A 136,060-nucleotide genomic window follows, 5' to 3' on the forward strand; every position below is an offset into this window, starting at 1 on the left:
TCATAAATAATACATCACGTCAGCGGCTAGTGGGGCGGGGCTTCGACGCGCCTGGCTGAGTCAGGGTTATGAATAATACACATTGAGGCGGGGCCTGAAGGAGTGCGCGTGTCGGGGCGGAGTCCGGGCACGGAAGTGGACGCCTCTGTGGGCCTTGAGAGGTGGGGCCATCCATCCTTATGAATATGCAGAAAACAGGGGCGGTGACTGCGGGCCGTCTTCGGCCTGTAGCGCTGTGCGGCTAGCCGCATTCATGAATAATGCAGCACGTCGGCGGGCAATGCGGCGCCAGCCCAGCCCCTAGGGGGCGTGGCCAGGCGCGTCTCATGAATAATGCAGTGCGTCAGCGGGCGGCGGGGTGGGGCGTGGCCGGCGCGCCGCTGGCCCAGGAGCCGGGAAGCGGGGGGCGGGGGAGCGATGGTCGCAAGATGGCGGCGCTGAAGGAGGATCGGAGCTACGGGCTGTCGTGCGGGCGGGTGAGCGACGGCAGCAAGGTGTCCGTGTTCCATGTGAAGCTCACCGACAGTGCCCTGAGGGCCTTCGAGAGCTACCGCGCCAGCCAGGTGAGCGTCGGACTCGGCGCGGGCGTCGGGGCGCAGGTCGGCCTCGCGCGCCCCTCTCCGCGGCGTCCTGGCTTGGGGGTGCGGGGTCCGGCGTCTGAGGTGTTGCTCGCGGGTTTCTGGGCCAGCGGGCCGCGGGGTGGGCGCATGTCCCACTCGGAGAGCGGGGAACCTCGGCTCGGGAGGCGACCCTGGCTGGCGGCCGAGGGCGGCCGAAGGGCCAGAACTCGCGCGCCTGATCCGGGGGGCGTCTTTGTCGGCACCTGGAGGCGTCCGGGGCCTTTCCGGACTCACCCGGCACCTGGGCAGGAACTAGTTTTCTCACCTGACCAGGGGAGCGGGTGGAGGTAGCGCTGTCCGAGCACAGGAGGTCGGGGGTTAGGACTTCTCTGTCTGGCTGCTTGGCAGGGAGACTGGTAAGGAGGGCTGACTGCGTTCCCGGGAACAGCTTTTCCGTCTAGGTCACTGGCAGGGTGGGTCAGTGGGTCACCGCTGTCGGGGCGCCTCTAGGGTCCTGTTCACTTTGTGTGGGGAGGTTCTGTCTGCGCTTGGGAGCCGTCTTTGACGCTTTCCAGGGAGGCTCCTGGAGTTGGGTTCACTCTTATTTCTTGGGAAGGGAAGTTTGGGCAGAGCCTGACAGCGTTTCCCCAGTTCCTCAGGTGACCCTGAACCGCTGGACACCTTTAGGAAGAGGGAGTCTTTCTAAGGGGGTGTTGCTGGGGGTGGGAGTTGCTGGCTTGGAGCCTTTCCTAGGCTGGGAGCCTGGGGTGGGCACCTGGGGAGGCACTCTGGCCACTGCACCTGCCCGCTGACTCTCACACTTCACAGGGGCCGATTTGGGCCCTTCTGGGGAAGTTGGAGGCGTTTCAGTTCTGCCACCTGGCCCACCGGGGGAGGGGGTGTTGGGGATGGGCTTCTGTGCACCATCTCTCTAGGCCTGACTGGGGAGCACATCTGGGCCCGTGGTCAGAAGCTGCTTCTTCCCATTTCTGTTTGTGTCATGGCGCCCTCCTCCTGTGTTGGGACAGAAGTTGCAGGTGTCCAATGGTCAGGTCCTGAGGGGAAATGGTTGGGGGGGGTCCTTTTCCTCTTTGCCTGGAAAGTAGGGGCTTCATAGCCAGTGGTTAGGGGGTTGGGTCTGGTGTCAGGTTCAGGGAGGCCCTGCCCTGTGTGTACGTGTGTGTGTGTGTGTGTGTGTGTGTGTGTGTGTGTGTGTGTGTGTGTATACTGGGGATGGGGGGGCCTCGGGCGGGTTAGGAGAGAGACTAACTAGGAAGGAATGCGGCTTTCTTCCTGCCCTGGGCTTGTTCGGCACCATTAGCTAAGCCCGGAATTTCTTTCCCTGTTTTGTTCCCAGTGCCCACCCTTCCCGCCCTTCTTCCCACTTTGGGGGGCAGTTTCCTTCCTGTCCTCGTGTCTCGGTTTCCCCTTCATTGAACTGGGAATTCGTCTATTTTGGAAGAGCGAGTGCCCACCTTGTCCAAAAGGGATTCCCCCAGGTGAGGCTGGGGTGCCTCTGCAGGTGAGGAGGGGGCCGGATGGCCAGCTGGAGCCTCCCTTCCTTGTGGAATCCCAGCCCAAAGTCTTTTCCCCCTGGGCAATTCCGACTCGTTCTACGGGAAGGTGGGCTTTCCTCGAAACAGCTGGGGGAGAGCTCCTGCGCCGTGTAAATAAGGTGAACTTGGCACCTGGTCACGGTGGCTTGGGAGCCCCGCCTTCCCTGCCATGCTGCCCTCCCTGGCTCCAGTCGCCCGGAAGGCCCGCCTGTGCGTCCACCTCATGCTGTCACGCTGCTATTTTTAATTTAGGGTGTTGGTTACATCCCTTAAGCTGGATCTTCCTCCTGTGAGGGTGAAGGTATAACTGCAGACTCCAGTTCGTCCCACACAGAGCCCAGCTGTGTACGTCAGTATTGGTCAGCCAGAAGGGGCTCCCTCGCAGAGCTGCTCCTGCAAGTCGGTCGTGTTAACCTGACAGGTGGGGCTGAGTTTTGGGGGTGACTCAAACTTCCATTTTTCTCAGAGGCTGACAGGTGATTTAAGTTTCTTGGCAATTTCGTAGTTAATCCTACCAGACGGGCAGTGTCGTGGCCTGAGGTAAGCCCGGGGCAGCGCGGTCATTCGGTGTTCCTGGGTGGTGGGCACGGGAAGGTGACCTGATGAACCTGTGTGCCTAGAGCTGCGTATTGGCTCTTAGCACAATACATGTTTTGTTGCATCCCCATTTGTACGACCGTCACAGTTCAGCGTTTTCTCTTTTCTAGCACTGCGACTACGTGGTTTAGCATCTGCAACCGGTGGAGAGGGAGGGTTTTCACTCTTATTTTATGTTGTCTGTGTTGTACTTTATGTTGTTACTTTATGTTTATGTTTTACTTTAAGTTGCCCCTTGGACAGCACAAGTTTGAAGTGCCCACTTATACATGGGTTTCTTTTTTTCACCAAACACATACGATAGTACTAGGTTGGTTGACTCTGCAGATGTGGAACTCAGGATATGGAGAGCCGACTGTAAAGTTTATTCAGGATTTTTGACTGCTAGGGGCTTGGTGTCCCTAACCCTGGTGTTGTTCAAGGGTGAGCTGTAATGGCAAAGAGGTCTTACAAACTCAGATGTGGCAGGGGACTGGCGAGGAGCTTCCTTCCAAACTTTCTCTGTGGCTTCCAGGAGCCTGTAATCCTAGCTGTTGGACTAGCCCAAGTAGGAGTCCCTGACAGCTTCCGTCTCTCGAGGGGTCTGGAGTCTGAGCTGCCTTTGTGTAGACCCGGTGACCAGCCTGCAACGTGGTGGAAGGTAAAGGTGAAGTCACGTGTGGCTGCCACTGTCCAGACTGGGGTGTCGGGCAGTCTAGCGTGTGTCCCAAGGCACTCCCGTGGCTCTCCCTTTTTGCTGTGATGGGTTACTTCCGGGAGAGAAGAGAGAGGACGTGTAAACACAGCACATCACTCCAAGATCACATCATGGGTCTGTTCAGAGAAGTGTCCCTGACAGTGACTCCGACGATGCTGGGGCACCTTCCTCGATCACGTGGATATTTCATCGTCAGATTTGATGGATCTGTTGCTGAGTGATCCTTTCCTCTGCTGGATTATAAGTTTCTTAATGAAGAGGAAGATGATGTTGTTTAGGGAAAATTGAGGGCTCAGGGAAGGGCCCAAGAGGCCTGCGAATTGGAGCCTGTCTGGGTTTGAATCTCTGCATCTCAGGTGTACCTGCATGAGGCCTTGGTTCTGTGCCTGACCCCTCCCAGTCCAGCTCCTCCTCCTCAGAGCATCCCAGTGGCTGCTCCGGATCCTTCTTCTCTTCAGGATTATGAGTGTCCCAGTACCTGAGCCCTCTTAGCTCCTAATCCCGCCCTCAGGGTTGGGGTGTCTCAGCGCCCAACCCTCTCTGAGCTCTGGATTCTTCTCTCGGGACTGTGAAAGTCCTAGTACCTGAGCCCTCCCAGCGGCCAATCCTTCTCTCCAGACTCCCAGGATCTCGGGCCCTGCCCTCTCTGAGCTCTGGCTTCTCCTCTTGGGGCTTTTGGGATTCTTTTGGCATGTGCGCAGCCCTGATCCCTCACAGGTTCTCAGCACTTGGTGTGGGGACCCAGGGCCGGTTCCCACCTGGAGGTTTGAGCAAAGACTGTTGCTGCTGCTGCTGCTAAGTCGCTTCAGTCGTGTCCGACTCTGTGTGACCCTGTAGATGGCAGCCCACCAGGCTCCCCTGTCTCTGAGATTCTCCAGGCAAGAACACTTCAGTGGGTTGGCATTTCCTTCTCCAGTGCATGAAAGTGAAAAGTGAAAGTGAAGTCACTCAGTTGTGTCTGACTCTTAGTGACCCCATGGACTGCAGCTCACCAGGCTCCTCTGTCCATGGGATTGTCCAGGCAAGAGTACTGGAGTGGGGTGCCATTGCGTTCTCCGAGCAGAGACTATGGGAGGCTATCTTCCTGAATCTGATTTGAGTGCCTGGTCTGTACAGGGACACCGTTCAGGGGCTAGATGTTTACCAGCAACCAGAATGTGTCCCTAGTCTCTCTAGCTGGAATGCTAGAGGCAGGGGACAGATAATGAACAGGGTGGCACCGAAATCGGCATGAAGAGCTTGTCAGCGGTCAGTGTCAGGAAGGAAATAAAATGGGGCGGCGTGAAAGGCCGCTGATTAAGAGAGGCATGCTTAGGGCATGCCAGAGCTGAGGTCTGCCAGGCGAGGGGTCCCCAGGGAGGAAGGGGTAGGGGTTCCAGGCATGGCACATATACAGGCCTTGAAACATGAGGGGCTGGGGAGGGTGTTTGCTGAGGGTGGGGGCTGGGGGCTAGGTAAAGGGGTGGAGGCGGCTACAGGGCTCTGTCCTGGGACGGGCGTAGGAAGAGGGGCTCTGCAGCAAATACCATAAGACTGTTCTGGACTTACACTGGGGGCTGCTCGCCTGCTGCTAAGGGGCTAGCTGCGTGGGCCTCAGCTTGGACACCAGTGGCAGGAGGAGCCTTAATTTAGCCTCTGCTCCCCTCCGCCTTGGTGAGGCCCCAGGAGGTGGGTTTGTCTCCCCTTCCTGGGGTGGGGCACCCCACTTGGCCCTAACTGGTGGTGGCTTCTTGCCAGCCATGTCTGTCTGTCAGATGGGCTGTCTTTAGGAATAGCGACTGGCTAAATTCGCTGCCCCTCCTGGCTTCCAGCCAGGTCCCTGTAAGCCCTTTGTCCAGGCACATAGTATCTTCTTGACAGTCTTGGCTGGTAGACTAACTTCTTGTTCACACTGTTCTTTGTGGGCAGTTGAGGCTCTGAAGGGCAGTGTTGCTAGCTGAGGTCCCTTGGATTGTCCTCACTGGCCCAGGCTGCCTCTCAAATTAGGAGGGAATTTGAGCCACTGGGACCTAGCTCTGAAAGGGAGTCCCACTGTGGTCTCAAGTCCTTATGAAATGCCAGCATTCTAGGCTCCTGGGAGTGTTGGTGACGTGAGTGGCCATGCAGGTGCCTGAAGTTGCCAGCTTTGGCTGTCCCGTGTCCCCTCTCCTTTGAGAAGACCTGCAGGTGATGACCAGTGCCTATGGATCATGCCCCACGTGCTGGCGCTGGCCTGAGCTGTACACGTGACTTCATCTTGTCTCCTGGCTGTCAGCCCCAGGTGGGGAGTGGTTCCTATTGCTCAGATGAGGACACAGGTCAAGACTCCTGGAGGCCGAGTCTCCTGACGGCATCTCGCAGCTGAGATGGGCCAGGAGTCGGGCACCTGGCTGGAGGGCAGTGACGCGGTGTGTGGCCTTGAGCTTTGCCCCTCTGAAGGGTGGGGAGTCCCTCCCAGAAGGCGCGTGCCTCACAGGTACTGAGGGGTGTGGGGCAAGTGCTGGTCATTTCTGTGGTTAGCCTGTGAGGCTGTGTGTGAGGGGCCAAGCCCCCGTTGGCAGCTGTGACCCTTGACTGGGTTTCCGGCAGCCATTCGCCATGGTGACTGTGTGTAAACAGTCGTCGGCTCTCGGAAACCCATCCTCTGTTGACTCATCGGCAAGGCCAGAGTTCATCACCCTTGAAGTAGTTTTGACATCATACCCGGATTGTGACATCTTGAAAAACAAGACTGCTTCTCCTGGTCCCAGATCAGACTCTGGTTTTGAGAGAGCTGCCTCTTTGTGGCAGCAGCCCTGCTCGATGGGCCCGGCTCTCAGTCCCTCCTGCGCCTTGGGGTTTGCCTCCCCTGGGTTCCTCCTTTGTAGGGCCTCGCTCCCTTGCTCTACCTGTATGACTTTCTTTTTGGTCTTTCTTCTCGGTGGCTCGCGTGACCTGGAGTTGTCTGAGATCTCATCTTTTGCAATCCGTGGCCACTCTGCAGTCACCCAGAGCCCAAAGGGATGTGTTCTAGAACAGTCCCTCCAGAGACAGCCTCTGACCAGTTGTGCAGTAGGTGGCACAGACAGCCGCGATGTGCATTTCTGTCCGAGCAAAGCATCCAGGGGGAGAGCTCCTGTCCCCGCACCAAGTGGCTGCGCTGGAGTCTGATGCTAATTATATCCTCCTAGCTGGGCCCTCCCTGGCCACACTGAGCTGTGGCTCCTGGCTGAGTCACCAGGCCAGAGGGGGGTGTTGGTGACTTGCCACAACCCCTCCAGAGGGGAGGGGGCCCTCACGGGTTTGGGAAGTTTGTGGGGTCACTGAAGTGAAGTGAATGTTGCTCAGTCGTGTCTGACTCTTTACGAACTCGTGAACCACACAGTTCATGGAATCCTCCAGGCCAGAATACCGGAGTGGGTAGCCTTTCCTTCCCCAGGGGATCTTCCCAACCCAGGGATCGAACCCAGGTCTCCCACATTGCCGGCAGATTCTTTACCAGCTGAGCCACAAGGGAAGCCCAAGAATACTGGAGTGGGTAGCCTGTCCCTTCTCCAGTGGATCTTCCCGACCCAGGAATTGAACCGAGGTCTCCTGCATTACAGGCAGATTCTTTACCAACTGAGCTATCAGGGAAGCCTTTTGGGGTCACTGAGCTCCTATTTAAAAGTGACGTGGGTCAGAATTTCTTTCTTTCTACCATAAAGCAGTATAGCTCAGTGATGAATGCTAGTGATTCGCTGTTCCCATGGGCTGTGTTGACACCTTGGTGCCCTCCTCTTTCTTGCATCTAGGCACTGAGGTATCACAGTGGTGTTCTCATGTAGTATTCTTTTAATTTAAAATGTTATTGTTAAAAAATACTTACTTTTAGCTGTGCTGGGTCTTTGTTGCTGGGCACGGGCTGCTCTTTAGTTGCGGCTTGCAGGCTCAGTAGTGAAGAGGAACTAAAGAGCCTCTTGAGGGTGAAAGAGGAGAATGGAAAAAACTGGCTTAAAACGGAACATTAAAAAAACTAAACTAAAAAAAACCCCAAAACTTAAGATCATGGCATCTGGTCCCATCATTTTATGGCAGCTAGAAGGGGAAAAAGTGGAAGCAGTGACAGATTTTAATTTCTTGGACTCCAGAATCACTGCTCAGTAGTTAACCACTCAACCACCAGAGAAGCCCCTTACATAATCTTAGGTCTCAATTCTTCCCCAAAACTGTATGAGCTTTTTTTTCCCCTTTAAATCACAGTGCTAAGCTTTGCTTTTTAGTGGCTGCGTTTTCTCCTGCAGTGCAGACTCTGAACAGGTCTGTAGTCCTCCGGCGTCACACCGACCCTGGGGATTCCCAGGTGCCTGGAGCCTTGCCCTCTGTCCTGTGCTGAGCAGGGCTGTGCAGAGATGCAGAATTGCAGAGGGGCAGAGCCGAAGCTCGCAGGTGCTGAGCAACTGAACTCTTGTCTGGCGAAACCGAGGCACAGGAGGGACATGGGCTGTTTTGTGGTGTTGGACTGTCAGCTCGGTCAGGCATGGGGCAGGGGAGCCTGGGGGTAGAAACTTGGATGCCTGAGCTGGGGTCCCCTGGGGTCAGGCGGGGGGACACACGTGGAAGTACTGGGGCTGCCGCCTGCGCCTGGTTGGGGAAGGTGCACGTACCTGACCCCTCCTGATTCTGGCCACGGAGCAGAAATGCCTTTGCGGGCCTGGCTCGTTGTCGTGCTTGAGGTAGGTTTGTGAGAGTCAGCTTTTGCAGGGCTTTTAGAGACGCTGGTGGTCACCTCTGGAGTGACTCTTGGCAGGGGAGGAAAGGCAGCTGTGGCCCATCCAAGAGCCGCTGCAGGTCTGCGGAGGGTAAACGATGAGGGGGCGAGGTGGAGGACGTGTGTGTGGCCCTGGCAACGGCTGCTGCAGGGCCTATGTCTTTCTGGGTTGCTGCCTTTGTCTCAGGGTGTGGATGTCATGAGCTTCTTGCCAGAGTCCTACCGAGTGCAATTTAGAGGTGGTTTTGGATGGATGTGACAGCCATGGAAGCCAGCAGCCTTTCTTTTCTGGTTCTTGGATTGTGTTTGTGGCTCGGGGGCAGCTGGGTGGCAGGTTTCCTCGATTGTGCTGGCTTTACCAGCTCCTGGACAGTGGATGTTCTGGATGCTGGGAGAGCCAAGGCTGGGCCCTGGACCTTAGACAGCGTTTGGGGGTCAGTGTCACCTCTAGTCAGCTTCCTGGGCAGACAACAAGTGGGCTATATTGTCCACGCACAGAGAACATTGGGTCAGGGGCCCAAAACCTGCTCAGCACTTCCTAGGGTTCCTAGGCACACTCCTGAACAGGCAGTCCTGGGGTAGTTCAGCCTGCCTTGGCCTGCTCTGCTTTCGAGAAATTAATAAGCTGCTGGTGACTGAGGGCCAAGGTTAATGCTCAGTGTCGTTGGTCCATCATCAGCGTCCTCCTGGTAGGCCTTCAGCAAGGGAAATTGAGGCGCGGCACGGGGACACCTATCCCGAGCGTGTGGTCTCCCAGTACCTCTGGTTTCTACAACCTATGCCTGTCGGGAGGGTGTCAGCTCCTCGTGGTTTGCCTGGCTGCTCTGTGTCCATCTTAGATATGCCGGGAGGATGTCCTCACAAGGAGGTGTCTCTGTTGAAGGAGGCTCCGCGATGGGATCGGGTGGCCTGGCTCCAGCCAGCTCCTGGGCTACTGGCTTCTTCCCCAGCCTCAGGTTCCCTGGTTGAAGCCACCCCTGCAGGTGTACTGGCCTCCCAGATCAGGCAGGTGAGGCACATGGACGCTGAGCACCCCTGCCTCCCCCGCTGTGAGTGTGCATGCTACGAATGACTGAGAACGTGAAGGCCTTCAGAGTATAAAACACTGACTTCTTTGTCTATACAGTCAAAGATTTTTTTGTAAAATGAAGAATGGCAATTAAGTGAATTTCCTCGGTCTTTTTGAGCTATGTTCCTGCGCCTGGAAGTCCACCACACGGTGTTGGAGGGAGCTGGGCCCCCTCGTGCCTCCCTCTTCTTGGTCCCCTCTGTGGTCTCGGTGGACAGTGGTGGTGGAGCAGGCGGCGAGCAGAGCGCAGCTGGAGTTGAGGGGGGCAGGAGGGCATGACCAGGTTTCTGGAGACACGCGGGCTGACTGCCAAGCCCTCTGGGCTAGTGGCTGCTGATGGTGGAGCGTGAGGAGTCAGGCCCAGAGCCCGGGCTGTGGTGGCTCTGTCTTTGCCTTCAGGTTGTGCCCAAGCGTGTGGCTTTGGGGACTCACGCGAGGGCAGCCTCGAGGGGTCACACCTCCCTCCATTCGAAAATGCTGGTCCCCAGGCGTGCTGCAGGGTTGGGGAGTGCTCTCCCCTCCATCGGCAGCTTGGCTGCGTGTGGCCCTGGCAAAGGTGTGTCAGAGCCGAGCAGTGAGGGCCCACCCCTGCCCTTTCCTGGGCCCTTTGGCTTCTTTCTGGGCAGGAGTGGCAGGACACGGGCATGAGGGCCTGAGGAGTCCCTGGCCTACCTCTCTGCCCACCTGGCTGCGTGCCCGTGGCCGCCATGTCCTGTTCATTAGACGGATTGAGTTGGCTTTGCCCTGCAGCCTCCGCATCCCTGTGGGGGAGGCCAGCGGAGGGCTGGGTGAAGACGCGGGAGGGAGGGAGAAACACGGTGGGGATGGGCAGGAGGTGCCCTGGGGGGGGGTGCAGGGCACGCGAAACCCCATGGGGAGTACCAGGAATGTCTGCGTGAGGTCTGAGAGAGCAGCTGAAGTAGGGAGGCTGGGAGTTGGGGGGCAGCTGGAGGAGGTGGGGGTAAGAGGTGCCTGAGCCGGAAGCTGGGGTTAATTTCGTCATCCAGGGAAGCCCTGGGTGAGTTGCTGTGGCTGCTCTTCTTTGTGTGGGTGTAGATGGCTGCCACCCCTTCCTGGGCTCCCTGTGGAAGTCTCAACCCCATGGCTGACTTCACTCTGTGTGTGAACATTTTCCCCCGGGGGCTTCCTCCTGTGACAGGCAGGACTGGGGGCAGGTTGTGGTCAGGGAGGCCTTGCCAGTGCTAAGACGAGTCAACCCCAGTCTTAAACCTGGGACCTCTCAGAGCCTTAAGATTCTTTTTATTATTGTTCACATAGCATACATTTGCCATCTTAACCATTTGCAAGTATGCAGTTCCGTGCCACGAAGTACATTCACATGACTTTGCAGCCATCACCGTCGTCCATCTCCAGAGCTTGTTCATCTGCCCGTTTTTTCCTCCCTCAGCCCCTGGCGCCACAATTCTGTTTTCTGTCTCTAGGAGCTGCAGTTCTGTTGTCTGTCTCTACAAGTTTGCTAGGCTTCCCAGGAGGTGCCAGTGGTAAAGAACCCATCTGCCAGTGCAGGAGACTTAAGAAACGCTGGTTTGATCCCTGGGTTGGGAAGATCCCCTGGACAAGAAAATGGCAATCGACTCCAGTCTTCTTGCCTGGAGAATCCCCATGGACAGAGGAGCCTGGTGAGTAGACATCCTCACCAGCACTTGCTGTTTTCTCTTGTTGGTAGTAACCATTCTGACGAGTGAGAGGTGGTCTTCGAGCCTTTAAAATGCACTGAGATACTTGTGACTCTTACGAGAGCTGCAGTCTGAAGGGCCTCTGGTGCTTGCTGAACCGTTGACAGGCTTAGGAGTTCCCTGGTTGAGGTGGCAGAGAGCCTGGCCCCAGCAGGACAGGGGCGTGTCGGCACCCACACTTGAGGTAGGCTTGGGCTGGCTTCAAGAGCTGCCCGGGTGGTGCTAGTGGTAAAGAACCCCTCTGCCAGTGCAGGAGACACGAGAGATGTGGGTTTGATCTCTCGGTCGGGAAGATCCTCCCTGGAGGAGGAAATGGCAACCCACTCCAGTATTCTTGCCTGGAGCATCCCATGGACAGAGGAGCCTGGTGGGCCACAGTCCATGCAGTCGCCAAGAGTCAGACACAGTTGAGCAACTAACACTTACAAGTTTTCAACTCTTTCAACTTAGGTGGTCTAGAAAACCTGTCGGGAGGGGGCAGGCAGGGCGGGGTGAGGGCCAGGGAAGGGTGGGAGTGTGTGTGACATGAGGCAGCCCAGGCAGCTCAGCTCTCGGCCACCCTCTCCACTTCCTGCCCTCCCAGAGGCAAGACTTCTGTGCTACCCCCTCCCCTCAACCCAAATGGAGGTCCTGAGCTCACGTGACAGGGAGGGGCTGGGCACCTCCCTACAGGCACCTGAGGCTGCCGGACCCTTCCCTGGTCCTGAACCTGGATGGGGCAGAATCTGCTGTGCTTTTGTGAGTTTAGCAGTTCGTGACCCATGTTGAATCACAGGGGGAATGCTTTGGAAAATGGGCTGTCTTCCAGGTGGGAAGTGGCCTGGAGACCCCGAGGGCCTGGAACTGCCCTTTGTAGGGCGCTGGGCAGGTGCAGGCTGGGCCTCAGCCTTCAAGACCTCCAGTGCTTTTGTCCCCACTCCTGTGCTTGACCTGACCTCAGGGCCTGGGTGAACGTGCATGGGGAGGGGAGGAGGAGGAACAGGGTGCTTTCCTGCACCCTGTGGGCAAATCCCGCCCGCTTACCTCTGGGTGGTGGGGCTCTCGCAGGGGAAGTTGGGCCCCCTGGCTGGTCCTGCTTCTGCCTCCCCTCCTCTTGCACGGTGTGTGTGTATGTGTGTACATGTGTACGTGTGTATCTGTATACGCGCGCCTTGGCCACACACTTTTGGTTCGCTCGGTCTAGGGAAGGCTGCTCTGAGGGGCCCATGGGCCATGGTTGGGGTGACCACCTTGTCATGTCTCCTTCCTGGTGAGGGTGCCGCTGGGGCCAGATGCACCTTGCCCTGTCCCACTGCCCTGAGGAGGGTAAGTAGGCCAGGAGGTTCCTTTTTCCTTTTCCCTTTAAAAAGGGAACGATTTACTTACTGATTTATGACCGTGCCATGCAGCTTGTAGGATCTTAATTCCTTGACCAGGTTTCTTTTTCCTTTTCCCTTTTTTAAATTGACTGACCGATTGCGACGCCGACAGGCTTGCAGGATCTTAGCTCCCCAACCAGGGATTGAAGCCGAGCCCTGGCAGTGACCAGGTCCTAACTGCTGGTGGTGGTGGGTGATGGTTTCGTTGCTAAATTGTGTCCGACTCTTGGCGACCCCAAGGACTGTGGCCTGCCAGGCTTCTCTGTCCATGAGATTCCCCAGGCAAGAGTATTGCAGTGGACCTCCATTTCCTTCTTTACCACTGGACTGCCAGGAAGTTCTTCCCTTTTAAAAAAATACTGATTTATTTGGCTGCCTTAGTTGTGGCGTGTGGGATCTTTCCTTTCCATTGCAGCTTCTGGGATCTTGAGTAGCAGCGTGTGGCAGTCTGGTTGCCTGACCAGGGGTTGAACCGAGGCTCCCTGCATTGGGAACACAGCCTTAGCCACTGGATCAGCAGGGAAATACTCCGCCCGGCTTTTTAAAAAGTGACTTATTTATGTTTTACTTAACTTCTGTGGTTGTGCTGGGTCTTTGTCGCTGAGTGTCAGCTTTCTCTAGTTGCGGTGAGTGGGGGCTACTCTTCTTTGTGGTACCCGAGCTTATCTTGTGGTAGCTTCTCTTGCTGTGGAGCGCAGGCTCTGGGGGAGCGGGCTTTGGCAGTTGCAGCGTGCAGGCTCAGTAGCTGTGGCTGTAGGTCCTAGAGTATGCTGGCTTCAGTAGTTGTGGCCCACGGGCTTAGCTCCCCAGAGGCGTGTGAATCTTCCTGGATCAGGGATTGAACCCATGTCCCCGGCATTGACAGACGGACACCCATCTGCTGCACCACCAGAGCAGTCCCGCGCCGCCCCCCCACCCCGCCGTCTTTCTTCAACAGTGCTTTTTGGGGAAGTGCAGCTTCCTGCTGTGGCCTTTGCTGCTCTCCCTGCACCTGGAGGGAGTGGCTTAAGGGTCCTGGGGCCACGCCTCCACCAAGGGGAACACCCGCTGAGCCGGGTGATGGCAGCCTGCCTCACCCGGGCAGAGTGGGGGCAAGCGCAGCTGGGTCTGGCCCGTGCTGGCTGGTGCCTCCCTGCCACCTTCTCAGGGTCCTGACGGTGAGCCTGTGCCACGCCACCCTTCGGCTGCTCCCTTTGCTGTGGGATTGGTGGTAGAACTCCCGGGGCCCCTTTCTGCCCGTGAAGAAGCTGAGTCTGTTGTGCCCAGTGTTGCAAAACCAAGGTGCCGGCAGTCTGCCACCTTGTTAGGTGAGCAGAATCAGAGGATGCCGAGGACGTACATTGCTACGGCATGTTCCTTTTTCCAGTGCCAGCCTTAGAGTCTGAAAGGAGGGTTTGTAAAGCAAGCTTTATTGGGATGCAGTGGCACTGTCTGTGGCTGCTGTCACACGTGAGAGGCAGTTTTTCCATCAGGGACTGTCTGGCCGTCAGAGCCTGAGATGTTGACCCTCTGGCCCTTTACGGAGGAGGCCTGCAGTGCTGGGTCTGGAGTGCTGGGATGGGTGTGTTAGCGGACTGTGCTGTCCTGGGGCGAAACTCAGGCCTCGGCCCCTGTGCTGTTGGGTGCGGCCCCGTGAGCCCCGGCAGACAGCTTGGTGTTGTCTCAGGGCTAGGCCCGTGCTTCAGAGGGTTCTTGTGGTCCAGCCCCCCCGTGTCATGAATGGGAGTGTCTAGAGAGTGGTGGCAAGCCTCAGACCCGACGGGTCCACTCAGGGCCTGCCTGTGCTCCCTGTTTCGCGCAGACTGCGTGCTTTCCGCCCCTCGAGGGAGGCGCTGACTTTCCTGGTGGCAGCTTTCCTCAAGCACAGTGTCAGGCTTGGCACAGCTTCCAGTGGGCCTGGCCTTTTTGTTTGTGACCTTCTGGTGAACTTGGGAAAACATAGCTGCGCAGCCTGGGTGGGAACAGCTGTGCACGAGTCCCTGGGAGTGCGGGGGTCTGCCTCTGATCCGAGTCAGGCTCTGGCGGAGCCCCCGGTCCCTCTGCCTCACCTCCTTGGGTGTAAGGCCGGGTTGGTGTCCAGCAAGGGGTCAGTTCACACTATTTTCGAGCATGTGCTACCCGGCCTGAGGAACAGTCAGGTAACAGTGGTTTCACATGAGTCCCTGGTGTGGAGACGGTGGGCACCAGGCGTCTCCTGCTCTCCAGGAGAGAGCTCTCACCGGCGGGCCCACACTGTGTCTTTGGTGAACCTTCCGAGCTTCCTCAGTTCTGGGCCAGTGCCAGCTGTAGTTAGATTCTGATGGGCGCCATCTGCAGGTGATACTGACCTAGATCCCGGAGAAGGCCTTCTCAGGCAGGCCTTTGCTAAGGGGCTGTGGTTTCTGGGTTCTGTTCACAGAAAAGGCATGATTTTGCCGTTATCTGGTAGTGTCACTTCTTCCTTTTTAGAATTGGATGGGACTGTTGAGCTGCTGCAGGACGTGCAAGGGTGGTGTAGGGGGGAGTTTGAGGGGAGGGGGCTGTCCAGGGGGGGATGATACGGTCCAAGGGGGGACACCCCAGGGTGGAGAGACCGCCGAGAGATGTCTGAGGCGGGGGCAGGCCGCAGCTAGAAGGATGTGTTCCTTCCTCCCTTGGTTGTACTATTTTTGGTATTAGACGCTCACAGATGTCTGCTTGTTCCAACAAAATACGCTCAACTCACAGTAGATCTGGCAAGCGGGACAAGGACAGCCAGCCCTGGTGGCCTGTGTCCAGCTTGTCTCCCGCCTGCTCAGGGGAGGGCACCAGGCCCCTACTTGCTGCCTTTCCGGAGCACAGAGTCCTGCTAGTCCAGGGCCGTGTGTGTAGAGATCTGGCGATCTGGGCCAGCTTCTCCCGACAGGAAGTGGAGCTGTGTTAAGAAGGATTCTGAGGTGGTGTTTGGCTTCGAGTGTGGGATGAATGGTACGTGGCCCCTGGCCCTCCCTGGGCTTAGCCCTGCAGTCTGATGTCTCTGTGGGGAGGGCTCCTTCTGTTATTGAGTGGGTGAGGTTAATAACTGACCCCCCCTCCCCCGCCAGGTGAGCTGGGCCATGAGAGTGGGGCCAAGAGTGGAGTCTCCTAGTGTGTGCATAAGGGCGCAGGGTGAGGCTCACGGGCTGTCTGCAGAAGGCTGTCTGCAGGAATGCAAAAGTACAAGGCTCTGGACTCCTTGTCCCTCATCCTGGGACCTTCACACAGCTCCTGCCACCTGCCTCTGCTGCTCCTGGTTTTGGTCTCTTATAGGAGAGTTCAGAGGCCCAGACATTGTGTGACAGGAATTGCCAAATAGGTGAGCTGCAGGGCATAGCTCAGCCCAGGTGAGTGGCTGGCCTGAGTGCACGTGGTGTCTCTTCGCACCTCCTCCTTGGAGCTCCTGGTGCTGCTGTTTCCCAGAGCTCAGCCGTTGGAGAGGGAGCACCCAGGGTGGTGGCTCTTACTGCATAGCTCAGTGGGGTAGGCGAACTCAGAAGCACTGAAGCAGGTCCCTGGAGGACGCGTGGCCCAGGCCTGGGGCAGGCAGCAGGACGCCTCACACCGGCTGAGCTGGGGCTGCTTCTGAGCCAGCCTGGCGCCCTGGGTTGGCGGCCTCCGGCCCCACGTTCTGGGGGGCAGCCCGCAGGGCTAGGTGCAGAGGTTCTGGGTGTCTGAGCACCGCCCTCCATCAGTGAGGGCCAGGGCAGGAGACCAACTGTAGAGTGCAGTGCCCGAGCCGGCCCAGGAGGAGGGGGCTGACTGGTCCTCAGCTTAGCCCCCTGCAAGATGGGGGTCGTGTTGTGGGGGTCTGTCCCTTCCTTCTGCAGAAGTCAAGGCCTGAGGTATCTGAGACGGAGGCATTTTCTTCTCTGCTGGAGCTCTAGGCCAAGAGTCTCCCACATGCCAGCCTTGTAGACCTCAGGGAGGCCTGGCTGCTGGGCTCCATAGGCCTGGCAAGCTGGCCAGTTCTGGAGGGAAGAGGGTTGCTGCTCCTCTGAAAACCGGATGCTAGGATTGTGGGTTCTGGAGCCTCAAGTTGCTTCCCTTTCCGGCCCAGTCATAGACGAATGTGACAGAAATCAGATGTGCACCGCAGCTTCACGTAGGCGTTCGGGAGGAATCCTGAAGTCTGCGGAAAATTTAGGGGAAATTTAGAACTGCGATCCCCGTGTCATCATTGTCACTCAGGATGTGCTCTGAAACTTGATAACTCGAGAGAGTCACACGACGGCATTGAAAACCAGAACAAGAGTGGCGTTGGCCTGCCCATGCGGGCAGACCCCTCCGCAGGGCGGCTGGCCTCCTGCTTCTCCGTGGCTCCCAGGACTGCCCCTGCGTGTCTGCACAGTGGCCGAGCACCTATCTTCCAGGGCCTGAGGTGAAGCAGTGTGTGTGTGTGTCCTCTGCACACGACAGCCACCTGACAAGCCCTCCCCAGGCTCTGAGACCCAGGGGAGACCCTGACTGCAAGGAATAAACCAGTGGCATATGGACGTGGCGGGTCCTGGTCAGCCCCAGGCATCTGGCCCAGAGCGCCTGTTCTCCACCTTGGGCGGGCTGCGGCCAGGCCCCAGGAGTGGCATCCCCAATTTGGGAGTGCCTGGCCCAGTGCCAGGCTGCATGGGTTCTGAGTGAAGAGCAATAGTCCTGTGGGCTCAGATTCCACCGCAGGTCAGGAGGGCTTGCTGGAGAAGGAATATTTGCTGGGACCTGTTGAAAAGTGGAGTTCCTGGGGTCAGAGCAGGGGGTAAGGAAGAGCCTCCACTCCAGGAGGCTGTGCTGATGGGAAGCCCATCCTCCTCCAGGAGAGCCAAGATCAGGGTGAGAGGCCAGAGTGTTGGGGAGGGTGGCCAGCACACGCCACTGCAAGGCAGAGGCTTCAGGAAATGGCCTGTGTGCCTGTGCCTCAAACCCTTTTCCTCTGGGTTTTTTTTTATTTTATTTTTTTGTTTTGTTTAAACTTTTTATTTTGCATTAGACAGAGGATGAGATGGCTGAATGGCATCACCGACTCGATGGACGTGAGTCTGAGTGAACTCCAGGAGTTGGTGATGGACAGGGAGGCCTGGCGTGCTGCGATTCATGGGGTCGCAAAGAGTCGGACACGACTGAGCGACTGAACTGAACTGAAGGCCGATAAACCATGTTGCCATAGTTTCAGGTGGACAGCAGAGGGACTCGGCCAAACATACACATGCATCCATTCTCCCCCTAACTCCCCTCCCATCCAGGCTGCCACATAACATTGAGCAGAGTTCCCTGTGCTTATACAATAGGACCGTGTTGGTTATCCGTTTTCAATATAGCAGTGTATACATGTCCATCCCAAACCCTGTATCTTTCCCCCAGTTTTTCCCCCAGGCAAGTAAGTCTGTGGTTCCTCTAGGTCTTCCTGGGCTTCTCCCGCCCACCCTGCAGCCTGTATTCAGAGGCCTGCTTCTGCACGTGGCCCTGCGCTCAGGGTGTCCTCTGAGGGGTATGTGCTCCTGTCGCGACGTCTGGGGCCGCGCTGACACTGTAGCAGCAGGGTAAGCTGGGCTCGCGAACTCGGGGTGGGGCCGTGTCGAGGTGGGCCGAGGTCCCGTGTGATCCCCATGAACGGCTTACTCGGCACAGTCTGTTCTGTCGTTCCAGGGGCCAGCATCCTGCTCCGGATCCAGGGTGCTGTCAGCTCAGCTCCCTCTGCAGGGAGAGCCCTGCCCTGGAGGCCGCGAGTCTTCCTGGTGGGGGGCTCTCCTCAGTTGCCTGTGTCTGATTCTCTCCCTTCCCCGTCCTTCAGCTCTGCCAGATTCCTTTTCCAAAAATACAAGTCCCTGCCCCTCCTCCTCCCTGGCTTTATCCCAGCTCTCACCCCAGGGTGGTAAAGTGGAGGTAAAGTCCCCACTGGGGTTGCCCAAGGCAGCAGCACGGGGCCCTGGGGTGGCCGCTGCCCTGAGCTCTCAGACCACTGCTCATAGCACTTGCCCTGTGGCGGGCCTGGGCCTGGCCTGTGATGCTGACTGTAACATTTTTCTTTTTTGGCTGGCTTCCCTTTTTACCAAATAAAATCATCTGTTAGTGGTGGCATGCGGGGTCTTGTTGCCTGACCAAGAATCACACCTGGGCCCCCTGCTTTGGGAGCACAGAGTCTTGGTTGCTGGACCACCAGGGCCGTCTTTGTTTATTCATTTTTATGTTTTCATTTTTGTCTGTGCTGGGTCTTCGTTACTGTGCAGGTTTTCCTCTGGTTTTGGTGAGCGGGGGCTGCTCTCTAACTGCAGTGGGGCCCCTCATTACGGTGGTCTCCTGTTACAGGGCCTGGGCTCTAGGGCACTTGGGCTTCAGTAATTGAGGCTTCCGGTCTCCAGAACACAGGCTCAATATTTGTCGCTCATGGGCTTTGTTGCTCTGCGGCATGTAGGATCTTCCCGGATCAGGGATTGGATTCTGAGCCACCAGGGTAGCCCACTGTTTATCTTTATTCATTTATTTGCTCGCGCTGGTCTTGGTTGCAGCCCGTCAGGACCTTGGTTCTTCGCTGGGGCGCATAGGATCTTTAGTTGCAGCACCTGAAGAAACACAAGCTGGAATCAAGATTGCCGGGAGAAATATCAATAACCTCATATATGCAGATGACACCACCCTCACGGCAGAAAGTGAAGAGGAACTCAAAAGCCTCTTGATGAAAGTGAAAGTGGAGAGTGAAAAAGTTGGCTTAAAGCTCAACATTCAGAAAACGAAGATCATGGCATCCGGTCCCACCACTTCATGGGAAATAGATGGGGAAACAGTGGAAACAGCGTCAGACTTTATTTTTCTGGGCTCCAAAATCACTGCAGCCATGAAATTAAAAGGCACTTACTCCTTGGGAGGAAAGTTATGACCAACCTAGATAGCATATTCAAAAGCAGAGACATTACTTTGCCAACAAAGGTTCGTCTAGTCAAGGCTACGGTTTTTCCTGTGGTTATGTATGGATGTGGGAATTGGACTGTGAAGAAGGCTGAGCACCGAAGAATTGATGCTTTTGAACTGTGGTGTTGGAGAAGACTCTTGAGAGTCCCTTGGACTGCAAGGAGATCCAACCAGTCCATTCTGAAGGAGATCAACCCTGGGATTTCTTTGGAAGGAATGATGCGAAAGCTAGAAACTCCAGTACTTTGGCCACCTCATGCGAAGAGTTGACTCATTGGAAAAGACTCTGATGCTGGGAGGGATTGGGGGCAGGAGGAGAAGGGGACGACGGAGGATGAGATGGCTGGATGGCATCACCGACTCGATGGACGTGAGTCTGAGTGAACTCTGGGAGTTGGTGATGGACAGGGAGGCCTGGCGTGCTGTGATTCATGGGGTTGCAAAGAGTCGGACACGACTGAGCGACCTGATCTGATCTGATCTGAGCTGCGCTAGACGGCCAGGGAGTCCCTCAGACCAGCTTTAACGCGCCACTTTATAAAGCAGGTGATGGGCCACCCTGGCGGGGGCCGGGAAGTCCTGCTGGGTGGCCTGTGCCCTGGGGAGTTGGGGCCAGCTCTGCCCAGGAGCTCGCGGCTGTTGGTGAGATTCTGGCCTCATGGGGTCCCGGGCAGTGTCCTCCCACTGCCAGGGTGCTCCAGCCCCTTCCGCCTGCCTGTGGTGGAGGCACCTCAGATGGCAGCCGTGGGGCGTCTGCGTGGAGCCCGGTATCATTCCCAGTGACCAGGCTCCTCCTTGGGCATCGCAGACCTCGCCAGGCTGCTGAGTGCTTTCCCCTACTTTCGGGGCTCTTGGATTCTGCATTTATGGGCCCAGAACCTCTTCCCTCAGTTGGTTCAGAAGCAGTTTCCTTGCGGAGCGTTGACTGTGCCGGGTGCCCTGCATCCGTGCGCCTCTGTCCTGGAGATGTGGGCTTTGGCGGGTAGTGTCACTGCAGTTGGTCTTCCTTCACTGGATGGGTTTTGGGAAACCCCGAAAGCCGCTGTTTAGGGTCCTGACATGTCCTTGATGAGACTACAGGTTTGCACCTAATTTGGCTGGCTGCAGGGTTTTCCGTGGTGGGGGAGTCCCCATTTGCAGGGTTGGCTGAGGCAAGCTCACTGTGGTCCCAGCTGCCCCAGCGGCCTGCAACACCCCTGTCACCAGCATGCCACGGGGCAAGGCTTGCTGCTCACGAGGGCCTCCGTCTGGAGCAGGAGCTGCAGGCCTGCACCCCGCCCTCCCTGGGGGTCTGTGCCCCTTGCCCCTACACCCTGGATGCCCTCTGTTCCCTGCTGACTCCCTCCTGTCACACCACGACTCACGGAAAGCGCTCTGTCAGCATAGATAGCACTGTGGTCATGGCTCCCGGAAGCCTCTCGGCACCCACAGACACAGGGCCTGCCTTGTGTTCCCATGGCCCATCACCCCGGGGTTGCTGTGTCTCTTCTCTGGGTCTGCTGCTTTCCTGGAGCCCCGTACGTCATTGCCATTGGACGGGGTGTGGATCCTTAGCGGGATACCCAGCCGCGTGATGGGCCCCTCCTGTCCTGCAGAGCTCTGGGGTGTTTGGTGGCCTAACGTGGAGTGTCTGCCACCTGTTAACAAACCCCTCATCTTGGGCAGCTGGGGGGTGGTGCCGCTTATGGCTGCTGGGGACCCTTGCGGGCTGCCAGCTGTGAGTCACGGTTCCTGGGGTCCCGCTGCTGAGGCCCCAGCGTTCTCTCCTTGGCTGCCCAAGGCTTTCTTTGAAAATCTCCTGGGGAATTCCCTGGTGGTTCCATGGTTAGGACTCTGAGTGCTCACTTCTGGGGGTGTGGGTTTGATCCCTGATCAAGGAATTAAAATCCCGCAAGCCTGTGCCATGTGCCAAGGAAATGTCTCTCTGGTGGCAGTGCCCTTGCTGCCTCTCCTCCTTGCCCACTGGGAAGTACCCTCCTGCAGCCCTGGGCGCGTCCCAGGGACAGAGTGCATGAGAGGGCCTGGCGCCCACCAGGCCTCTGCCACGAGCCTGTGCATTTGGTTGGGCCCCTCCCCGGATCAGCGGTTCCCACCTCTGTTTGCTCTTCCACGGTGCAGCCAGCCTTTCGACATCAGCCAGGTGTGTCAGACAGACCAGTGGGAAGTGCCTCACTCCCCCGGAGCACACCCTGCTGAGCACTGAGGCCCCTTAGGTCCCACCCCAGGACTCCAGCTGAGCAACTGGCATGTACCCAAGACGTTTGGCCAGCCTGACCACAGACTCGAGGAGGGCTGGGGGGTGCTCTGCCAGCCTGTGGGTTGTACCTTGCTCCCCACCACCCCTCCCCTCCCCCAACAACAGCTGACTTGCCTTAAAATTTTTTTTTAATTAATTTATCTTATATTAATTATTTATTTTTGGCTGTGCCTAGTCTTCATTGCTTTGCATGGGCTTCTTCTAGTTGGGGTGAGCAGGGGCTGCTCTTGATTGAGGGCACTGGGCTTCAGTGGTTGCATCGCGCGGGCTCGGTAGTTGTGGCTCGCCAGCTTTAGAGCTCGGGCTCAGAAGTTGTGGTACATGGGCTTCGTTGCTCCACGGCATGTGGAAGCTTCCTGGACCAGGGATCGAACCCGTGTCCCCTGCATTGGCAGGCAGATTCTTATCACTGCGTCACCAAGAAAGTCCAACAACTGACTTGCCGCCTCTGTGCGTGTGTCCCAGGACATTCCCACGTCCTTTGCACACCAGCTTGTCTTATTCTTCCTAATTTTATGGCAGTGCTGGGCAAAAAAACCTCTCATTGTTTTCTTGCTGACTTCTGTGTTTTAGCTACTTGCACTGTCGTCTCAGCCTGTACCGTATTCATCACCTTTTCCTGTTGGGGTGCGTGTGTCTCTTACTGGGGCTCACTCCAGTGTAGATTGACCTCAGCAGCTCTCTCACAGGGTGGTGTGCTGTCTGCTCACCAGGATGGCATTGTGGCATGGTCACTCCTCCCAGGAGTGACCCATCACATTCTTGACAGAACAAGATCACCTCACCTGCTGTGAGTTTTGGCCTGGCTGTCCCTGCGAGCAGTGTGTACTCATAGGTTTTTCTCTGGCGAGTCAGATGTGTGAGGTTGGAAACCAGCTGGCCATTTGTCACTCTCTTAAGTGTGACCATGGACCCAGCTGGCTGATGACTTTGAAGCACTTAGACTGTGTTGTTAGGCTCGTTTTCAGGGTCTTGGCTTTCCTTGCGTTTATCTCTGTGACATATTAGTGGAAAAAACATGACGGTGGATTGGAAAATACTACATGCTATATGAGTCCTGTTGGTTCCCAAAGTTACTCCATGTATGTAGAGTGTTTGAGCCCATGCCAACCTCAGGAGACGCCAGTGGTCAGTTAAGGGGACTGTGCCAGGCCGTGGGAGGTGTGCTGCCTGTCCCTGGGCATGGTGAGGGCTCTCCGAGAAGCCTGGGCCCTGGTGCCAGGCCAGCCTTGACTGGGATGAGGATACACTATCCATCAGCCCCGACATGTCACCGCTTCCCCGAAGGGAGCCGTGATTTCCTCATCATTTGGTCCTGCAAGGGTGGTTCCTGTTTCTGCCTTTGTCAGAGTTGATTCCTGAGGAGGACTCTGCTAACAGGTCTTGCTTGGAGAGCACTGGATTTAGCCTGCAGGATTTCAGGTGTCACGACCGGAGCGTTGATGAGGGGGCTGTTAAAGGAATCCATGGCAGATGTCTGCGTGGTGAGTGCTTGGTGAGCACCTTCCAAGGGGACGCAGTCAGATGCTGAACGTGCACTGGGGTCCTTGCAGAGTTACCCACCACATGCATGGTAGAGGTGGAGGCAGGAAACAGGAGTGTGGCTAGTGGCCATGTTTTACGTAAATGAGCACTTTTCTCTAAGTTTTTTGGCCATACCATGTGACATGTGGGATCTCAGTTCCCTGACCAGGGATTGAACCTCTGCCGGGCACACCCCCCACCCCCCCCTCGCCCCCCCGCCCCGCTCCGCCTGCATGCATTGGAATTCTTAATCACTGGACCAGCAAGAGAGAGAGAGAGAGGGAAGTCACTTAGTCGTATCCAACTCTGCGATCACATGGACAGCAGCCTACCAGTCTTCTCCGTCTGTGGGATTTTCCAGGCAAGAGTACCGGACTGGGTTGTCATTTTCTTCTCCAGGGGATCTCCCTGACCCAGGGATCCAACCTGGGTCTCCCGCATTGCAGGCAGATGCTTTACCCTCTGAGCCACCAGGGAAGACCCTGGACTGCCAAGGAAGTCCCTAAGTGAGCACTTATTATTGACTCGTCATCACTTTGTTGAGTACTATTTGAGGTCATGAGTACAGTTTGGGGAAAGGTTCTGTGGCTCTGATGTTCTCTTGGTTTGGGGGCGGGGCGCTCCCTTTGTCCTAGTCTGTCTTGTCAGCTGTCCCTGGTGGGGCTCCTAGTGTGCCTAGGGCCCTTAAGTGCCCTTTCTCCCAGCCCGCTTCCCCTGCGGCCAGTCGTTTCCCTGATGGGAGAGCAGACTCAGTGAGATCATATGACCCAGGCTACCCCTGCAGTGCCCTTGCTGCCTTGAAAGGCAGGAACAAGGTCGTTCCCATTTTGCAGATGAGAAAACTGACTAGCTCAGGCATGAAGTCTGTCTCCCAAGACCACACGGCTGGTTAGAGGATGGGCTCCCTCACCCTGAAGGTTCTTGGAGGCCTCTTCCCCTTGCCTTCTTCCTGGTATTCGGGTTGTTGTTGTTTTAAAGAGTGTTGCAGTGGTTTATTTAACAGCATTCAAAAACTGAGAGGTAGGAGCTGGAGCTCACGTGTGGCAGAGCCGGTTTGTGCTGTTCCATACGCAGTTTCAAGCAGCTGCTGAGTTATTGCCAACCCCGTGTGACCAAGTCAGAGAGGTTAAATATCTGTCTTAGGTCACGCAGGTTCTAGATGGCAGATCCTGAAGTGGAAGCGAGTTTTCTGATCTTAGTTCTGGGCCCCGAGACTGAAGTTTTGTTTTTGATTCACAGCAGCTGTTGAGCGCCCCAGTGTGTCATTCTGGTTCTGAAGCCTCTGGTTCCAGCTCTCTGGGGACTGGTTGATTGGTGTGGAGGCGGGGCCAGGGCACTGCTCTGATCTCCTATTAGGGAAGGACGGGACCCCTCCCGGTGCTGCCTCAGCTTTCAGGCAGCACCCAGCCCCTCCCTGCACCCCAGCTCTGGCTTGAGTTTGAACGGCTTGGAGTGGTGTGGGTGGGGGTGGGGGTTAGCACCTTTTGCCTGTCCTTCCTGCCATCAGGCTGTGAGTTTCATGTTTTCCTTAGCCCGGACCCCGGGGCAGCGTGTTGGTGATGTGAGGCCGCACCAGCCGAGGGCCCCCAAGTCCACCTGACTTCTTACCCTGCTTGATGCTGGGTTCCTAGCTTGCTACTGCTGCTAAGTCGCTTCAGTCGTGTCCGACTCTGTGCGACCCCATAGACGGCAGCCCACCAGGCTCCCCCGTCCCTGGGATTCTCCAGGCAAGAACACTGGAGTGGGTTGCCATTTCCTTCTCCAATGCATGAAAGTGAAAAGTGAAAGTGAAGTCGCTCAGTCGTGTCCAACTCCTAGCGACCCCATGGACTGCAGCCCACCAGGCCCCTCTGTCCATGGGATTTTCCAGGCAAGAGTACTGGAGTGGGGTGCCATCGCCTTCTCCAGGGGTTCCTAGCTTAGACGTTCAGAAAGGGTTTGGATTGTGCTGTGCAGTCACTGCCGCCACACACGACTCTCAGCTCCAGCGGGACCCTTCCGTCTTCCTTTCCTAAATAGACCTTCTGGTCCTGCTTCCGCTGAGGCAGCTGGCCTGGGAGTCCCGCCAGGTTCTACTTCTGTGATGGCGCAGATGGTAAGCTGCGCCCGAATCTAATTTCAGGCCTGAGATAAAATGGTTCTGTCGACCTGGGCTTGATGAGTAGGAAGGCGGGCAGCTTGAGCTTTCCTTCAGGGTGTTCCGTGGTGTGTGCTCACTCGGAATGCTAGGTGTCTGGCCACAGCGAGGGGCCAGCGCACCTCCCGTCACCGAGGCTGGCCTCACGGTGTCTCCTGCACAGACTAACCTGATAGTAACTTGAAAAAAGTTATTTCTCACATCTGACCTGGTTTTATGTATATTCAAGCCCAGGAAGGTGGGCTCTGTCACCCACAAGTGTGGCGTGGGCCTGGGCCTCTCAGGTCTGGCCTGGTGAGCAGCCGAGCAAGGCATGGAGGATCACTCCTTGCCTGGGTCACCCCTCCGGAGGCCCTGCTGCTTCCCGAGTCTGGCAGCGGCTCTGGCTCCAGGGTCTCCAAGATCACAGAATGCAGCGGGAATCTCCTGCTTCATTTGGAATCTCAGCCAGTGCCCGCGCTCAGGCCTCCTGTGGGCGGCGGAGGCGTCCGGGCGAGGTGGGCTCTCCTCCCTCTGCACGGCTTCTACAGCTCGAGGCCATCTCGAGCTGATGTTTGGCTTGGTGATGCTGAAAGGCCCCTGCGGAGGGACCCTGCCAGTCTGGGTTGAGTCCTCCTCCCCCATCATGGGCTGAGGCCTGGCCTGAGCCTCAGTTTCTCCCTGGGTGAGGAGTGAGCAGTCGCCCCTGCCCTGGAGGTAGTAAGGGATTGAGTGGAGCGTCAAATGAAGGGCCAAGTGTAGGAGCGTCCTCCGCTCACCACTGTCGCCCTGAGGAGAGGATGCCCTCGGCCACATCTCCACACCTGTCCCAGCCCTGGATTCATCTGTTGGGGTGTCCTGACCCCCACCATCAGAGCAGGAGAGGCCCCTTCTGGAACGTGCAGGGGACTGTGCTCCTTGGCCCGCCTCCCGAGCCCCACTGGCCCAGGCTTGGATCAGAAGGTCCATGGAGGCGCTGGCTGAGGTGGAATCTTCCTCACAGCCCAGGCTGAGGAGCTTGGGGCCAGCCTGCCTGTCCCCTCCCCTAGTGCAGATCCCCCCGAAGTGCCTGTGCGGGAGACCTGGCTTCTGTCAGCCCAGCCTCGGGCTATGGCCCCCTCTTGCCCTCCCCTGTCACTCTGCTCTGCCTGGCTCAGCCTCCTTAAGACTGTTCTCTCTGTCTAGGGCCCCGCCTCCCTCCCTCTGCTGCAGCGGGGAGCTAATGGGGACACTAGTGAGCAGGAGCTGCAGAGCCCAGCATCTCCCATCTGGGGCCCCCTGCTGCTGCTTATCCACTCCTGCCCTGGGCCCCAGCTGCCCAGAGCCCTGGTTGACATGGACAGGGGACCGAGCACTGCCCCTCTGGGTGCTCGGGCCCTTCTCTCTGTGCTCCCTTTCCCTGGACTGGCCTGCCTTAAGGTCTGCGCGCCTCCTGTCCTTCTGGTCTTGGCTCATCACCACCTCTCAGCTTGTCAGAACAGCCTCTCGCGGTGTCACTCTGTCGTCCGACTCTGAGACTGTGCTGAGGGGTCCTCGGTGGACAGGGCAGCTTCTCTTACTGGCTGCTGGGTCCCGCCTGCTGCCTCTGTCCTTCTGCCTTGCTGTAGTGCTTCCGCTGCTTTCTCTAGCTATTCATATTCAATCCTAGGCGAGTTGGTTCTGAGATCTCACCTGCCTGGAAGTGGCTGGTGTCCAGGTGCTGCCAGCTCAGGAGGTGGAGGAGGGAGCGGGTTCCAGTCTGGCATGGGCAGAGCTGACCCGGCTGTGAAGGTGCAGATGGCGCTGGCAGATGCAGTTAACTGATGTAGCGCTAGGGCGCTGGCAGTGGGTGTGCGGTGCAGGAGGGGTCCAACCGGGCAGAGACAGGGAGTGGGAAATGTTCTCCTGTGGTCTTTAGCACCAGGCAGCGGAGAGGAGGGACGAGGCTAGAAGGTAGAAGACCTGGGGGGCTTCGGGGGGTCTTTGGGGATGCTCTTGCCCTGGGATAGGTTTCTAGTAACGATTTTTGTTTCTGACTCCCTGCTGGGGAGAGAGGCTTTGGTCTGCCCTTGTAGGGCGGATCACTTTCTGGGGGTCTCTGGGTCTGTCTCCTCTGGAGGGCACTTACGTGCTGGGACCAGAGCAGACGAAGCACTGGGAAGAGTAGTCAGTGACCCAGCACAGCTTCCCCGGGCGGCAGGGTAAAGAACGATGTTTCCCAGGGCCCAGGTGGTGGTGGGCCCCTTCCCTTTGTCTGCAGGACTCTCCAGCTGTGGCTTTCCTGCTTGTTGGGTCACCTGGGTAGGTTAGAGATGGGAAAATATGACATATTCTTGTCATTTCGTCCTCTTGAGTGGGGCATTTCGCTCCCATTTAATGGTCTCTGCTTTTGCCCAAGATGAGGCCCCATGTCTTGCGGGTACGGAGCCCAGCTCGCTCTGTTCTGGTCAGCAGCCTCAAGGGACAAAAGCGCCGTTACGCTGCCTAGAACCAGGCGAGCACTGCAGAGCCGCAGTGCAGTGTTTTCCAGAAGATTCTGGGAACTTGAAAAAAAGTTACTTCTTACACCTGACGTGGTTTTATTTATGTTCAAGCCCAGGAAGGTGGGCTCTGTCACCCACAAGTGTGGCGTGGGCCTGGGCCTCTCAGGTCTGGCCTGGTGAGCAGCCGAGCAAGGCGTGGAGGGTCACTCCTTGCCTGGGTCACCCCTCCGGAGGCCCTGCTGCTTCCCGAGTCTGGCAGCGGCTCTGGCTCCAGGGTCTCCAGATCACAGAATGCAGCGGGAATCTCCTGCTTCATTTGGAATCTCAGCCAGTGCCCGCGCTCGAGGGCCTCCTGTGGGCAGCGGAGGCGTCTGGGGGAGGTGGGTTCTCTCTACCCCAGCATGGCCTGCTGGGCAGTTCTGGCGCCAGGGACCCCTTCTCATCACCCTGGCCTCTGAGCTGCCCATTTCAGCCTCCTTTTTAATTCTCCTACACATCTCTGGGCTGACAGAAATGGTTTGTGTTTGGTACGTGTCCCCTCTCCCCCCCGTTACCCTCCTGGTCTGTTCCTGGTGCTGAAGGTGAAGGTAGCCTGCACTCACCTCTGTTTGTCCACGTTGGCTTTAGAAACCACACTGTGGACTTCCTGGGTGGTCCTGTGGTTAAGAATACGCCTGCCAGTGCAGGGGACGTGGGATTGATCCTTGGTCGGGGAACTAAGATCCCACGTGCCGTGTGACAATGAGCCAGAGAGCCACAGCTGAGACCTGAGACAGCCAAGGACACAAAAACCAGGGGAGGAAAAGCAAGGAAACCCTGTAGACCAGGAGCAGCAGTGTGGCCCCGCAAGCTCTGTGAGGCGCTCAGGGCCCTGCTTTGCATTTGGAGGATGGAGGGGGGTCAGGAACCGCTGGGTGTGGGGGGAGCACAGACTATTCTGGCCTTTCCTGGCATCATCTCAGCCCAGCTGATGCAGGCCAGCACATGGGCTCTTCCTGCCTGGATGCCTGGGGAGATGGGGCAGGAGGGACAGCCGCTCCTTGGAGCAAAGTATACAGGGTGGGGAGAGGCAGCCTGACCCTGCAGAAGAGCACCCTGAGTGAGGGTTTAGAGAGGGGCCCGGTCAGTGGGCGTGCTCCAGACAGGCCCTTGGGGGACGGGCGTTCATTTCCACATGTCCTGTCTGTTGTGTGACCTCCTGGGGCACCTTCGTGCACCTGTGTTCATGAAGTAGTAGTGAGATTTTAAATGACTGGAACCCGATGCTCCAGAACTCAGCCACGTGTTCCCTACTGCATGGAGACGCCCCTGCCTCACCCCGGTGGGCATGGGGCAGCACTGGGGAAGTTAGTCCCCCAGCAGCTCTGGTGTGGGGTGGGGTGCTGACAGTCCGTGCCCGAGTTAGCACTTGACGTGGCTTGTCTGGTGAGTCCTCACCCCCTCCCCAGCTTTCTGAGGCCAGGAGTAAATAGTGTTTTAGAAAGGTAGAGGAGCCTCCCTAGTGGTCCAGTAGCTAAGATTCTGTGCTCCCAATGCAGGGGGCCTGAGTTCGATCCCTGGTCAGGGAAATAGATTCCACATGGCGAACCTAAGACCTAGCACAGCCAAATAACTAAATGAGTTGAATGTTAGAGGAATTTTAAAAGTATAGTAATAGCGACTTCCTAGTAGTCTGGTGATGAGGAATCTGCCTGCCAGTGCAGGGGACACATGTTCGATCCCTGACCCAGGAAGGTTCCACATGCCACAGCAGCTCAGCCCGAGTGCCACAGCGACTGAGCCTGCGTGCGCTAGAGCCGTTCTCTGCAACAAGAGAGGCTGTCAAATGAGAAGCCCGTGCGCTGCAACTAGAGAAAGCCTGTGTGTAGCAAGGAAGACTCAGTGCAGCCAAAAACAAAGAATTAAAAAAACTTTAAAAACAAGGAACTGTGACCTAGTACAAGTTTATTATGGCACCCCACTCCGGTATTCTTGCCTGGAAAATCTGCAGTCCATGGGGTCGCTAAGAGTCAGACACGACTGAGTGACTTCACTTTCACCTTTCACTTTCATGCATTGGAGAGGAAATGGCAACCCACTCCAATGTTCTTGCCTGGAGAATCCCAGGGACGGGGGAGCCTGGTGGGCTGCCGTCTATGGGGTTGCACAGAGTCGGACACAACTGAAGCGACTTAGCAACAGCAACAAGTTTATTATGTCATCATGTTAAGTAATGAGATGAAGCAGAGGATTTTATTGCTATAATTTTGAAATGGTGGTGAGCGAAAGTGGCATTGGAAAACAGCAACATACTATCATTTGATAAAGCATATCAGAGTTGATACTGTTCATAACTGCTGAAGGAAATGCTAAGAAAATTGATGTTTTTGCTTCCCACCCAAATTCAAGGACAGCCCAAATGGGAGCCCTTTTCTGTCCATGTCCTCCGATGCAGGGCCCTCAGTGGCTGTTCCCGGCGTGGACTTTTGTAATCTGCTGTGATGAATGAGGAAGCCTCCCAGCTTCAGTCTCGGAAGCGAGGCTCTTTTGAGAGGTGGTTGACCCCACGGCTCTGGTCAGATCCCTCGTGGTCCTCAGATGTTAGAGAGGGCTCAGAAGAGGGTTGGGATGAGTCGGCAGCCAGCACCAAAGGTCTGGGACCAGCAAGACCATCCGAGTGTCAGGATGTGTGCATAGTTGCTCAGTCATGTCTGACTCTTTGTGACCTCGTGGACTGTAGCCCGCCAGGCTCCTCTGTCCATGGGATTCTCCAGGCAAGAGTACTTGGGTGGGTTCCCATTCCCTTCTCCATGAGTTTTCCTGATCCAGGGATTGAAGCGGCATCTACGGCGTTGCAGGCAGATTCTTATTGTCTGAGCCACCTGGGAGGCCCCAAGTATCAGGGTGACTAAGGGCTGCGGTGCAAAAGGCAGTCCGTGAGTCTGTCAAGGTTCTCCAGAGAGGCAGAAACCCATAGGAGTGAGAGGGGGAGAGGAGACACGTGTGCATATGTGTGCGTGTGTTCCTTTTTGGCCATGCCGCATGGCTTGCGGGATCTTACTTCCCCCAACAGGGATTTAGTCTGGGCCACGGCAGTGAAAGCGTGGAAACGTGAAAGCGCTGAGTCCTGGGCGCTGGGCCTCCAGGAAACTCCATTGTATGCACGTGTGTGTGTGTTAAGTAAGTTTATTTAGTTCTGTGTGTGCTCTTTGGTGTTGCATGGACGTTTTCCCTAGTTGCGGTGTGCAGGCTTCTTGTTGAGCGGCTTCTGTTGTACGGAGCATGCGCCCTAGCGCGCTTGGGCTTCAGCAGTCGCAGCAGGTGGGCTCAGTGGCTGCACTTCCCAGGCTCCAGGGCACAGCCTCAGCAGTTGTGGTGCCCGAGCTTAAGCTGCTCCAAGGCACGTGGGATCTTCCCGGATCTCCTGCATTGGCAGGCAGACTCTTTATGACTGAGCCACCAGGAAAGCCCCCCTTGTGTGTGTGTGTTTAATTTTAAAGAGTGAAGTATAATTGGTTTACAGTGTTGTGCTAATTTCTGCTGTACAGCAAAGTGATTCTGGGGTGTGTGTGTATGTGTGTACACATTCTTTTTTTTTTTTTTTTAATTGATTTGGCTGCATTGGGTCTTAGTTGCAGCACATGGGCTCTCTGATTGTGGTGGGGGGCTCCAGAGTGCCAGGGCTTGGAGTGTGGTATGGGGTCTTAGCTACTCTGTGGCATGTGGGATTCTTTTTCCCTGATCAGGGATCGAACCCACATCCCTTGCTTTGCACGGCAGATTCTTAACCACTGGACCACCAGAGAAATCCCTATATGCTTTGTTTTTAAACTGCATCGTCCATTATGGCTTATCGTAGGATATCGAATATAATCTTCTGCGCTATAGAGTGGGACCTTGTTGCCATCCATTCTGTACGGGGTAGTTTACATCTGTAACCCCAGCCTCCTGCCCCAGCCCTTCCCCGCCCCTTCCCCACCCCTTCCCCTCGGCAAACACAAGCCCTTTTTCTGTTCGTGAGTCTGTTCTGTTCGCAGGTTCATTCGTGTCAGAGCTTAGATGCTACATATAAGGGATGTCATATGGTATTGGTCTTTTTCATTCTGATTTACTTAATACGATAGTCTCTGCTTGCAACCATGTTGCTATAAATGGCATTGATTCATTTTTGATGACTGAGTAGCATTCCGTTGTGTATATGCGCGACATCTCCTTTACCCACTCATCTGTCAGTGGGCATTAAGGCCGTCTCCATGTCTTGCTGTTGTGAATGGTGCTGCTATGAACCTAGGGTGCATGGATCTTTCTGAGTTACAGTTTTGTCTGGTTATGCCCAGGAGTGGGATTGCTGCATCATATGGTAATTCTATTTCTAGTTTTCGGAGGAACCTCCACACTTTTTTCCATAGTGGCTGTCCCAACTTAGATTTGCGCCAGCAGTGTAGGAGGGCTCCCTTTCTCCACCCTCTCAGCACTTGTTTTGGTAGAACTTCTAACGATGGCCGTATGACCAACATATGAGGTGGTGTGCCCCAGTGTGGCTCTGATTTGCATTTCTCTAGTAGTTAATGTTATTGAGCATCTTTCCATGGGTCTGTTGGCCTTTTGTGTTTGAGAAAAGACATTAAAGAATTGGCTCATGCATCTCTGGCGGCTGTCAAGTTCAAAATCTGTAGGGCAGGTTGACAGGCTGGAGACCCAGGGAAGAGCTGAAGTTGGATCTTGAGATACTGATTGGGAGACTAGTGGAAGCTTTTGATTTAAATGTTAATCTAGTCTAAAAAAATGCCTTCACTGCAACTGGTATTTGACCAAACAGCTCAGTTTTGTGACCTAGCCAAGTTGACACATAAAATTCAGCATCACGTTGCTGATGATAGCATGTAAATAAATTGGTGGGGAAACGGGAGAGCTCCTGCTTATGGTGGGATGCCGCAGCTGGCAGAGACAGGAGCTGTGTTTTACAGCTGCTGCCATAAACCTGTGGACGGTGAGGTTGGCTGAACCTGGGCTGTGGGTGGGGAGCAAGCATCTGTTGTGAGTTGCATGGGCAGAAGGCAGGCCAGACAGGTCTGGGGGATCAGAATTCACGGTACCACAAAGGCAGGCAGACACCTCTGGGAGGACCTCTGGGTGGGGCGCCACTGAGAAGGACGGTCCCCTCCAGGCACGTGCCTGGAGCACAGCACAGCACAGCTCATCACACTCACACTAGGTGGACCCACAATACTGGGGAACACGTTCTAGTAAAGGAGGGTGGGCGGAATCCTCCAAAAACGTCCGCGTCTTAAGCGTCAAAGAACAACCGAGAAGCCTCCAGGAGAAAGGTGGCTGGTGAGACGGGGCAGCTCCTTGCTGTGTGAGGCTCTCTTTGCTGGACGGAGGGCAGTGGGGGGACACCACCGAGCCAGGTGGCGATGCAGAAGGGAGGCAGTGGTGCAGAGCGGCCTGTCGATAATGGACACAGTGCAGCTGGCGGCTGGCGTGTGGCTTACTCCTCAGAAACGCACCACGTGTTTAGGGTGAAGCGTGGTGGTGTGTGCATCTCCCTCTTAACTGGTTTGAGGAAGCAAGTAGATGCACCCCGATCTATATGCTACGGGGTGCATGTGTGGGGCAGAGAGCTTGTGGGTTTAAAGGTACTTGGGTATTCTTCGTGCCGTGGCAGCTTTTCTGCGAGTTTGGGAGAGAGAGCCAGGCAGGGTGTTTATTCCCTGCTCCTGGAAGCAGCACCTCGCCTGCCGTGCGTGTGGTCAGGGCCGGCTCCTGTCTCTGCTCTGCAGGTGGCTGAGCCCCGAATCAGGTGACCTGGTGCACGCCCTGGAGGCCAGCAGTGGTGGGACATCTTCCCTCTCCTGGGACTCAGCTTCCCGTGGGAGAGACCAGCCCAGCATGTCGGTCAAGTCCTCCCCTGGTAGCAGGGGTCCGAGTGAGCATGCCCCCCGGGAGCCTTTCTGAGGAAGCCTCAGTGGAGGAGGCAGCTGGCTGGATCCAGGGAGGAATGCCCTGGACAGTGGCTTGGTGTGGGGAGTGGTCTCACAGTGCTGGTTTGAGTGTTGTAAAGGGGGTCACCATGGGCCCCCGGGCTGTGGGGTGTGATTTGACGGATGCTTGTGAGCGTCCGTGAAGGACTCCTCATTTCCGTCTGCTCTCTGTTCTTGCGGGATCCGCGGTTCTCTCTGCAGCACTCTAGCTCCCTCCTGATTTCTGGGGCACCTCAGCTCCAGGCAGATACACAGTGCTTGATCTTGTCACTCTGAGCCAAGATTAGTCACTTGTTTTTCAGCAGGTGACAAGATGTTCTGTAAAAAGGTGGCTGATGGTTTCAGACTTCTGGCTCATTTGTGCTTTGGGGGCAGCGCAGGCTGGGGAATGAAAACCGACCTGCAGGAGCAGGAGTGAGTGCCCGGCACCAGCAAGGACTGGTCAGCCAGCTGAGGGGGCGGGAGCGCCCACGGCAGCATGACCCCCCATGAACGCTGAAGGAAAGGCAGACTCTGGTCAGCCAGCTGAGGGGACAGGAGCGCCCACGGCAGCAGGACCCCCCATGAACGCTGAAGGAAAGGTGGACTGGGGAGAAGTGCTGTCCTAAAGTAGTAGAGGGCCCCCTGCCTCCTGATTGGGGGGGGCAGTGCTGGGTTTGAGTGTGGGCTCTGCCACTTCCTGAGCTGTTGACCTTGAGCAGAGCTACTGGCTTCCCTGAGCCCCAGTTTCCTCATCCACTCCGAGCTGGTCAGGGAAACACGTGCCTTGTCCACGGGAGGTCCCCAGACTCAGGCTCCTGAGGGCCACTGGGACACCAAGGCTCTGGCAGGACACACACTGCTCCCACCCCAGAAGAGACTAGCGTCTCTGCCCTGTCAGCTCTGCAGGACGGGCCGTTTGGTGACATTTCTGATTGCGTGGTTCACTCTGAGGGCCAGTCATGTTTCCAGGGAGCAGTCAGTTGGCAGACCTGGGTGGACACCAAGGTACAACGTAACCCCAGAATGGGGCTGATCCTTGCCTGATGAGAGCCGGGGGCAGCTGATGTGCATGGAGGGCAGCCCGCCAGGTGAGCAGCGGCCCGCAGGCACGTTTCTCAGAGCTCCAGGGCAGGTGGAGGGCAGTCAAAGCCACCCACCTGGCCAGCTCTTTCCAGTTGGCCCATACGTGCCCCGAGAGCGCCGTCCTTATACCTGCTGGGGGCAGCAGAGAGCCCCTTGAGGGCTGGGTCTGAGCCAGTGGCTGGGATGACAGCTGGATGGGCAGCCGGGCCCCCACCCTCCTTGGGCTCCAGCAGCTCGTGAGTGTCCAGAGTTGTTCCAGGAAGGTCCGTTCTGTCTGCTGGCTGATAGAGGACCCTGTTGTTCTGAGAGACTAACACCTGGGTGTGTTGGAGTCCAAGCAAGGATTGGAAGGAAACAGTTCATCCTTGGCTCTGGTAAGGATGAAGCCTGAGCCTCTGACTGCCGCTCGGTTCCTCACCGTGGAGACGCTCTGCGGGTGCAGGACTCCAGGTAGTGTTTGGTTCCTGGGCCTCCCTGTGGGTCCAGCACAGCCAGCCTCAACCAGGTCAGGAGCTGTTTCTCAAAGCAGTTTCCGGTAGCCTTCTCCGTGTCAGACCCTGTGAGGGTGAGGACTTTGTTGGGACAGGTAGCTGGTAACTGGGGACCCACGTCTGAGCCTGCCACCTGGCTGCTCCAAGCACTGTCCTGAGCTGGAGGGCGCTCCCCAGCCTGGCTCTGCACACGGCACCCCCGTGCTCCGCCGGAGAAGAAAGGGCATGGACTGAGCTCAGCCGGCTGGCTTCTTGAGACGTGGCTGCCTTCCACGTGTTTGTCACATTCGTTCTGCTCTTCCCTGCCCCACGCATTTGAGGAGTGGCCAGGCTGGGCCCTGCACCCAGTCAGTGCCCGCTCTGTGCCACAGAAGCGCACCAGTGACCAAGGCTGTGGGAGGGTCCTGAGCCCCGGACCATCTTTTCTCCCACATTAAGTGTGTGTGTGTGTGTGTGTGTGTGTATGGATGTGCTGGGTCTTAGTTGCAGCATGTGAACTCTTAGTGGCCACACATGGGATCTGGTTCCCTGACCAGGGACCAAACCTGGGGCTCGCCTGCATTGGGAGCTCAGAGTGTTAACCACTGGACCACCAGGGAGGTTCCTTCTCCCAGATTTTGATGGCTCTTTGAAACTTCTGGAGTCTTCTAACTCAAAATATCAGAACTACTTGAAAGAGAAAGGTTACCAGCTCTCTGGGGAGGCTGACTTGTCCAGCCATTTCTCCATGCCTCTGGGATGTCTCTGGAGCCCCCAGGAGGGGTGTCTCAGCCTGTGGTCCAAGGCCATGTCTGTGACCTGACCTTGTGGGGAGGCAGCCTTCACAGCCCAGCTGGTCCAGAGTTGGCTCTGCTCGGAGGCAGTCCCCTTCCCTGGGGTCCCCAACTGGTGAGTGGTGGGGTGTTCAAGGCAGGGTCTGCGTGGTGGGGCCTTCTCTGTTCCTGAGCAGTTAGGATTTATTCCAACGACGTGGTGGCTTCCCAGGGAGCGCAGTGGAAGAACCCACCTGCCAGCGCTGGAGACGAAAGAGACGCTGGTTCAAACCCTGAGTCTGAAAGGTCTCCTGGAGAATGAAATGGCAAGGCACTTCAGTGTTCTTGCCTGGAAAATTCCATGAACGTGAACAGAGGAGCCTAGCAGGCTATAGCCCATGGGGTCACAAAAGGGGCGTGGCCAAGCACAGTGCAGCACTACAGTAACGGCAGCGGGGCGTGCTGAGCATGGCGGAGCCGCCGCCTGCGGCTGCTAGAGGCTACTGGGGCGCAGAGGTGCGGGAGCTTGGAGCGTGTCCAAGGTAACCTCGTGGGACTGATGCTGAGTGAGCTCCTAGGCTGGGCATGCGGGTCCCTGACCCGGCAGCTCCTGGCTTGCTGTGTGTGTGTGTGTGTGTGCATTAAAAGTGGATGCGAGTGAGTGACCCTGCTGTAGGCACCAGCTGGAGGCTGTGGGGTGGGGTGGGAGGGTCTCATCCTAAAGGGAAGAGAAGGCTGAGTTCTCAGCCACAGCTTTTGTTTTTCTGCGACTTGTGCCTGCATCTCCTGGGACGGATCTGGGGCACTTTGTAGAAGATGAGAAGGGAGAAACTTGAGCTGAGCCCTGTGCTGAGATGCAGAGCATCCGGGCAGCCCACATCCTGGGCTGCACCCCCAGAGGGCCTGGGCCATCTAGGTCAGGCCCTCAGCTTCCTCTGCTGGAAGATTCCATCCTAGTCACTGCTGTCTGGGTGGGGGTGTGTGTGTGTGTTTTTTGTCATGGTGTTCCCAGGCTGTGGGCGAAAGACAGGTTTGGGCAGAGTGAAGTTTGGTATCAAGCTCAGGGCCTGTTGATAAGTTTTATTAAGCAATTAAAAAGGAAAAATAGGGCTTCCCTGGTGGTCCGGTGGTTGAGAATCCTCCTGCCAACGCAGGGGACACGGGTTTGATCCCTGGTGCGGGAAGATTCCACAGACCGAGGGGCGCTAAGCCCATGCACCACAGCTGTTGCAGCCCACCCACCTAGAGCCCGTGCTCCACACCAAGAGAAGCCACCTCAATGAGAAGTCCACATGGCACAGCTAGAGAGGAGCCCCACTCACTGCAGCTAGAGAGAGCCCGCTCACAGCAAGGAAGACCCAGCGTAGCCAAAAATAAATAAACAAGTACAGTTTTTAAAGAAGAGGAAAAACAAGCCCACTCAGCACATAGGCTCCTGGCGAGGCGCATCAGGAGCACGTCGGTGCAGAGCGCCCTGTGCACTGTCCCGCCCACTTGTCCATTTCCCCAGGGCTCCCATTAGCCTCATCGGGGCTCCCAGGGAGAGAGTGGGATGAGGCCAAGGACGCACTCTGGGGTGGGCCTCTGCTGGGAGCAGGGACTCAGGTCCCCGGGGCAGAACCAGGGCGCAGACTGCAAGCCCCAAGACGTGCTGTTGGTGCGCAGCTCACTCTGTGCGCGCAGGGCCCAGGTGGCAGAGGAGACGAGACCCGCGGTTTGGCCGCCTGCACTGCCGTGGGGACCAGGGACCGAGCCCAGCGTGTGGGCCTGGCCCTCCACAGCCAGTGCCCAGTGCTGCAGGCTGCGTGTGCTGGGGGCGTGCAGCAGGTACTGACGTGGGGCGGCTCCTTCATTTTTCTATTTGAGGAAAGGCAGATGGGAAAGATGAAATAGTAATGAGGCAGAGGTGTTGAAAAGAGGGCCTGGCGCAGGCGTGGGTTGCAGAGCTCGGTGCGGTGGCAGGGGTTGGTGGCTCACGACAGCCACACTTCTCTGGGGCCAGGCCTGGGATGGGCTGCCAGCAGCCGTGGATGGAACAGGGCTCGGTGGAATAGAGCCACTTAGAAATGCATGTTTATTTTTATTTATCTGTTACTGGCTGCGCTAGGTCTTCATTGCTGCCTGTGGGCTCTTCTCCAGGTGCAGCAAATGGGGCTGCTCTCTGGTTGTGCCACTTTACCGGAGTCTGTAATTGTTCTTGGAAGGACATTGTTATCAGAACGAAAGGACAAGCCACAGACGGGGAGGAAAGTCCTTGTAAAAGTCATCTGCTAAAGCTTAAGTATCTAGAATACATGAAGAACTCTCAAAATGCAGTAGTGAAAAGTTGACCCAGTTTTTAAAAAATGCATTGGAGATTTGTATAGCTTCTCCATAAAGATGCGGGATGGCAGATTTGTGCATGAGAACGTTCTTCACGACATCAGTCATTAGGGAAATGCAAGTTGAAACCGCGGGATGCCACTTCACAGCTAGGAGCATGGCTCAGGTAGACCCGAGAACACTAAGTCCTGGCACGGATGGGGGCAGGTCTCATGAGGTTAAGCATGCACTTGCCACTAAGATCGGCCTGTGCTTCTGGCTGTTCATCAGGCGAAATGAAAACGCATGTCTGCACAGAACCTGCATGTGAATGTTTATAGAAGTTGATTCCATGTCCGTTTCTAACTGTTGCTTCTTGACCTGCATACAGGTTTCTGAGGAGGCAGGTAAGGTGGTCTGGTACCCATCTCTTGAAGAATTTTCTTCAGTTTGTTGTGATCCACACAGTCAGAGGCTTTAGCATAAAGTCAGCTGCATAAGAGCCCCCAGTAGATGTCCAAGTCTTAACCCCTGGAACCTGTGAATTTGGTCTTACATGAAAAAAAGAACTTTGCGAATGAGAAAATGTTAAGGATTCTTTAGCTGATTCACAGTTACAGAGAGCACGCTAGTGATTACCAGTGAGGAGAGGGAATGAGAAGGGGCAGATAGGAATAGGGGATTTTACAGAAAGGGTTGTTCTGGGATTATATGAAACCATGGATATGAAGCTTTTGAAAATTGTGAAGCACTATGGGATTTAAAGACTCATTAAGTTTGTTGCATTGTTCAGTCATTAAGTCGTGTCTGACTCTTTGTGACCCCACGGACTGCAGCCCACAAGGCTCCTCTGTTCTCCACTGTCTTAGAGTTTGCTCAAATTCATTCAATAAAGAGCTTTAAAAAGTTAAAAAAGATATGATACATGTAAATCTATATTTAGATGCCAAAAAAAGCCAGGAAAAAATTTTTTTTTTAAAGTTAAGCGTTCAGAGATGGGATTATCCAGGATTCTTGGGCCCTAAATGTGATCACAAGTGATCTTTTGAGAGCAGAGAGAGATTTGAAGCAGTCAGAAGAAAAGGAGGTGATGTGACCCTAAGATTGGAGTGGTGTGTCCAGACGCCACGGATGCCTGGGGCTGTCAGAGTTGGACGAGTCAGGGACGGCGCCTCCTCTGGCGCGCTCAGGGGGAGTGCAGCCCTGCCGGTGACAGCCCGACCTTTGCCTCCAGGACCCAGGGAAGAAATGCATTTCTGTCGGTGTAAACCACCACGTTTGTTGTGGCTTGTTCCATAGCCACAGAAAAACTAATACAGTGTGACCCCATTGGTGTGACCATGTAGAAAAGGTGCGCCCAGAGGTCGCTGGGGGTGAGGGGAGAGTGGCGTCCAGGTGGGCCCATGGAAATTCCAGCAGAAAGGAAGGTGGGCCGTCCAATGCTGGCTGTGCTGATTTGCTCATCCAGGAAGAGCAAAACAGAAACGCACGGCAGGGTCAGGGCCAGTTACGGGTGATCTACATCTGTTTTTCTAATCCCTAAGATGTCTTAAATTATTTTCCCCTAAGCTTTCTGTGTTCTTTGGTGACACATATTTTGACACAAATATTTGTTTGCTGGCAACCAACATGGGTCCTGGCTCCTGTCCAGAATCCCTTTTTTCTTGCCTTAGGTCTCCCTTCACTTAATGATGAATGTTGTGCCCTCCTCCCAGCTAAAGGGAGGAGCTGCTGTGAGCCCTGGTGCTGGCCTGCCACGCCCTTGATCTCTGCCCTCAGCCAGGAAGGGTAGAATCTGTGTGTCCACTCAGGTTTCCCAGCCTGGCCCGGAGCCGGCCTCGCCCACTGCACTGAGCTGGGGCTGCATCCCAGGCCTTTCTTCCTGCCTGTGGTTGCCCCCCTCTTGGTCCCCGACGCCACAGTCTAAACTCTCCACGGCCTTGCCATCCCCTTGGAACCTGCCAGGAAGCCGCAGGAAGGATTCCTGAAAGGCGTTTCCCAATCGTCTCTGCTTTACTGGAAATGGGTGTGTGGGGTGGTGGGCAGTTGCCAGGAGATTAGCAGCCAGGCCTTGTCTCAGGACTTAACCTCCCCCTTTGCTGACCACACACTGCCCAGGGTAAGGGGCATCCCAGCTCTGAAGAATCAGCTCAGGAACTTTGTGCTTCATAGAGTTGGAAAGACAAACTCTTCAAGGAGAGGCAGAAGCCTTCGCCTTCATCACTTTGTGCAGGCACCTCTGAGTTATGAGGGCCTCAGGCCACAGGGAAGGTGCTGCCTGGGCACGGTCAGCACCCCCCGGTGGGCAGTGGAGGACCCGGAGGGTGATGTTGGGTACCGCTCCCCACGCTCAGTCAGCGCTGAGCGTCCTGCCGCTGTGTCCAGATCTGCCCTGAGCGCAGCGCTCCTTCCGCCTCGGCCCCTTTTTCCCTGAGGACACAATGGTCTGTGCTCACAGACAGGACCCTGCCCCCGGCTGCTCTGTGCAGGTGAGGGGTGGGGCAGGTAAACCTTTCACTTGGGAGTGTTCTGAGGTTGATGGGACAGGGCTGAGAAGAACAACTGCCCCCGGGCCGAGATTCGGTCTCACCCTGTGAGCTGTGACCTTCTTCTCTCAGCTTTGCCTGGTGCCCTCGTCTCCCCATTTTTGGTTTCTTTGGTTTTGATAGAACATCTTTAGAACAAGCCCAGGTATCTTTTCATCTCGCCCGTGGCTTTTTTCAGTCACTGTGTTGAATTTCAAGAGATACAGACGTGTGTGTTTCAGACATCGCCTCTGTGCAACTCCCTGAGAGCACCCTTGCTGGGACTAGTTCAAGTAGCATCCACACAGAGCCACTCAGGACAGTCCCGCCAGTCTGTGGTGGCTTCAGCACTCTGCTCTTCTTTCCCTGGAGCCTCTCATTGAAGAAGCTAGCTTATTGGTCCCGTGGAATTTCCTATGTTCGGCTCTGCCAATCGCTGTCCTCGTTGCTTTCTGCCCGCTCGCTCAGGGCTTCTCGGCCTTGGCTCCACTGGCGTGTGGGGCTGGGTGACTCAGTGGTGGGGCCGCCCTGCGCACTGTAGTCTGCTGGGCAGGGTCTTCTGTCAGATGCCAGGAGCAGTGCCCCACAACCAAGTGCTGACACCCAAATGTGTCTCTGGACGTGGCCAGTGTCCCTGGGCAGTCACCCAGTGAGACCCACAAGCGTAACTGGATGCCTTAGCCACTGCGCTTCCTGCAAACTGGTCGCTAGACCTGGAGGTGGGTTTCGTAAGCCACTTCCTGTTGCTTCACCCTTGAAGCCTTCTTCATGGGGAGAGGAGGGGATTTTGGCCATCAAGTTCCTCCTCACCCTCTCCTTGCTCCATCTTAGGCAAGAGGAGTCTAAGGCCAGTGCCCACGCCTGCCCCCCACACCCCAGGCCCTCCTGTCTCCCTGCCTGACACTGTCCTCTGCCCACCCTGTATTTTTTACGTCCGTCAACATCTTTATTACATGGGTTTCTTCATCCAAGTTGTACGGAGTACCCTGGGTGCCGAGTGACCTCGGGGTGTGGACACCACCTGCCCTGCCGTGTGGAGGCCTTCCCGCTGCTCAGCCCTGCCAAGCCTCCCAACTTAGCCCTGGCTGTCAGCCGCACCTTGGTATGTGGAGTGCCACTGGCCCCGAGAAGCTCCTGGTCTCATCCCCCCTGCACTGCTCATGGGAAACGGTGTCCTGCCACTCTGGGTGCTGACGGCCCGTGCAGGGGTCGGCGCCTGCTGCTCAGGTGGTGCCGCAGTGGACAGCTTGGCCCCAGAGGGGTGTGTGGCCTGTGAGCCTGCGGTGAGCGGTGTGAGCCCTCAGAGGGTCTGAGGAGACACCACATGTCGTGTGTAATGCTGCCAGCCTGAGGCATCACCCGTGCAAGTGCCAAGAGCGAGAGGCATGGAAATGGGCTGTGTTGAGCCTGGATGGGGGTGTCGCGGGAATTACATTACTTGCCCGCTTGCTGGTCACAGTCTGGGGCTGATCCGAAAGCTGCTCCCAGGGAGACAGGGAAATGAGCAGTCCTGGCCTACAGACCTGCAGGGGTGGTGACAGGGTGGCGGGGCTCCCGAGCAGGCGGTGTGTCCCTGACCCTGTGCGCTGTCTGCCCTGCAGCAGAAAGGAAGGGCCGTGTTTGCCTGGTGAGCCCGCGTGCCCCGGGGGCCAGGCCAGGCTGGGTGGGTCCGGAGGCTGACCCTGATGCTGCTATGAGGACACCACCAAGGCGGGCTCTCCTGCGTCCTCAGAAGAGCCTGGTAGTACAGTTACCTTCTGGGGGCACGAGCCCAGGGGAGCCCTGTCCCCCTTACATTGCGGCTGTGCCCTACACTGTGCATTCTCACTGTGCGGTCTTTGCCCCCTTTGCTGCCTGCATCCAGCTCAGTGTCTCAGCTGTGTCTCCCTATGCTGTGTGCGCTCTGCCCTCAGCCTCAAGGCTTGGGCAGTACCCCTTGGGCGCAGGAACAGGACAATGATCCAGTCAGGCCGGAAGTGTCGCATTTAGCGTGTCCAGCAGGCAAATATTCGAGTGCGTCTGCTCTGCATCCCAGAGCCGAGGTGCAGGGAGGTCAGGGTCAGCTCTGGCACCTGGAGACTACGCCCTCCAGTGGATCAGATGGCGTCAGGATCCTGGAACGGCCTGCTGCTACCCCCCACCCCCCATCCTTGCACCCAGTGCCACCCGTTCAATGCTGCACGTGCCAGTCCCGCACGTCGTTCCCGTTATTTACACCTTAACCTGTCAAGCCTTTTACAGAAGCATCACGACGAAGAAGTCTTTCATATTCATACATGCTCACCATAACCCAGCCTTCTTCATCCTCTGTGCAGATCTGCCTGCCCATCTGGTGTCACTGTCCGTTCTTCCTAGAGAGCTTCCAGAACCTTCCTCATAGTGCAGAGGTGCTGCAAGCAGAGTCTGTCCCCCTTTGTCTGAACCAGTCTTGATGTTGCCTTCTCTTCGCACTGTATGTGGGCTGTTAGGCTGGCGGTCTTCTTTCCTCCATAGTTTGCAGGTGTCTTCTGTGGTCTCTGAGCTTGTTTCTCACATTTGATCTTGTGAGTTTTATCTTAGCTTCTCCGATTGTGGGCCTCAGCCAGCTGCTGCACCAATTTGCAAGGTGTGTTGCCATGTGGCTCTTTCTTTCCCTGCTGGAGTTCTTTAGATCTATGGGTTTATAGTCTTTGTCACATTTGGAGGTTTCAGGCCGTTATTTCTTTGGATACCATGGCCTTGGGATTCCAGTTACGTGTATAATGGATTTCTTAGTACTGTCCAGCAGTTGACCAAGGCTTTGTTCCTTTTCCTAATAGATTTTTTTCCCTGTGTGATTCATTTTGGATACATTTCTGTTGCCTTGTCATCAGATTCACTAACCTTTTCTTCAGTGTCTAATATTAATCCCACTCAGTACCTCAAGATACTGTATTTCTCAGCTCAAGGCGTTCTTTGTGACTCTAGAGCTCTGATACTTCATATTCTTCTTTGCATCAGTTCATGTTTCCCTTTAAGCTCATGAGCATTTTAAGTTTAGAATAGTTGCTCTAAGTGAAACACTTGTCTGATAATGCCATCTTCTCTGTCCTTTCTGGGTCTGTTTCCGTTGACCGATGCTTCTCACGTTTTCCTACAGCTTCCCACATCTGAAGGCTTTTGGTCTGGGGTACTGAGTGTTGCAGAGTTTATGGGATCGTGTGCTGGATTTGGTTGTCTTTTCTTAGAGCCTGGTGGTTCTGGCTACTGACAGGCAGTTTGGTTAGCGGTGGATCAGCTGATCTTGGGGAAGCTTGCTTTTGAAATTCCTTAGTAAGAGGAATGAGAGAAGCCCTTAAATGAGGGCTCGTTGAGCTCCACTACTGAACGGGGTACAGGGAGGACTCCTCTGGGCTGGCTGTGGATGGCATCTCCTGACCCCAGGCTTGGGGCCCCACCGCAGCGAGAGTCCTGAAGCCTTCCTCTGCAGCAGCTCAGGCCCCGTGCTGGTGCCAGGAGCAGTCTCTCTGCATCATCTCTCCTTCATGGGCCTCTGCCCGCACTTCCGGTTCCGTCAGCCTTCCCACCACGGTCCAGAGGCTTCTCTAGGCAGTGAGCCCGGCAGCCTCAGGAGGCTCCCTTGGCCCTTTGGCTTCTTGCAGGGCGTCTGGTCTGTGCTGCCCGTGTTCCCTTTGAGAGCATGCTTGTGTGTCTGTCCAGCACCCTGCTTGTCAGCGGTGGATGGCTTGTCTGGCCCTGACATGGGTGCCTGCTTGGGAAGAATCAGAGAAGATTTAGCAGGACTGCTCTCTGTCCGTTTGCTCTTCATCCATCCAGTGGGTATCTCCTGGGCTTGGGTGGCCCATCGTGGCCTCCCTGAAGTGGAAAGGCCTGCCCCTCGGAGTGGAGGGCGTGCATCACGGACCTAAACACAGCAATCTCCAGGGCATGCACCACCGACCTAAACACAGAAATCTCCAGATAAAAGGTTGGAGGTGACTGCAGCTGTGTCCTCCTGAGGTCAGCTTCCAAGTCCTCCTCTGAGAAAAGGAGGCTGCGAGTGTGTGTACCATCCCTGCAGAGAACCTTGGAGGTGACAGGTAGAGTTGGCTCCTGGCCCTGTGTGGGTTTGGGCAAGTCCTTTGACCTTTTCTGATCCTTGAGGTTTGTGATAGAGTTTAGTGATAACAAGCCTAAAATGCAGCTCTCAGCCTGGGACCCGCAGGCCGTGCTCCCGGGAGCTATGTGCCCTGGTCCCGGCTTGCCCCCCACTCAGGATGGTTCTGGGGGTCCGAGCCGTCACCAGCCATGGAGGCTTAAGTCAAGGGAGGTGCAGGCGGGCTGTTTCTCAGGGATCCTAGGCCTTTGGCTTTCAGTGTCCTGCCTGTAGGAGTTTGGAAGTTGTTGGCCTGGGGCCTTGAGGCTGCTCTGCCCAGGGTTTTCCAGAGCCTTCGGGAATGGCCAGCGTCAGACCTGCACGCGGTCCAAGCAGACCTGCAGCCGCTCCTGCCCCCACTGGCCCAGTGGCCAGCTGCTGGGATCAGGCCCCTGCCTGTGATGGTGGAGTGTGTGTCCTGAGCAAACCCAGTGGACACCCAGCAACCTCCCACCTGAGAGTCCCCTTTGGCACCTACTGCAGCTTGCTGGTTGGTGCGGGAAGAAACCCAGGTGGTCCTGCCCTGCCTGGTATAACAGTGGAGGGAGGAAATGCGGCCACGTTCCCAGGGGCCAGAAGCCCCCTCTGACAGTGTGACCGACCCATGTGGCAGAGGGACCCATGGCACTTGGGGTTCCCCTTGGCCTGCCTGCCCCACTTGGAACGTGACTCAGAGGGAAGGGAGAAAGCTGGCAAGTTATCATGCAACCAGCTTCCTTCCAGGAGGTTCTTGGAGGTAATAGGGCTAGATGCACTTTGAGTCATTCAGATGAAGTGTATGTGCTTCACAGTAAATACCTGTAAACTTTGGTTTGACAAAATAAAAGCCTGGAACTTCGCTGGTGGTCCAGTGGCTAAGACTGTGCTTCCAGTGTGGGGGGCCTGGGTTCAACCCCTGGTCAGGGGACTAGACGTGTCACATGCCACAGTGAAGACTGAAGATCCTGAGTGCTGCAGCGGAGAGCTGGTGCAGCCAGATAAATAAACATTCAGAAAAGAAAGGAGAAACCTTACTGTGATCTAAAACAGACCGCATCTTCACAACAAAACAGTACGTGCCAAAGGCCACTTTGGTCGATGTTGAAGACACACAAGTAATTTTAGTACATTTTAGAACTCTTCAGGAAATTCCCTTTTCTTGTAACAATTTTAATTTTGTTGTGGTTCATTAAAATGTCATTGGGCCTCCGAGCCTGAGAGTCCGTGACAGGTGGGATGGTCATGTGCCAGTGCAAAGGGCACTCCAAAAGCAGAGGCTCCTGCAACCCTTGGAGAGGCGCCCCGGCCAGTGCTAGCGCTGCCTCCTGGAAACCTGGTTGGGGGGAGCACAGTGGTGAGCAGGCAGCTTACTGACAGGCACCCCGGGGGGAACAGTCTACACAGAAGGTCAAGGCTATCGCCCCCAAGACCGAGGATGAGAGCCACAGGGTGGACCCTCTGGTGCCAGCAGATGTGTTTTTGACTGCTGTTGAGCGGCAAGGGCTGAGTGCCATTAGAATGCACCTCAGGAGGGGAAATGCCCTGGTGGAACAATGGTTTGAACTCCATGCTTCCACTGCTGAGGGCCCAGCCGCAGCCCCTGGTTGGAGAACTGAGATCTCACAAGCCTCCGGCTGCAGCCGGTCAGTCAGTCAACAGACAGACAGACAAGCACATACCTCAGGGGAATTCCCTGGTGGTCAAGTGGTCATGAAGTGAAAACGTCATGCTTTTACTGCCGAAAGTGTGGGTTCCATCTTCGGTCAGGGAGCTAGGATCCCATAAGCCATGGGGCACGGCCAAAAAAAAGGAATACACCTCAGTCATTGACCAAGTGTTATTGACTCCTCCTTTTGTTCTAAGATCTTCCAAATGGGGCTCCTGTCCTCTCTGCCTGCCACAGGGGCTGGTGTAATTTAGGTTTCCACATGGTGTCTCTTGCTAATGGCTATAGACAGGTGACTTGAGTGTGGGGGTCACTCGTGTGTGTGTTTGTGTATGCACGATGGTATGAGTGAATTGCTCTGTTGTTAACAGGACTGACCTGGCCTGGTCCTCCTGCTGGAGGGAGGAGACACTACGAGAACCTCTGTGGCCCAGAGCCTGGTTCTGCAATGAAAGTCGGGCGACACGGGGACACACACTGGAGACCAGCCCTCTTGGCATCGCGGTCCTTTTAGCTTGAGCTTTAGGCTTGGCCAGCTTCCCTGCAGTATAAAATCTTACTAGCAGTGCCCTTGGTGAGTGAATGACTAGGCGTGCTGCGGTGAGCCCTGGGCTGGGTTCTGGGGGTCTGGGCTGAGGGCGTGAGAACCAGGTGCTGCGAGCCCTTTGCTTCTGTGGCACCCCGTGTCTCTGCTCCAAGTTTACACCTGCTGCTCCCCAGCGAGAGCGGCCTGCCTTCTTGGCTTTGGGGCCAGGTGGGGCGCTAGAGAGCTCCGTAAGGGTGGGGGGCGCCGCTCTGCCCTGCTGTGTCGGCTGCCCTCTCGGCTGCCTTCTCATGCGCCCTGCCCTGCCATCTCCCTTCATTCACTTTGCATCGCTGCTGACTGACACTGGTTAAGAGACAAGAGTCTCCCCCCGCCTATTCAGTAATTCTCTGTATGTTCAGGTGACGTTCCTCAGCACCCACATGAGGCTCCGGAGTGCTCTAGGGGTCGTTGACAGCCCATAGAACTTACGCCCACTTTAGGTGTAGAGTCAAGAGTGTTAACACTCCACCCAAGAAGTTCCCTCCAGCCCGTCTGCAGCCACTCCCCGCTTCAGGCTCTCACAGTTATGCTCTCTCGTTAATTTGGCCTTTTCTGGAAATATACATAGGTGGGGTCATCCGTTGTATGGCGTTCTACATTGGGCTTCTCTCATTTAGCTGGTGGCTTTAAGGTTCGTCCGTGTCCTGTCCACTGGGGAGTTCATTTCTTTTTATTTCTAGGTAGTATTTTGTTTCTCTACCAACTGATGGACATTTGGGTTATTGGCTATTTTTTGAATGTTGTTTAGTCACTAAGTCCTATCTGACTCTTTGCCACCTCATGGACTGTAGCCCATCAGGCTTTTCTGTCCACGGGATTTCCCAGGCAAGAATACTGGAGTGGGTTGCCATTTCCTTCTCCAGGGGATCTTCCCGACCCAGGGATCAAACCTGTGTCTCCTGCATTGGCAGGTGGACTCTTTACTGCTGAGCCACCAGGGAAGTAAAGAGTTATTTCTGCTGTGCACATTTATGTATGTTTTTGTGCATTCCTGTGTTTTCATTTCTCTTGGGTATATCCCTAGGAATTGGAATTGGTGGGTCATGTGATAACTGTGTTAAACCTTTTAAGAAACTGCCAGGGGACTCCACCGCCAGGTGGCTCAGTGGTTAAGAATCTGCCTTACTGTGCAGGGGATGTGGGTTCAATCCCTGGTCAGGGGACTGAGATTCCGCATGCTGTGGAACAGCTACGCCCGTGTGTCACAGATACTGAGCCCGTGTACCACAGCTAGAGTCTGTGCCCTGCAACAGAGGTCCTGCGTGCTGCAGCTAGGACCTGACACAGCCGAGTTAATGGATATTGAAATAACCTGCTGGACTTCTCTACAGGACCTTGTATGCTCCCACCAGTAAGGGACGAGGATTCCGGTGTCATCTTTCTTCCTTTAGCTATCCTAGTAGGCACCTGCGTAGTCTGCACCGCACTGACGAGACACGGCTTCTCCCGTGCTTACTGGCTCCCTGCAGATCTTCTTTTGGGTCTCTGTCTTTAACCTAGTTCCAAGCAAAGGCTGCTTAAATGTTGCATCTCCAAGGGCCCAGCTAGACGGGGCCCCCGTGGTGCTGCCCCTCTAATCCTGTGAACTGCATTCCAGGCAGCAGTCTGACCATGGTTTAGGGGGCAGATCATCTGGTCTCGAGCCTGCCGTGAAGAGAGCCTGGCCCCTGTCTCAGCAACGCAGTAGCCCTTGCACCTGCAGGGGCTGGAGGACATGCTGTGTCTGCCCTTTTGGCAGTGAGGCGTGATGTGCTTTGAAAGTGTGGGGTGGGGACTCCCCCTGGCCCAGTGGTTAAGACTCCATCTTCCAGTGCACAGTACGTGGGCTCGATCCTTACTGTAGGGGGCACGGGTCAGGGGCTAAGGCCCCCAAGATAAAATAAATCCTGACATTCTTTCTCAGATTTAAAAAAAAATTTAAAAATGTTTTCAGTCTTTCTCAAATTAAGGAAAAAAAAGTGTGGCTGGCTTCTGGGGTGTCTGATTCTGTGGAGGTGAGTGCCAGAGCTGGGTGTGACCGCTCAGGTCTGCTCCAGGTGCGTGAGTGAAGTCTTTGGAGACTCTTGGCCAAAGGGGAGGCTCCTGTAAGCCAAGCAGGGTGAGCGTGTGGCCCCCATGGTCCAGCCTGGCTGAGCGCGGTCCCCCTCACCTGTGGACGCCTGCCCGGCGGTCTGACAGGTCAGAGGCACTGAGAGGCCAGCCTGCCCGCTGCTTGGCTCTCCCCCGTGTGTGCAGCTGCTCTGCCCACCCTGGGCCTGTGGTGGGCCTGACATTCTGGGTGCAGAGCAGACAGACAGTCACTGCAGACTGGACCTGGGGTCCAGGTGGTGGGGCCTCCCTTACACCTGGGGGCGCTGGGGCGGAGGCCTGAGAGGTGGGCTCTATTGAAGACTGGCGAGCCCAAGATCTAGACTGCCGCATGGAGGAAAGCTGAGGAGAACTACAGGCCCAGAGGCTGATTTGGGCCCTGTGGGTTTGAAGATGGAGGGGAGGGGGTTGTCGTGACGAACCAGCATCACCCTGTGGGGTGAGGTCTGCTACACAGAAAGTGCCAAGGGCCCAGGATAAATGAGAAAGAGAAGTGTGACCCTCCGTCTGGATCCGTGTTCTTTCTAAAATTCCACCAGAAGGCTGATCTCCGAATAGCTAAAGCTTAAATTAGTAGAGGTTTTGGTGTATTTTTTTCCTGTGACATTTGGAAATTCCGCCGCCCCAAGCATAGGGACAAGCTGCTGTGAAGCTGTGACGTGGGAGCTGGGCAGGCGTTGGGCTGTGTCCTGTCAGGGCCTTGGGGTGGAGGGCATCACCTCATCAGCCTGCCTCCTGGTGGGCGGTGCTCCCCGCGCACAGTTCTGTTCAGCGTGGAGCGCCCCTGGGCGGGGTGGCCTGGGCTGGGGCCGGTTTGCGGGAGGATGGTGAAGTGCTGCGCGTTGCCTCTCATGCACCGTCAGCCCTGGCCCCTGGGCCATCTGAGGAGCTCTTACTGACCGTCAGAACCCTGCTTCGGTGACTCTTCCTGTCATTTTCAACACGTGTAGTTTATTCTTTTCACCTCTCCTGAAAACACTGTCTTTATCCTGCTCCTTATATGACTGGGAAGTGAGTCTTTGGATTTCCAGGTATCTTTTTTTTTTTTTTTTTAGACTTTAAACTTTTTATTTAGCCGATTAACAATGTTGTGGTAATTTCAGGTGAACAGTGAAGGGACTCAGCCATACACAAACATGTTCCAGATATCTTCATTGACATTTTCCCATTTTGCTTTTTTGCAGGATTCTGTTTCACTGAGACCTTCGATCCGATTTCAGGGAAGTCAAGGGGTGAGTCTTTTTTTGGTCTTAATCATACTTATTTAGAATTGTGGCTTGCTGGGCACAGCAGCCCGTTGGGAGCAGTGTTTTGGCCCCATCCCCCTCTGTGCCAGGCAGGGCCCTCTGCTGAGCCATGGTCTGCCTCTCGTCGTCTCCAGGCTGGCCCCATGGCTGGGGCCACATCAGTAGGCCCTCTGTGGGCTGAAGGCAGCTCTTCTGTCCAGCAGTTCCCGAGTTTCCCCACTTCCTGTCGTTGCCAAACTCCTGTTCTGACTTGATCTTTGTGCTGTTTGGAAACTATGCCCCCTGAGCCCAAGTGAACCTGGAAATGTGCCCGCCCCCAAGGGTGGGGCGCTTCTCTCTGTCGGTGGACCTAGGACCACAAGTATTTAACTTTTTAGTACCGGGAAGTATACAAACTCAATATTCCAGTTTTTTCGTGAAAGATACTTGATCATAAATGACCATCTTACAGAAAAATTGAGGAATGGGAGAAAGGGCACGTTGTCCATAATCCTTGCCACCCAGGTCCTAGGACCCATATCATCCACCCACTAAAGATGCTTTGCAACACTTTAGTTTTTTTCCTAGTCTTTATTGCAGGTCTTTTTTTCTTTAAATCTGAAGAGTTGCCACACACGTCTAAGTCAGTTTCCACCTGATAGCCTGCTGGCTTCTTTCAGAAGCAGGGAGATCTGTAGGTTTCGCCCCAGGCAGGGTGCTCCAGAGAGATGGAGCCTTGAGGAGATAACATGTCTGCAAGTGCAGATACAGCGATACCAAGAGATATATTGCAAGACGTTGACACAGGTTTGTGGGGCTGATGAGTCTGAATTCCATGGGGCAAGCAGAAGCTGGCCCCGAGGTTCATGGGCGAGCTTCCTCCTCATCAGGAAAGCCTCAGTTTCCCTCTTAAGGCCTTCCACTGATTGTATGAGGCCTGCCCAGACCTGGTCATGGATTTACTGCGTCTACAGAGTACCTGCACAGCACACCCAGGTTACCTTTCATGGAGTCACTAGAGGCTGTGGCCTGGCCAGGGGAACACCATCACACCAAGACCAGTCAAGGTTAACGAGATGCCCTTAAAGGCCCCAGGGCACACGCCCTGCCCTGTGCCTTCTCTGGGGCTTCCATACCTTCTTTGGCCCTGGCCGCCTGCTTCTGCTTTTTCCCCTGAGATGTTTCCCCAAGGGGCAGGGCCGGCTGGGCTTGCTGCCAGACTGGCCCAGTGGCGCCCTCTTGTGGCCCATGGTCACAGTGTGCCCATAGCAGCTGTGGGAAGATGAGGAAGCCAGGCACAGATTGCCGTTCTTTTATCCGTGAGCAATGCTTTCTAGTCAGCAAGACACCACTGGGATGCTCATAGAAGCGCAGTGAGGGTCTCCTGGGCTTTACGCTCTGTCGCCCAAATTCCTGTGCCAAACTTAAGAGCCACGTCCATTCAAGAAAGGGCCCCTGCCTCTGTATTGAGAATTACGCTTTGCCCACATTTTTTTCCTTCTGGGCATTCTCATGTGTCATGGACTTCCTAGAAGGTTCTGAGGGTGTGGAGGCCGTGTGCTACAGCCAGGAGCAAGCCAGGCCGTGAGTCTCCACTAAGAGGCTCTTCCCTGGGTGGGACCATGTGAGGACTGGAGGAGGCCTGTTCTTTCCCAGTTCGCTGTGAAGGACCACGCGCTCGGTCTGCCCCTCCTGACCTCTGGGCCTTGTCCTGGGTATTAATAGACCATGACCGTTCCTCCAAGCCAGGTGTGAGAGGCCTGGCCTGGGGCAGGTGCACAGCAGATGCTGTCGTGGTCACTCGGAGCAGTGGAGGAGGAGGCAAGACCCTTGCACTCTGCTCCCGATTCTCCTGGTCGTGCCCTCCAGCATCGAAGTTGGAGACAGCAGGGGGTGGGCCGGGTGGGTTGGCCCAGCTCGTTCAGCACTCCTGGTGCCTGTGCTGACTCCATGTTCTGGACCCCGGGTAGGTAGGCAGGGCCTGCTTCCCAGAGGCCTGTGAAGCTGGCGGACTGAAGATTGAGACCCTCTTTGCTCCTTCACTCAGGGACCTCGGCCAGGTCTCCCTCTGGTTGTTGGCCTCCCCGCCCAGGAGAGGGGCCGCGCACCTAAGGGCTGGACGCAGGTTAACATGGCCTTAGGAGGGGGCCTTCCTGGCGGCCCAGTGGCTGAGACTCAGCGCTCGCAATGCTGGTGGCCTGGGTTCCATCCCTGGTCGAGGAACTAAATCCCACATGCCTCAACTAAGAGTTTGCATGTCGCAAGTGAAGACCCCACCTGCTGCAGCGCATATCAGAAATCCCAGGTGCCACAGCTGGGCCTGTGAGACCCTGTGCAGCCAACAGAATAAACCATGGCCCAAGGAGCAGCAGAGCCTCCTGCGGCCCAGAACACGCTCACCCGCTTCCTGGTGCTCGTCCCCCCCGGTGTGAATGCAGCCCCCCGGCACAGGGTCTCGTGTCTCCCGGCTCCTGGGGTGGGAGTCAGGTCCGACCTGGCTTCTTCCCCACTTGTGCAGGGAGTGCTGCGGGGCCTGGCCATGGTGGTGTGCGGCCAGGCCCTGGTGCTGGCTGCTTCCTGGGGGCGACCGCATGGCAGCCTGTGGCACGCCCAGCATCGGGGCGGTGGCGGCGGCGGCGGCACAAAGCACTCACCTTTGTTTCGTCTGCTGTGTCTGTGCCTGTGTGTGTGTTCTCTGCTCTCTCTCAGACACTGGAGTGGCTGCCCTGGGCCCCTCTGCCATCAGGGGTCACTGTTGAGCTCTCAATCCCTGACAGCTGGTGAAGCATCAGCCTCGCGAGGGGAAGAGAAAACCCCCTTGCGGGCCGGCCCTACCCCAGAACTCCTCAGTTGATGAGGACAGAAAGGGAGGTGGGGTCCGTGTCCAGGGCTGTGTGAGGCATTTCTGTGTGCTGCAGCGGGGACCCAAAGGCGGTTTCTAGAATGAGGTTTGACGGCCCTGGTCAGAGGCCGTGACCAGCATCTGTCTGCAGTCCAGGCGCCGGCTCTGCAGGAGTTCGTAGGGCCAGCCCGCGCTTGAGCCCAGGGCTGCCTGTTGCTGCGAGGCGGGAGTGACCTGGAAGCCTGGGAAGTGGTGGGCAGGGGGCGGTATGTGCTCCCCCTCCCTGTCCACAGTGCGGGGCAGCTCTCAGAAAGGAAGGAGGTGCTCAGAAAGCACCTGGGTTTGGGGCTGCGGACGTGGGCCGTCCAGTGGGCGGAAGAGGCTGCTTTGCTCTTGGAAGGCCTCTTCAGCCATCCAGGATGTGTGTGCTCACTTGTGTCTGACGCCGTGGGACCCCCTGGGCTGTAGCCTGGCAGCTTTGCTGTCAGTGGGATTTCCTGGGCGAGAATCCTGGAGTGGGTGGCCATTTCCTCCTCCGGAGGATCTTCCCGACTGTGCAGCCGTGCAGTAGTAACTCTTGATCCAAAATATATTTTATGCTGAGGGTTCCCTGAAAATAAAGACAATAAAACAACTGTTCCCTGAAAACCCTCTGGCCAGAGTCTGGCTAGGCAGTGTTTGGTTCCTGGATGCCCTGTTTGGTCTTGCTCTCTCCCAAAGAGGATTCCAGGTGCGTCCTCACTGTTTCTTCCTGCCCACAGCCTGCTCAGGGCTTCATTTGTCTCTCTGAAGCCCTCACTTGCACTGCAGACACATCAGACCCCGCGTACGTGGGATGAGGGCTGCCAGCCTGACTTGGGACGAATTTCAAAGGGGCTTGACCTACCCACGGTGGAACCAGCACGCTCCTTGGCTTCAGGGTTGGATGTCAGCCACTCGGGTCCTCTGGGTGGGACATGGCTGTTTGGAGGGCCAGGGCTGCCTGTGCATCTCCGCGTTCAGGCACATCCATGAGTCTGTGGCACCTCCCTTGGCCTCCCCATCCCAGAAGTTGGGGCTGACATCAGATGCACTAAACCTGCCCTGCCCAGGCCTGCTGTGGCCCCATGGTGGCCCCTAGGAGAGCCAGGACTCAGTCCAGAAGACTGCGGAGCGGAGGCCGAATTTCAGAATGCGGGTTGCGCTCTCTGCCATCACAGAGAAAGCTAGGTGTCCTGGGCCATTCGTGCCCAGCGGACTGGTTTCCCTCACTGGTTCCCAGGGACTGGTAGCCATTAACTAGCATTGTAACAGCCCGTTAACCAGAGGATTCCGTGCACTCTGGTGCCAGAGAGCTGGGGAGGGGCTGAGGCTTCAGGACTGCTGTGTCAGGCTCCACGCAGGCCTTCCCCTCCCTGTCTTGCGGCCCCGGTGGCTGCACAGACCCTCCTCTGGGTGCTGGCCGGTGCCCCCGCCCACCCCGACTCAAGGATTTTGAAAGGGCCAATACATACCTGTGTGGAAAAGTCCTCAATGGGCTGAAGAATCATAGGGAATGGTCCCCCATGCCCCTGCCCAGAGAGGAACACCGTGGTGTCGGGACCTAGGCTGTACCCCTCTCTTTTACTCTCCCCGACGGGGGCTCTGGCAGGCAGTCAGGGCAGCCACTGCCCTCTGAGCAGCCAGAGATGGAAAAACGTCACTGGGGGTGGCTGGGTCTCCGCCGGAGCCAGCACGTGGTGAGGGAGAGGCTCAGGGTCGGGCGTGGGGGGGAGCCGCGTGTAAGGGCTCAGGCTCCATCAGAGGCACTTTTGATTTTGCTGACGTCATGGTGCACACTCCTCCCGCCGTGTCCTGGGTAACTGCGTCAGTGTGTACGTGCCTGCGGTGCCTGTGGGGGCCTCTCCCGCGGTGACCCTCAGGAGTGTCTGGGCGCTGGGTGTCCAGTTACTTCCGTAATGGAGAGCAGAAGTCGCGTCTGCCCGGGAGTGTGTGCGGCCGGCGCAGGGTGGCTGCCAGTGCTGGACAGTGCGATGCTGCACGTGGACTCCAGTGTGTGTGTGTGTGTGCGTGTGTGTGTGTGCACATAGGTGTTTTCCTGCCCAAGGGTAGCAGGCGGTCCAGGTTTATAGTAAAACACACTTGCCAAGTGTGAGCTGCTTCGTCCCATTTTTGACCCTTACAGAAACGTGTGGAGATCAGGGTCTGTGTGGCTGGCAGGGCTGACATTGGTGCCCTGCTGGTCTCCCTGCCGCTGGCTGTGCATCCTGACCGGGCCCTCCGCCACCTGCTGCGTGCATAGGGGGATGCTGGAGGACCAGGAGATCTCGCTGGGCAGACACCAGCTGTGGGGCGGGGAGCTGGGGGACGGCGTGATCGTCAGCCCAAGGTCATCTGCAGTCCCTGGACAGCCGCTGCAGACTGCCCCTCTCCCCCAGGCCAGGCTCTTCCTGTCCCGAGCAGCTGGGCCTGGGGGCTGCTCTCTGATGCCTTGGCTCTCCCTGTGCGAGGAGGGAGCTTCTCCTTGCAGCAGAGACTGGCTGTGCATGGACGGGGTTCTGCAGCATTTGGAGCCAATCCTGGGCTGTGTGCCCTCCCAGCTTCCCTCGAGGGTTTCCATACCCCACTGAGGGCTGGGGTGGGAGAGCTGCTGCTCTCGCTGTGGCCGGAGCTTCATGTCCTTGATCACACAGACTCTACTCAGGCAGGCCGAGCTGGCTGTGTTCGCGTGTAACAGCCAGGCACGGGGAAGGAGGCATTCAGCCCAGGGTCGCGTGCTGTCCAGCGCCGATGGAGCATGCTGTGTCCTCACGTCACCTCAGAGGAGGCGGCCTCGGCTCGGCCTGCGGAGGCGGCACGACAGCCCAGGGACAGCTGGCTGCCCCCTTAGCCCTGGTGCTGCCCCTTCTTGACCATTCATGACTCCTCCCGGCATGTCTCCCTAACTCTGACAAGCCCCGGTGGTCCAGCCCAGGGCGGACCTTAAGGCTGGTCTCCTCTGGCGACAGGGCTCTGGAGGCCCATCCCCGTAGCCCAGGAGCTGGCAGCTGGAGCGTGAGGTTCTCCTGTCTGTGTTTCTCAGTGGCCGCTGGCCGTCGCCCAGGGTAGGCAGGGGGCCAGAGGGTCGGCCTGGAATGAAGCGGCCTCTGGGTTTCCTGCCTTGCGCTGAGCACTGCACCTCAGCCAGGGCTAGTGCCATCTGTCTGTCGGCCTGCCAGGCCGTCTGTCTTTCCTCTCTGGCGGCTGTGGCTTGCCTAGTTAGGCTCCAGCGGTGCCGTCTGCTGTCAGGGTTAGGTGACTGTGTGTACGCATCCCGTGTCGTGGTCGGCGGGGGCACGTGCTGCCCGTCTGTGCACCCCTCAAGGCCCGTGCCTGCCTTCTTCCCAGACACCCAGGTGGACGGTGGCTCTGGCCTGGAGGAGGTGGAGAGGGCCTCGCCATGTGGGAGAAGGGGGAGTGTGCGCCAGGGTATCTCGGCCGAGCGTGCCAGCCTGCTGCTGACGCCCACCTGTCTTGCCCCATTTCAGCTTTCCGGGTTGTCTCAAGCCTGGTCTGCCCAGCTTGGTGGGGGATCTGAGCCGTGGCCCAGGTTGGAGTGGGCCCCTGCCCCCGGCTGTGTGCTGAGGGATCGTGCTCCTTAGCCCACAGTGCCATTGCTGCGGACACGGGAACCCGCACCCCCACCCTGCGCTGTGTGGGGCCCAGGACCCACCAGCAGCCTGGCCATGTTGACAGGCTGGTCTGTCACTGACAGGGAGACCATGGGGGTGCATTCACATATCGCCAGGGACGGGCCAGGATCGTGTGCTGGCCCTGCCTGTGGGCCCCCCAGTGACACCCCCTCTCCATGCAGCACATCTCCATCCCTCAACCTGACTGCCCCACGGAGGCGCGGACGTTCTCCTTCTACCTCTCCAACATCGGCCGCGACAGCCCCCAGGGCAGCTTCGACTGCATCCAGCAGTACGTGTCCAGGTGAGCCTTGCCCAGACTGCCCCAGCTCTCACGGGGCCAGGCCCACCTCCCTTGACCCCCACCGTGGCGTCCCCCGCGCCAGCCCGCCGTGCGGATGTTTACCCCCACCTCCATCCCCAGCTCTCCTTCTCAGATGAGCCGTCCTGGCTCTTACAGTGTGTCCAGGGTGCAGGCGTGGGTCCTGGCGTGCCCCCTCTTGCCCAGGAACCTGGGTTCCCTTGCTTCTTTCAGGTCAAGACGTGCCTTGCAGAAACCCTGTTGCCCAAGTCAGCACCAGACCCTGTTTCCTAGCTGGGAGTGTCAGGCAGGGGCGGTGTCGGCCCCGAGGCCACCTCTGTGGTCATCCCAGGAGCTCGCCTCACCTCTGGCCTCTGTCTTGCAGCCATGGGGATGTCCACCTGGACTGCCTGGGCAGCATCCAGGACAAGATCACAGTGTGCGCCACTGACGACTCCTACCAGAAGGCGCGGCAGAGCCTGGCGCAGGCTGAGGAGGAGACGCGCAGTCGAGGAGCCATTGTCATCAAGGCCGGAGGCCGTTACCTGGGTGAGGCTTGGGGGCCGGGGCTTCACCCGCGGGGGTCTTGTGCCTGCTGGGCAGATGTCAGGAGAGCTGGCGCGTCTCAGGGCCCGTCAGGAGCAGGAACAGGAGTGGTGGGCTGACAGAGGCCAGGGGAGCTGGGTCCTTCTTGGGTGGTGTCTGCTGCATTCTGAATCCAGGATGGACTAGAGGGCCTGAGAGTTCCAGGAATTCTGAATCCCAGGGCCCCTTCCCCAGGCTGTAGCCTCAGGCACATCTGCCTCTCACCGTGCATGAAGCCAGAGCTTCAGCCTGTCCCTTCAGTGGCCACCCCTGCCCTCACCTGCCCAGGTGTCTCTTTCCCATGGCTGACCTGGCCAGGGCACAGTGCAGATGGCAAGATGCACTCTGCTGCGGGCAGCCTGCTGCTGTGTTCGGGCCAGCGAGGGACCATGGGATGGAGACCTGGAAGGAAACACGTTGATCCCTGTTTCCTAGGACCTTCCACCCCCTCAGTATCTGCTTGGAAACAATTTCAGAGACACTGAGACACTGACCATATTAAAAGTGCGGAGAAAAGTACTGTTTATTTAGAAAGCTCCATTGCACTGCCTCAGTCTTCCCACCTCTGGGTGTAGACGGAGTCTCCAGTGAATTCATTGTCAGGCAAGAAAGGCCTGAGAGAGGCATGAAGCAAAGGAGAACCTTGATGGGTTTTGGAGTTTTTTTCTTCTTTAAGAAAAAGTCACTCTTTCACATTGCTCTACAGAGCACGCAGTCTCCCTTGCCAAGCGGTGGGGTTGGCTCTGAATGGAACCCTAGATGGTGCTGGTCCTCCTGTCAGCACGGGGCCCCGGTGGGCGTGGCAGTGTGTGCCTGGGGAGCCTGGGCCCCCGGCTGTCAGCCACCCAGGAGGTGCCAGCCAGAATCCCAAAGGGCTGCAGCTGCCTGCTCCTGCCTTACGATGCAAATACAGACATTTGTACACATTTTAATAAGTTTTGGGTGGGTCTCTAGCCAGAATTTATCTTACTGTTCCACTTAAGACACAATGAAGGCTTTTACTGTTCTCTGGCCTCAGAAGCCAGAGACATGCAGTCCTGGCTGTGTCAGGCCTCTCCCCCACTCCATGTCATCAGGGTTCTCTGGGGACGAAGTCTGGCCCTGCAGGTTCTAAAAGCTCTCCTTCTTGTGTTCATTTGACAAGTCAGAGTTGAGGGATATGTGCAAAAGACAGTTGTCATGGAGAGCTTTGTGGCCCAAGGATTTAAGACCTGCACTGACTTTGCTCAGAGGTCCTCCTTCCTGCGGTGGCAGGGGCGTCGTCCAAGGTGGAGTGAGCGACTTTGGATGGAAGCCCCCCTCCGTCAAGAGCACCCCGGGGGGCTCCATGGAGGACCCCCTCACACGTCTCTGTTTGCACCAGGAGGGTGGAGAGAGGCCTGCGGCCCCCGGGGCTCCGAGCACAGGCAGGTCTGCCCAAGTGACCTGACACTTTTTCTTTTCTCCTTGGTCATAAAAGAGCACGGCGGGGCCCAGGGGACCAGCAGAGAGCTGGGGACTGCAGGCTCTGGGCTGCTTCTCCTGCCATTCTGGGACTCGCTTTTAACCATCAGCCCCCTTCCCCATAGGGGCCAGGGGTTTGGATGAAGTTAGTTAAGGCTCGCCAGAGAAGGCAATGGCACCCCACTCTAGTACTCTTGCCTGGAAAATCCCATGGACGGAGGAGCCTGGAAGGCTGCAGTCCATGGGGTCGTTGAGGGTTGGACACAACTGAGCAACTTCACTTTCACTTTTCACTTTCATGCATTGGAGAAGGAAATGGCAACCCACTCCAGTGTTCTTGCCTGGAGAATCCCAGGGATGGGGGAGCCTGGTGGGCTGCTGTCTATGGGGTCGCACAGAGTCGGACGCGACTGAAGTGACTTAGTAGTAGTAGTAGTAGTAGTAGTAGTTAAGGCTCTCAGCCCACTTCTGAGACTGGGGACCCACAAGTGCCCTTTGATCTGCTTGTGGTCAGCAGGTGGCACTCTCACTGGACAAGTGGGCTGCACGAGGCTTAAGGTGCCTTGGGCGTGGTGAGAGCTCGGTGCTGTCGGCCGTGGGCCATCCATGGGTGTCCGTGTGCTCGCTCAGGAACGTGCCATCGCTCCAGGCAGGGGGACACGGCGACCACCCCTCAGCCCTTCCCATCCCTGACACCTGGCTCTTACTGTAGGCAAGAAGGTTCAGTTTCGGAAACCGGCCCCGGGGGCAGTGGATGCCGTGCCCTCCCGGAAGCGGGCAACCCCTATCAACCCGGCCAGCGCCATCAAGAAGTGCAGCGCTGGCAGCGCTGGCGGGGGCAGCGGGGTGTCTCAGCGGCCCTTCCGGGACCGCGTGCTGCACCTGCTGGCGCTGAGGCCCTACCGGAAGGCCGAGCTGCTGCTGCGGCTGCAGAAGGACGGCCTGGCACAGGCGGACAAGGACGCGCTGGACAGCCTCCTCCAGCAGGTGCGTGCTGCCCGGTGCGGGGCGTGGGGCACTTTTACTGTCCAGGGCTCGTCTCCTCATAACTGTAGGCTCGCAGGCAGTGGGTGTAGCATGGGCGACCCAAGACTTGAGATGCACAAGGTTTTTGGAATTGAATGAAGCCTGGGGAATCCACAAGTGCAAGTTAGCAAGAACTCAGGCTTCATATCAGGTGGGTCTCCTTGTGGCTTATCAGTTGTGGCGCTAGGCAAGGGACTTCATGTCTGGACCCTCAGGTTTCTGTCTGTGGCTGGGAAGTGACTGCAGCACCTCTCTTTGGGATCAAGAGGTAATCAGGCAGGAATGTGGGGCCAGCAGGCAGAGCCTGCTGTTAAACAGCCAGGGCTTTGGAGCGACAACGCTGGTCCCAGAGCCGCCCTGAGGGAGGCAGCTCACAGACTCCTGAGAGGGTCGGTGGCTTGCTCCCGATTCACTGCCTTAGCTGGGCCGCGTGCATGCTGCTTGGCCGTGAAGTGGCAACAGGCCACCTCAGAGCACTGCTGCTGTGAGGACCCACAGCCAGCGGCAGTCACTCCAGTGTTCTGGGAGGAGCTGTGGCCTGCCTCAGACACTCTGGGCTCTTGGGTGCTGCCTCCTATGGTCTAAAGTTGATGCCATGACCATCCGGAACTGTGTCTGAGGAGTTTCCACGCATTTCTGAGGATTTCTGATTGACCGAGTTCTCCCGTGGGCACCCTGCTGCCCCTCTGCCCCTCCCTGACGCAGTCCGAGGCTGGGGTGACCACACACACCTTTGGTAGGAGAACATCGGCATGGCTTTTGTCCCCCCATGCTCCGACTGGCATCTCTGTGTCGTCATCACCCCCCAGCGAGTTCAGGGCGCAGGGCAGGGGTGAAGAGGGGCCTCTGTGACCAGCCCCGCACTCCGAGCACGAGTGCTGATCTGGGGCTGGGCCTGCCCCACAGGGCAGGTGCCTCCCCTCCCCGTCACCATGCAGAAGCCCCCTGTGTCCTGAGAGAGGAGGTGCTCCCCGGAGCCTTTGTTCCCGTCAGGGGCTCCTCCGTGTACTCACTGGCAGCCTTTGTGTAAACTTGGCCTCCTGAGCATCCGCCCCCCACGTGGAGGTTGTGCTGGCGCTGACTGAGTGGCAGTGTTTCTCCCGGCAAGTTCGGGAGTCGGCTTGGGGCCTGGAGAAGACAGATACGTTACTCTGTAGTCCAGTTTTCTTGGGGCTTGCTAGAGCATCCAGAAAGCTCTGGAACCAAGAACATTTCCCAGGGTGCTCATTTCTTTGGAAAGTCACATGTGTTGGCTCACCCTTGGGAAATTGGGGGAAACATACGGGAGGCCCTTTCCCTGGGCTCGGGGCCACCCAGAGCTGCCTCTTGCAGCATAGGGTGACTGAGGCAGGGCTAAGGGAGCTGGGCAGGGTCATCAGCCGTGAGCCGAGACAGGGCAGGGGTGACAGCCACGCCTGCCCTGGCCGGTGCCTGGACGCGAATCACCATCCAGCCAGGTCCTTAGCCCCTGGGGTAGCATTCTGAAAAATGCCCTTGCTCCTGCTCTCCAATCTTGTTCTCTTCGGGCCCAGGGTAAAAAAGCAGCACATGCAGAATGTGAACCTTGGCCAACCCAGCACCTGATGGCACCTGAGATTTACCCACTGAGTGACCCCTAGACACCGGTGGCGCCAGGCTTAGTGCTCTGGAGAGAGAGGGGGCTGGCGGTGCTGACCTGGGTCTGCCCGGGGCACCTGCTTCACTTTTAACCGCCAAGGTGTTCTCACCGCTCCTGGTCCTCTCCTGGGGCTAGAGAGGCATCATGCTGGGTGCCAGCTTCCCCAGCCAACTTGGGTTTGGCAGCTCCCCGAGGCGGCCCAGGCAGTGTCTTGCACTAGAGTGCTAGAGCATCCTGGGTGCCCGCTCTGATTTCTCCTATTCTCTGATTTTCTGTCCCATCTGCCTTGAGCTTCTGTGTTTGCTACCAGACTTGTTCTCCCCAGCAATTGTGGGAGGGGCACTGGGACCCCACCAGCGTGAGGATAGGTATAGGGGGCTGCACCTCACAAAGGATGCTCATTTCCCAGCCCTCCCGCCCCTCACCCAGTGACTCTGACGAGCAGCACTGTGCAAAGACACCTCCTCTTTCACTTTTGTGAAAACATCCGGAGAGAAGATTTGAGGCCTTCCACCTTCCTGGTGGGAGTGTGGATGGGTGGATGGCTCTTCTGGAGAGCATTTTAGCGAAGCGTCTCAGAAGCCATAAAAATGTTCAGTCTTTGACCCACTAATCCCACTTCTGGGAAGCCAGCCGAAGAAAACCATCACCAGCGTGGAAAAACCTGCACAAGTGACATGTGTTTATGCTCCAGAGAAGCTGGAAACAGAGTCCACGTCCAGCAAAGGAGAGAGGCTGAGTGGGTCACAGTGCAGCCTCTGGTGGAGTGTTACTCAACCACTAAAAATGCTCCTTGTGGAGACTGCCGTGACGTGCAGAGTAAAGTCATAGTCTCAGTTGTAGTGAAAAACAACAGCTGCCGTGCCAATCACCCAGCTCCACACGCGCGTTCTGGAGATCATGGTGCCTGACGAGATGCTTGGGAAAGTGCCCTCTGCGGGTCGGGGGCCTGAATTCCATCAAGCACATTAAGGCAAATGTTCTAAATGCATCTTTGCACAGTCTTGAAGACGAACTCAGCTTGTGTTAACCAGAAGCAGCAGGGTTGGCTGGTTGCAGGGAAGGTGGGCTCAGCTTGGGCCCTGAAGGCACCCCTCCCCCAGCTCCCCCAGATCAGCTAACTCTGCCACAGGAGCTGTGAGTTAGAGAGCGTGTATCTTAGTCCATAGGCTGCTGTCATAGAACACCATGGCCTGGGTGGGTTAGACACCACAGACCCGTCACACAGCTTTGGAGACTGGGAGGCCCAAGGTCAGGGCACCGGGAGATTGGGTGTCTGGTGAGGGCCTGCATTCTGCCTTCTCATGGTCATCCAGGGGAGAGGGGTAAGGAAACTCTGGATTCTCTTTTATAAATAAGACATTTGGGCTTCTCTGGTGGATCAGTGGTAAAGACTCTGCCTGCTATTCCAGAAGACAAGGGTTCAATCCCTGATCCAGGAAGATCCCACATGCTGCAGAGCAGCTAAGCCCCTGTGCCACTGCTGTTGAGCCTGTGCTCTAGCTCCTGGAAGCCACACCTGCTGAGCCCATGCACCACGACTGCTGAAGCCCAAGAGCCCTAGAGTTTGTGCTCTGCAACAGAAGCCACCACGGTGAGAAGCCCGCACACTGCAGCTAGAGAGTGGCCCCCAGCCTGTCACATCGGGAGAAAACTCAGAACAACAAAGACCCAGCACAGCCCCTCCCCCAAAAAGACACTCCCATGGGGGCTTCACCCTCATGACCTCAGCACCTCCCAAAGGCCTCACCTCCTAATACCGTCGCCTTAGGTTAGCAGGAGGTAAGACTTAATGTGCATTTGTAGAGGACAAACATGGTTCAGTCCATAGCAGGGGGATGGGCTGCTGATGGAGTCTTGGGAGTGTAGATGGCAGCACCCCCTTGTGGAGCCAGCCTGGCCTCCAGCAGCATCTGGGCCTGCTGCTCTGACCCTTCGGCACCCCAAGGGCTGCCGTCCTGGCCTGCAGAGGAGTTGGGGGGCCAAGTGTTGGCTTGGGCAGAAGTGTGCTGTCCTCTTTCCCCTTTAATGTCTGTCTCCGCCTCTCCCTGCACCACCCCCCAAAATGCTTTCGTGATCATCTCTGGCTCTGTCTTGCAGGTGGCCAACGTGAATGCCAAGGACGGCACGTGCACGCTGAAGGACTGTGTGTACAAGGATGTGCAGAAGGACTGGCCCGGCTACTCGGAGGGAGACCAGCAGCTGCTGAAGCGGATGCTCGTCCGGTAACACTGCCACCCCATCCGTCAGTGGGTCCCCATCCCCTGGGCCTGGGGCACGTCTCATCTCCAGGAGGCTGGGGGGGCTTCCCGTGGCGCCAAAGCCCACAGGGCCTGCAGGCAGGATGGAGGGGGTCTCTAGAGACTGCTTGGGTGGCCCACCATGGCCTCCTGTAGGAAAAAGGCGAGCCTTGCTGAGTGGGGTGGAGGGCATGAGTCTCTGCGTTGAACATGAGAACTTCAGGACAGAAGGCCCCAAAGCAGCCGTTCCTGCTGCCCCTGCTGCCCATCCTATCAAGCTCCTTCTGAAATCTGCGTGTCCCCACAGGCTACTGCTGCAGCCGCCTTTCTTAAAAAGGAAGTCTCAAGGACTGGAAGCAGAAAGGAACAAAGCAAAACAAACCTCCCCACAGACACTATTAAGCAACATTAATTAAAAGGATCCCCTCTTGGGTTAATGGGGACCCGAAGTCAGGAGTAGCCAAGGTGGCTCTGGGGAGAAGTGGTTAAGTCGGCCCCTGTCTAAGGCAAGCAGTTAATGATTTCCTTCTCAATTGATGCCTGGGAGCCCCGGCTATGAAGCACCCTTCAGAGCAGCCTGAGATGCTAATTAGTCCTTAAGTGGTTTCTCAGGGACTTGGAGCAATTTATGAAGGTTTTTTTTTTTTCTTTTTTTTTTAAGTTGTTTAAACCAGTAACTGCATCTGGAGATCAGAGCCAAGTTGGGGCCACTCTAGGTGAACCATGAGTCCCTCCTTGGCCCTGTGGGGTGCTCACCTGCTGTTCCGGGGTCACTGCTGTGGCTCTCTAGACATCTCTAGGTGCTCAGGGAGGCTGAGGGGATGGTTTTGGCAGAAGACGCTCCCCCTCCCCTCTCTGGGCGGTGGCTGCTGCCCACCAAGCATGTCTCAGACACTGTCACCTCCTGCAGGTGTTTGCATCAGCAGTAAAGAATCTGCCTGCAATGCAGGAGACGCAGGTTCAGCCCCTGGGTTGGGAAGATCCCCTGGAGGAGCACATGGCCACCCAGTCCAGTATCCTTGCTTGGAGATGCTCATGGACTCTAGTGGCAGGCTGTAGGGCGTGGAGCTGCAAAGAGTTGGACTTGACTGAAGTAATGGAGCATGTGTGCACGTGTGGCGGTAGTGTTGAAATAGTAATTTACACCCACCTGAGTGCTTTGAGGTTCCAAGGGGCATGTGGGGGTGGGGCGCCTTGAGGCTGCTCCCACCCTTCCTTCCTTCAGAGCCTCTCACTGCCGGCTGATCTCAGGCCCCCAGCCCTTGGCCTCCCAGAGCTATCCAGGAGGGGCATGGCCAGGAGCCAGCAGCCTGTGGGCAGTCTGCCCATGGGTGGGTGCGGTCCCTAGGAAACTGGGCTGAATACTGAGGGGTATCAGGAGGGAGGTTCCTCAGGCTCTTGACTCCCGGCGCTCAGGGCCACGCCAAGCTCTCCTTTCCTCTCTCATGTTTGCCCTGGGCCGTCTTGGCGCTCTGTTCTCGGGCTGCGTGGGCCAGCTGGGGGGTGGCCTGGCCCGATGCCTCTCCAGAAGCTGGCAGCATCTGCTGCTCTTGGGAGCTTGACCTGATTGATGGGCAGAGGTCAGGGTCAATATCACTGATACCCACAACCCAGCGCTGCTCTGCACAGCTTTTTTTTTTCCATGTTTAGGTTGCTCCCTCCCTGAAGAAGGCCCTCATTACAACCGGTCTTCATGCCGTGGGTCTCATGGCAAGAAGGAGAAATGAGGTCTTAGGGTGTTCCTCTTGTTACAGGCTGGGTGTGGGGGCTCGTGTTACCCCAGGGGCTGCAGCTGTCCTTATCCTACAGCTTGTTCTGAACTTGGACCTGAGTTGAGCACGCTTGTGCTTCCAGGGTCTGCCTGGGCCCCCGTGGCTTTGCTCTGCAGACAGGCAGTCAGGCTTCTCGTTGCAGAGTACTGACCCGGGGGCGCGCACCTCACTGGGCGCAGCACTCGGGCTCTGGAGCACGGGCTCGGTGGTTGTGGCACATGGACTTAATTGCCCCTCAGCATGTGAAATCTTCCCGGAGCAGGGAGCAGACCTGTGTCCCCTGCCTTGGCAGGTGGGTTCTTAACCGCTGGCCCACCGGGGAAGCCCTCAGCTGTTTGCTCGGATGCTTCCTCTGTGCTGTCAGTCCCCATGTGTGCGGCTCAGGCCTGGCACGGCCCAGGCAGAGTCTGGATGTCCCAGTGCAGGATGAGGCCTGGACCCCGTTTGGCCTTGAAATCAGTGCCCCGACCTGCCCTGTCCTGGCCTCCCCTCCCCCAGGGCATAGCCTAGACAGCCCGAGCCTCCGTCCGTCTCACAGGCAGTGCACTTTCCCTGTAGTTGGTAACCTGCTTGCCAAGTGCTCAGCCTTCTGTGTCCTTCACGTCCAGCCACAAGCTCCCTGTCTTTGTCTCATGGCCTTTCATCACTTTCAGGGGACCAGGGCTTCCACAGGAGCTTCCTCCCTCCCTCGCAGGTCCTCCTGTTTCCGGGTCTGGGATTCTGCCCTGATGCTGAAGGGACCCAGCTCTTGGAGCGTCTCTCCGAGGAGAAGGCTTTGGGACGGCCCTCTGCCACAGCTCCACACCTGGGTGGCCAGCACACAAGCTGGCAATTGACCACATCTAGCCTTTAGATTGGAAGGCGTTTTCCCTCCACACTGAAGGTCTGGCCACAGACGCCTCGTCAGTTCCCTCCCTGGCCTGTGCGTGTCCCCATGGTCACCCGATAGCGTGGAGGGTGGCTGGAGCCGGCAGTCTGCACGCTTGCCTCACCCTCTTCGTCCTCCCGCGGGCTTCCTCAGTCTGCCCCGACGGGCCCTGCCTCTACACCATTCACCGTTGTCCTCCTGGTTGTTTCTTTTTATTTCTTCTACTTTGGGGAGATTTCTTCAGCTTCTCCCATCTGTCTCTCTTTTTGCCATCATTTCTAGTTCCCAAGGTGCAACCACCACCTCCATCTAGTTCCAAACCATTCACCCCCCCAGAAAACCCAACAAGCTGCCTTAGCAGTCGCTCCCACCCCGCCTTCCCAGCGCCTGGCAGCCACTGGCAGCCCCGACCTCTTGGATCCGCCTGTTCTGGACACTGAGTATCAGTGGAGTTGCGTGCCGTGTGGCCTTTTGTGTCTGGCTCCTTCCACTCAGTGTTAGGTTTTCAAGGTTTCTCCACATCATAGCGTGTGGCAGAGCTTCATTCTTTTCTACGGCCAGGTTCTTGGTTCTTTTCTATAGTCTATTGTGTCTGAGTTTTTGCTTATTCTTCTGCCAGTGGACATGTGAACTGTTTCCGCCTTTTCAGGATTGTGTACAGTGATGCCGTGAACATTTGTGTACGAGGACACAAATATAACTGACACAGATTTTCAGTTCTCTCAAATGAGTCCTGAGGAGTGTAATTGCTGGGCCATGTGGTAATCCTGTGTTTAACTTTCTAAAGAACTGCCAGACTCTCTTTCCCAGTGACTGCCCCATTTCACGTTCCCACCAGCAGTGCCCAATTCCATTTTTTCCACAGCCTCACCAACACTTGTTATATTTTCTTTTTCTTTTTTTTAATTCTAGCCAGTGTGAAGTGGTATTTTATAGTGGTATCGATTTGAGTTTCCCTGGATGAGCAGTGAATGATGTTGAGCATCTATTCGTGCAGTTATCGGCTATTTGTATATTTTCTTTGGAGAGCTGTGTATTTCAGATCTTTGTCTTTCTGAGGCTGTTAAGGCCGGTGTGTTTCTGGTGGATTTAACATTTTCATCCTCTTAGTCTCTCTTTCCTTTCTTTTTAAAAGTTAATTTATTTGTGGCTGTGCTGGGTCTTCGTTGCTGTGCGGGCTCTTCTCCAATTGCGGCGGGGGGGCTGCTCTCCAGGTGCGGCTCTCAGGGTTCTTGCTGCGGCGGCCTCTCCTGTCGTGGGGCTCAGGCTTCGGTAGTTGTGGCATGCGGGCTCAGTAGTAGTGGCACAGGGGCTTGGTTGCTCTCTGTCCTGTCAAATGCATAGTCTTGTCTGCTTCAGGGCCTGACAGTTGTTGCCTGGAAGCCAGGGTGCCGCCTCCGCAGAACTTTGCTGTTGGCAGTCCAGCCTCCCTGGTAGCCCTGAGGCATCTCTGGGTCCCTCCACAGGCCCCTCTGTTTCCTTTCCTCTGGAGGCCATGCTTCTGTCCATCCTGTGTGGCCCGAGCAGCCTCCTGGCCCCCTGGGGAAGACCTGGGCTCCTTTACTCCCAAACATGCTGGGGGTTCCCTTTGCAGCTGGCCCCAGCAGGCCAGGTCCCAGAGCAGGGCTGCTGGGGGGCAGCCTGGAGGGCCCCTCCACTGAGGTCTCCGAGGCGCACACTGTGGCCTGCGGGCTCTGCAGCCAGGACTCAGTTTCCTTGGCTCCTCCAGGACAGTCACCACTTGTGCTTCTGCTTCCCACGTTAAGTAGCATTGCTGTCTTTTTTTTCCCCTTCTCTTTTATGCTTTTTTAGTGGGGACTTGAGAGAGAATGGATGTGAACACCTGATTCTCTGTCTTTGACTGAAAGTTCTAGATGCTTCCACAGTGCTGGACAGTAGACTTGCCCCACCCACTCTCAGAACCTTCCTTTCGTCTCTCCTTGCATTTCAGGCCGCTGTGGGGAGGGCAGCCGCTGGAGTCTGGAGTGCAGCTGAGGCCGGGGAGGTGCTCTGCTGGCCACTGGTTGGAGCAGCGGACGTGGCCCCAGACCTCAGCTCAGCTTCCTGCAAGGCTTGGGGGGCCAGCTGGGTGCCTGGGCTCCCCTGAGACTCTCAGCCTCTAGGAGTTCAAGGGGCCAACCCCACCCAGCCAAGATGACTCTCAGGGCCTCCGTTTTTCTGTCAGGCGTCGGGGCGATTCTTCTCTCGTACCTGGCTGCGCTGTTGAGCTGATTCCAGTGGTCTGCTGGCTGCTCCTGCCATCCCTGGAGGTCCTGGGGCCTGGCTCCCAGGAAGATGGGAGCTGAATCTGGGGGGGTCCTCCCACCTCAGAGCAGGGCATCTCAGCCCTCTTTTGCATTCTGTTTCTGCAGTGAGTGTTGTTATTGGGATGACAGTTGTTTATAAAAGTAAGGACCAAATGTTTTTTAAAAAAGGGCCAACACCCAATGTCTGTAGCTCCTGTGGGGACACAGCATGGACCCTGAGTGTCTGGTCAGTTTTGCACCAGGAGTCCTTGGTCTCCATGGTCATGAAGGTCGAGATGAGCATCTGGTCACCTGGCCCTTCGCTGGGCACAGAGCATCCAGTGTGGCCGGCCTTCTGGCGGTGAGGCTGAGGCCGTGGCCACGGGGCTGCTGCGGATGCACCCAGGGCTGGGTGTGCTCGACTGCTCTCTGCCTGCCGGGCGTGCCCATCACACCCAGCACTGCCCTGCTTCAGCGGGGAGCCAGGCCCTCCCCCAGACGCTGGGTGCAAAGTATCAGTGCAGAGGTGGTTGGGCCTGGGTGCGCCTCGCAGGGAGGGCATTGTTTCAGGACCCTCCAACCTGCCTTGCTTCTCCTCTGCAGGAAACTGTGCCAGCCACAGAGCACAGGTGGCCTCCCTGGAGACCTTGCTGCCAGCAGTCCTCCGGGCGAGCACGGGAGCTCAGCCTCGCCCCCTCAGGTAGGAGCGGCTGGCGGGGAGGGTGGGCGGGCTTCAACAGAGGCGGTGGGCCTGACCTTGCTTCTCGGGGAGCCTGTTGGGCCTGTCACTCAGGGCTGGCGAGTTTTCTCGAAGGCGTAAGCAGCTGACTGGGTGCTGGGGGTCCCAGGCCTGGAACCTGGATAGGTTCCTTGGGTTGCCTTTCGGGGTAGTGTGGCTGAGGGCGCGCGGGCCGCTGGCCACTCTGGCCACTGGAGCCTCTGATTCCTAGGGCTGCTTTAAAACTCAGGGTGTCCCCAGCAGGCTCTGCCGTGTTAGTAGGCAGGGAGGGCCTTGCTGTTGGGGGCTTGATCTTCAGCAGTGGGGTCCCTCACCGTTGTCGGAGCTGTTTGGTGACAGCTGTCTCTTCCCCCCGCATGCTCTGACCAATGAGTCCCATGTCTCCATCCCCTACTTGGCCAGCCACTCTCCTCCCCGCTTTGCCTGCCCCTGGAGGCATCCGGCCTAGGTCCTGAAGCCTCCCAGGGCACCCCCGTGGCTGTGGCGTGGCGGGCAGGGCCTCATTTCACTCTGGCCCACACTGCCGCACCCTGGGCCCGGGCCGACTGGTCTGATCCTGGCTCCGTTCCTCTACTCTGGCCTTGCCTTCCGGACCTCAGTCTTCTCCTTTGTGAATGGGGATGAGGCCTGCACCATGTGACAGGGTTACCACGGGGATTCAAGGGCCCTTGGGGAGAACGGTCCTGGCCTGTGGGGCCTGCCCTGTGTCACTCAGACTGGGCTCCGTTGCTCTTACTGTCATCAAGGGGGGATGCTGAGCACAGTATTGTTTTAGATCAGTTCCCAGGGGTGGCCCTTATGGGCTGAAGCGGGTCCCCTAATGGCCCAGCCGCCCTTTCTCTGCCCTGCTGGCCCGCGCGGTCCCACCGGGTCCCTGGGCAGGCAGGCCCCGGAGCTCTGGGCCTCTCGGGCCTGCTGTGGTGTTCGCGCGCCCCCTTGTGGCCGGAGTGGCCCTGCCTGTGGGCGCTGGTCCCCTCAGGGCCTGCGGTGGGGCTCCTGGTCAGCTCAAGTTTGGCCTGTTGCTGCACAGCCTCTCCCTGGGGCACAGAGTGACTCCAGGCACAGGCTCACTCCTGAAATTCTCTCCTCTCCGTCACAGAAACGGCCGCAGCCTCCTGATTTCATTGACCCTCTGGCCAACAAGAAACCCAGGATATCGCACTTCACCCAGAGAGCTCAGCCCACAGTCAACGGGAAGTTGAGCACGACCCTCGGCCGCGAGGGCCTGCTGCCCACCCCGGGCCCTCTGGCTGGTACGGACACCCACCTGCCCCTGCGACTGGAGCCGCCGCGGGCCCACGACCCCTTGGCCGACGTCAGCAACGACCTGGGCCACAGCGGCCGGGACTGTGAGCGTGGGGAAGTGGCCGCCCCAGCCCCTACTGAGCGCCTCAGCATGCCCCTGCTGACAGACTGTGCCCAGCCCAGCAGGCCCCACGGCGGCTCCTTGCACGGCAAATCCAAGAAGAAATCCAAGAAGCACAAAGACAAGGAGAGGGCAGCCGAGGACAGGCCCCGGGACCGGCCACTTAGCCAGACGCCGGGCCCCCCAGCCCCTCCAGTTGCCCCACCAGTCGCCCCGGGTAGGTGTCAGGAGGTTGAGGGGCAGAGGGCTCTGCAGAAGGGGGGTCAGTGGGGGCCTGAGCACTGGCCCTGTGCCTGCGCACCCTCACTCCACAGGATGCCGAGAGGGCTGCCTCCTGAGTCCCCACTTGGGCCCACCCTGCACATTAAGGCCCTCTGCGTCTTCGCACTGGCTCACGTGACTGCCCTGGCGGTGTTGTTCTTGAAGGCTCCTACAGTCAGGTGTGTGCCAGGCCAGCCCTGAGGGCCAGGGGCACGGAGCCTGATGGAGCTGAGGCTCACAGGAGGGGATATTTCACAGGGAGAGGAACAATTCCAGGGCCCGGTTCTGGCTGCAGGGAGACCCCAGACACAGCACACAGCAAGGGTCTGGGGCTCAGGGATGGCTGCGGGGGGCAGGACTTGGTGGGGAGGGGGTCCCTGGATCACTGTGTTCCTGCTGTGACCTGCAGAGCAAACCTTTGAGCCTGCAGAGAGAGGGTCTGAGAGGCAGGTCCAGGAGGAGGTGGGAGACTCGTCTACCGAACAGCAGTTGATAAGAGCCAGAGCAAGGCCTCGCCTGTAGGGAAGCTGGCACTCGGGAGACCCTCAGTGGGATGAGGGGTGTGAGGCTGTCGGGACTCTGTGCTGACCAGGGAGACCTTCGAGGACCTGGGGCTTGTAGGGGCGGCGTCCTTACCCCCAGAGCCTCCCCACTCCCAGTTAGAGCCCCGGGCATCTGAGCTGAGCACCCCTTGTGGCTACTGGCAACCCCAGAATAACTCTGGAGGCTGCACATAGGGAAATGGTTTCTGTGGGGTCTTGAGAATTACCATTCGAGAGACATAGGTTCAGGTGACCATGAGAGTTCTCAGGAAGAGCAAGAGTTGGGTTTATGAAGACTGAAAGCCTTTAGTTTGTTAAAGGTTTCTGGTGAGAACGGTTTAACTCTGACGCAAGTCAGACGAGTCAGAAAACATTTGTTTTAGGTTGGGGGCCCAGTAAGTTGACAGTGTCGCGTGGTTTGGGGGTGGGGGTCTGATAAGTCCATCAGCTGGCACGAGTTCTGGCAGACGGGGGTCACAAGGTCAGATGCCATGCAGGCTGAGCCGTGCACAGGTCACACTTCCTTAATGGCTTCTTGATGCCATTTTTAGAGAGCTCTCTGAGCAGTACTGACTCCATTGTGATTTTCCTCTCACGTAATTTAACCTAATCAGCATGTCACAGCAACAGAGGCGCAGCCCTGGCGGCCCTGGGGGCCATTTCATCTGGTGTGGCTTTCAGATTGTTCCCTCAGGAGGATCCCCAGCAGGGGGCATTCCTGGACCAGAGGTGGAGCCCCTGCTCCTTCAGGCTTTTGAATGTGCCTCAGCTGTCCTCCAGAAAGGCCATGCCCGCTCCTCACTCTGCAGCTGGAGACCGGGTCCGGGGTCGGTCTGATGAAGACAGAACTTGCAGCTCCGTCAGTCTTCTGGGGCCCCTCGGCCCTGCCGCATGCTAGGCTTCCCAGAGGGGAAGGGAGCCTGGCTCTCTAAGCACAGGCCGTCTGACCCAGGTCCCACCCAGGGACACAGACCTGAGCAGCTGGGCTCAGGGAGCCCAGACAGCAGAAGTGAGGTTCCATGTGCTCTGGCAGGGTCTGGGGAAGTAGGACCATGGGGCCAGGCAGCAGACCAGGCCAGGAAGATGCTGCCCAGACCGGCCCCCCATGCAGGGCTCAGAAGGCGCTGGCTCCTGCCCAGTGTGTGTCAGCCACAGGCAGCTTGGCCCCAGGCCAGGGTGAGAAGGAGGTCTGGGATCAGGAAAGCCAGGAGAAGGGCCCCAAGGGGGAGGGGAAGGACAAGCGCGCACCAGAAGTTGGGATGGCACCGAGCGAGCCCCCTAGACTGGCCTCTCTGGCAGCTCAGCTGATAGTGATAACTGGTGGGTGGGGGCCTGCCTTGCCTCCTGAGCCCCACCATACACAGCCTCCTGCTGTGGCTCCTTCCTGGGTGGGCGTCTGTGCAGGCTAGAGCTCCCCGCCCGCCTTTAGCAGCAGCATTGTTCTCTGAAGTTTCCCCTGCCTCGCTGGCCAGGGTTCCAGGCCGGCACCCAAGTGCAGAAGTGCCCTCACCCTTGTGTCCCGTGAGGTGGCCCACCCTTCTGCCTGCTGCTGTCCCCCTCGTCTGGCCCGTGGTCCCAGCCCTGCCCTGTGACCCTGATGGGTGTGGCAGCTTCCTCCAGTCGTGCAGACTCCTCAGCCCAGCCCATCTGTGCCCCCCCCGCCCCACCCCACCCCTCCAAGGCCCCCCTCCGCCACCTCCCTCCCCCTGTGCTGCGGGGCCACTCCTGGGTCCTAGACCCACCCTCGTGCCTGCCCCCAGCTTTCGCTCAGACTGTGGACCCCACCTGTGGCCCAAGGGTACCTTCCTGGCCAGGCCACGTGCTGGGCATGGGGGTGCTTCGGTTCATCCAGGCCGAACTCAGGCCTACTGACCCCTATGTGGGAACTGGGTCACCCTCTCTCATTGGCACCCAGACCTGGGTCCTGCAGGGTGACCCTACAGACATGTCCCTGCACCCACTGCCCTGGGAGGGAGCACACAAGTGGGAAGCAGCTGGGCTGGTCCAGGGGTGGCCGAGTGCGGGCAGGGGTGGGGCCCACAGAGGGTTGGTTGCCACAGGCAGGACCCCAGTGGTGTCCTGCCAGGTCCATCTGATTCTCAGGCTCAGGGTGAAGCACCCCGGGATGCCTGACGTGGCTGGGCTGTGGGAGGTGGGGTGTAGACTAAATCTGCGTGTGTGTGCCTATTGGGCTGCATCCCAGGGAGGCCACAGCCTTTTCAGAGACAACACCCGGATGGGGGTGTGGGTGGGCTCCATCCACTGGTGGGAATCTCCCCTTGCACTGGATGGAGTATAAAACCGCACGGGGGCTCGTCAAACCACTGATCCCCTGGAGGGCTATTTTCTGCCAAGAGAGGCACCAAAATGGGTGCTCAGCAAATGCTTCAGAGTGATAACATCGGTTGTGTCTCGGGATTACAGAGGTCATCTGGAAGAAGTCCCCGGGGAAAAGGAGCAGACTGTAGCCCAGGCAGGCCTCGGGCACTGTCTCAGGACAGTCTCGGGTCACAGTCCCAGGGCTGACCCTCTGATGTCACAGTCCTGGGTCTGGTGGGAAGAATGGGAGGATGGGTGGGGTGGCGGGGTGGGGGTGGTCAGGCCAGAGACCAGAGCCTGCAGGGCCTGCAGCTCCATCCACAGGGAGAGGAGGGGGAAAACCCTGGCAGCCATCCGGCTTTGTCCTGTAGGGCCCAAGAATGGTATGCCCCTGGGACTCAACTGGCCAGGGGTCACCGGTTTTCATCTTCACGGCTTTTACATGGGGTCAGCAAAGGCTCTGGACAAGCTTCCCAGGCTTTAACCCTGCAGTGAACCCATACTTTTGGGTGCTTGCTGAAGACTGCGCCCACGATGCTGTCTCTGCACGGCTGTGCTCTGGGGACGCACACCGTGCTGGCTCACCACCTCTCCCACTGCGCAGGGGGCACTTCCAGCTCCAGGCAGCCCCCCACGGTGGCCAGATGGTGCTCGCCCTAACTCACGCCTCCTCTGCCCACCCTGGCTCCCTCTGCGTGGCTTCCCCCCTGAGGCCTTCAGACAGTAGGGCATCAACCTTCTGTAGGTCTCATCACAGACACACAAGGTACAGACTCAGGAGGCACGTTTTCTCTTTAAGGTTTAAACGGGACCTGCAGCAGCTCAAGTGTCCCCACGTCGACCTCGGAGACGCCCGACTACTTGCTGTGAGTACTTCCCTTGCCGGCTGCTCCCCACCCCCACCCCTGCAGGTTAGCAGAGGCAGCACGGACCTCGTGGCTGTGTGTGTGTATTCCTGTCTGTGTGCACACGCGTGTGGTGACTTGACTCCGTGGCTGTGTGTGTATTCCTGACGGCCAGTCTGCTCGGAGTTAGGGCTGCTTCCTGGTTGGGGCTGGCCACTTGGCTGTGGACACTTCCAGGCTCTCTGCTGCAGCCCCCTAAGCCCCTCTGGCCCTTCTTTCCCATCTCCCCAGAAAATACGCCACCATCTCCTCCTCGGAGCAGCGCCAGAGCTACAAAAATGACTTCAACGCTGAGTACAGCGAGTACCGAGGCCTGCACGCCCGCATCGAGCGGGTCACGCGGCGCTTCACGCAGCTCGACGCCCAGCTCCGGCAGCTCTCGCAGGGCTCTGAGGAATACGAGGTAGTGCCCTGCCTGGCTCCTGCGTCCTCAGACGCGTCCCCTCCTGTTCTGGGCGGGGGCGCTGCCCACTCCGAGTGAGTCAGGCCTGTTTAGGGAGCTCTGCCGTCTCAACCATGAGGCTGGGCAAGACCAGCGCTGTAGGTGGGAGGTGACCGTGGGGCTGGGGGTGGCCTCAGCAGTGGAGACAGCCAGGAAACCAGGGGCTGGGGTGCGTGCGTCCCCCCCGACCCCCGAGCACCTGGGGCTTCTCTGCAGCCCACTATTGTGTCACCAGAGAACTCTCAGCGCTGCCTCCCAGCAGGAGGGGCGGGCCCTGGCCACACCGCACAGCCCGTCAGAGCTGTCACAGCCTCCGTGGGAGGGGGAGGGGATGGAGGGTCCCTGGGGCCCCAACCCCTTCCCCCACCTGGGGCACTTGCGTTTCCCCGGCCATCCCGAGTGGGACCTTACCACAGGGGGCTTGGTCCCTGCAGGGGGCCTTGGGATACCAGCCTCCCCCTTGAGACCCCTTTTGGAGCTGGTTACCTGATGACAGGGCCAGCCCTGATGAACTGTGGTGCTGGGCTCTGTCTCCCTGGTGGAGGTCAGGTTGATTTCCCAAGGAGACGGCTTGTGATTGGAGGCACAGTGGGGGTTCTGAGGGTCTAGGACAGGCAAGCACCCCCTGGACTCCCCCATCCTCCCGTCTCGTTGCAACCCCCGCAGGTGGTCAGGGGGCCTCTGTGCTTGGCCTCGACCTGGGCACCAGCCAGCTGGGTGCAAGGGAAGGCGCCTCCCAGCTGCCCCTGCCTCTCCCCGGCCGCTGTGTAGCCTCCTGCGTGTCCCCGAGTCGTCCCCTCTGGCCCAGCCCCTGCTCTGTACACCCTCAGGTGCCATGCCACAGCCGCAGCCATTGTCCCCAAGCATGCAGTGACCTGGCAGGCCACCGTGACTAAGGAGAAGGGGTCACTCCGTTGGGGTATCCTGCAGATAATGTATTGTTGACTTTTTCTTTTGTTTTTCATCCAGACTACTCGTGGGCAGATCCTTCAGGAATATCGAAAAATCAAAAAGGTGAGCCTCCATCCCCTTGTGGTGTTAGGGCGGGGTGGGATCAGGTCAGTAGCGCTGCGGTCTAGAGGAGGCAGGGTGCGCGGGCGGGCCTCCCTGGGTTGGTCTCTGGTCCTCAGAGTAGCTCCTCCCCTGATAGCTGAGGAGCTTAAGTCTGTTCTGGGCACTTGGGTGCCCCCTCCCCTGAGCACCCCACACACTCTCCCGCTATGGGTGAGCACAGCCCAGGCCCTTTGCAGCTCCCTCAAAGGTCCGGGGGAGGAAGCACAGTTCCCCACCCCATCCTGGCCCCGCTGAGTCCTTCAGCGCTCGAGTCAGGGAGGAGCCGCGGTCTCGGCTCCGGCCGCCCCCAGCTCGGGCTCCCTGACCGTCTCCTGGGATGTGGTGCCACTGCAGCAGCTCTCGTTCCCTAGGGCCAAGTGTGCCGGGGCTGGTTCCCGCCGGCCGTGTCCCAGCCCAGCACGGAAGCTGCGTGACCACCTCCTCTCAGCCTCTCACCCTAGCCGTGACCCTGTTTCCCAGGGTGGAGCCTAGGGGCAGCTCAGGGGTCCCTGTCAGGGCTTGAGGGCTCTGGCCTGTGAGTGGGGGCCAGGGGCAGCCAGGTGGGGCGGCTTGGGTTGGCGTTGAGCTCTCCACCCTGGCCCTGTGGGTGAGGCTCACCCCAGCCGCTCTCTCATAGACCAACACCAACTACAGCCAGGAGAAGCACCGCTGCGAGTACCTGCACAGCAAGCTGGCCCACATCAAGAGGCTCATCGCCGAGTACGACCAGCGACAGCTTCAGGCATGGCCTTAGCCCCAGGCCACGGGGCAGGAGGTCCCACTCGACCAGCCAGGCCAGCTCACCTCACCGGGCTGACTGTTCTGGATGGTGGGGGAGCTGGGGGCAAGGGGGAGCTAAAAACAAGAAAACAGAGATTTATTTAACACAATAAACATGAGGAAGAATACAGTCATCTGAGCCAGCAACACCGGCTTTCAGGGGAGCCCACGCAGGCCTGGCCGCCCACAGGTCACACAAACCCAGGTAGAGTGTCCAGCTCCCCCCAGGCCCCCCACACCTCCTGTGCAGGCCCCCTGCCTAGGACGGGCTCCCCAAGAAGCCCCCCTCCTCGCCAGCCACCCCACGGGGGACTTCAACTTTTTGTCAGAGAAAGACTCCCAAGGCCAGCCTGCCTGCTTGCCTTTTCTAGTTTTATACAAAGACAGGCTACTGCTGACGAGACTCGAGTCTATTTTTGTACGAAAGAAAAGCATCTTTTTTCTACACCTGTGCCTCCCCTCCTTGGACACCCGGGGTCCAGACGCTGCCCTGGGCCCTTCCTACAGTATTACAGATGCTCCGGAAGGCTGGCCTTGCCTCTGCGAGCTCGGAAGAGAGAACCGGTGGGGGGCGCCGGGGGCCCCTCTCCTGCACTGGTCTCCCTCGCACACGGCCTCTGCCTGGCTCTGAGTGGGGCGGGCTGGGCAGTGCAAGCCCTGCAGCTCTATTTGGAAAACCCCAGCTGGCCCGGGAGCAGCTGCGGGGAGCACCAGGCCCGCTTGCTATTCCAGGCCCTCAGCTGTCGGGGTCGCCGGGAGCTTCTGTGCTTGTAGCCCGCGCTCTGCAGCGCCGGCGTCGGGTTTTCTCTCTCTTCTCCATTCTCTCCTGCTGCTGCTCCTCACTTTGTACTGCTGAGGCCAAGTGGCCTCCGTGTTCTTGACCTCGCTCCGCCCCTCAGCCCCATATATGGGTTCTGGGGTCGTCTTTGCAGAGCCACCACGGGGTTTGCACTCAGGGAGGGGCTGGGGGTCGAGGGAGCCAGGGAGCCCCCGGAGAGTGAGCTCAGAAAAGGTGCCTGATCCCCCCTCTCTGGGGGTGCTGGCCCAAGGACACCCCAATTGCTGCTTAGTCACTGTGCCTAGTCTAATGTCCCTGAAAGCGTCAGGGGGCATGTATATGTTTGTGTGTGTGTGTGTGTGTGTGTGTGGGGCCCCGCCAGGGCGTGCTGGGGTCTAAAGCGCGTGTTCACGTTAATTCAGAGCCACGTTCAGCGAAGCCACGATGGGGGAAGGCCGTGGGGCTGGTTGCAACCCCCAGCCCAGGGGTCACTGTCGGGGGCGGGGGCAGGGGTTGCTGCCAGGATCCTAGTGAGGCAGGGAGAGTGGAAATGCTCATAGTCATGTCTATTTTTCTAAGCTGTGGGGGTGTCTCCTAATGGCTTCCCAAAGAGCAGTCATGCCTGCAGTGCCCCCACCCCACCCCAACGTCTCCGCGGGACCCCTGGGGTGCCCGGAGCACTGAGGAAGCTGATCCTTTATGTTTCAGTAGCTGTCCTTTTGTTTTTCATTTGGGATGGAGGAAGACAGGCTGAGCAGACCCTGGGGCCCTGAGTTCTGTGGACAGCCATCATGCACTCAGCCTGGACTCGCAGACTCGGATGGTGCGGGATCGCTCAACGGGCCCCACCCGGGAGGGCCCACCTGCCCTCTGCCCTGGGGTCCAGTTCGAGGGACTCTCAGTTGAATTTCCTCTTCCTCCTCACTGTTTTTTGTTGTTGTTTATTTTCTCCTTTTAAGGAATTATGAAGCTAAGAGGAGTTTTGTGCTTGGGGCGGGGTTGATGGACAGAAGCTCTAGCTGATTAAATATGGTCTAACTTATTGATACTGTTTTTTTTTCTTTTAATATTGTACTGTGGAGAAAAACTATTTTGAGCCATGGAGTTGGTGTTTACAAGAACTTTTCACTTTTGCCAAAATGTTACAAATGAAAGACGTCTGCATCTTCAGTTCCTAATATTTTCTTAAAAGAACTAGTGTCCTTTTTGTACACTAAAGAGGTGAATGCTGATTTTTTTTCAACCTACAATAAATTCACTGAACTGAATCTGTGAGCCCAAGCTGGGAGTACATATGTCATTCCCCAGGGGTCAGGGGGACTGGTTCCGTCTTGGGGTGGGCTGGGGTCAGGAGGCCACCTGGCCACGGGGCAACCGTGGTGGTGGGGGGGCATGGGCTGAGCATGGAGAAAGCTTTCTGGGCAGCCTGCCACAGCCGCTGCCCAGGAATGAGGTTGGCAGGTGGAGGGCGGACCTGAGGCAGCAGGCCCTGCAGGTGCCAGAGCAGACCAGCCAGCCTGCTCACGGTGAGGACTGAGACGGGAGGCGGAGGCACTGGGGAGCCGTGGTCAGCACAGCAGCAGAGCGCCGCCCCTGTGGAGTGCACAGAGTGGGCTGAGCCGGGCAGGGGGACCCCAGGGCTCCCACAGGTGGAGCCGTGTGCAGCACGGGGAGTATTTTATTTGGGCTGAGGAGCTTTGGCTGATGGAAACGGCAGTGAGTAACGGCACTGTTTGATGATTCCTCCCGGACGCACACTGGGGTGGGGGTGGGGTTCCCCTTGCCCCCCAGTGGGGACAGGGGTACCGAACCTGAGGCCTAGTGGAGCCCCATAGGCGCAGGACACCAGCCGGAAAGCCATCCTTGCCCTGGGTTACAGGTGAGGAGCAGAAGGCAGGGGGCAGTTTCTACCCTCCAAGGACACAGTGGAGGGGAATGTTTATTTTAGGAAGGAAAAACAAAGAAGAAGACCAGGATTAAAGGGGTCCAGGGGTCAGGGACTGTGGGCCTTAGCCTCCCTGGTGGCCCTGCTGGCCAGTGGCCTTGGCCTGAGTTCTGAGGCGGCCCAGGAATCTGAGGGGCGCGGGAGGGGAGGTCAGGCAGGCCCTGTGGGGCAGAGTGTACCCTGCTCCCTAGGCAGCCTGGCCACGCTGTTCTAGTGGATAAATCTCTGTCCCCACACCCCTGCCTTCTTCAGCCTCGTCTCGCCTCAGGCTCGCCTTGCCCACCCGCCTCCCCCAGCCTTCCACCGGCCTCCCTCACAGCCCTGTGGCCACAGGCAGTTCCCTGACCATCCTTCCTGAGCCCAAGACACCTTGAGTCCAGGTCTCCAGGGGACTTCCCGCCTTCACAACCCACACCATGGCCACAGGGCTGAGGGGTGCCCAGCAGTCCCTGCCACTTTCTGGACAACATCTGCCAGCGCCTGGATCCGTCAGTGCCTCCCGTGCACCGGGCTCTGGCCGGGTGCTGGCACTCAGCAGTGATGGCGGCGGTTCTGCCCTCGCCCTTGGAAGCCTGCGGTTTGGTGGGATTGGAGATCCCTGGTCATTCAGTACTCACCTGCAGGCAGCACACTCACCCCGTGTCACACCCCCAGCTGGTCCCTACTAGGAGGAGTAGTTAGTATGAGTAGTACTAGTAGTAGCCGGAACTACTCCAACACGGCCCCTCCAGGGAGCCTGCCTGGACCTGCTCAGCCCACACCCCTCCTGCCAGCACCTCCCACAGGCTGCCCTGTGAATGCTGGGCTTCCCCAGGGCTGGGTCTTTTTACACAGTCCTGTGGTATGTATGACATGTGGCCTGGAGGGCTCCAGCTCCTGCAGATTCTCCAATACCAACTAGGGGTCGAACAGTTCCGTTCCCAGGTTATGGGGCTCAGGTCCCCACTTCAGACAGCAGCCTCAAGTCCTTGGCCACCCATACTTCTGAACAACCCGCCATAAATCGGGTTCCCTCCCACCCGCTCAGAGGTTTGCCAGAATGGCTCACAGAGCTAAGCAAACACTCAGCAGCTGAATGGAGGAGAGCAGGGTTTGGGGAAAGGTACAGGGCTGCCACGACTTCTCCAGGTGTCACCCTCCCAGCATCTCCATGTTTTCACCTGCACCCTATTGTTTAGGAGCTTTTACAGAAGTTCCATGATTGAATAAGTCACTGGCCATTGATATTTTTTTTTTCTTCTAATTTCAGGCCACACTGCTGGGCATGTGGGACCTTAGTTTCCTGACCAGGGATCGAACCCCAGCCCCCTGCAGTGGAAGTGCAGAGTCTTAACTACTGGACTGTCAGGGAAGCCCCTGGCAATTAATGATCAAACTCAATCTCCAAGCCAGAAAGCAGGACAAAACCCAAATATTTATTATACTAAATGCCCTGTCCCCAGCCCTGAGGGTCTGCCTTGGTCCCCAAACTGCCTCCCTCCCCCTCGCATCCAGCCCTTTTTCATCTGCCCCTGAAACCAGTCCCCCAGGTTTTTGTCTAGGCAGCTCTTCATATCTTTCTTTGATAAGATGTCTTCATGATCTCAAGACTGTCCAGCAGCCACCTCTTCCAGGCAGCCTGCCCTGTCCACCGCTGCCTCTCAGGTCCCTCTGGTTAGGAGTGCGCCCCTCACTGCTCTTTACTTATTCTTGGCTATGCTGGGACCTCATTGTGGTGCTCAGGCTTTCTCTAGTTGTGGCGAGCCAGGGCTTCTCATTGCAGTGGGGCTCTGAAGCGCAGGCTCCGTAGTTGAGGTGCACAGGCTTAATTGTATTGTGGCATGTAGAATCTTCCTGGACCAGAGATCCAACCCATGTCCCCTGCATTGGCAGGCAGATTCTTAACCCTTGGGCCACCAGAGAAGTCCCCCCAGTTCACTTCTGACTCCCCCACAACTGGAGCCCCTTGAGGGCAAAGTCTGGACTAGTTTTAGAGCCCCCATTCCCCAAGGCCAGACTCTGACCATGTTTCCTGCAAACGTTCCCAACTATCCACCTTTTGGGTCAGTTCCAGGGGTGGAAACTTTCCAGCCGGAGGAGGCCGCTTGTTTTGGAAAGTTCCTGGGGGAGCCGCCCCCGCCCGCCTGCCGGGTTCCCACGCTCCTTTATCACTGGGCGCTTAGAGGGGCTCAGAGCTGTGCAGGCCTAGCTCCTCCCAGCTGGCCGCCTCTGCCCTGCCCATCGCCTTCCCTCGCTTCCCCACGGAGCAGTCTCTCCCCCCGCCCCCACCCCAGGCCTGCCCTTGATAGGCTTGCTAGCCTTCCTGCTACAGGTGGGGGCACCAAGAACTCACAGCCCCCCCTTACTCCCTCTCCTTAGTGGAAAGTGACCGCTGCTCAAGAAGGGGGAAGAGGAGGGAGCCTGAGCTGGAGGAGTGTCACGCTTTGAAATCCGATTCCTCGCTTAGTCTTCTGCCTCAGTTTCCCGTGTCTTAGTTTCTCTAGAGACTCCTCCTCCTCCAACCCACCAAATAATGAGTTTCCCAGCCTAACTCAAACTACTGCCTCTGCCTCCTGGCTGGGGCTTGGCGCTCCCTTAGAGCTTTAAAGTCCTCTTTTGTACAGTGGGGATAGGCGGCCGGGGGTCCTAAGTGACTCACGCGGGCCGAGTTAGGGCCGGGGGCCTGGGGCCCAGGTTATTTGCCCGGCCGGCCAAGAACCAGACAGCGGCGGAGGCTCGGGACCAAAAGGCCTCGAACCCGAGCCCAAGGTCGGTGCGCGCCCTCCCCCCGCCGCGAGCGCCCCTCCTCCCGCGCGCGGGCGGAGCGAGGGGCGGAGAGGGGGTGGAGCCGCGGCTCTTTTCTCTGGAGTTCGCGCGCCCGGAGCCCTAGCCGTCTGCCGCTGCCCCAGCCGACGCTGCATCGGTGAGTGCCGCCCCGGGAGGGGTGCAGGCTCCCTGGGGACCGAAGTCGGCTTGGCCCGGCCAGTTCTTAGGACCCCGCTGACCTCCTGCCAACCCCGCGCTCCCAGACTATCGCGATGGAGGCCGCAACTGAGTTCGTGGTCGAGAGCCCCGACGTTGTCTACAGCCCCGAGACCATCGAGGCGCAGTACGAGTACCGGACGACGAGCGTCAGCCGCGAGGGCGGCGTCCTCAAGGTAGGCGAGGGCCCGTCCGGCGGGCCACAGGGCTGGGGGAGTCAGGGAGCGGGGAGGGAGCGGGAACTGCCCAACGTCTGCGACCCCCGGCCCAGTAGTAGCGAGCGGGGAGGGGCCTGTGGCTCCCGGCTTACCCCGCTGCCCGCCCCCAGGTGCACCCCACGTCCACGCGCTTCACTTTCCGGACCGCCCGGCAGGTGCCCCGGCTCGGGGTCATGCTCGTCGGCTGGGGCGGCAACAACGGCTCCACACTGACCGCTGCCGTGCTGGCTAACCGACTGCGCTTGTCCTGGCCCACGCGCACGGGCCGCAAGGTGGGGGGTCGGGTGGGGCTCGGTCGGAGAGAGGGCTTCGCTGGAATCCCTGCGGCGGGGGAGGGGCTCCAACGGAGGAGTGGGCCCATAGGGGGCGGGGTTTCTGGCTGCGGGCGGACTCCAGGCGGGGCTTCCACGGGGGGCGGGGATTCCTCAGGGGTCTTTCGGGGGCGGAGCCTAAGGTGTGGGAGGGCTTCAGGGTGGGACCTCCCGAACGGAGCGGCTTCCGCCTAGGCTTGGAGCTCCGAGGGGAGGTGCCCAAAGGCAGGGCGGAGCTTTCGGGTGCCGGGCGGGGCCCTGGCCGGCTCGAGGCCCTCCCCACGCCACGCCCACCTTTCACTCAGCTCCCACTGCCGCCCCCCAGGAGGCCAACTACTACGGCTCACTGACGCAGGCAGGCACTGTTAGCCTGGGCCTGGACGCCGAGGGCAAGGAAGTGTTCGTGCCCTTCAGTTCACTGCTGCCCATGGTGGCGCCCGACGACCTCGTGTTCGACGGTGGGCGGAGCCCTGGGCCGGGGGTGGGGCGGGAGGCGGGGCCGAAGCTTGGGGCCGGGCCGAGCTTGAGGGTACCCCCCAGGCTGGGACATATCTTCGCTGAACCTGGCGGAGGCGATGCGGCGTGCACAGGTACTGGACTGGGGACTGCAGGAGCAACTCTGGCCGCACATGGAGGCCATGCGCCCGCGGCCCTCCGTCTACATCCCGGAGTTCATCGCAGCTAACCAGAGTGCGCGCGCCGACAACGTCATCCCGGGCACGCGCGCGCAGCAGGTGCAGCCCCGCCCCGTGCCACTTGTCCTTCCCAGCCACTTGTCCTCCCCACCCCCCGCACCTGCTCTCCCTCTTTTGTCCTCCTGCTCCCATCCCGAGGGTCCAGCGCACTTGGGAAACTGAGTAGCCCAGGCCTCCACAGGTCGGAGGAGCCTGTACAACCTCCCCTTACCTTCCCCATCCCCAGCTGGAGCAGATCCGTAGGGACATCCGCGACTTTCGGTCCAGCGCCGGCCTGGACAAAGTCATCGTGCTGTGGACAGCGAACACGGAGCGCTTCTGCGAAGTGATTCCAGGCCTCAATGACACTGCTGAGAACCTGCTGCGCACCATCCAGGTGGGTGCGCCCAGGGGCGGAGTGGGATCAGGGCCAGCCCCCAAGGACTCCTCTGTGCTGACTGGCCCCCTCTGCCTGCAGCTGGGCCTGGAAGTGTCGCCCTCCACACTCTTTGCCGTGGCCAGCATCTTGGAGGGCTGTGCCTTCCTCAATGGGTCCCCACAGAACACGCTGGTACCCGGTGCCCTCGAGCTCGCGTGGCAGCGCCGCGTTTTTGTGGGTGGAGACGACTTCAAGTCGGGCCAGACCAAGGTCAAATCTGTGCTCGTGGACTTCCTTATCGGCTCTGGCCTCAAGGTGTGTGGGCCTGGGGGACTGCTCAGCTCAGGAGGGGAGGCCTGGACCCCCGAGGGCTGGGCTTGTGTGCTGCGAGGCCTGCAGCTACCGCGGGTCCCCTTGTCCCCCCAGACCATGTCCATCGTGAGCTACAACCACCTGGGCAACAACGACGGGCAGAACTTGTCAGCGCCCCCACAGTTCCGCTCCAAGGAGGTGTCCAAGAGCAGCGTGGTGGACGACATGGTGCACAGCAACCCGGTGCTCTACTCGCCGGGCGAACAGCCCGACCACTGCGTGCGTGGGGCGCGGGAGTGGGGGCAGGGGCCGGGGCGAGGGCGCGCCCAACCGAGGGCCCCGTGTGACCTTGTGCCGCCCCCCAGGTGGTCATCAAGTACGTGCCATACGTGGGCGACAGCAAGCGTGCCCTGGATGAGTACACATCGGAGCTGATGCTGGGTGGTACCAACACGTTGGTGCTGCACAACACGTGCGAGGTGTGGGGCGCGAGGGGGCAGGAGCAGCGGGGCGGCCGCCAGCCCGGCCCACCTCCTGACCCGCTGGCCCCCTAGGACTCGCTCCTGGCCGCACCCATCATGCTGGACCTGGCCCTGCTGACTGAACTATGTCAGCGAGTGAGCTTCTGCACCGACGTCGACCCGGACCCGCAGAGCTTCCATCCGGTGCTGTCACTGCTCGGCTTCCTCTTCAAGGCGCCACTTGCACCACCCGGCAGCCCCGTAGTCAATGCGCTCTTCCGCCAGCGCAGCTGCATCGAGAATATCCTCAGGTGTGCCCCAGCCTTGGGGGTTCCCGTCCACGGCCCGGATGTCCGCTGGCTGGGCTGTGCACAGGGCCTAGGGACTGCACGGCAGTCTCCGGGTCTGGCCCCGCTGAGCCCTGATCATCCCCCAGGGCCTGCGTGGGGCTCCCGCCGCAGAACCACATGCTTCTGGAGCACAAGATGGAACGCCCTGGCCTCAAGAGAGTTGGGCCCTTGGCCACCACCTCTCCGGTGCTTTGCAAGAAAGGATCTGCGCCGACCGCACCCAATGGCTGTACTGGTGATGCCAATGGGCACTCGCAGGCTGAGGCACCCCAGATGCCCACCACCTAAGGCCATGGCCTTAGGAGTTATGGCTCCCCCATAGCTCCTGCCCCCATTGATTCCCAGGACCCGACCCTTCGAGGCCCCCTGAAGACAATAAAGCAAGTACCACTATGAGCCACATCTGTATTCTTGGCGCCTGCAACCCTAAATCGGCCCAACTCCAGCCCCGTCTCCATTTTTTATCAGTAGACTTCTACCTCCCCTTCCCAACTGTTGTCCCTACCCTCCCGAGCTTTCTAGAACCGCCCCCCCCACCCCCACCCCCACCCCGCCCCGTGGGAGGAGGGGAGAGGAGCAGGCGGCTTTGCCTAACCACAACACTTGAAGGCTGGGCTTATAAGTAGGGTGTGGCTGCTGCAAGCCAAAGAAGAAATTTGAGACCAGATACCAAAAACCAAAATCAAGTTACATTTATTGATGGGGCCCACCCCTGCTGTCCAGGGGAAAGGAAGGTTCCCCAAGGAGCGCCCCCCAGGACAAAATAGAAATGACGGGAAGGGCCCAAACAGGAAAGAACATCTCTGAGGTCCTTGTGTGTTTGTTTATATATATATATATATAAAATGAATGAGTCCTTGGCGCGGGGCCTCCCAGCCATCCAAGCCTTGACTGGGAGTCCAGTTGCCCGCGGTGTGACCTCAGACCCTCACCCTGCGGACCACCCGAGCCCCTGGACCGTGGCCCCGGGCAGGGGCGCTGGGCAGAAGCCGAGGCCGGCAGTGGGCAAGGGTCTGCGGCCCCATCACACGCTCATGGTCATCCCGGGGGAGTACTGCGGAAAGACGAGGGGGTGGCGCGCGGGGGCCGGCTCAGTTCCGGCCTAGGCTGGGACCCGCCCCCCGGGGGGAATGGGGGACAGGGCGGTGTGGACAGGGAAGAGGAAAGGATCAGGTGGCGGTGCGTAGGGGAAGCCACGGGTCCCAGGGCTAGGGGTGGTAATGTGGACAGGGTGGTGAGATGGGGCGGGCCGGGGGAAGGGGAGAGGAGGAAGGGAAGGATGCCGCGGCCGCCCCCCCACCTGGCCCGCCGCGGTCACGGTCTTGCTCTGGCCCCCCGGCCGCCCCGCCGGGGTCTGCCCGCCAGGCCCCTCCGGCCCGACGCCGCCGCGGGGGGGGAGTCGACGCAGTCGCTTACGCTTTCGCTCGGGAACGGGTGCAGGAAGGTCCCGGCGGCCGCCATCTCGCCGTCGTCCCGCGGGGTGCCCGGGGTGTTGCTCAGGCCGGCCACGGCGCCGGGGGAGCTCTGGGGGCGGCCGCGGTCAGCGCGAAGACTGGCCGCGCGGCCCCGCCGGGCCTCTGCTTCTCCCACCCGGCCGACCCCGCAGCCCCACCCCCCCACCCCCCCCGGAGCGCCGCCCCCTCACCTTCGGCAACCCGTCCAGATCGCCCGAGCCTGTGGACCGACAGACGGCGGACACGCGGCTCAGACGCGCCGGCGCCGGCAAATCCGCTCCCCTCCGCCCACCTCAGACGGCCGTGTCCCCTCCCTCCGCCCAGCCCATTGGGAGGGCCCAGATCGGGGCAGGCATCAGGACTGGCGGCCGGGCCTCCCCACAGTTTAGATGCTGGATCCTCCCCCAGCGCAGCCGGTCACCCAGCAGCCCAGACAAGCAAAGGCGCCTTCAATACCCGGCCAGCACACAGAGGCGGACGGGCTGAAGGAGGCCGCCAGGGGGCGCACGAGGCTCGCGGAGCAGCGGGGCGGGGGCGGGTGTGTGGGTGTCGGTGTCCCCGGACGCCCACTCACCCAGGGATCCGTTTACGTGGTGAGGCTCCATCGCGCTCATGGCGGCCATGGGGCCCTCCGGACCAGGGCCAAGCGGGAACTGCAGGCAGAGAAACAGCCTGGGCCTCGGGCCACCGGCTCTCCGCCCCCCAACCAACCCTCTCCCAAGCCCTACTTACATTAGCCCTGCCGGCGCCCGGCCCGATGGGGTTCATGATGGTGTACATGTTCTCGCTAGAGTTGGTGGAGTCTGAGACAGCATATGAGTGGGCGGGGTGTCAGAGGGGCTTCCCCCACCAAGCACACCCCTCCCTATGCCCTGTTCAGGCTGTCGTACCTCCAGGGCTAGGCATGATGGGGGTTCCAGGGGGCCCGCCTCCTCCTGGGGGTCCCTGCACAGAGGGAGGCACAGACGGTGAGAAAGTCCCCCCTTGTGTCACCCCATAGCCCTTGCGCTCAGGTCCCAGGTGTCCCAGCTTAGGCCCCACTCACCGAGTAGCTGCCGGGGGAGGAGGAGGAGTAGGGGATCTGGGGACAGAGGCAGCTGTGAGCAGTCCGCCCACTCCACCACCCCACCTGCTTTTAATCACCCCACACCCGTCCGGGATACTCACCGAGTTGCCACTGGGGCTGGCCCATGGGCCGCGCACTCCGGGGCCCCTAGAAGAGACAGTGGTGGCCCCGGGTCTAAGCCCGGTGGTACCCTGTCCCCTACCACACTCCCTGACACACCTACTCTGCCCCACGTGCCCTCAGAGCAGCAGATGTTGGCCGGGAAGTAACCAAGCATAGCCTTCAAATTCCAGGCCAGCCTTCAAATCCCAAGCCAGCCATGGCTCACAGATCTTTGAGCCTGAGCTTCCCCACCCAGCAGTGAAGTCAACAGTACCAGGGACTGCCGTGTGGGTCTGCCTCAGTACACCCAGCCCGTGAAGTGGGGTGCTGCCCATCTGGGCTCGCTCCTATGGGTCCCTGAGGGCCTTACATGTTCATGGTGGGCAACCCAGGGCCAGCAAGAGAGTTGGGTGGGGGCCGCATGCCACCTCCTCCGTAGCTCTGCGAAGGCAAAGGGGCCGTGAGTGCAGGCTTAGCGGGGGCAGCCCCTGAAACTCCCCAGTCACCTGGGCCAGCCCTTACCTGGGGCCCAACGCTGGTCATGCCCCGGGGAGGCGTCACCCTCTGCATGGGGCCCATGCTCGAGTGCCCTGGGGGCAGAAGGAAAAGCGGGCTCAGGTCTGGACTATTTCCCAGCGTGGACACGCACTGTGCTGGCGCGGGGGGTGGGGTGGGGGGGGAGGGGGTGGTCCTGGTTCTGGGGTCCTGATTGGCTGGAGCTTCCCTACTTACCCTGAGCTCGCGGGGAGGGCTCCATGGTGCCAGGGAGGAGGGGCTGGGAGCCGGGGAGGCCCACGGGAGGCTGCAGATGGGGAGTGGCAGCACTGAGTGGAGGTGCCCCCACCCCGGCCCAGCTCCTGCCCCCCCTCCCCACATCCCTCTCTCACCTGACTCGGCATCCGCAGGGTGGGCCGGGGGCCCCCTGGGAACCGCGGTGACATGAAGGGCTGGAAGAGGTGGGCCAGGGGTCAGCACCTCCCCCCACCTGCCCAGCCCTCAAAACTACCCGGTTCCTGCTGCCGCCGGGCCCCCAGCCTTCCTCCAGCACCAGCCAGCATACCTCAGCCCGCGGTGCTTGGGTGTGTGGAGCTCAGCGGTACGCGCCCAGGGGCCCTGGGGAGGGGTGTGCGTGCGCGAAGGGGCGGGGCGTTACAGGTCCTTACCTGAACATGAGGCCCCATCATGGGGGCGTTGGGATTGTGGGGGGAAGGCTGGGAGCCGGGGGGGCCCTAGGAGGACAGAACCAGGCAGGTTGGGAGGAGCGAGGTCACGCGAAGTTCCACGGTTTCCTGTGGCTCTGCTGAGCCTGGCAGGGCAAGGGCGGGGACGCCGTGGAGGCAGGAGAAGGGGCCAGCTAGCCCCCTCTACGGGACCCTAAAGGTAGGGTTATGGGCAGGACCCCTGGCTCAGAGAGCCAGGCTTTGTGGCCCTAAGCACCCTGACACAGAAGCAGTCCTAGCGCAGAGCCCCCGCCCTCCTTGGCACTGGGGCCCAGGCAGCTCCGCCCCTCTCTCTGGCCCTACCACGGACCGCACAGTACATACCCACCCTGTCACTGCCCACCCAGGGAGACAGGGGTGCCACCCTGGCTGTACCTGGAAGAAGCTGGGTGCCATGGGGCCTGATGCCATTGCATCACTGGGGGCCATGCTCCCCATCACCGGGCTTGGGGCCGCTGCAGCACTCTGCAGGAGCGGGAGAGATGGCAAGACCCAAGTCAGGTCCCTTTCTGAACCAGTTTCTTCTCTTCTCCCCAGATAGCCAGCCCCACAGAACAAGGAACCCAAGCCATCTAACTACTCAAGCATGGAAGGAGGGGGGCTAACACTGAAGAAAGAGTCCTTGTTCCCCCCCAGGCTTAGCAGCCCCATATGCTGAGTGGCTCTAAGCAAGGGCTCTGCCTCTGTGCTGCACTCATGACCTGCAGGTGATCAGGGCCCCGACCTGCTGAGACCCCAGACTAGGGAGGAGGCCAGGGACCCCAGCCCCCCGAGAGTCTCCACCCTGAGGATTCTAGGGGTCTGAAAATGCCGTCTGCCGAGAACTCCAGTGTGTGCTTCATCCTTCTAGCACAGGCTTGTTCTTTTGGTCTGAATCCAACTTCAGATGGGTGGGGGCACAGTCCCCCACTTCCAGCCCATCTCAACCAGCCCTGAATCCTTCTGGCTGGCAAGGCAGCTTAGCTGGGCCCCCAAGACCCCTCAAACCAACAACAAAAATCAATAGGCAGCTTGGAAATGAACCTCCCTCCCAGAGGGTTCCTTCTTAGAGCAACTGTACAGACCACTCCCCTCCTCCTCCAGGAAGGAGGGAGAAGGAAGAGCAGCACTCCACAGTGCCTCTCTAGGCCCCACCACCACCACCCATCTCTCTTCAGATGGAGGAGGGGACAAGACTGGGAGCCTGAGAAGGGAGTTCTCCTGTCTGCCAAGGGTGGGGATGCTGGTGGCAGGCCCAGAGTTGGCAGGGGGACAGGCTGACAGGCCACTTCCTCTGGCTGGTTCCAAGTCCCAGGCTTGCCTGCCTTTGGGGCCCACAGAGCAGGGGGAGGGGGCAGAAAGAGGCCTAGTCTTCAGGGCAGAGGAGATCCATCAAAGGACAGGGAAGGGGGAGGACGCTGCAGGCACTCAGAGCGCTTCTCCTGAGGCCCCTTGACGCGTGTCTCTCGCTGGCCGGAGGGAAACAGCTCTGGGCCCTGCGTCTGTCTACCCTCCCCAGCCCACAGGGAGGGCAGCCGCACCCCCCCCCACCCCCGCCCCCTTCTGAGCCGCGGCAGGCGGCGCCAGAGCATTTCCTGGTCGGGGAAGGTGGCTGGCGGTGCGGGTGGCTGGCTTTCCAGACCTTGAGGTGTGGGGGTGGGGAAAAGATGGGGCTCCCCAAGTCTAGGCCTTGAAGGGTTAATCCGGGTGGGACGGGTCGGGCCCACTCTTCCCGGTGGGTGACCTGAACTGGACCCCCCACGTCAATCATCCACCCGGAGGCACCAGCCGGGCCCGCGTTGCCATGACGACAGGCTGGGCGCGCTACCGTTTCCTGGAGACGCCGAGGTCGGCCCCCAGCCCAGAGGCGCTAACTGAGCCCCCTCAGAAGCTGGGGGGTGGGAGGGAGGAGGGAGCCCCGACTGCGAGGGGGAGGCGGCAGGACGCCCCTCACCCCACCGCCACTAAGTGCGGAGGTGGGGCAGAACATGCAGCCGGCTCCAGTCTGCTGACACAGGGACCCTGTCACCCCGGAGCCGAGCCGCGGCCGGGGCGCCGCCCCCCTACCTTGACGCGCCCTGCTGCCATGGTAACCAGCGTGCTCCCGGAAGCGCGCTCACTCCTGGGAGACCGCGCACTCTTCCCTCCCCGGGGGACGTGAGGGCGGGGACGAAGCCGGGGGCGGAGAGGGAAGGGCGGGCTGCTCAGCCCGGAGGAGGAACAGAGCCCCAGGGACCCCGCAGAGGCACAGGGAGGAGTGGGGTGCACTGGGGCGAGGGAGTCGGACCCACGCCGAGTCACACGAGCACACAGCTCCAGACACGTCTGTTACCCCCGTTCTGGCCGGACCACAACAAGACCAGTGGAACCTGACAGGGGTGAACAGCAGTGACCGCCCCTCCCGTAAATGCGCATACAGAGTGCCCGGGGCGTCTTCGGGGACACGGTGAACCCCGGCCTTTTCGGATGCACCTTGGCCCTCCTGTCCTGGGGGGGCCCTCTGTCGGGAGGCGGTGCCTGGTGTGGGACTCCCGTTAACTGCAGAGAGGGAGGGTGGAGGAAGGGTGGAGGGGGCACAGCGGAGCGGAGGGCTAAGGACGTGAACGCGCCGGCTGCAGGGGGAGGAGGGAAGGAGGAGGGGGGAAGGAGGAGGGGGGAAGGAGGAGGGGGGAAGGAGGAGGGGGGAGGACAAGGGGGATGTCTCCGCGGCGCTGGGTGAGCAAGCCCCAGAGACCAGGAGGAAGAGGGTAAACGCAGGGGGCGGCCAACGCCTCCCACGTGACCACACGGTGCCGCCGGCCCCCTCTTGTTACCCAGCCTCTGCTCTGGACGACACTGAATTCAACTTGCACCGAAACCCGAGGCCGAAGAGGTGAAGAGAGCAGCCCCAGTCGCCGAGCAAGGCTGGGAGGTCTGCCAAGCTAGGCCTCTCTAGCGCCAGGGTGCACCCCTGCCTGGGCCCCCACCTCAGAAGGCTAGCGGGGAGGGGGCCAGCTGTGGGGGACGGCCAGCCCCACCCTGCACACAAAGAGGCAGGGAGGCAGAAACTGGGGTTCTGTCTATCGGGTTCCACATGGGGCTCACAGGAGGGGAAGCAAAGGAGGGGCTGGGCTCCGGAGGGTCTCGGGCTTATGGGGACCCGCAGGAGCTGGGTGCAGTGGAGGAGCATAGGACCCCCCACAAAAGCCACAATCTCAGGTCAAACCCCATAGCCCGGCCCACTTGCCCACTGGAGCCCCTCAGAGCACAGGCCCCTGCCCACGCCCACGAGCCCTGGTCCCAGCCCCTGGGGCGGGGACTCACGTAGTCCTGGAAAGCCTTGGCTTCGCTCGAGTGCTCACACGCCTCTCTGCGGTCGGGCGCTGCACAGTACAAGTCCCAGAACACGCTGTGGGCGGCAGGGGGGGGGAGATGGTTTCCCCATGCGCCCCCGCCCAGCCCCCCTCCAAGGCCCGCCCGCACTGCCTCGCACGCACCACCACCAGGAATGCAGGAAGCCCGGGGGCTCCCCCAGCGTAATGTTCTTCTCCCATCGGATCTGCAGGGGAGAGGAAAGAAGGTGAGGCACTCACTGCCCAGCTCTGCCTGACACCCTCCCCTCCCAAGAGGCAGCGCCAGCCCCGCTTGGGGGCACAGGGAACAGTGGGGCAGGAAAGCTGGGGGCCAGAGCCAGGGAGCCACAAGGAGGGCAACTTGGTGAGGAGCCCAGTGGAGAAGCGGGAGGCAGATCCTCAGATGGATGGACAGATGCCAGGATGCCCATCTGTGGGCCCAGCCCCAGCCCAGCACTCAGCTTCCAGGGCATGACCTGACCCTACCACCAGAGACCTGATAAAAAATGGGGTAGGGAGGCCCCCAGGGTGTGGGGGCTGAGGAAGGGTCTGGCTGTGGGGGGTCCCTGCCTGGCTGGGCCAGCTTACCTCAGACAGGAAGGTCTGGGCTGACTTCTGGGCACCGACATGTAGCAGGTACTCATACACGTACAACGCCAGCCTGCAGGCGGTCAGGTAGGGGCCAGGTCAGAGGCCTGGGCCAGACTCAGTGCCCCGCCCCAAGGGTCCCTGGGAGGGGCTCTCAGACCAAGTACCTGCGCTTCCAGCCAGCCTCACTCCCTCCCCTTCACTGGTCCCCCGCTGTCCCGCTCCCCCACTCCTCAGAAGAGATAGACGGCCTCCATGCCAGTTGCTCAGCCTGACCACCTCCCACATCAACACCCAGCCTGCAGGCCCCTCGTCTAGGCAGCCCTCCTAGGAGTCCCCAGACCCACTTCCAGGTCAAATTCTGTTCTGTTCAACACCCCCTGATGGACCAAGTCCTGGGCCCATCCCACCAATCCCGAGACCTCCGAGCAGCCTTGACCCCAGAGAGGCCCTCTGCTTGGAGAAGGGCTCGTGGGCTCCATTCCAGACTATGCTCTGGGTAGGGCCTCCCAGCAGGCACCCTGGGCCACGTGGCCAGGGGCCAGCGCCTAGTACATGCCCAGCCTCAGCTGCCGAGAAAAGAGAGGGGCTCTCTGACCTGAGGTCTTCCTCCTCCAGGTCTCCCTGGACCCCTGTCCTTCTCTAGGGTCAGTCTGCACCCACCAGTGGTGGCTATGACACACCCGTGCCAGCCCCCTAGGAGGCTCTGGGGCACGGGACGTAGGGCCAACAGTGCCACTCAGCTGTCACAACACCGCCTTGTCCAAACGCCCATGGCGCCCAGCACCCATGGACACAGCAGCTCGGCTACTGCCCCGGCCAACAGCACGGGCCACGCTCCAACCAGCAGCACCACTCGGCCACACAAGGAAGCCAGCCCATCCATGTTGCCTTCCAGGCCTTCCATCCTTAGCCTCCGCCACCCCTCAGTCTGTCTTCCACACCAGCCAGCAGAGGGACAACTCCCCACCCACTGGGCTCACCCAGTCACCCTCTACCGTCCCAGCCCCTTGGGGTGCCCCCAGGGTCCTCCACTGCCCAACCAGGCCCCAGATGGGCTGAGGGAAGTCTGGGTCCGAGACTGGAGGCTCCCCGAGGGCCGGCCTGAGGTTGCTCTGGTGAAAGCTGGAGCCCTTCCAGATGCCTGCCTTCTCAGCTGGCCGCCCTCCCCTGGCTGGCAGCCCCATCTTAAAATAACCTTGCTTTGACTCATGCTCCTGTTTTCTCTAGATTTTCCTAGCCAGGCTGCTCAATCCTCCCATCCCAGCCCCTTCAGCAGACCACCCAGGCCCCGGACCGCAGCAAGGTCCTTCTGTCCCAGCCCCCGCCCCATGGCTTCCACCCTTGTACTGGACCTTCTTCCTTTCTTCATCCATCCATCCCTTCATTCATTCAACACACGTTCACGCAGCGCCTCCCTGAGTAGTGACCACCACAGACTCCTGTCCTCCCAGAGGCTACCAGCTTGCAGGGAGAGATGGAGGAGCAACAATTCAAAGGAGAAGGTAAGCGACCTGGTGGGCTGGAAGGCGGTACATGCTACAGGAGGACGAGGGGGGCTGTTAGGGAGTCAGGGTGGGCAGCTGGCCCAGGGCAAGGTATGTCCGCAGCTCGCACTGTACCCCGAATGTGACAGCCATGGGAAAGACAGAAGCGGGACGCTGAGAGGTAGGATTTGTGGGGTTCACGTAGTTCTGAGTGTGGGCTTCCCCCAAGACTAGCCAAGGTCCCCGCCTTGTCATCACACTCCTCTCAGTAGCTCCTCAAGGCCCAGGCGACCCCAGGTTCCAACATCGCACCCAGCAGTCCTCAGCATCCTCCTTCCTCCGGCCCAGTGATCTTCCTCACCCTTCAGCCTCGGGGCTCATCTGTCCAACTCACTCCCAGAGCCCGCTCCCTTTCTAGAGGCCCCCTGAGCCTTCACCAGTGGTCTGCATCCGCCTGGTTGCATCCGCCCGGTCCAAGCCCATCAGTACAAGAATGAACACAAAAAGCCGATGGGGCCAGAGCAGAGCTGACCAGCTCCAGCCAGCTCACTTCCTCACCTTGCAGGCAAAGACAGAGGCTGTGAGAGGCCCAGCCGACCCGTCACCTCGGCTGGGCAGTGCAGGGAGCAGGAAAGGCAGGGGCATGAGACACCCAGAGACAGGGAGCAAGACAGGCTGCCCCAGCAGGGAAGCAGGGGGCTGCAGTCTGCTACCCCCAACCCACCCCAAGGGCAGAGGCTCTCCCAGGGCTCTGGAGTCCTCTGAAGAACATGCTGGCTCCCACCAAGGGGTCTACGCCGCCAGCCCACCATGTCCTTCTCCATCGCCTCTCACCCTCCACCCTCAGGGTGGCATGTGACCTAGGACACAGGTCCGGGAACCCACCCCTGCCTGCTCTCCTCCTCTCTCCCTGGGTGGCCTCCCCTCCTGCTCGGATGACTGACTGCTGCAGCTGCCCACAGGCTTGCTCAGAACTCAGTGTCCACTGCCCACTTGGTATCTTAAAGGCCCAGCCCCACCCCAGCTTCTTCTCCTCCCCTTCCCCTCCTATTCCCCAACCTGGGTGGTCTGAACACACAAGTGTGCAGTGCAAGTGTGAAGACCCACCCAGCTATCCCCCAGAGATCACTACGTTTTACCGAATTTAGGGGAAACAACTTGAGGAAAAAGCCCTCTCTCCTCATCCTGAGCCTTCTCCCTGCCTTCCTCCACACACTCTGGGTCCAGGCTGCCACCATCACTTACCTGGACTTCAACAAAGGCTGCTTCCTTCCTTCCCCACCAGCACTCTGCACACAGACCCTCCCCTACTGCCCCCTCCCACATACATACACTGACCACTCACTACTTCTCCACCCCAGGGCCTTTGCATAGGCTGTTTCCCTGCCTGGGGCACTCCAGCTAGAGACCCTCATGGCTCCAATGTCACCTGTAAGAGACGTCATTATCACTTCTAACCCCAGCCCCGCTCCAGTCTCCCCTCGCCCCCCATCATTTTATTTCTCTCTGGTTTGACACTGGGCTCTCCGCTTACTGCCTGCAGCCTCCACTGAATGTGGCTTTGGGCGGGCGGGGACTTCATCTCGCTCTTGAGCTTACCTAGCACTGGGCCCTCAGCCATCCAGAGGAATGGACCCTGAACCCCTTGGGGATGTCGGGAAAGCGTTGCAGAAGGTAAGCACCTACTATTCTGATGTTAAGGATTTGGAGTTTTATCCCAAAAGCACAGAGAAGCCAGAGAAGGTTTTCAGTTTTGCTGAAACCTAAAACCTTACATGCTCTGTACTTTTCATTTTCATCTGGATCAAGTCTCAGAGAACTGGGAGCATTTTGTTTGCCTGAAGCCTTTGGGGGACCTCCAGAGCCCTCCCCTCTGGGGCGCTTCTGGCTTGGGGGGGGGGGTCCCTGTCCAGGCTTTGAGCGGGGTTGTGGGAAAGGGCCAGGGCTCTGGGTTCAAATCCCGGTCCCGCCCCAGCCCTGGTCAGCAAATGACCTACAGAACGAAGAGCCCATCCATCGGGGGATCCCCGCTTCAAGAGGGCAGGGGACGGGAGGGAGCAGGGCCTCCCTCCAGAAGGACCAGTGACCTGGAGCATGCGGGGTGCCTGGACTGGGAGTGCTTATGGGGAGAAGTGCCCATGGGCCTCCCTGCAGCTGAACATGGAGTAGGGGCAGAATGGGGTACTGGAGCCTCCCAGACTGAAACTCAGCAATGCCACCTTCATTATCAAGAACTGCCGTAACTGGCCAAGAATTGAGGTAACAGGTGCCCCCTGCTCAGCTCCCCCTCCCCCAGAGCCCCTGGAGGTGTGTGCCGCTGGGGGCTGGGAGCAGCCCTCTACTCAAGGCCTTCGGTCACCCCTGCACCCTCGCCTAATCCGTCACCAGTCCCACCTTCGCCCTTCAGGGACTCTCACCCACACGTTTCCTCCCGCCTCTCCACCACCCACAGGGCCAGGGCTTCAGCTCTCCAGAGGCCCCCTCCTCACCAGCCTTCATGGTATGGCCTTCCCCCCACCCAGCAGCCAAAGGAACGACCCCCACTCATAAACTCCACCCCAGCATTTGCCCCCAGATACCGCCTTCCCAGAAGGCTCCCCTGTGTGGCTGGCTCCGCTCAGCCTTTCTCAAGAACCTCTTCCCAGGAACTCCTCTCCAACAAGGGTGCCCAGGGCCACACCTGGATGCTCAGCTAGGGATGGGACAGACACACGGTCATTCCCTGATCCACTGGGAAGACGGTCGAACTACTTGAGGTGACATGCTCATATCAAAACAAATTCTGGTGGAAAAACACACAAGATGCCCAGTGACACTGACCACGACTGTCGTTCATGGAACTATTCTAATCCCAGCTGGCAGCGCTCAGAGTGTCCCAGAAGCTAACGTTGTTTAGACGTTGCCCCCCAATTTAGGACAATAGAGCCTCTGGGGCTGGAAGGGGGAAAGGATGCCAAGAGGACATAGGAACCTTCAGCTGTCCCTGTCACCTTCGTCTCCTTATTTAAAAAGACCTGAAACCAATGACTAAACGCAGGTGCTCATTCTGGGTGGGAAGTGCTCCGGGGACCTCCCTGTGGGTTGGTGTTCATCATTTACAGAAGGAGAGGCTGTGTCTCCCTGCAGGCAGCCCACTCAGATCCCACCTCCCTCCGGCCCACCCTGCCCTCCCCTCCCCTGTACCCTCCGGCCCACCCTGCCCTCCCCTCCCCTGTACCCTCTGGACCCTGCAGTTGCCACTGTGTGCCTAGAGCCCCGAGTGCACAATAAGCGTCCGCTCTCTACCCAGCCTTGGGGTCATTTTGGAGAAGAGATTCTTCCGGCCAGAAGATGCCAGACAGATGACTGTCTTTCTGGCCCCCTCTTATCTAGCTGCACAGTTGTGAGGTTGGGCTCCATTTCCAAGCACCCTTAAGCAGGAGACTTTTTAAAATTGACACCTGTCTTCTGCCCAGGTTGGAAGCAGGAGGTGTCTGACCACCCCACTCCTGGAGATCCTGGCACATCTCCAGCCATCCTTGTACCCTGGCTGGGGTCTGGGGGCTACCACTCTCCCGGTGGGAATGGTCTGCTTGTTCAGACATGTGCTGGGCTGAGTCTTGGGGTGTAGTGAAAGGCAGATGCTGGCCGAGAAGAAGCCCACATCCTAGCTAAGAGGTAGGTGAGTTACTCCACAAGCTGGTGGGGGGATCTGGTGCTGTGCGATTAAGAAAGTGAAGTGGAAAAGTGGGTGGTAGTGAGGTGTGGGAGGGATCAGCTATGTGGAAGGTCTAGAGGAAGAGCCGTTTACTAAGGGCACAGCAAGCACAAAGGCGCTGGGGTGAGGCCGGGCCAAAGAGCTGGGGCTGGTACCCAGGGTGGGGGCGTGCCATGTGGGCTGGAGAGGTTTGTGTTTTAAAGTACGCTCCAGCTCCTTTGTGGAGTGGGGCTTCTTGGGGGTCTGCCGGGGGGGGGGGGTGGAGGGCCAGGAAACCTGGGGGAGGCAGGCACAGTTATCTGGAACAGAGCTGATTGTGGCAGCTTAGGGGACGGCCGTGGAGATAAGAGAAGGGAAGAGACAGGTTTGTACCATATGTAAAATAGACAGCCAATGGAAATTTGCTGTGTGACTCAGGGAACTCAAACTGGGCTCTGTATCAACCTAGAGGGGTGGGATGGGGTGGGAGGTGGGAAGGAGGTTCAAGAGGAGGGGACATACATATACCTATGGCTACTTCATGTTGATGTATGACAAATCAAACCAATATTATAAAGTAATTAATTATTCTTCAATTAAAAATAAATCAATTAAAAAAAAAAAAAGAAACAGGTTTGAGCTGGGGAGGAGGGCTTTGGAGTTGAGTTTCAACCCCACTGGACAACCCAGGGGAGATTCTGCTTCTTTGAATCCAGCCTCAGTTCTTGGCCAGGGAGGGAAGAGGGGGTTATCTGAGTTCTTGGTCCCCCTCCCCATCATTTTTGGCCCGAGCTACCCTACACTCAGCCATTTCTTGTCAGGAGGGTCCAGCAGAAGTGCTGGCTTGGAGACAAGGTTTTCTGCTGCAAAAAAAGTTAGGAAGACAGCAGATGGTGGCATCTGCTTCACTGACGGGGATGATGGGCTCTAGACAGGAAGGACCCCATCGAAAACTCAAGTTCAGGGGCACAGGAGAGCTCTTTGAAGCGTGGGGCTGATACACTAGGGAGGCAGACTGGGGGCTCTGAGCCCGGTTCCGTCTCCCATTTGAAATGCGGACAGCCTTGCAGGATTCTCACCAGGGCTTGGGGAGAGGCTGCAGGCGGAGCATCTCTCACACACAGGCCACCAGCAACTCAGCTACTTCCATCTCTGGCCTTCGTTTCCTCCTCTGTGTAATGGGGTGAAGGGGGTTCCACTGCTCAGGTCCTTAACTCTCCAGGCCTGTTCTTTTCTCCCTGATTTCACCTTCCTGCCTCCTCCTGCCGTTCTTCTCCTTCCTTCTCTGGCCCCTGTCCTGAGCCCCGTCTGGCTCCCCGTCCCAGAACGACGTCTGGGCCAGCCTGTCCTAGCAATGGACTTAACGTCTGCTGGGTGCACAGATGGTGGGTCCCTGCCCTTGGGGGTTCACAGCACACAGTGGTGACTGCAGGATCCAAGGAATACAGGGGAGGGAAGGCAGGGTGGGCGAGGGGGAGGTAGGGTCTGAGTAGGCTGCCTGCAGGAAGACACAGCCTCTCCTGTAAATGAAGAACGCTCCAGCTTACAGGGAGGCCCCAAGAGCACCTCCCACCAAGACCTAACTAGCGCTTGCATTGGGTCATTAGTTTCAGATCTTTAGATAAGGAGATGAGGGCTTCCCTGGTGGTTCAGTGGTTAAGAATCCACCTTGCAATGCAAGAGACACCGGTCTGATCCCTAGTCTGGGAAGATCCCACATGCTGTGGAGCAATAATCGGTGCACCGCAATGACTGAGCCAGCACTCTCGAGCCCAAAAGCCCCAACTACTGAGCCTTCAAGCTTTGCTTGTCCTCAGCCAAGAGAGAAACGGTTGCCCAACTGTAAGAGATGAAAAGCCTGCATACTGCAATAAAGAGTAGCCCCTGCTTTCCACAACTAGAGAAAGACCCACCACAGCCGAAAAATAAAATAAGTAAATAAAGCTTTAAATAAGGGGATGAAGGTGACAGGGACAGCTGAAGGTCCCAGTGGGGGCGGGAAAGGGTCCCAATGTCAGCCCAGGCAGGAAACACAGGACAGGAGAGGGCCCGTGTTTAGGGTCCCTTTTCACTGCCCAGACTTTCAAATCCTCACTCTTGCTGTGTCCCTTGAAGAGTCATCATGGGACCTCTCCCTGAGAACCCAGTCTCCTAATATCTCCAGCAACTGGTTTCCCACACTAGGTGGCTTGACTTCTACGATCCTGCAAATCGGCCCTCGCAAGCCTTCCGTTTTCCCTGGCACTATAACAATATCACAAACCACCATTGGGCGCCCTTGCTGTGATAGTCACAGGTCCTAGCACTTTTCAAAAGCTCCCTAAACCTAAGAAATGGAACTGTTATTATGTCTGCATTTCTCAGGATAAAGAGTGAGCTTAGGAGGCTGTACTCCCTCACCCAAAGTCACACCACAGGTAAGTGGCAGTGCCAGGAGGCAGGCGCAGCAGCTCAGCTACCACCCCACTCCAAGAAGCTCGAGCGCCCCCAGCCCCTCATCGCAGAGTCTGGGAGTTAGGTTCCTGTCCCTCTAACAGCCAGAAAGCATCTGCCACCCAAAGCCCAGCGCCATGCCCAGAACAAGTGGGCGCCCCAAGACCGTGAGCCCTGCGGCTTCCCTAAGGGCCCCACCCAGCTGCCCCAGGCCCCGCTGGACAGGTGTCTTGTGGGGGTGGGCCCGCCGCCCCTCAAGCTTTCACCAAGGAGCGGAGTAGGGGGCGGGCAGCAGAGTGGCCAGTATCGCCTGCCCGGGAAACTTCCCCCAGAGGAATCGCGAGCGCGCACACCGGTGGCAACCTCGCACACCCAAGTCTCGACGTCGGGGAGGTCTCGCGACCCTTTAGTACCCCTCGGATCTCGCGCGCCCCCGCAAATCTCGCACCCCTCGGGTCTCCTGCACCCCTTCTACTCTCACGACCTCTCGGATCTCGCGTGTCCCCTCAAATCTCGCGACCCCGTAAAGCTCTCATGCCTCTCGGTTGTACCGCGCTCTCACTTAGCTCGCGACTCCCCGAGCCCCTCCGGTCTGGCGCACCCCCACAAACCTCGCTCGGACCCGCACCCACGTGCCCCACGCGATGCCCGCCCGCATTGGGGCCCACGGAAGCGGCGCGGTCGCCGAGCCCCGCCCCCGGCTCCCGACCCACCGACTCACTTCTCTCGTGCCTGGCTGTCGGAGGGCACGGCGGAGCCCTTGCCCCCCTTGGCGTACATGCTGCTCCGCACTGCCGCCGCCGCCGCCGCCGGGGCCCCACACCTGTCAGGCGGCGCCGCGGGCCGCGCTCCCTGTCGCCATAGCTACCCCGCGCCCCGGGCCTCACCGCCCTGAGCCCCGTGCGGGCATCGCGGGCATTGTCCGCGCGGGGGAGCTCCAGACGGCGGCGGCGGCAGCTCCAGCTTTGGCTCCGGCCGCGGGTTTTATTTTCTTCCTCTCTTCCCTCAGCGCGGGCTGTTCCGGGAAGCGCGCGCCCCCTCCTCCTGCCGCGCGCGCCCCCGCCCGCCGCCACCCCGTCGCCCGCGGGCGCCGCTCTTAAAAGGGCGATGGCGGGAGCGCGGGTGGGTCCCGCTGCCGGGACCGTGGGCCGGGCGCGCACGCGCACTGGCCGCCGCGGGGGGAAGGGGCGCGGGGCTACACACTCTGAGGGCGCGAGTAGGGACTGCCACTCGAGGACGAACAACAGGACACAGCTGATAGCTGCTACACACGCAGCGTCCAGATAAGCCCAAATTGCACACAGGAACACAGCCACACACTTAGCTGCGGCTACACTCGCCGAACACAGGACTCGTGAGTCCGTATGGCTGCTGGAGCAACTACCGATAGCCCCATAAAGCTACAGGCAGTCACACTGGGTGTATCGCCCCCGCAGAGCTACCCACACCCAGCACGGGAGGGAACTGCCATACACATAGCCCGCCTTCGGGACACACTGTCATTCACGTAGGTATACACAGCTCAAAGAGTGGCTGTTACAAAACACTGCAACACACTCCACACTCACATAGGTACTGAGCCACACGGAGACACGCATAGGCACCGCTATGCTACAGCTTCCAACAGCTGTGCAAAGAATCCACGCAGCTACCCTGGGGCACACCGTCGCAGCCTCCTGAGGGCTTCACACAGGGACCTGGGGTCTCACCGAGCCAGAGATGACTCAGTCACGTGCAACACACAGTCACACAACACAGATACACGCAACACAGACACCACACGGACAAGATGCTCCTGGGGTATCCAGGCCACCTCCTGGGAACTACCCCGCACTGCCTCACAGTCACACCTGTTGTCAGTAGCAGTGCTGGGTGACTTGACTGGGGCACTTTCGCTGGCTCCACCTCTCAGCCTGTCCCCGCTGTGAATATTCAACCTTAATAGCACCTCTGCAGGAGTCGGGGTGCAGGCAGTAGGCATCCCATTCTCCCTCCTAGGACCTCTCTTCTCTCCCCTGGGGGAGTGCAGAGGAGGTGGAGGCCGACACCCGCAGGACAGGGGCGCCTGGGGTTGGGGGGTGGAGACCTGTGTGCCAGGGTACCCGTGCGCAGTGTGCGCTGGACCTGCTTGCGCTGGGTGGGGGCTCCGTCCAGCTGTGACTGTGGTCTAGATGCTTCTGTGAATGTTTGCCGTGGAGATTCTTTTTCCTTGCTTTGTACAGCCGCGAGTGTGTGTGTAAACACGCGGTTCCTCTGAGTGCACGTGTTCGTCTTTGTGCATGGGGGGTTGGCGGGGACCCAGTCGCTGTCCGGGCAGTTGTTCCTAGCTCTGCGACGGTGGCTGTGTGCGCGGCGGTCATGTGCTGACCGAGTGATGCCTCGTTAGGTTTTGTACACAAGTGTGTGTGCCTCCGCGAGTGGGTGGATTGCTTGCCCCCTGGGACCTGTGTTGTGTGTGGTTGTACGCTCAGATTTCCTGTGTCGTGTGCGTCTTGATCGAAGCTCCTCAGCCGCTGCCGGCCGACCCCCTAATAAGCTTCCCTCTTAGTACCCCTCCCCTCCAGTGGCCTTCCCCCGACCCAGGCCTTCTGGTGGGCGGGAGTCTGGAGCCGCTGGGGTTCAAAACAGGCGAAGAGGAAGGGAAGGGCTAGGCCGGCTCCAGCCCCGCCTCCATCCCGAGGGGCCCAGGCCTGGGGTTGGGGGTGGGGGACGCCAGCCCTTCCCACTTCCTGTCCAGCCGGTCGTCCCCTCCCCCAACTTCCTCTCCCGCGGGCCTCCCGGCCCCCGGCAGGCGCGGAGGAGGGGCCCGCGCTGCGCGCTAATGGGGGCGCGGCCCGCCCGCTTCCGTCACACGGTGAGCTGGCGACTGTTCAATGTCCCGGGGGCCACCGATGGACGTTGGCATCAAGGACACCCTTGTCGTAATACCGGTTCCCATTACTGCTTTCCAGCACCTACTCGCAGCCAGGCACACAGAGGGTGTGACTCACCCAAGTCACACAGTGTATTGGTGACATCTGTGACTCCCAGGTCCCCCAGACTCTCCAGTCGCTACCCTGGACGCCCCCATTTATCTCTTAAAGCTCGGTGGCTCTCCAGAATTCTGTGTGCCCTGGGCAGGTCCCTGGCCTGCTCTGATCTGCGGTTCCTTGAGTCGATGTGAGTCTTTCTTCTCCTCACAAACATTGAGCGCCTGCTGAATGCTGACTCTGTGGAGCCAATCGGGACACACTGCTACAGCTTGTGGAGCACAGGCTTCTGGCGAACAGGAGGATAATTTCAGAGAGTGCCACGTGCTGAGCAGAGGGAAGGGACCCCGGTGAAGAGGACGGGGCGACCGCTGAGGCAGAAGGCGGCGGGAGGGAGGGAGGCTGGGAGGCGGAGGCGCCCGCGGCCGGGCTAGCTGCGGAGGGGGGAGGCGCGGCGGGCTGGAGAGACAAGCACGGTTCTCATGGCAACGGGGACGGATCTGCAAAACAGCCTCGGCGCCGGCGGAAAAGTCCGAGAAGAGCAAGATCTGAGTCCCAAGCGGCATCCGGGAAGCTGAGCCGAGCGCCTCAAGAACCGGATCGCACGCCTTGCAAACGCAGAACCCGTAGAAACCCCCCACCCCCATCCCGCACCCTTGCAAGGGAGGGGCATGAGGAGAAAAGGATTTTTTTTTTTTTTTTTTAAACAGGGGGAGGGTGGATCTGAGAGATCTGGAGGAAGAATATTCGGATTGCAGTGGCGGCAAGTGCAAAGGCCCTGAGGCGGGCACACGGTTAAAGTGCTGGAGGCAGAGCGAGGAGGGCAGCGTGACGAGCCGGCAAGAAAGGAGCAGAGGAGCCGGGCCATTCCCGGTGGGGACGGATTGGGCTTTGTTTTGAAGGGAATTGGGAGGTCGCAAGGGGCGGGGTCTACATCAGGATTTTAAGAAGCTCCAAGGGGCTGGCGGGTGGGTAGGGATGGCGTTGAGGAGGCAGGGAGGTTGTTTCAGGAAGAGGCCCAGGTAAACAGAGCCGACGAGGGAATTGGTTTAGGAGCGGGAGTGGGGGCTGGAGGGACGGTAAGCGAGGAGAGCTAAGGGTCAAGGCTGGGTCCCAGACCTGCGGCCCCTTTGCCGGCTCCCCGTCGCCCCCGTGTGGCTGCGCGGGGACTGCAGCCCTTAGCCCGGTCTCTGACTCGTGGTACCACTGACTCCCCCAAACCCCAGGCCCGCGAGGTCGTGGTCGTTGTCCGCGGGAGCTCGGAGTCGGCTCCGCTGGTACGGCAGGGAGCTTGCCTGGAGGAGGAGCCATCCGTCCCCTCACTTCCTCCCCTCCGGCCCTTGCATTCTGCAGACCCTACTTCACAGGCCCACCTCCTGGCCTTTGCACTAGCCCTTCCTGCCGCCTGCAGCGCGCTTTCTCTGGTTACTAGCCTGGTCAGTTCTGGTCTCCTCCTTCGGCCTTTGGCCGCAGTATTCCTTCTTCTCCCCACCCCCACTTCTCTTCCTCCTCTCTCTCTCTTCCCTCTTCCCCTCCCCTTCTTCTCCTCCTCCGGCTCTCCCTCCCCTTTCCTCCTCGCCTTCCCTGGCCATCTCCTCCAGATTACTGGTTCTGCACTAGCCTTGGTTGGATTTGTCACTGTTGTGATAAAATAATGCCTAAGTCATCTGTTGGCAGCCCTCGCCTCCCTCTGAATCTGCCCTCCCTGCAGACACAGCGGCACGGGTTCATGAATATGTTGCTTGCGTCGTTGGGAAGGCTAGTTTGGGTTTTCCCGTTGGTGGGTTTCCTTTCCACAGGAGGTGGGTGCAGCCCGTTAACGGGATGGGATAGGGGTTCAGGTAGGGTCCAGGATCCGAACCCGAGACCCCTTCAGCCCCTCCCCAGCCGAGCGTGGGAGGCGGCCACAGCTGGGAGCAGGGTCTGCGCCATGAGACGTTTCCTCTTAGAAACTGTAATTATGGGTAATTATCTAACTGCAACACAAAAATTAAAACCCAAACAACATCGGGAGGGAAGAAGCCATAGCAGCTGGTGAGCACCGGGGCAGGCTGAGCGGCGGGTTCTGGCCTAGACCCGGGGGGTGGGGGGAGGATCGAGCACGGGGGAGGGGGGAGGGAGGTGCGAAGGGACACAGGGTGGAGGGTCGCTGAGACAGGCTGAACTCTGGAGAGCCAGCAAGTCCTTGTAGTCTCGGGTTATACCCCAAATCGATCACCTGGAGGCGGAACTCCCCGGATGGAGGGTCTCCACCTAGGGTTGGAAATCTGGCGGTGTCGGGCCAGCTGGAGCCGATTGAAGTTCAGCCCCCAGGCTCTCGGTGTCTTGAGAAACTCCAGGCGAGAGGAGGGACACTGCGGGACCGAGTGGACGCGCCTCAGTCTGACCTACAGACCGCCCCTCCCCCGCCACACCCTGTTCATCTTCCACAAAGCTTAATCTGAGCCAGTACACAGACTGCCCTGCTTCCAGCACTTTCCTTGGCTCCGCAACCCACAAATCAAGACCCCGCCCCTCCGCTCTGCCCTTTCCAGAGTCAGACTAATCAGTAGGAATTGGTGCACCCAGCTCTGATAATCCCGTAAATCCTCCCAGCAGCCTCAGGAGAGAGGCAGCCCTTTGTTTTCCCTCCCCAGGTTACAGAATGGGAAGACTGAGGCTCAGAAAAGCATAGGCAGATACACTGGACGCCCAGAGGCAGCACCTCACTAGCTGGAGCGCCCTCAGCTCCCCGTCCGGATCTAGAACACTCTGGGAAATTGGAGGCATTTTGTGGAGATCTCAAGAGCAAGGAGGGAGAAACCTATAGCAGCTGCAGAGAAAGTTCTGCAGGTAAAACTGAAGCTCAGAGCCAGGAAGCAACTTGCCCGGGACACACAGTAGAGAGTGGAGGCACTGGGTCCCACTTTGGCGTCCCCTGGCAACGCCCCTCCGTCACCTCCTCTTTGAAGCTCCCCCTCTTTTCCTGTGGTGGAGGCGTTTCCATGGCAACCCAAAGGCCCAGGATTCCCAGGCAGTACAAGGAGAATGCTGGGGACGCTGGGCTCTAGACAGGAAGGACCCTGCCGAAGACTCAGGTTCGGTGCACGGGGCTGATACACTAGAGAGGCTTTTCTTCCTTTTTGAGGGGCTTCCCTGGTGGCTCAGCTGGTAGAGAATCCGCCTGCAATGCGGAGACCGGGGTTCGATCCCTGGGTTGGGAAGATCCCCTGGAGAAGGGAACTCCAGTACTCTGGCCTGGAGAATTCCACGGACTGTACAGTCCATGGGGTGGCAAAGAGTCGGATACGACTGAGTGACTTTCATTGTCACTTCACTTTTCTCTGCTGAATAACAGGAGTAGATGCTTGCTAAGTACCAGAAACTGGTCACTTCTGTTCATACTACTGTTGCAAGCACGCAGCTCATTTTCCCACCCCGAAGCCTCAGCAGGGTTTGTGCCCCCCGCCTCCCACACCCTGCCCAGCCCTTCCCCTAGCCGGCCTCTCCTCGTCCTTCCGGTCTCAGAGAGGCCCTCCAACCATCTGGGGCACATTGCTGTGTTGGATTTCCCGAAAATCATGGTTTTGCGCGTTGATTGCCCATGTCCCCAGTAGTCCATGAGTTCTAGGAGGGCAGAGAATTCGATGATTTTGTTCAGTGCTGTGTCCCTAGCACTTAGAACAAGTCTTGGCATACAGGAGGTGTTTGATAAATACCTGTTGCTGAACCAGTGAGTTAAAAATTACCAGTGTCCCCTCTGCCGGGAGTGGGGAGCAACACAGATCGTCACCAAAGGGCGACCTAGACCATCGTGACCTCGCCCCACCCTTCCCGTTTTGGTCGAGGTGGAGTCTGGGGATCAGAGTGGGAGGGACCAGGACATCCCTGGTGGTACAGTGGATAAGAACCCGCCAGCCCATGCAAGGGACACTGGGGATCCCTGATCTGGGAAGATTCTGCATGTCTCAAGCAAGTAAAGCCCGAGGGCCATAACCACTCTAGAGCCCAGGAGCCACAACTTAATAAGCCTCTGTGCTGTAATTACTGAAGCCCCCGCCCCCCCCCGCTCCCCCAGGGTCCACATGCTGCTACTACTGAAGCCCATGTGCCTAGAGCCTGTGCTCCGCAACAAGAGAAGCCTATGCACCACAAGGAAGAGTAATTCTTGCGCCCAGCAACTAGAGAAAGACCTGGTGCAGCAAGGAAGACCCAGCAAAGCCAAAAATAAATAAATTTTTAAAAGAAAAAATAAAAAAGTGGGCGGGACCATTTTTTGCCTCTGTCAAGGCCACCCAGATTGCAATCCCGAGAATAGCCACACGGGGGCAGCAGAGACTCGCAAGTTAGATTCTGGGGGACCTGGCAGGCCCCGCCTTAGCGCCCCTTTGGAGTGGCTCTTGAGACCCCAACTTTCAGGCTTGAAACCTAGTCCACCTCTCTTGATCTAGCCCATGCACCCAAGTAGGTTTCCAAATATATATTTACATATTTATGTGCCAAATTAGTTCATGGCATAAATGAAGAAAAAAATCAACTCTGTTCTTCCATCCCTTCAAAAAAAAAAGTTCCCATTTTGAGCTCTTCGCTGCGCATCTTTTGTTTTTTTTCTCGAGAGGCCTTTGATTAACTCTCTTCAAAACTGCAAACCTCCCTGTCTTGCTCTCTGAATCTCTCAAATTCTGCTTAACTTTTCCTCTCCAGGACTATTATTTCCTAACCTCTTTGAAATTTACTAATTTACAGTTCATCGCGTCTTCCCCACCCACCCCCGAATGTCAGCTTTCCAAGGGCGGAAGTTTTGCTGCATCCAGGGGACGCTCAGTAATATTTTTGGAACGAACTAAGAAATCTTACTCAACTGTAAGAAACAGATAAAACCTAGCAGATAAAGCTAAATAACCTTCTTAACCCCTCTCCACGCCCCCCCCCCCTCCCCCGCAGGCAGTCACTGCCACGAAGTCAAGTCTAAACCCGCACATCCAGGAGCAACTGATTACCATCCTGTGCCATACAGTGGCTCTGCACTCTTCCAGGTAGATTCAGACAAATGAACTTGTCTGAGCACAGTGCAGGCTAATAGTGAACCACACGATTTGGGGGCTGACTCTCAGTTGCTGTAGAGCTTTGGGCAAGCTACTCAAACATGCTGTGGCTCAGTTTCCCCATCTGTAAAATTTTCGTGGGGGGAGGGTGGATAATGACGCTTCCTGCCTCAAGGAGATCATGTGAAGATGACATCATTTCATGGTACTTAAATAGCCAGTGCTTGGCTGCTGCAATTTATAATTCTTAGAATGTTTTAAAAATATGACTGCTTATAGTATTCCTTTATACTCCTCCACCTATTTTTTCTTTTTTTCAATTTTTAAGTATTTATTTGACTACAGTTGGGTCTTTGTTGCAGCACGTGGTTCCCTGACCAGGGACTGAACCTTGGACCTCCTGCTTTGGGAGCGAGAAGCTTTAGTTACTGGACCAGCGGGGAAGTCCCAGTCGTCCACCTATCTTAATTTGGGGTCCCTGGCAGGAGGAAAAGGGGACGACAGAGGATGAGATGGCTGGATAGCATCACCGACTCAATGGACGTGAGTTTGAGTGAACTCCGGGAGTTGGTGATGGACAGGGAGACCTGCGTGCTGCGATTCATGGGGTTGCAAAGAGTCGGACACGACTGAGCGACTGAACTGACTGACTGACGGAGGAGTAGGCCAACGGAGTAGTTGGCCACCCCACTCCAGTACTCTTGCCTGGAAAATCCCATGGATGGAGGAGCCTGGTGGGCTGCAGTCCATGGGGTTGCTAAAAGTCGGACACGACTGAGTGACTTCACTTTCACTTTTCACTTTCATGCATTGGAGAAGGATATGGCATCCCACTCCAGTGTTCTTGCCTGGAGAATTCCAGGGACGGGGGAGCCTGGTGGGCTGCCGTCTATGGGGTCGCACAGAGTCGGACACGACTGAAGCGACTTAGCAGCAGCAGCAGCAGCCGCAGTAGGCGAAAGATCGGAATTAAACAGAAGAATTATTTGGAAAGAAGTCCTGGTCCAAGTGAGAAGTGAGACGGTGGCCTGCAGGGGGCGCCAATGAGCATGCTCCACGCGGCCGCGTTCCCAGGAGGCCCTCAGGGAGCCCGCGCAGAGCACGTGCCTCAGAGACTTCCTACCCGAGGAAGGCAGGGGCTGAGGCGTTTTTAATCAACTCTCCTTCGGTCTGTGGTCAGGGTTGCTCCCAGGAGAGCAATCTGGGCCAACGGCGTGGCCTCTTGTGACCAGAGCAACCTCAGCAAAGAAATACCCCTCTCGCAGGTGGAGCGCGGTTGCTGACCGCAGCTGCCCTGGTGCCACGTTTTGTTTGCCAACCCCTCTCCCAGAGGCATTCTGTGGCTTCTAAATTTTTACTATCACCAGCGAAGCCGTGTGACCTCAAACAAGGTCTTTCCATTTCCTTGAAAATCAAGCTTGGCCTTCTGAATTCGATTTTTGTGCCTGATGGACCCTCAGCTGGTGTACGCGTCACACACGTCCCCGGTACCCGTCACATGCTCACGTCCACCTCTGTCTCCCAGTCCTTTCCTATAGTTGTTTTACAAAGAAGGAAACAGAGGCACAGACAGTTTACTGGCCCCAGGACACACAGCAATGAAGTGGCTGAACGAACCTGTCACTGTTTGCTGAATTAATGCACAGAGATCCGCAGTTGCCCGAGCTTGCTCACACTCCAGGTTTGTCCCTAAGTTGGCTTGGCCATCTTAGCCCAGCACTCGGGCTTCGTACCTGGCTCTGGTCCCAACCTGCCAACTCCATAGCCCCTCTGATACCTCAAGATCCCCAGGGCCTGTAAACAGCTTCCACTGTGCCCCGGCTCCTAGCACCGTGTCCCCCACCCTCCCTGGGGTGAAACTGAACCCTGAGAGTAGCTAGACCAAGGCCAGGGGATAGGGGGGTTGGTGGTTCAAAGGCCGTCACAGGGGACTTCCCTGGTGGTCCAGCGGTTAAGAATCCACCGGCCACCGCAGAAGACAGGTTTGATCCCTGGTCCAGGAAGCCTCCACGTGCGGAGGGGCAACTAAGCCTATGACGCCACAACTCCTGAAGCCCGAGTGCCTAATGCGCATGCTCCACAGCAAAAGCGGTCACCGCGATGAGAAGCCCAAGCCCTGCAACTAGAGAGGCGGCAACCAAGAGCCCGAGCAGCCAGAAATAAATAAATAAGTAAAAGTTTAAAAGCTTAGCTACAAAGGCTGTCACAGGAGGTAAGGAGGTGGCAGGAAGGGGCTGGGGCCAGATATGGGGAGGGCTGGCCCTGGGGAGGCTCGAGGTGGAGAGGGGCTGGTTCTGGATAAGAGTGAGCGCCCTGGGACAGGGCTGGAGCTGGATGTGGGGGAGGGGAAGCCCTTGGCCCCACTCCGGCTCTCCAGACTAGGGGCCTCTGGGAGCAAACCGAGGCCACACCTAGCACGGGGTGGGGGTCGGGGGGGGAGGTACAGGGAGATCAGAAGGTGTCGGGTGCATGTGACCAAATCGAGGGACCACGAGTTGGTGACCCCAAGGCTGGGTTACCCCAGACAACCCCCTGCATCTCTGTTTTTGTCTTTGGGGGAGACCTCTGAATCTAGGTATCTCTGGGGTCTTTGGGATGTCTGAATTTTTGTGGGTATCTGGGAGTTTCTGAGGGGCTTCCCAGGTGGCTCAGTGGTAGAGAATCCACCTGCCAAAGCAGGAGCTGCAGGAGACTCTGATTCGATCCCTGGGTAGGGAAGATGCCCTGAAGGAGGAAATAACAACCCACTCCGGTATTCTTGCCTGGGAAATCCCATAGACAGATGAGCCCGGTAGGCTACAGTCCGTGGGGTTGCAAAGAGTCCGACAGACTAAGCGACTGAGCATGCACACATGGAGGTCTCAGAAAGTCTCTAGAAGTCTTGGAGGCTCTCCGAGGTCTCTGTACTGACAGGCTGGGCTGCGTGGGACTCAGATCAGCAAGAAGGGGAGCATGAAGACGTGTCTTCTGGAAGTTTCTGGTTCCTCTCAGCCAGGGTAGGGGCCGCAGATCCCAGAACCGTCCCTCTTCCCACAGCCTACCCATGGCCTGGGGGGGCGGGGGCTGAAGCAGGAAGGGCCAGGCCCCAGCTCCCCCCGCCCCCCATCTCTAGCACCCACTCTCTCAGGCCGCAAGTCCGCTTGTCCCTCCCCACCCCCCACACCAAGCCCGAGTGCCTTGAACCTTATTTCCTCATTTCCTTCACTTCGTTTCCTCATTTCCTCCTATTCTAAGGGGCCTCAGCATTGGAATCCACCCAGAGCCGCAGTGACTGGTGCCCCTTTGTCTCTCTCCTGAAAGCCCGAGCGCTTGTCTGTGCCTCTTGGCTGATCCCAGTGTTTGGACTGAACCGGCTGCCTGGGATTTGTTCACATGATATGATAAGATTCTAAGGGAAAACATAAAAACGCATATGGGGAGCTTGTCCCTCCCATTCATCTGCCACTAAGAAGTAACCCCAGGTATTTGTTTTTTCTGTTTCATCAGAAGTCTTTTTTAGGAAGCTGCTTTAAAATTATTTATTTATTTGTTCCAATTAACACACTCACTGAGAGGCATTTGCTCTCACCTAGATCCACTCTCTCCCCAGGGCTTTTGCACTGGCTATTCTATCTCCCAGATGCCCTCCCCAATCCCTTTATTTAAACAAGCCCCTTTATTCTTTGCAATAAAGTCTCCTTTGATCATCGGGTTAAAATGTTGTCACCTTCCCTGCTTGCTTCCCAACCTTATTTTCTCTGCCACCTGTTACATATTTTCTTGATAGATTTTTGCATGTTGCCAGCCTCCCTGATTCTGCAAGAACTCCACAGGGACTGGGAGTTGTCTGTTTTGCTCATGGCTTTATCTGCAGCTCTTAGACCAGCGCCTGGCACACAGTAGGAACTCAATAAAGGCTTATGGAGTAAGTGAACGAGTGTTTCCTGATTGTTTCAGAGATCTATAACTTCATTTTCATGACTCTGTGGCATCTCCCAAGGTAAACAGCCGTTACTGATCTAACCAACTCCTTAGGTTGCTTCTGATTTTTTTTTTTTTTTTAATAGAGTACCTCAGTGAATCACCCTGTAGCTATGCTATGCTTTTTGGCTTTTTTTTTTTTAATTTATTGAAGTATAGTTGATTCACAACGTCACGTTAAGTTTCAGGTGCCTTTCTGTTTTTAATTGTGCAAAAGTACATTAACATAAAATTTGTAATTTTCCCACTTTAAAGTGAGCAATGCAGTGATTTTTATTACATTCACAGTGTTGTGCAACCACCACCCCCTGTCTAGTTCCAGAACATTTTTATTACCCCAAAAGGAAATCCTGTGCACACCAGCAGTCACTCCCCATTCCCTTTCCCCAGCCCCTGACAGCCACAAATCTACTATCTGTCTCTGTGGATCTGACTGTTCTAGACATTTCCTACCAGTGAAATCATACACCGTGTGGTCTTGTGTGTGTGGCTTCATTCATCCAGCACAATGTTTTTGAGGTTCATCCACGACATAGCGTATGTCAGAGCATCACTCCTTTTTTAAATAATTGATTTATTTATTTTAATTGGAGGCTAATTACTTTACTATATTGTAGTGGTTTTGCCATACATTGACATGAATCAGCCATGGGTCATCCTGAACCCCCTCCCACTTCCCTCCCCATCCCATCCCTCAGGGTCATCCCAGTGCACCAGCCCTGAGCATCCTGTCTCATGCATTGAACCTGGACTAGTGATCTATTTCACATATGATAATATACATGTTTCGATGCTATCTCTCAAGTCATTCCACCCTCGCCTTCTCCCACAGAATCCAAAAGACTGTTCTTTAAATCTGTGTCTCTTTTGCTGTCTCGCATATACGGTCATCGTTACCATCTTTCTAAATTCCATATATATGCATTAGTATACTGTATTGGTGTTTTTCTTTCTGGCTTACTTCACTGTACAATAGGCTCCAGTTTCATCCACCTCATTAGAACTGATTCAAAGGTGGCTGAATGGTACCTCACTGTGGTTTTGATTTGCATTTCTCTGATAAGGAGTGATGTTGAGCATATTTTCATGTGTTTGTTAGCCATCTGTATGTCTTCTTTGGAAAAATGTCTGTTTAGTTCTTTGGCCCATTTTTTGATTGGGTCATTTATTTTTCTGGAATTGAGCTGCATGCTGCTGCTGCTGTTGCTGCTGCTAAGTCACTTCAGTCGTGTCCGACTCTGTGTGACCCCATAGACGGCAGCCCACCAGGCTTCCCCGTCCCTGGGATTCTCCAGGCAAGAACACTGGAGTGGGTTGCCATTTCCTTCTCCAATGCATGAAAGTGAAAAGTGAAAGGGAAGTCGCTCAGTCGTGTCCGATTTTAGCAACCCCAAGGACTGCAGCCTACCAGGCTCCTCCGTCCATGGGATTTTCTAGGCAAAAGTACTGGAGTGGGGTGCCATGAGCTGCTTATATATTTTTGAAATTATTTCTTTGCCAGTTGCTTCATTTGCTATTATTTTCTCCCATTCTGAAGGCTGTCTTTTCACCTTGCTTATAGTTTCCTTCATTGTGCAAAAGCTTTTAAGTTTAATTAGGTCCCATTTGCTTATTTTTGCGTTTATTTCCATTACTCTGGGAGGTGGGTCATAGAGGCTCCTGCTGTGCTTTAGAGCGTCACTCCTTTTTGAAAAGTTTATTCATTTGGCTTCACTGGGTCTTAGTTGCGGCAAGTTGAATCTTCAGCTGAGGCATTCAGGGTCTTCTCTTCGAGGTATGCAAACTCTTAGTTTTGGCATGTGGGATCTAGTTCCTTAACCAGGAATTGAACCCAAGCCCCCTTCATTGGGAGTGCTGCGTCTTAGCCACTGGACCACCAGGGAGGTCCCAGAGCTTCATTCCTTTTAAAAAATGTATTTATTTACTTTTGGCTGTGTGGATCTTCGTTGCTGCATGTGGGCTTTCTCTAGTTGTGGTGAGCGGAGACTACTCTTCATTGCCATGCACAGGTTTCTCATTGCGGTGGCTCTGCTTGTTGAAGAGCGTGGGCTCTAGGACTCTCGGGCTTCCGTAGTTGCGGCTCCCAGGCTCTAGTGCGCAGGCTCAATAGTTGTGGCGCATGGGCTTAGTTGCTTTGCGGCATGTGGGATCTTCCCGGACCAGGGACTGAACCCGTGTTTCCTGAATTGGGAGGTGGATTCTTTACCTCTGAACCACCAGGGAAGCCCCAGCATCATCCCTTTTTATGGCTAAATAATATACACTGTGTGGATGGACCACATTTAGTTTATCCCCTCATCAGTTCGTGCTCCTGTCATTTTGTAAACACGCACCTATTTGAGAGTCCCAAGAGTGGGATGCTGGATCTGAGGGCCCGGGCATTCAAAATTCCCATGACAGGATGCCTTCCATTGCTCTGAGCCACTGATGCTCCCCCAGCAACGTGTGGGGTTGCTTGTCTCCCCACATCCTGGCCAGCACAGGGGGTCATCACACTTTTGAATTTTTGCACATCTGATAAATATGCAAAGCTCCTCAGAGTTTGAAGACAGAAAGGGGCAGAGTCTGAGGAGAGGGGAAAGCATGGGGGAGTAGACTCCAGCCTCCCAGAGTCCAGGAGAAGACTTTTGACATTTATCCCATTTTACAGATGTGGAAACTATGATAAAGAACAGTTAAGGTCAAGCCATGAGCCAGGGGCTGGAAAGGATTTGAACCTGGTCTGCCTAAAGCCAGGACCCCAGTGAGGCAGAGACCCTCTCCCAGCCCACCTGTGCCCATTCCCTCCTCAAGCCCTCATTTTGTTTTTTTCCACACCACAGAGGATGAGACGGTTGGACGGCATCATCAAGTCAATGGACATGAGTTTGAGCAAACTCTGGAAGTTGGTGATGGACAGGGAAGACTGGCGTGCTGCAGTCCTTGGGGTCACAAAGAGTCGGAGACAACTGAGTGACTGAATAACAATGTGGCATGACTAGAGATTGAACCTGTGTCCCTTGCATTGACAGCACTGAGTTTTAACCGCTGGACCACCAGGGCAGTCCCCCCAATCGCTCTTGTGTTATATTCCTGGGCTCTGACTCAGGCTGCCCTCTCCTCCTGAGACTCCAGGCTCCTGGAAGGGTGCCCCACCTCCAGAGCCCAGGCTCCCTTCAGAAGGATCTTTTCACACAGTGGCCCTCCCCTGCTCACACACCTGCCTTGGTCCTGGGAATAAAGCCTGGCTTTGGAGGCCTTCGCTGCCTGGCCCCAACCCATCGCCAGTTCCTCCACTTACCCTCGCCCTCCAGCCACCCCACTCCTAACGAGGCTGTCACTCCTAACCACTCTAGCCCAGGCCGGCGTGGCTTCTCAAGCGACAGCACATGTGCTCCTGCTGTGCCTTCTCGCTGCAGTCTTCGCCACCTTCATTTCTGCCTGCGACTGCAACTCTTGCTTCAAGCCCCAGACCCAAAGTCCTCTTCCCAGCGAGCCGTCCTCTCAATGCCCCCCACAGCATGTTCATACACAACGAGAGCTCTGAGTCTGTGGGAGAGGGTAAGAGCTTGGAAAATCAAAGGCAGGTTCTAGGAATCCTTGGCAAATTCCCATTCATGTGTTGAAACCCCACCTCTAATGCCTCCTTCTCCAGGAAACCTTCCAGTACCCTGACCCTCACTCTGACCTTGACCTGACTCCGTCAGACTGGGGGTGTCTGTGTCTAGCTTTATCTTTTTCCAAGACTGGATGCTCCTAGAGAAACCGACCAGGGGCGGAGCCTCTTGGGGGGCTCAGCATGGATGAAGTTTGTTGAATGAATAAATGAACGCGTGGGTTGGGAGTCAACTGAGCTGAGACTGGGAAGTGAGAGTGAGTTGATGAGGTAGCAGTTAGTTGGGGTGTTATTGGGGGACATATAGTCATTGAGTCTCAGCAAGAAGGAAGCAGGCCTGCCGCCCCTGCCCCTCCCGTGAGAATCCCGATTCTTGAGGCCTTCCGCGGCGGGAGGGGAACGGGGGCGGGTCTCTGGGTCTTCTTTATTCTTCCCCTCTGCACTTCACTCGGCACCAGTTCCTCTTCCCCATGAGTAGCTGGGTGCAGAGTGTGAGGAGCGCCAGGCATCGCAGTGGATCGGAATCCGGGGAGGGTCGGACCCTCTGACCCCCCACGTCCAGGTGAGCCACCACTCCGCCGGCAACTTCCAGCACGACCGAGGCCAAGGCCAGGCAGTAGGACCAGAAAGGTAGGAAGGAGGCATTGGAACTTGGGTCTGTGCAAACCAGAGCCGGGGCGGGGGCGGGGGTGGGGGTGGGGGGGGGGCGGTACTCGTTAGCGCTGCAACCCAAGACTCAGACCCAGACTCCCAGTCCCCTGCAGGTCAGTAGGAAGGCAGAGGGGCGGGGTCGTTTCCGGGGCAACAGCTCATTTGCATATAGTCCTGTCTTGGCCGGCTAGCTCTCCCGAAATATTTGGGGAAATTGGGCAACCTAGCCCGAAGGGGCACATCTGAAAGAAAGGGAAGGGGCTGACTGGGCCAAGTCACCTCTTTGCCTTTCAAGCCCCTGAGGCATCAGGGTTAGGTACCCATTCCCCAGAAGGGGAGACTGAGGCCAGAGCCAAAGAGGAGCAACCAGCGAAAGGCTGCGTTTTAACACTTCAGAAGTGGCCTGAGCTATAAAAATATATACATCTATCTATCTATCTATCTATCTATCTCTCTCTCTCTATATATATATATATACAAGCGGCAAGGGGGAGGGTGACCACAAGCTGAGGTCGGGGCTTGGATTCCCGTGTCTCTGCCTAGGTTGCCTGAATGGGGGGTCCCCTGATGTGGGCGCTCCTGTTGCCACTGCTGCTGCACCAGGCAGGCAGCCAGACGTCGTCATGCAGCGTGCTCTCGGGGTACATGGACTGGACCAAGGAATACTTTGACACTTGCCTCAACTTCAGTGGCAAAATCCTGACCCAGCTACCTCAGAACCAGTCTCTGCGGGCCAGATCCGTGCAGCTCCTCGACCTGTCTGCGAACGGCCTTCAGCGGCTCCCGTGGTCCTTCTTCAGGGACCTGGAGCAGCTGCAGTTGCTGATTGTGACCAACAACTCCTTGGACTTCGTGGACAGGGCGCTGGCCAAGCGCTGCGGCCTCGAACTTCTGGCTGACTGCAGCTGTGCCCTGTTAGACTGGCACACAGATCGGCAGGATAACTGCTCTGGCCCAGAGCTTCCAAGGTGCCTGGATGTGCCCACCGGTGCCTGGCACAACCTCTCTGTCTTCTTGGACGTGAGCTGCCCCTCTGGCCTGACCAAGATAGCCATTGGTGCCCTGGCGGCCAGCGGAAGCCTGCTCCTTGTGCTTGCTATTGCTGGCCCGGTACTGGCCTGGAGATTCTGTAGACATCGGATGGACCAGAACCTGAGCAAAACCTGGGCTTCTCAGGATGGCTCCAGGTCTGGCTCGGGCCGGCAGCCAAGGTACAGTAGCCAAGGCCGCAGGCCTAAGTCCCCAGCCAACACCCCGCCCAGATCTTCCACCCCTGACTACGAGAACATGTTCGTGGGTCCACCGGCTGCCAGACACCAGTGGGATGAACTCAGGTGAGTGACCCACACACGTGTGTCTGTGAGTCTCTGGAGCTGGATGGCCAGGGTCCAACTCCTGGCTCTGCCTCTCATAGGCTGTGTGATCTAAGGCAAGTAGTTTCCCCTCTTTGGGCCTCAGTTTCTTCCTAGATAAAATGGAGTTAATAACAGCCCTCTGCCTCACAGAGCTGGGATAAGAATTAAGTGAGTTCCTGTATAGAAGACACATGTCCCCCTGCATGACCTGCAAACCCAATTTCTGGCTGACAAGGATGTGGAGGGAGGAGGCAGGTGTTCAAGGTGGTGGGGGCTCTGTGGTCGTGGTCAGCAGCCTAGGCTTAGATCTCGTGTGACCCCAGGCTGCCTTTGAACCTCTGTTTCTGTCTCTGTAAAATGAGACCACATCCCCATCTCCCCCTGACACATAGGAGATGCCAAGAAAGCCATCTGTATCTCTCTACCCCCACAAAGCCCTGCCCCCCAAATGGGCTAGGCTTAGACAGATGGGTCTGTTTCCAGGTTGGATGAGAGAGGGGGTTTCTGGGGGGCAGGCACAAGGAGGAACAAAGCCCTGAAGGTGGGAGAGGACAGAGACTGCTATGAATGTGTTTCAAGAAGGCAAGACTTCAGGGCTGAGGTTGGAGGGGGCTGGGAGGACCCAAGCAGGAAGGGAAGAGGGTCACAGCAGAATCCAAAAGATGGGGAGGCCTGTGGGAAGTTATTGATGAGAAATGAGAACACATGCAAAGCAGATACAAATACGGCTCAAAAGCAGAAGTGGTCTGCGGTAGGGAGTAGAAGGCACCAGACTTCCTAAGGCAGTGTATGTTCTGATGCCCGCCTCTGCTTCGCTGTCCCCAAGATCTCAGGTCCAGGCTCCTCTAAAAACATTGTTTACAACAGAATGTGTCAATCTCACCCTACACCTCACAGTTGCAGAAATAGAGTTTCTGGAAATTCCCTGGTGGCCCAGTGGTTAGGACTCTGTGGTTTCACTGCTGAGGGTACAGGTTCAATTCCTGGTCCAGGAACTAAGATTCCACAAGCTAGGCGGCCCAGCCGGAAAAAAAAGAAAGAAATGGAGGTTCTGGGGGGCAGGAGAATGGCTTGCTCAAGGTCAGAAGCAGACACTAGAACAAACCCTGACTTCCATCCCCATACAACCATTTATGTATTTTGGAGTAATTTATACTAAAGTATAAATGACTGATAGACACCACTTAGTCTATAGGGCCTTTGTTCCAGGAGGAGCCAGGAGTGGGGTTAGGATGTTCTGGAGGCAGGAAAGTTCTTCTCTGGGGTCTTGCCCACCATAGCAAGACATTCCTAGAAGCTACCTCCTCCCCAATCTATTCAATGGGGAAACTGAGCCTCAGAGATTTATTTTTGTATTGAGGCCCAAAGTCAGTTGCTTCAGGAGACCTGGGGGAAAATTTCCCATCTGAAGGGGCACTGATTCAGCTCCAGGCACCAGAGCTTCCAGTTTTTCAAGAGGAAACCAAAAACTAAATTTGAATGTAAAAAAAGGGCAACTATCTCAGCTTTAAGGAAGAAAAAAAAAAAAAAAAAAAAAAACCCTGCCATGACTCAAGGTCCTCGGACCACAGCATTACAGTGCTGAATGCACAGAATCTTCCCCGAATCGCTGCTCCCTGCTTGTTTTCCTCACAGAAAGTTGGGCCAGGCTGGGAGACCACTGCCAGGGTCCTCACTCCTCTCATATGTAATTTCTCCAAGGGATCTTCCCGACTCAGGGATCGAACCCGGGTCTCCCGCATTGCAGGCAGACGCTTTAACCTCTGAGTCACCAGGGAAGCCCCATAGGTAATTAGGAGTGGACTCAATCACCATGAACTACTTTGCCTCTAAAAGCTGATGTGCCTGCTCCCTGAGTCCTGCCTGACCTCCCATCTGTCTTTTCCCCATAGGTCTCCCCCTTCAGAGGGCGGCGACTTCTACATGACCTATGACAGCCTCCAGCATGAATCCCAGCCTGTCTACTGCAACCTGCAGTCGCTGAGCCAGGTCCCATTGGATGACGAGGAGTATGTAGTCCCTGGGCGCTGAGCAACATCTTAACCATCTCAAACTCCAGCCTGTCCCCTTCCAGGTGATGGGGCATTCTGGCTCCTCCCTGACTTCAGTCCTCCCGTCTGAGGAATGGGACCAGGGGAGGGTCATCCTTGAGGCCCCAGAGCGGCTCTAGAGCCCCATCCCTAGCCCACTCTGCCCCCCCAGGCCACTCGGCTGCTAGAAGGGGAGGAGAGACCCCAATGCGGATGGGGATGGGAGAGTCAATTTGTGAACTCTGTTGGCATTCCCTGTCAGTGTGCAAGCATTGCCCAAATAAATTCTTCAGGACAGACGAGGCTTGGTGAGTGGGCTCCTCAGAGTGCGGATTTCTTGAGCTCCCAAGACAAGAACTCTGAGACTCCTCAATTGCTCCCAACCACCCAGTCTCTCCCCTCTGTCTCTTTCAGGCCCCCTTCTCAGATGCCTGGTATCCAGTCTTGGCCCCCAAGGCAGCCCACACCAGCCTCAGAAGGGTCTTTATAACTCAAGAATAGGACTGTGCTCCTCCCCTGCTCACACACCCTCTATGGCTCCCCAGTGCCCCCAGATTCTCAGCCTGGTGGTTGAGACCTGCGTGGACCCAGCCCTGTCCAACTCACCACCCTCTCCCATTCCTCTGCCCTTCTGATCTGGGCCTCCTCTCCCATCAAGCTCACTTCCCTCCTGCAGCTTTCATTTCCTGACACCCCTTACGCATGCCATCTGTCTGCCCAGATTGCCATCCCCTTCCACATCTTCTTACTCTTAAGCATCTGTATGCAGGTGTAGAACTCTGGCCTGGGCATCAGGAGGCACGGGTCCAATTCCTGACCCCGTCATGAAATCTCTGGGCGTCGGTTCCCCCACGTGTAAAACAGGGTGATTAGAATTGGTCTCTAAGGTTGCTTTAGCTCTAGTATCTTGAGACACCGTAATCATCCTTCTGGGTCTAGGTACAGAGCCACTGCCACTCCAAGAAGCCGTTCCTGGTTCTTCCTCAGGCGGTTTCATCACTGCCCAGCTCATGCCTCAGCTGGGTTTCCTGTCAGCTGTCCCCAGCCTGGCTTCTGTCAAGCCCTCAAACTACGGGAGACAGAGCTGGACACAGACAGCCCCAGTCCTGGGAGGTCAAGCCTGGACCAGAGGGAAAGTGAGAGCCCAGATCCCCAGAGAGAGATGAATGAAGGCGTTTTTAAAAGGCTGTATGTAAGAGGGGAATCTGGAGTGGGTTTTGAAGGATGCATAGGTGTTTGAGAAGTAGAAAGGACAAGGCACGCTGGGCAGGGGGACCAGCTTGGAGGCATGAAAAGACACAGGGGCAGTGGCGTCCAGCAAAGGCAACACTTGGTGTTTGGGGAAAGACTCAGCGTAGCCTCTGCTGCCTTTGGGTCATCCTGACATTGAGTCTTATTGAATCACACCACCTGGGAGTGATCCAAAGTGGGAGAGGTGACCTATGAGGGTCTTCAGCTTCCTTGCACCCCTGCATCCCGGTCCGACATGGCTCAAGCCCCAACTCCTGCCCCCAATCATCTATCTCCGTCCGTTCACTAATGCATTGCCTGGGTTGACTCCTTGGCGCAGTCCTTACTGCAAATCAGCTGCTCCCCTATGACTGCTCTCTTACTCATCTATCTTGTTCTCATTTGTCTCCTGCACTTGACCGAGCTGGAATGGAGTGGTTTTTGCCTACCTTGTCACTTCCTCTCCTCAGGGTGCAGCCAAGGCCTGGCACAAAGTGGGTACACATTAAATACATTCAGGGGCACCTAGTCATTCCAATCTGCCTCTGGGTGGGGGGCTTCTCGGGACACGTTGCCCTCACTGCTGGAGCTGGAACTGTCTCCTCCAGACCCCTGTTCCAGTTCCTCAGGGTGAACAGGCAAGTGAGGAGGGGGCTGGACTTGGCACATCTCAGCAATTCCACGATCCTAAGTAGAAAAGGATTTAACCTGGGAGATATGACGTGCATGAAAATTTCACACCTTTTATCTCCCTACTCTCTCTTTTTTTTTTTTTGACACTGGCATGAGGCATGAGCCATGCTCAGCTCCCTGACCAGGAGTCGAACCCATGTCCCCTGCAGTGAAAGCATGGAATTTTAACCATTGGACCACCAGGGAAGTCCCTCCATGCATGCTCTTTTTATATGAAAGGATAGACGCACCATTAACATGAAGGGAGGTGCCACAACAGCAGAGGGAAGGGGACTCCTCTGGGTCGGTGGTGGATTCACACACAGTGCACTTGATGGCAGATGGACGTGACTCTGGGCTGCCCATGTTTGGTAGGGGACCCCCATGGGGGGAGAGACTGCAAGATGGTGATCAAGACGGGGCCAGATACCTACAGAGACAGGAGTACCAAGAGAGAAGACATGGAGGGAGAATAAGACCCCAAAGGGTCTCAGAAACAAAAGCAGAGGAACAGGGAGGTAGAGAAACACAGAAACAGCAAGAGGGATGTCCCCGGCTGCCTGTGGGTCCCATGGATGTCCTGACAGTGAAAAGAAAGTGTCAGTTGCTCAGTCGTGTCTGACTCTTTGCCACCCCATGAAATGTACAGCCCACCAGGCTCTTCTGTCTTTGTCTGCAGGCAAGAATACTGGAGTGTTGGGAGTGTTGACAGAAAACAACAAAATTTTATAAAGCAATTATCCTTCAATTAAAAGATAAATTTTAAAAAACAAAATCACACACACAAAGAGTACTGGAGTGGGTAGCTATTCCCTTCTCCAGAGGATCTTCCTGACCCAGGGATCGAACCCCGCCCCCCTCCTGAATTGCAAACAGATTCTTTACCGTCTGAGCCACCAAGGAAGCCCACTGACATCATGAGCATCATCCAGTTTCCCGGCATCCCCAGAGAACGTCCTGCCACCCATTCCCTGGCCTGTTTCAATCATCCCATATCAGATCCCCTGGGGGAACTGAGGCCAACGGGGCTGGGGGTGGGGCTCTTCCCAAGGTCATTGACTCCAGCCTGGACACCACAGAGGGCTGGTCAGACAGCCTCACGTTTATTACCAGGGTTTTTCGTAAACACACACCCTGTCAGACCACCCCTCCCCAGCCCTCTAGTCCCCAGGCAGACGACCCCAATAAATTAATAATAAATAGAAATATAAATACATAGGTTTGGGGGGGGGGGAGGGAGCAGACAGCAACGGTTATGAATAGGGTATTTCAGGTTCCAGGAGCCCACTAGACAGGGAAGGACAACTAAAGTCTTTCCAGTGCGTCCATGCCATAAATGAAGGACCAGGGCCGCTCACACGCAGTGACAGTCCTTGGCCACGAGGTCGTCAAAAGGCGTGAGTGACACGCGGCCATCGCTGTCTTGGTGCATGAGCACCACCGGCTCGTAGCTGGCAGGCACGCAGCAGGGCGCCGGCGCAGCATCAGGGTTCAGCCCATGTAAGCGCGCCTGCATCTGCGCGTGCGTGTTAGCGGACCGGAAATGGCTCGGGCACGCGCCGATGCACATGCGCACGTCCAGCTCCCGCGGCGCCAGCACCCAGTCGGCCCAGCCCAGGTCCTCAAGCGACGCGCGCAGGCTCTGCAAATGACAGCAGCGCCCCTCCCCGAGCGGGCAGCCGTCCCGAGTGTGAGCATGCGCGTGACGGCGCCCCCTGGTGGCGCTTGGCCGCCAGTGCAGCTCAAGCTGGGGCGGTGCAGAAGGCAATGCCTCCTGCAACTGGTCCGGTCTTGCTAACAGTCGCAGGCGTATTGAGGGACCCCGGGAGCCTCCGAGTCTGAGCTGTCGCCGTAGTGGCCGCGTCACGTCCCACGAGCTCCACGCCTTCGGGGACAGCCGGAGAAGGGCCCGATGCAGGCGGGAGGCTGCAGGGAGCCCCTCAGTTAAGTTGACCCGGGGGATGCGCAGATGCAGGTGGCCGCCTGGCCCAAGTCGCACTATGGAAAAGAGGAAAGAAAGCTAGTCACTCACAGGCCTACTGTGTGCTGAGCGCGGGACGGTGGTGGTGGTGTTTGTGCCATTTCCTCCAACACCCCAAGCTGGATCCTACCTCAGGGCCTTTGCACAGGCTACTTTGTCTACCGGCCACATTCTTCCCCTGAATCTCAGCGTGGCTGGTAACATACCCCTCCAGCCTGACTGAAATTGGCATCGATCGATTTCATTTGGTTGTCTATCATTTGCCTCCCCCAAATGAGAATCACAGCAGCGACTTCTGTCTCCTTGGTCACCACTGTGCCTGGCACACAGTAGATGCTTAGTATCCGCGGGAATGAATGTATATCTGATCTTTAGAGAGTCTGCGATTCCAACACTGTCTCTGCCTCCTTTCTCCTGGAGTCCCACGGCACAAGTGGGATTAAGGTGGGATAAAAGCTCTAGCTTCTGACTTGACTCCTCCCAGTTCCTAACGCAGCCCAGATCTTGCGCCTGCTCCGCCTGCTAGAGGCTCGGTGGAGAGAGTGAATATACTCCACTCCCTCGCTAAGACACTAGTCACATGCACCTTTAGCAGAGTCTTGGCGCGCGATTGCATCAGATTCGGAACCAGCCCAGGGAGGTTTAGCGCATCTCAGTGCACCGCTCAGTCCTCCCCGCTTCCCTTTCTTCCGCGGGACACCTGGATCTTTCCCCCCCGGGAAATCCCCCGTACAAACAGCCCTTTCCTTATATCCAAGGGCAGGGACCACACCCCCTCGCCCGACCTTGTCTCTGGGTTCTCCTGGGTTCTTTGAGTCTTCAGCGGAGGCGCTGGATTCTCTGGCCTTAGTTTCCCCATGCGACCCCGGGAGGTGTTGTAACATCTCAGATTGGCTAAGCCTCGCCTGGTCCCGCTGCACATCCGGTCTTTTGCTCCCGCAAGGGGCAACTTTCTTGCCTGGTTCACGGATGGGGAAACTGAGGCTCGGCGGTAGGTCTAAGAACCACCAGTTAGATGATTGGAGATGCCCAGGGTGGGGTCTCCGAAATTTTACTCACGTTTTGAAGTCACTATCCGGACTTGAGGAGGGGGGATGAGGTCCGGGTTCGAGTCTTCCCAGGTCTGGTTCGCTCGAAGCCGTGTCAGCAGATCTTCGTAGCGTTTCCGCAACTCCCGGAATCTGGAGATGTCCGGGCTGGAGTGCACGTTTGAAGGTCCCTGGAAAGTCTGGAGGTGCTCCTGGGTCAGAGACAGGGCGCCTCCCGACCGCAGCCAGGAGAACATGAGCAGCATCAGCAACATCCGAGAGCGATGTGGTGCTGCCGGTCTCTGACCAGGCATGGCTATGTTAGTTAAGTTCTAAACTAGGACTGACCGGTCGCTGCTGGACCGGCCTTTATATTCCCTGGACTTTGTCCGCCCCCGCCTGCCTGGTCCCGCCTGCCGTGGGTGCAGAGTAAACACTCCAGGGACCAAAACTGGGCGGGGTCTTCCGCTGCTTTTCAGAAGGCAGTGCTTTTGATGTCGGGGCGTGGGTGGGGGGGGATTGCTCCTAGGTATGCTGGGGAACCCCCCTCAAGAGCCCTCTGAGCCTCAGTATTCTCTACTGTGAAATGGGGTCATCATCCCACCTGGACTGGTGGGAAGAATAATTTTCTCAAAAAATATTTATTATTTACTATGTGCTAAACCCCATAGCAGGGATTTAAGAGGTGGTTTTCTTCTCTGATGAGATTCCCCCTCTCCTCTCTGCTCAAGTCAAAGGCTGAAGATAGTGAAAAGGAAAGAAAAAAGAGGAAAAAAGGGCCAGAAATAGCCAGAAAGTGCAAACTGGGGCAAATCATTCCTATCCATCACACCTCTATTCCTTCACCTGGAAAGTAAAGATTGAGACTTTCACTTGAGAGAAGGTCAAACAAGGTATAAAGGACAGGGCCAGGCACAGAACAGATGCTTGATAAACTGGGTGTTTTTGCAGTTACTCATCCTCAGCTGGGGAACTCCTATCCATTCCTCAAAACCCTACTCAAAAAGCCCCTCCTCCAGGAAGTCTTCTCTGACATTACTTTTCCAGGCTCAGCAGTGTGCTTCCAACCTCATTCCTTCCTCCAGCCCTGCCTTGACCACACAGTACTGGGAGTGCGTGTACTTGGCCCTGTCTGCTCCAGACTGGCAGCTTCTTGAAGGCTTGGACAGGGACAATGGATCTGGGCCCTGATCCTTTGGCTGGGCCTGAAAAGGAGATGGCAGGGAATTAGGGTGGTGAGGCTTGGTGAGGTGGTGAGGGCAGGGAGGGCTGCTGTCAAATCTAGCTGCTAGATAATGGAGGGGCAGCAGGTACTCCAGGAATACCCTTCCTCCTGGGGCACCCAGACCTTGTTCTACTGCTTGGGACTCCTGGCCCCAGGCATCCTTCCCTGTGCGGGCTCCCAGCTCCCTGGCCTCAGAGAGGGTGGGCAGCTGTTCAAAGCAGATCGTGGGGGTGTGTAAAGTGTGAAAAGGATATGTGCAGGGAAGGGGCTCAAGGACTTATTAGGGGTCACACAGAAAGGATCCCCGTGAAAGAATGGAGTCCAAGTCTCTCCCACCCCTGGCACACACCCACTTGCTGTGTGAGCCAAGCTATGCCTCCAGCACCCCCTGAGGCTCAGTCTCAGCCTTTATGCAGGGATTCAGAGGTTCCCCTGGCGATGCTCTGGGCTTAATAAACACACGAGTAAATGCACTACCATCCCGACTGTGGCTGTTCGGGAGGCTGGGTCTTCTGCACCCACATCTTGGCACACAGAGTAAGTCCTCAGTAAAGGGTGCAGGACTGAAGGGACAGGGATGCCCCACAGCCACCGCACCACACCCTCCTCCCGACCCCCACCCCCCCTGCAGAGGCCAAACCCTGGAGGCAAGGCAGAACGCTGAGTAATGCTTAACACGGCAGGGGCTATTCAGCCAGGATCATCATGCCCAGGCTTGACTAGGGGTGGGTGGGGCAGAGGGGGCGCTGTCTGGGATGGCATCACTGCAAGGTCAATATGGTGAGAAGCCAACATTTACTGGACTCCAGGCTGTGGGCACAGTTCACACGCACTCCCGTTAATGGATAAAGGAACTAAGCCCCGGGGGACTGGTGTGTGTCTAGGGCTGAAAGGTTGGACTCCACAATGGGCTTGGACTCATCAAGCCTTCAGCTGGGCCATCTGTTACCTGGTATTTCTAGGCTTGTGAGGGGTTTCTGAGATTCCTCCATTTGTTACTGGTTTTCCTCCCAGTTTAAAAGCCTCATGAAGACTTTGCCCTGATCCTTGATCCAACAGTCTGGACAGCTCTTGGCTTCAGAGAGGTGCGTCTGGGTCCACGTTCCTGTCCCTCTTCTCCCTGACTGTGACACCTGCAACAAAGGATTTCAACCTCAGTTTCCCCATCTGTAAAAGGTGTAAGAGCACAGCCGCGCCCCCGCAACATACACACAGGGTCGTGTGTGAGTGGGAATTTTTGCACACACTGGGTATCAGTGTGTGTGTGTGTGTGTGTGTGTGTGTGCATGCTTAGTCACTCAGTCGTGTCCAACTCTTTACCCCGCCATGGACTGTAGCCTGCCAGGCTCCTCTGTCCATGGAATTTTCCAGCCAAGACTACTGGAGTGGGTTGCCATTTCCTCCTCCAGGGGCTCTTCCCTACCTAGGGATTGAACCCACGTCTCGCATTGCAGGCAGATTCTTTACTGCTGAGCCTTCACGGAACGTAGGGGGTCAGGGTGGCCAGGATTCAAATCTCAGCACCTACCCCCACCCGCACCGCCTTGCTGTGTGACCACAGGCAAGTTACTCAACCTCTCTGGGCATCAGAACCAAGGCAGGGGGTTGGTTGTAGGAGAGAGAACAATCGTTACAGAAACCCTTGTATAGTTTTTACCCATGGCACCCATAGCCGCTGCTATGGGTCACACAGGTCACACACCAAGAAGAAACCCTGGTGATGTGGGCCCCCTCTTCTCACTAATGACCCCAGGCTGAGGATGACCTTGGTGGATGCAAGCTTCTCAAAAAGACGTGCCGGAAAGCTGATATTTCAATGTTTTACTTGCTTTCTGGGGTGTCAAGTTTAGTGTCTCCTGGGGCCCAGCCCCCAGCAAAGTCCGGCAGACCCTTGCCCAGCCTGGGGTCCCAGACATGGGGCTTTCAGACAAGGCACTCAAGGGTGCCCTAGGGTCGGGGAGAGGCCACCCCAAGGCTGCAGGGGCTGGTCTCTCCTTTGGGGATAGGACACAGGGTAACCTCCAGGAGGCAGGGTTCTTCCTGGAGAGAGATTTAGGACAAGACTGAAACCTGAGATGTGGAGGGAGCCCTGGAAACATGCCGGGTACCCCCAAGACCCAGATGGATCTCCTGTGGCCTCCAGCCAGGCCCTGTGAGCAGAGAGCCCTATTCCCCACCAGCTTTCCCTGGGGCTTCCTCAAAGCGTGCAGGACCCAAAAGCCCCTGGCCCAGGTCCCACCCCTGTGAAGGGCTTGGGTGAGCCCCACCCAGAGAAGTGGGAGCCAGGGTCTGGGGGTGTTTGTCTCTTTCCTGTCCTGTCTCCCCTCTTTGAGCCCCATGTGTACTGCGGGGGCAGGCACTTCTGTGGATCTCTGGGCAGCTGAAGGGAAGGCTTGGGTGAGGAGAGGGAGGAGGGGAAACGGATTTCAAGTCAGGGGAGCAGCTCAGGCTGGACTGGAGCCCCTTGAGGTCTGGAAGCTCCTGAAAGTCAGCTGTGACCACTGAGCCTCAGATTCCTCATCAGTAAAAGATGTTAGTTAATGTTACCCGTGACCGGGCTGTGGGAGCTCTCACAGGGACTAAGTCATGGGACAGGGTCTGTTGGAACGTTTACTTGGCATCTGTTAGAATTAAATGTTGGGAATTCTCTAGCGGTCCAGTGGTTAGGACTCTCTGCCTTCCGATGCCAGGACCACAGGTTTGATCCCTGGTTGGGGAACTAAGATCCCACAAGCCTTGAGCCAAAAAAAGAAAAGAAAAGAAAAGAATTAAGCTTCAAGGCGTGGACCCTGGCCAGTATCTCCTCATTTTAAATGCTGCCATTCTGACCTGTGGGCCTAGCATGGACTCAGACTCTTGGCTGGCATCATGGCTGTGGTCAGACAAGGGGCTGACAGGAATCCCAGACTGGGTGACGGGTACCCTCTCTGGCAGATCCAATGCTTCAGGGGCCTGAATACAACCTCTGGATTGGGCGATGAGTGACCCCCACCTGGTGTTGTAGGGACCCTCAGATTCCTGTTGCAGGAAGGGGGACCCCTTCCAGGGGCTGAAAGTGGGCTCTTGTCTAACACTCGGAAATGAATTGTCCGAGGAGATACACGTGCTGACAAAGCAAGAGATTTTATTGGGAAGGGGCGCCCGGTGGAGAACAGGAGGGTAAGGGAGCCCAGGAGGACTGCTGTGCCACGTGGCTCGCAGTCTCGGGTTTTATGTTGATGGGATTAGTTTCCAGGTTGTCTTTAGCCAATCGTTCTGACTCAGAGTCCTTCCTGGTGGCACACAGATCGCTCAGCCAAGATGGATGCCAGCGAGAAGGACTCTGGGAGATGGCTGGGCACATGACCTTTCCCGAACTCTTCCAGCTGGTGGCAGCTTATTAGTTCTGTGTTCCTCACCAGGACCTCTTGTCGTAAAACAACTCCTACAAATGGTTGCTAGGGTGCCTGGCCAGGGTGGGTGATTTTAGTCAGTGAGCTTCCCCTAATACTCCCAGTAGACTTGATGCCACTGGAGACAGAGGAAGCAGGGTCCAGAGAAGGTGGAATTTCTCATGGGCAAGGGGGATGCTGGGCTGGAAGTTCCTGGGGGGACAAAGAGGGAAGCACCCAACAGACCCATTTCCTCCAGCGTCCTGAGCTGGATCCTGCCTCAGGGCCTTTGCACAGGCTGCTTCCTCTGCCAGTTACGCTGCCCCCCTGAACCTGAGCATGGCTGCTTACATGTCCCTCCAACCTTCCTAAAATAGACACAACCCTATTTTCCCTGACTGTCCATCATTTGCCTCCCTCACTAGAGTCACAGCAGGGATTCCTGTCTGCTTAGTTGCCACTGTGCCTGGCACACAGTAGGTGCTTAGTTAATGCTTGCAGGAATATTGAATGTATGTCTGATCTTTAGACAGAGAGATCCCAACACTGGCTGTGCCTCCTTCTGGTAGCCAGAATAATTTTTACTGAAGGTCTACTAAGTGCCTGGGGCTGAGGATGCAGCAAGCAGCTACTGTGTTTTCAGCTCTCTGGGTCTCAGATGCCATAGCTGAGAAACGCTGGGTACCAGACCACACACCTTAGCTGCCATGGATTCTGGAAACTAGGCACCTGTGTGGTCTGCGTGCATGCTAAGTCGCTTCAGTTGTGTCTGACTCTTTGCGACCCCATGGACTGTAGCCCACTGGGCTCCCCCATCCATGAGATTCTCCAGGCAAGAATACTGGAGTGAGTTGCCATGCCCTCCTCCAAGAGATCTTCCCGACTCAGGGACTGACCCCACGTCTCTTACGCCTCCTGGATTGGCAGGCACATTCTTTACCACTAGCACCACCTGGGAAGCTAACTTTACGCTGTGCTAAATTCCATAACAGGAGTTTAAGAGGTGGCTTTCTTCACCCATGGGATTCCCCCTCTCTTCCCTCTGGTTAGGATCAAAGCCTGAAGATGTTAAAAAAAAAAAACAAAAACAAAAACAGGAAACAGAGGGGAAATGACCAGAAAGAGCCAGAAAGGATAACCTGGAGTAAGTCATACTTCTCTATCACACCTCTATTCCTTCACCTGGAAAATAAAGATTGAGACTTTCACTTGAGAGAAGATCAAATGTGGTATAAAGGACAGGGTCACATCACAGGTGCTCAATAGACTGGCTATTTTTGCAGTTACTCATCCTCAGCTGGGGAACTCCTATCCATTCCTCAAAACCCTACTCAAAAAGCCCCTTCCACCTCTGACATTACTTTTCCAGGCTCAGCAGTGTGCTTCCAACCCCATCCCTTTCTCCAGCCCAGCCTTGACCCCACAGCACTGAGAGTGTGTGTGTGTGCTTTGCCCTGTCTCCTCCCAGTTAATGGAGGAGGATACTGAGGCTCTGAGTGGTGCCTCAGCTTCCCCAGGAGCACATCCCTGGTACCAGGCCCAGCTTGGGCCTCTTGAGTATTTATTCTTCACACAAGGGCAAGCAGAAGACCCCGGGCAGGCCAGAGTGGATAAGCTCAGACTATGCAAGAGGTCCGAAGGTGTCAGTTCTGGCTCAGAGCACTCCAAGCACAGACATGCCTGGGCTTATCACCAACCTACTCTCTGATGCTGCTGATGCTCTTGGGGTGATGGCTGGGGTGCACCCAACACTGGCTGATGAGGGTTTTCTGGCTGTCCCAGGACTCTCAGAAGTGCCATCCAGTCCAGACATCCCCAGATTCCAGGAGCTGCAGAAATCATACAAAGATTTGCTGACTAGGCTAAGAATGAAGGGGAACTCAAAAGACTGGAACCCAGACCTCAGACTAAAGCCCAAGCAGAAGTGCTGAGATCCCCCTGGGAAGCCCCCACATCTGACCAGTGGTTCCGTGTCATAGAGAGCTGCCATTCAGCCTCAGTTTCCCCATCTGCGAATCCTGCGGGAACATCCCACTCATCTTTGGGACTGATGGGGAAATCAGCGGTCTCCTTTGTGGCTGGACAGGGTGGGACTTGGCCACTCTAGGATTGTAGTAACCCCTCCTGGGATCACAGATGGGGATACTAAGGCCCAGAAAGCCCAGTGACTCTCCTGAAGGGGCACAGCACCCAAAGAACACAAAGGCGGGGTCTCCAGGAGGGCGCAGTTCCTAGCCCTTGGCTGCGGGGAGGAGGGAATCTAGGAGCAGGGATCTGGGTAAGCTTGTAGGGGGCATGAGGGTGGGCGGGGGGAGGCAGAGCTTGCCCAGACTAGCTCTGGATTTGAAGCAATTGCGTGTCAAACACCACTGAAGCTGCCAGCAGCAGAAACCCTCACAATTTCCCCTAATTCCTTGCATTCCAGGGAGGCTCCAGGGGGGTGGAAGGAGATATGAGCTACACCAAGATCTGGAAGGACTTCCTGTGTGTGTGTGTGTGTGTGCGCACACACGCGCATGTGTATGTGTGTGTATGTGAGCGACTTGGTGGGGGGAAGGGCTGTCACACCTCAGAAAGCGCATTCACCCCTCTCTAACCTCACCTGTTCTGTGTGACTCCAAGCAAACCCCCGTCCTCTCTGAGCCTAGTGACAACACTGAGGGCCCTAGACCCACAGCTCCGCCCCACACTTAACTCCAAGATCTGGACCACTCTGGGAGAGGGGTCCTCGTCAGCCAGTGTTGGGTGCATCCCAGCCATCACCCCAAGAGCATCAGCAGCATCAGAGAGCAGGTTGGTGATAAACCCAGGCATGTCTGTGCTTGGAGTGCTCTGAGCCAGAACTGACACCTTCGGACCTTGTGCATAGTCTGAGCTTATCCACTCTGGCCTGCCCGGGGTCTTCTGCTTGCCCTTGTGTGAAGAATAAATACTCAAGAGGCCCAAGCTGGGCCTGGTACCAGGGATGTGCTCCTGGGGAAGCTGAGGCACCACTCAGAGCCTCAGTATCCTCCTCCATTAACTGAGAACATCATTCCAGCCTGATGGGCTTGGGGAAAGAATGATTTTGTCAAAAAACAAAATAAAAAGCCAACTTTACGCTGTGCTAAATTCCATAACAGGAGTTTAAGAGGTGGCTTTCTTCACCCATGGGATTCCCCCTCTCTTCCCTCTGGTTAGGATCAAAGCCTGAAGATGTTAAAAAACAAACAAACAAACAAAAAAACAAACAGGAAACAGAGGGGAAATGACCAGAAAGAGCCAGAAAGGATAACCTGGAGTAAGTCATACTTCTCTATCACACCTCTATTCCTTCACCTGGAAAATAAAGATTGAGACTTTCACTTGAGAGAAGATCAAATGTGGTATGAAGGACAGGGTCACATTGCAGGTGCTCAATAGACTGGCTATTTTTGCAGTTACTCATCCTCAGCTGGGGAACTCCTATCCATTCCTCAAAACCCTGCTCAAAAAGCCCCTTCCACCTCTGACATTACTTTTCCAGGCTCAGCAGTGTGCTTCCAACCCCATCCCTTTCTCCAGCCCAGTCTTGACCCCACAGCACTGAGAGAGTGTGTGTGTACTTTGCCCTGTCTGCTCCAGACTGGGGGCGTCTTGAAGGCTTAGGGATGAAGTTTCTTTGGTTTTTTGTTTTTAACTTTTTGTTTTGTATTAGGGCATAGCAGATTCACAATGTCATGACAGGCAGACAGCAAAGGGCCATACATATTACATGGATCCATTCTCCCCCTAACTCCCCTCTCATCCAGGCTGCCACATAACATTATCCAGAGTTCCCTGTGCTATATGGTAGGATCTTGTTGGCTATCCATTTTATTTAAAAACTTTAAAACAAAACTTTTTAATTTTGAATTGGAATATAGCCAGTTAGCAATGTTGTGATAATTTATCTATTTTAAATATAGCAGTGTGTACACGTTGATTCCAAGCCCCCTAAGTCTGTGAGTCTGTTTCTTTTTTTTTTAATGTTTTATTTTATTTTTTGGCCACACCATGGCCATAACGTGGCATCTTAGGCACGTGGGATCTTAGTTCCCCGCCAGGGATTGAACCCTGGCCCCCTGCATTAGAAGTGCAGAGTCTCAACCAAGAGACCACCAGGGAAGTCCTTGTGGGTCTGTTTCTGTTTTGTAAATAAGTCCGATGAAGCTACTTTGGACCCTAATCCTTTGGCTGAGACTGAAGAGGAAGTGGCAGAGAATTGGGGTGCTGGAGCCCGGGGCAGGGGAGGCTGGCGTCAGGTCCAGCCACCAGAGGATGGAGGGGTGGAGGGTGCCCCAGGAGCATCCTTTCCCGAGGGATACCCAGTCTGTGCTCTGTTGCTCAGAACTCGGCCCCAGACACCCATCCCTGCACCTGCGCCCAGCTTCTGGGCTTCACAGAGAATGGGCAGCTGTGGGAGGCAGACTGTAGGGGCGTGTAAAATGTGACGGGGTGTGTGCAGGTTACAGCTACAAGGGGCGCACAGCAAGGCTCTCTCACTGGAGGAATGACGTCCAGGCCCTCCCCACCTACAGCTGTGTAAGCACCACCAGACCTCGGGCTCCATTTGGTCTTAGCCTCGGATTGCGTGTGTGGGATTGCACTACGGCAGGGGGCAGTGGAGGGAGGGTTGAGGCTCTCCCTGTGATGCCCCAGGTGCTCAGCACGTGCTCCATAAGACATCTGTCTGCTCACGTCACCATCACGTCCATGTGACTGCAGCTGTTTAGGAGACTGGACCAGTCTTCTTCCCATACGACTCATTCCTTTTCTAGGGATAAGGAAACCAAGACTCTGGGGGAAGTAAGGTGGGTAGAGTTGTCAGGGACAATTCCACTCTGGGATCGTGCACGTGTCCGCACAGGCCATGACTTCATCCAAGTGAGTCTTGTCAGAATGCCTAGGTTCCCTGGGAACCCAGAGCTTGGATGCCTGGGAGGAATTTTGGGGAGTTATTTTTGCTCCCCTCCCTACCTCTCCTGGGAAACTTTCACAGGACTTATGCCTCCCAGGTATGCGCCTCCCCAGAAAATTAACAGAAATTCACCTTTTAAAATGAACAGTCGAGGCTGGTTTCCTGGAAGGCAAGCTCTCTCTCTCCCCATTGGTGTTTCTGTCAGGGCCCTTGCCAGAAGCAAGGACATCCATCAGAGCAAAGTAAAAATCACCCCCTCGAAAAATAGTCTTTGTTTCGTTTGCAGTAACCCTATGGGACTGAACTCCCCCCAAAAAAATTGAACAATCGAGTGACTTTTTGTACATTCACAATGCTGTACTACCACCACCCTATAGTTCTGAAAGATTCCGTCACCATGAAAGGAGACCCTACCCCTGTTAGCCGTCACTCCCCATCCTCCCGCCCCTAGCCCCCAGCAACCCCTAGTCAGCTTTCTATCCCTATGGATTTGCCTGTTCCGGACATTTCACATTAAACATCCTTTCCGCATGTGAACAATTCTCTGATGCCAGCTGGGTGCCTTCTGCTACTGCTAAGTTGCTTCAGTCATGTCCGACTCTGTCTGACCCCATAGACGGAAGCCCACCAGGCTCCCCCATCCCTGGGATTCTCCAGGCAACAACACTGGAGTGGGTTGCCATCTCCTTTTCCAATGCATGAAAGTGAAAAAGTGAAAGTGAAGTCGCTCAGCCGTGTCCGACTCAGTGACCCCATGGACTGCAGCCTACCAGGCTCCTCCATCCATGGGATTGTCCAGGCAAGAACACTGGAATGGGGTGCCATTGCCCTCTCTGGGTGCCTTCTAATTCAACTCAATTAGGGTTTCCTGGTGGCTCAGACGGTGAAGAATCTGCTTGTAATGTGGGAGACCTGGGTTTGATCTCTGGGTCAGGAAGATCCCCTCGACAAGGGAATGGCTACCCACTGCAGTATTCTTGCCTGGGAGAATCTCACCGGACAGAGGAGCCTGGCCGGCTACAGTCCGTGGGGTCGTAAAGAGTCAGACACCACGGTTTCACTTTACTTTATGTGACTGT

The 136,060-nt window shown here is 57.4% G+C and overlaps 5 protein-coding genes and 1 long non-coding RNA gene across 24 annotated transcripts; 4 read left to right on the forward strand and 2 right to left on the reverse strand.

Moving 5' to 3' along the window:
- Positions 1-404: 404 nt before the first annotated feature.
- Positions 405-79,292, forward strand: ELL (elongation factor for RNA polymerase II). The gene is made up of 12 exons (XM_019963830.2): positions 405-563; positions 50,207-50,254; positions 56,923-57,044; positions 57,427-57,590; positions 59,782-60,056; positions 63,814-63,938; positions 69,443-69,539; positions 70,678-71,161; positions 74,866-74,932; positions 75,203-75,374; positions 76,383-76,427; positions 77,104-79,292. The coding sequence occupies exons 1-12, from the start codon at positions 429-431 to the stop codon at positions 77,218-77,220; spliced, it is 1,851 nt and encodes a 616-aa protein (XP_019819389.2). The 5' UTR covers positions 405-428; the 3' UTR covers positions 77,221-79,292.
- Positions 79,293-82,720: 3,428 nt separating this feature from the next.
- On the forward strand, positions 82,721-86,031 carry ISYNA1 (inositol-3-phosphate synthase 1). Its single transcript, XM_019963831.2, has 11 exons — positions 82,721-82,871; positions 82,978-83,106; positions 83,259-83,420; positions 83,785-83,917; positions 84,000-84,193; positions 84,381-84,530; positions 84,612-84,827; positions 84,939-85,103; positions 85,190-85,303; positions 85,379-85,596; positions 85,722-86,031. Exons 2-11 carry the CDS (start codon positions 82,987-82,989, stop codon positions 85,921-85,923), a joined length of 1,674 nt encoding a protein of 557 aa, XP_019819390.2. The 5' UTR covers positions 82,721-82,871; positions 82,978-82,986; the 3' UTR covers positions 85,924-86,031.
- Positions 86,032-86,302: 271 nt separating this feature from the next.
- On the reverse strand, positions 86,303-101,977 carry SSBP4 (single stranded DNA binding protein 4). Of its 15 annotated transcripts, none has more exons than XM_070792498.1 (18): positions 101,694-101,973; positions 93,377-93,449; positions 92,933-92,994; positions 92,760-92,844; positions 89,853-89,942; positions 89,421-89,486; positions 89,145-89,204; positions 88,990-89,059; positions 88,780-88,847; positions 88,628-88,698; positions 88,257-88,302; positions 88,135-88,170; positions 87,980-88,034; positions 87,822-87,892; positions 87,664-87,742; positions 87,281-87,309; positions 87,052-87,159; positions 86,303-86,689 (listed from the first exon to the last, which is right to left on the reverse strand). In XM_070792498.1, the coding sequence occupies exons 1-18, from the start codon at positions 101,750-101,752 to the stop codon at positions 86,660-86,662; spliced, it is 1,158 nt and encodes a 385-aa protein (XP_070648599.1). In that variant the 5' UTR covers positions 101,753-101,973; the 3' UTR covers positions 86,303-86,659. The 15 variants fall into 15 exon arrangements, with proteins under 15 accessions (XP_070648599.1, XP_070648589.1, XP_070648592.1 ...); XM_070792488.1 differs by lacking the exon at positions 101,694-101,973 and adding an exon at positions 95,422-95,720 and having other exon boundaries at positions 86,936-87,159; XM_070792491.1 differs by lacking the exon at positions 101,694-101,973 and adding an exon at positions 95,422-95,717.
- A 141-nt stretch (positions 101,978-102,118) lies between these two features.
- Positions 102,119-108,817, forward strand: LOC139184030 (uncharacterized). Of its 2 annotated transcripts, XR_011567451.1 has the most exons (4): positions 102,119-104,131; positions 104,652-104,814; positions 106,578-106,773; positions 107,999-108,814. It is a non-coding gene; the product is annotated as an uncharacterized lncRNA (long non-coding RNA). The 2 variants fall into 2 exon arrangements; XR_011567450.1 differs by lacking the exon at positions 102,119-104,131 and having other exon boundaries at positions 104,353-104,814; positions 107,999-108,817.
- Positions 108,818-111,053: 2,236 nt separating this feature from the next.
- LRRC25 (leucine rich repeat containing 25) lies at positions 111,054-120,856 on the forward strand. Of its 4 annotated transcripts, none has more exons than XM_070792506.1 (4): positions 111,054-111,177; positions 115,748-117,150; positions 117,715-118,382; positions 120,419-120,856. In XM_070792506.1, exons 3-4 carry the CDS (start codon positions 117,724-117,726, stop codon positions 120,555-120,557), a joined length of 798 nt encoding a protein of 265 aa, XP_070648607.1. In that variant the 5' UTR covers positions 111,054-111,177; positions 115,748-117,150; positions 117,715-117,723; the 3' UTR covers positions 120,558-120,856. The 4 variants fall into 4 exon arrangements, with proteins under 4 accessions (XP_070648607.1, XP_070648606.1, XP_070648604.1 ...); XM_070792505.1 differs by having other exon boundaries at positions 111,056-111,177; positions 115,748-117,082; positions 117,715-118,505; XM_070792503.1 differs by having other exon boundaries at positions 111,058-111,177; positions 117,715-118,505.
- Positions 120,857-122,754: 1,898 nt separating this feature from the next.
- Positions 122,755-125,837, reverse strand: GDF15 (growth differentiation factor 15). Its single transcript, XM_019963559.2, has 2 exons — positions 125,499-125,837; positions 122,755-124,456 (listed from the first exon to the last, which is right to left on the reverse strand). Exons 1-2 carry the CDS (start codon positions 125,779-125,781, stop codon positions 123,813-123,815), a joined length of 927 nt encoding a protein of 308 aa, XP_019819118.2. The 5' UTR covers positions 125,782-125,837; the 3' UTR covers positions 122,755-123,812.
- Positions 125,838-136,060: the final 10,223 nt, after the last annotated feature.

This window comes from Bos indicus, chromosome 7 (assembly GCF_029378745.1).
Source record: "Bos indicus isolate NIAB-ARS_2022 breed Sahiwal x Tharparkar chromosome 7, NIAB-ARS_B.indTharparkar_mat_pri_1.0, whole genome shotgun sequence".
In the NCBI taxonomy this organism is placed as follows: Eukaryota; Metazoa; Chordata; class Mammalia; order Artiodactyla; family Bovidae; genus Bos; species Bos indicus.

What these genes read in the sequence shown, in the direction of transcription:
- ELL (XM_019963830.2), top strand. Translation starts at nt 429, where the DNA reads ATGGCGGCGCTGAAGGAGGATCGGAGCTACGGGCTGTCGTGCGGGCGG. An exon ending in GGCCGGAGGCCGTTACCTGG is followed by an intron (nt 57,591 to 59,781) that starts GTGAGGCTTGGG and finishes CTCTTACTGTAG; the next exon opens with GCAAGAAGGTTCAGTTTCGG. An exon ending in GAGACGCCCGACTACTTGCT is followed by an intron (nt 74,933 to 75,202) that starts GTGAGTACTTCC and finishes CCATCTCCCCAG; the next exon opens with AAAATACGCCACCATCTCCT.
- LRRC25 (XM_070792505.1), top strand. Translation starts at nt 117,724, where the DNA reads ATGGGGGGTCCCCTGATGTGGGCGCTCCTGTTGCCACTGCTGCTGCAC. An exon ending in CACCAGTGGGATGAACTCAG is followed by an intron (nt 118,506 to 120,418) that starts GTGAGTGACCCA and finishes TTTTCCCCATAG; the next exon opens with GTCTCCCCCTTCAGAGGGCG.
- SSBP4 (XM_070792487.1), bottom strand. Translation starts at nt 95,687, where the DNA reads ATGGAGAAGGACATGGTGGGCTGGCGGCGTAGACCCCTTGGTGGGAGC. An exon ending in GCCCTCCCCGCGAGCTCAGG is followed by an intron (nt 88,848 to 88,989) that starts GTAAGTAGGGAA and finishes TTCTGCCCCCAG; the next exon opens with GGCACTCGAGCATGGGCCCC. An exon ending in CATCATGCCTAGCCCTGGAG is followed by an intron (nt 87,893 to 87,979) that starts GTACGACAGCCT and finishes ATGCTGTCTCAG; the next exon opens with ACTCCACCAACTCTAGCGAG.
- ISYNA1 (XM_019963831.2), top strand. Translation starts at nt 82,987, where the DNA reads ATGGAGGCCGCAACTGAGTTCGTGGTCGAGAGCCCCGACGTTGTCTAC. An exon ending in CCACGCGCACGGGCCGCAAG is followed by an intron (nt 83,421 to 83,784) that starts GTGGGGGGTCGG and finishes GCCGCCCCCCAG; the next exon opens with GAGGCCAACTACTACGGCTC. An exon ending in CGACGACCTCGTGTTCGACG is followed by an intron (nt 83,918 to 83,999) that starts GTGGGCGGAGCC and finishes GGTACCCCCCAG; the next exon opens with GCTGGGACATATCTTCGCTG.
- GDF15 (XM_019963559.2), bottom strand. Translation starts at nt 125,781, where the DNA reads ATGCCTGGTCAGAGACCGGCAGCACCACATCGCTCTCGGATGTTGCTG. An exon ending in CCGGATAGTGACTTCAAAAC is followed by an intron (nt 124,457 to 125,498) that starts GTGAGTAAAATT and finishes TCTTTTCCATAG; the next exon opens with TGCGACTTGGGCCAGGCGGC.